The sequence below is a fragment of the Thunnus thynnus genome, chromosome 5 (assembly GCF_963924715.1).
Source record: "Thunnus thynnus chromosome 5, fThuThy2.1, whole genome shotgun sequence".
Taxonomy (NCBI): domain Eukaryota; kingdom Metazoa; phylum Chordata; class Actinopteri; order Scombriformes; family Scombridae; genus Thunnus; species Thunnus thynnus.
The window spans coordinates 7905016-8047742 of record NC_089521.1 but is presented as its reverse complement, the minus strand read 5'-3'; the positions used below and the strand labels follow the sequence as shown (position 1 = coordinate 8047742).

At 39.5% G+C, this 142727-nt stretch overlaps 11 protein-coding genes across 19 annotated transcripts in view; 3 read left to right on the top strand and 8 right to left on the bottom strand.

Moving 5' to 3' along the window:
* The window catches only part of wwp2 (WW domain containing E3 ubiquitin protein ligase 2), a 63926-nt gene extending 18560 nt beyond the window's left edge, over positions 1-45366 (bottom strand). For both annotated transcript variants that reach the window (XM_067588990.1, XM_067588991.1), the window contains exons 1-10: positions 45264-45366; positions 43925-44006; positions 38095-38251; positions 37464-37585; positions 35495-35632; positions 28301-28379; positions 25404-25567; positions 23348-23591; positions 18901-18990; positions 7621-7795 (exon numbers count right to left, since the gene is read on the bottom strand). In XM_067588990.1, the coding sequence (XP_067445091.1) occupies positions 7621-7795; positions 18901-18990; positions 23348-23591; positions 25404-25567; positions 28301-28379; positions 35495-35632; positions 37464-37585; positions 38095-38251; positions 43925-43994 (1239 nt within the window). In that variant the 5' untranslated portion in view covers positions 43995-44006; positions 45264-45366. The remainder of the gene's footprint in view (positions 1-7620; positions 7796-18900; positions 18991-23347; positions 23592-25403; positions 25568-28300; positions 28380-35494; positions 35633-37463; positions 37586-38094; positions 38252-43924; positions 44007-45263) is intronic.
* Positions 45367-49785: 4419 nt separating this feature from the next.
* LOC137183802 (putative leucine-rich repeat-containing protein DDB_G0290503) lies at positions 49786-52764 on the bottom strand. Its single transcript, XM_067591098.1, has 3 exons — positions 52651-52764; positions 51151-52101; positions 49786-50028 (listed from the first exon to the last, which is right to left on the bottom strand). Exons 1-3 carry the CDS (start codon positions 52705-52707, stop codon positions 49900-49902), a joined length of 1137 nt encoding a protein of 378 aa, XP_067447199.1. The 5' UTR covers positions 52708-52764; the 3' UTR covers positions 49786-49899.
* A 4285-nt stretch (positions 52765-57049) lies between these two features.
* Positions 57050-66652, bottom strand: LOC137182631 (diacylglycerol O-acyltransferase 1-like). Its single transcript, XM_067588989.1, has 18 exons — positions 66258-66652; positions 65240-65444; positions 64834-64921; positions 64668-64708; positions 63943-64028; positions 63513-63565; positions 63225-63330; positions 63040-63144; positions 62883-62942; positions 62681-62784; positions 61916-61954; positions 60528-60569; positions 60382-60426; positions 60036-60145; positions 59889-59954; positions 59687-59774; positions 58784-58846; positions 57050-57821 (listed from the first exon to the last, which is right to left on the bottom strand). Exons 2-18 carry the CDS (start codon positions 65380-65382, stop codon positions 57600-57602), a joined length of 1461 nt encoding a protein of 486 aa, XP_067445090.1. The 5' UTR covers positions 65383-65444; positions 66258-66652; the 3' UTR covers positions 57050-57599.
* Positions 66653-67098: 446 nt separating this feature from the next.
* Positions 67099-70755, bottom strand: polr2c (RNA polymerase II subunit C). The gene is made up of 9 exons (XM_067588988.1): positions 70569-70755; positions 70037-70086; positions 69390-69458; positions 69247-69299; positions 68464-68592; positions 68333-68384; positions 68070-68238; positions 67871-67945; positions 67099-67752 (listed from the first exon to the last, which is right to left on the bottom strand). The coding sequence occupies exons 1-9, from the start codon at positions 70652-70654 to the stop codon at positions 67608-67610; spliced, it is 828 nt and encodes a 275-aa protein (XP_067445089.1). The 5' UTR covers positions 70655-70755; the 3' UTR covers positions 67099-67607.
* A 422-nt stretch (positions 70756-71177) lies between these two features.
* coq9 (coenzyme Q9 homolog (S. cerevisiae)) lies at positions 71178-77883 on the bottom strand. Of its 2 annotated transcripts, none has more exons than XM_067588986.1 (9): positions 77726-77883; positions 75785-76019; positions 75400-75535; positions 73972-74114; positions 73571-73655; positions 73233-73439; positions 71946-72101; positions 71709-71762; positions 71178-71544 (listed from the first exon to the last, which is right to left on the bottom strand). In XM_067588986.1, exons 1-9 carry the CDS (start codon positions 77856-77858, stop codon positions 71509-71511), a joined length of 1185 nt encoding a protein of 394 aa, XP_067445087.1. In that variant the 5' UTR covers positions 77859-77883; the 3' UTR covers positions 71178-71508. The 2 variants fall into 2 exon arrangements, with proteins under 2 accessions (XP_067445087.1, XP_067445088.1); XM_067588987.1 differs by having other exon boundaries at positions 73335-73439.
* Positions 77884-78104: 221 nt separating this feature from the next.
* Positions 78105-83172, top strand: ciapin1 (cytokine induced apoptosis inhibitor 1). 2 transcript variants are annotated; one of them, XM_067588985.1, is made up of 9 exons: positions 78105-78195; positions 79193-79355; positions 79724-79867; positions 80210-80289; positions 80996-81164; positions 81798-81874; positions 82060-82181; positions 82263-82344; positions 82433-83172. In XM_067588985.1, the coding sequence occupies exons 2-9, from the start codon at positions 79199-79201 to the stop codon at positions 82541-82543; spliced, it is 942 nt and encodes a 313-aa protein (XP_067445086.1). In that variant the 5' UTR covers positions 78105-78195; positions 79193-79198; the 3' UTR covers positions 82544-83172. The 2 variants fall into 2 exon arrangements, with proteins under 2 accessions (XP_067445086.1, XP_067445084.1); XM_067588983.1 differs by having other exon boundaries at positions 81795-81874.
* Positions 83173-83503: 331 nt separating this feature from the next.
* Positions 83504-92748, bottom strand: prmt7 (protein arginine methyltransferase 7). Its single transcript, XM_067588982.1, has 17 exons — positions 92499-92748; positions 91509-91545; positions 90899-91048; positions 89921-90029; positions 89639-89751; positions 89248-89477; positions 88460-88640; positions 88252-88379; positions 87741-87879; positions 87571-87654; positions 87417-87464; positions 87179-87268; positions 86334-86495; positions 85953-86027; positions 85552-85712; positions 84750-84846; positions 83504-84280 (listed from the first exon to the last, which is right to left on the bottom strand). Exons 1-17 carry the CDS (start codon positions 92591-92593, stop codon positions 84122-84124), a joined length of 2058 nt encoding a protein of 685 aa, XP_067445083.1. The 5' UTR covers positions 92594-92748; the 3' UTR covers positions 83504-84121.
* Positions 92749-93806: 1058 nt separating this feature from the next.
* On the bottom strand, positions 93807-107988 carry exoc3l1 (exocyst complex component 3-like 1). Its single transcript, XM_067588981.1, has 15 exons — positions 107670-107988; positions 103670-103845; positions 103336-103555; positions 102772-102984; positions 102208-102398; positions 101520-101738; positions 101304-101374; positions 100472-100589; positions 100150-100275; positions 98902-99002; positions 98688-98804; positions 97302-97572; positions 96841-96996; positions 95757-95890; positions 93807-95516 (listed from the first exon to the last, which is right to left on the bottom strand). The coding sequence occupies exons 1-15, from the start codon at positions 107710-107712 to the stop codon at positions 95330-95332; spliced, it is 2343 nt and encodes a 780-aa protein (XP_067445082.1). The 5' UTR covers positions 107713-107988; the 3' UTR covers positions 93807-95329.
* Positions 107989-112012: 4024 nt separating this feature from the next.
* On the bottom strand, positions 112013-127119 carry anln2 (anillin, actin binding protein 2). 6 transcript variants are annotated; one of them, XM_067588974.1, is made up of 25 exons: positions 126782-127118; positions 126063-126165; positions 125805-125972; positions 125105-125191; positions 123726-123910; positions 123058-123150; positions 122760-122852; positions 122243-122333; positions 120613-121821; positions 119912-120240; positions 119547-119641; positions 118714-118843; positions 118387-118522; positions 117870-118058; positions 117586-117712; positions 117273-117321; positions 116943-116996; positions 116822-116854; positions 116684-116705; positions 116395-116504; positions 116074-116127; positions 115392-115478; positions 114730-114837; positions 114181-114326; positions 112013-113600 (listed from the first exon to the last, which is right to left on the bottom strand). In XM_067588974.1, exons 2-25 carry the CDS (start codon positions 126157-126159, stop codon positions 113435-113437), a joined length of 3858 nt encoding a protein of 1285 aa, XP_067445075.1. In that variant the 5' UTR covers positions 126160-126165; positions 126782-127118; the 3' UTR covers positions 112013-113434. The 6 variants fall into 6 exon arrangements, with proteins under 6 accessions (XP_067445075.1, XP_067445078.1, XP_067445077.1 ...); XM_067588977.1 differs by having other exon boundaries at positions 122243-122330; XM_067588976.1 differs by having other exon boundaries at positions 122760-122849.
* Positions 127120-130173: 3054 nt separating this feature from the next.
* On the top strand, positions 130174-134413 carry LOC137183761 (monocyte chemotactic protein 1B-like). The gene is made up of 4 exons (XM_067591065.1): positions 130174-130178; positions 130333-130400; positions 133350-133467; positions 133565-134413. The coding sequence occupies exons 1-4, from the start codon at positions 130174-130176 to the stop codon at positions 133677-133679; spliced, it is 306 nt and encodes a 101-aa protein (XP_067447166.1). The 3' UTR covers positions 133680-134413.
* Positions 134414-139719: 5306 nt separating this feature from the next.
* Positions 139720-141100, top strand: LOC137183801 (C-C motif chemokine 4-like). Its single transcript, XM_067591097.1, has 3 exons — positions 139720-140504; positions 140593-140719; positions 140918-141100. Exons 1-3 carry the CDS (start codon positions 140441-140443, stop codon positions 141018-141020), a joined length of 294 nt encoding a protein of 97 aa, XP_067447198.1. The 5' UTR covers positions 139720-140440; the 3' UTR covers positions 141021-141100.
* The last annotated feature ends 1627 nt before the right edge of the window (positions 141101-142727 follow it).

The window sequence follows — 142727 nt, the reverse complement described above, 5'->3', positions numbered from 1 at the left end:
TCTTATGTTGGAATACACACACACACACACACGAATATATTAGCTTGAGTGGAAAAGTAGCTGAAAAGAAGCTTGTTAGGAATTAGTGGCCGCTGATGGTTTTTCATACTAATAGAACGGGCCGGTTGAGGTGTGTCGCAAACAGCTTCAACATCATTTACCGTACCACCAAGCAGAGATCAGACCCCTTTAATGACGACATGTTATACTGGTTAGTGTAAATAAAAAAAAAAAGGTGGGTACAGCGTGAGCTCAGTCTGGTGATTTTAAGAAGCAAAACAACCACCAGCATAGCAAAAAAAAAAAAAAAAAAATCATCAAAACTTATGGGAAAATCTTGTTGAACTGATTCTGTACTTGTTGGTTTTTGCAGGTAGCTCTTGTTTGTCAGCTACTCTCAAGTGAAAAAAGCCAACATTTTCCAAATGAAAGCTGGTGCACCTTCAAAGTTGTTTTTTTTTTTGCACCACAAAAGTGATGATTATTTCCTGAGAGGCTATAAAGCAGAGTATTATCCACTGAATGTCAACGTCACTTTACACAGCATTTCCCAAAAAGAAATGTGACTGTGCCCATTTAAAGTGGCTCTGTCATGGAAACTCTGAGGAAGTTGGGATGGAAAGGACTAGGCCTGCTGGAGGAGCAAGAGTGGGCACATAACAGGGTTAAAGGGTGTGTGTGTGTATGTGTGTGTGTGTGTGTATTTGTGTGTGTGTCGCTCCCATCGACAGCCAATCTATGGCCCGGCGCCCCACCCTTATGGGTTTTCTGTGACTAAAAAAGGTAAAAGGAGAATATAATGATATAAAGACATGATGACTTCATCCTGGCTCTGACCATTCAGCTCCTCAGCAGCTTCCAGACAGAGCGAGGCTGGAGGGAGGAAAAGAAAGAGAGACTGAGAAAACAAGGGAGGGAGAGGAAGAGAGGGAACAGCAGCATGTTGGCAGAGACGTGTGAAATAAAGGTTGGGTGTTATGGATCTGGAAGGAATACGCCGCAAAGGCACGTTTTCAAGGCCAGGCACCACAGGTGAAAAATGGCGGTTTCAGCTGGTCACTTTTAACATGAATAGAATATTGTTAACAGCAGTGTGGTTTCAGAACATATACAAAACTATTAGTAGTAGTGAAACTATTATTTCATACAACTGTGAAAACTGTTTCACTTTTTCTGTTGCAACGCCACTTGTTTTCCACATCTGCAAAGAGCAGAGAGGCAAAGTGTGTGTACACAAGAGAGAGAGAGAGAGAGAGAGAGAGAGAGAGAAACTGAATAACAGGACTCCAGTAAACTTGAGGTCTTTGAGTTCATCAGCCATTCAAACGTTTTGGAAATGTGTGTGCTTCAGACTGATCTAACAAAGCGGTTTTTGTTACAGGTTTGGAATTTATTATGCTTGAACATTTACATTTTCTTCTTTGCCCTCTCAATGAATTTGGGATTGAGCTTCATATTCTAAATAGAGGGGGTCTAAGTTGGAGACCCACATGCTGCTTCTTCATTAAAATAGCAGGTAAATGAAAGGTGACTTAAAAAACACTTTTACAAATCCCTCAGTGAAATATTATCTATCTTTTTATTAATCTAGTGATAGAATTCAAATATTATGAACTGAGGGAGTCTGACTGACTTTTTAATACTTATCTTTTATTATTATTTTTGACAAAAGCAGAACAGACTGAAGGACGACAGACAGGGTCTTCACACGTAAAGTCAAATGCTTCAATTGTAAATGGACTGTGTTTATATGGCACTTTTCTAGTCTTCCGACCACTCAAAGCGCTTTACAACACCCACCCATTCACACACACATTCACACACACATTCACACACACATTCATACACACATTCACACACACATTCATACACCGAGGGCAGAGGCGGCCATGCAGGATCTGCTCACCTGCTCATCAGGAGCGATACAGCGCTTTACAACGTTTCTAATGCTCACACACACACACACACACACACACACACACACACACACACACACACACACACACACCAATGGCACAGTTGTCAGAAGCAATTTGGAGGTTAGTATACTGCCCAAGGACACTTGGACATGTGGACATGTGGACTAGAGGAGCCGGGGATTGAACCACCGACTCTGATTGGTGGACGATCCGCTCTACCTCTTGAGCCGCAGCCGCCCCTAACATGATGTAAAAGACAGCGAATGAAAAGAAAATGGGTTACATCGCAGTGTCAAGGTCCGTAGATATTTTATCTCCATGATTGTCCTGTTTTTTTTTTAAACACAATACTAAACTAAAGTCAACAGTATGCGTATAGTCTCCCATGAATCATGCAGTCTCACTTTGGGCCAATCAGTAACAAGTAAACAAATGGTGTCATCAGTAACTTTGGGTGAGTGCAATTAAGAAATGTCAGGATGACACAATGAGCTGAGATCAATTCATTTTTTGTGAAAATCCAACCTGCTACATTTGACATTATAATTTTATAAGACTTGTTGGGTTTAGCCTTTTAATTGCATTTATTGATAATAAGGAAAATACAGAATATTACCAGATTACTATTTAATCAATATATGAGGTTTTCCCTTTAAATAGTTTTAAATAAGTGCTGTTCATTGTCCTTTCATGGAATAAACCACTTATAAAAGTGGAAACGTGAGCCCAGACAGGGATGTGTGTAAACACGAGTGAATGTGACATGCAGCCGCGTGGACGTGTGTGAGTCTTCTGTTCTGCGCTGCGAGTGATAAAACACAGGGCTGATTCAGGTGCTGCTGTTAGGGGTCCTTGTTCAGGCCATGATGGACAGAGAGTCAGAGAAGCAGAGTGGAGGAGGAGAAAGAAGGAGGCGATTGAGGGAAGGTGAAGGGAGGGGTGAGGGACTGATTTGAGGGTGGAGGGTGAGGAGTGGCGAAAACAGAAAAAAAAGAAAGAAAAAAGAGGGGAGAGGTTATCTGAAATGAGGCAAAATAAAAATAAAGATATTTTGGCTCGAAGCAATAGAGGGGGATTTTTGGAGAGGGAAGTGGAGACTGGGGGGATTTTGGAGAGGCGACAGAATGATGCAGGGTGGGAGGAGGTGAGGTGGGTGGGGTTGAAAGAAAGAATAGAGGTAAAGGAAAAGAACGCTGGTAGAGGTGAAGGAGAGGGGGGGGAAGAGAGAAGGGAGAGCCGGAAACTGCAGTTAATGACTCCGAGGCTGCTCTCTCTGGGGTTCCTAACGAGCTGCAATTACTGTGCAAACACACACACACACACACACACACACACACACACACACACACACACACACACACACACACACACACACAACCATTGTGGGACAGCCAGAGAGTGTGTTTGCAAGAATCTTTGTGTAGTTTATGCATTAAAACTCTCAATACATGCACGCTCCCGTGCTTGTGTTTATGAGTTTGCACAGGCACAACTTTGCACTGTGTGTGTGTGTGTTTGTGAGTGTGAGTGTGAGCACTCGTTATAGCTCCATGGTCCATTTAAGAGGACGGCCAGCCTCTTGACCCTGTTTGGTTGTCATGTGCTACAGAAAAGAAATGTGGCACCTGACCTTGACATTACAGCCATGTGAACACATCAGCTAAACACACACACACACACACACACACACACACACACACACACACACACACACACAGAGGAGGAGCACATGATTCAACAGAGGGGACGTATGCACAAACACACACACATCTGTAGCAACATAACACTCGCAGACACACACACACACACACACACACACACACACACACACACACACACACACACTGATCATCCACCGTTAAAGAAACAGACTTATTCTGCTTTTGAAGAGAAGACTAGAAATAATGGTTCCAGGATTGCCCTACAAATGATTATTATACAAACAAATTATTTTTATAGTGCATACACACAGCAGTGAGCGTGTCAGTCGGGCAGTAGAACATGTGGCTGTGTTCACAGTTAAACTATGAGTCTGTTTGTGTGTGTTTCTTGTTCACACACACTGGGGCCATAAATAGTTGCTGCTATCAGCAGTGTGGGCATTCCAAGACGGAGCAGTGTACTATCAACATGGAGGGCAGACCTGCCTATTGGCTTTTCTCACACGCAGTGAGGGGGAGGAGGAGGAGGACAGGGGGAGGTAGAGGAGGAGGAAGGAAGGAGGCAAAATTTCCAGCCCACACCTAACCTGTGGAGAGAGTGTGTGTGGTGTTGCCTTGGGTGATGAAATAACATGGATTAATCCTGACACTGCTTATAACTGTGCTTTTGTCTGTTCATTCGTACATCATATGAAATCTGACATCCCCTGAAATGTTTACATACATAGTGTAACGTAGCTACGAGACTTTGATTGGTCTTATTCAGGTTAAGAACTTTTGATGCTTTGACATTGATAATAGGAATCATTCAGATCATTAAATATCATCCGTCATGTCTGACTGAACAATCACAGCTTTCTTCAAATCATTATTTTCATTATTCATTTATCTCTTTAAAGCGATCATTTTGTCATCACGTTTTTTCAAAGTAGTCAAAAAAAAGCCCTAAAATTTACAACCAATGTTACATTCAACACCCTGGAACCAACAGTGAATGTTGAACAGTTTTACCTGATACATCACCTAAACTAATAATCTGTTATCAAAATTTTTGAAGATAAATGGATTCATTCAATTATTATTTGGGCATTTTGACAAATCCAATTGTAATCTTTGACAAACAGCCAGCATTAAACTGCATTCATGATACTGTGCTAGTACAACCGACAAGCCACACCTCAGAAATATTAAATACTTGGTACAGAAGTATTTGAAGCAAAGTTACATGCAGCCTCGAATGCATTCATTAGGCAAAAGAGGAGAGAAAACCCTGCAGTAGGTGGGTTCAGGAGGAAAATCTCTGTACATAAATAAGAAGGCAGCCGATCATAATGTGACTTGTTGCAGAAGCCTGGCTGGTACATACAGTAAAGGATGAGTCTGGCAAAATTCTAAATATTCTTATTTGTTAACAAACCTCATAAAGACCCCAACCAATAACTGATCCTGAACCTACTAAAAAGGTAAAAAAAAAAAAAACACAGCGATGAGCTACACTGTTGCACCGGGTGACGTGTTTATAAGTTTATTTTGACTCAATCCCACACACCCTGTTCCTGCTGCTGTAAACACACACTAGACCACCACATGTGGATTACTCCACCGCTGAAAATAGTCCCTGACAAATCCACTATTTCCTCCTGTTTGAGTAATGTTTCCTGAGAAATACACAGTCCACCTGCTTTAGGAGAATACGCAGTCTTTTTAAAAAAAAGTGAAAGTATATGTTTCGGACTCAATTTTAAAAATGTATGTCTTTCGTAGAATCCAGTGGGCTTGGAAAACAAAACAAAACGTTATTGGTTTTTTGGTTTTGGTTGGTAGTGGACAATAAATCAGTAAAAACTACCAGCTATTCATCTTGTTAACATGTTGAGGTGTTGACCTGTGGTTTCTCACAAGGAATTCATATTAAAACTTAAATTACACTTACTTTACTTTACTTAGCGTGTGATGTGTTTTGGACTCAAAAATAAACTTCTTTTAGAAAATGTTAAACTTTTGTCTGCATGTGGCTGCTGTGATCAGTTTGGAAACAGAGATAGAGATGAAGGAATGCAGGGTGTAATTGTATTTGGGTGTGAAATTGGCTGTGTGTCTGGGGAGGGTTTGAGGGACGGATGGATTGAAACAGTAACTGATAAAAAAAAAAATGGGTGAAGCTCATTTCACAGTTGACAAACACGGTGAAGGAATCTCATGAAAACACACAGAAACATAGTGAAATACACAAAGACAAACACGAGTGTAGACTAAGACACGAGCACACAAACAATTTCATAAAAACTAGCACACACACAAACACACACACATAGAGGGTGGGGTGTTTTTATAGAAGCCTATAAGACTTTTAAGGCTGGCTTTACTAATGGTCCGTTGAGAAAGCTCTGTTGTTTTAGTCTCATAAGTTTTTACTGTCTGGCTGCAGTCTGACCTTCACTGAGAGGACGGCGACTGTCAGAGAGACGAGTAAACCTCCACCGACTCCGCTGGAAAAATACTACAAACAAGGATCAAATGACATATTTAATCCCGCCTATAGACAACGTGTTTAGACTGTTAGTCGACGAATTTACTAAAAAAGTGTTTCGATTGTGTCCAATCCCTTGTTGCATTTGTGGCAATGACACGTGAACCTAATCAAAGATGCATTATGGAGCATTTTCATTAAAAGCATGTCACTGTGTTTTCAGTCTAACCAATGTCTAACAAAGAAGAACCAAGAAGTGACAAAACTGGAAAATATGCAGTTTATGAGCATCTTGAAAAATAAAAGTTATAATTTCACCTCAAAGGAAGACTTTTCCAAAACATACAATTTTTTTTGCCTTTTTTTTCAATATTTCAGACAAGCAAGGGCGTAAATGTGAGTGTGGTCTAAGATTTATTAACATCTTCTTAAGAGGATTCAATAATTTACTGCCTTGTGCTGCTCTAAAGAAACCAGTGTCACCCAGTGTCGTGCTGTGGTCTGGGTCAGTTCTCTGCCACACAAGATGCGTTTCTGGTAAGTTTGGAATAGACTGAAGAAGCACAGGGCGGTTAGCATGAGCGGTGATAGCCACCATGGCTAAACAGACAAAGTACGGCACAATCAGACACTCAACCTTCATCGAGAGAGAAATTAGAAAGAAAGAAATCGTCACAATATTTGATTGACAGGTGAAATCGTACAGCGCAGCAATGAGCCCTGAGCATAAAACAATGACATGTTCTCAAAGGTTAATGTAGGATTGAAAGGCTTCTGAAGACATCAGCTAACACATCTCTGTTAAAGTCTGGCTTTATTCCCAGTATCAATAAGGCTTTCTGCTATAACCAACAATCAGCTAGCTAGATTAGAGTTACTGTTAACTATAGAAAGTTAGACACACTGACATACTGATCCACTATACACTGCATGACACATCTGCTTAAAGTCCCAGTGAAACGAAGTTAAGAGCGTCTTTAGCTTTCGTGCTGTGAAGCGGAATATTTGGCCAGTGTACAGTTACAAGAGGGATATAAATCAAATCCTTCACATTTGATTGGGCCACTAAAAAGTGGGCGGGGCTTACAGAGTTAAGCGCAATACAGAGCTGCAGAGAGGAACTGAGCTACAGAGACAGACTGTTGGCTCCACACACACACCGTCACCTGTTGTTAGATCAGGAGGAGGACGAGGGAGAGATGAAAGAATTAGACCTCAGCATCTTCCTGTCTCTCTCCATATTGTTAGCTACTACCACTCACAAATGGTGAAGTGTGGTTTTATATAACTGGTGTGGCTTGCTACTCACCCAAAGTCACATTTGATTGGATGAACTTGGTTTCATCATGTCCATGTGGTTTAATGAGCTCACGTGTTTAATCTACTCTATGAGGTCGTATGCTAACTGAAAGTGACATAGCTAGCTTTGAGGAGGAAACAAAAAGGCAGAGGTGATATTTTCAGGGAGCCTATTTTGAAGTGAATTAAGTACTAATGCTACCTTTGGCTCGGCAAGGTAAAACCAGAGTGCTGTGTTCATGTATATGGAGCAGGTGAAGGCTTGGAGTACCTGGTAGAGGAAGCGCTGGCTGAACTGGTGCATGGCACCCTGCAGCTGGCTGCGCTGGCTCTGCCACTGCTGATAGTTGCGAACAGACTCAGCCGTGGGCCTCTGCCATGTGGTGGTTCTGGTGTTGTGGTCCACGTAGTAGAACCTGCCCCGCTGGTCCACACGCTTCTCCCAGCTGAGAGAGGACAGAAAAGGGGGGGTGTGAGATGCTTTATTTTCCTACAACATCTTTAATAAGCATGTGGAGAGTGGGTGGTTGTATAAAAAAGCTGCACTGGTGATAGTAACAGTGCTGATTTATAGAGACAAGGAAAAAGAAACATGTCAAGGAAAGAAAACAGTAAAAGGAGAGAGACAGAGAGTGGGAGGGAGGAAGAGGAAAAGTGAGAAGGGATAAAGGAGTAAAGATGTAAAGACCCTTGGGAGGAAGCAGGAAAGACGAGGGAGAAGGAGAACAAGAGGAGAGGAAGGAAATGACAGATTATGCTGCTATGATGGTAAAACTAATCTATTCCTAATAGAGTACTTTATTAAAGTTGTGGATCACTAAGGTGAGGAGAATGAAACAGATACCAACAGACATAGAAAGTTAAGTCCCCTGCCATTTGAATTTAACATTTAATTTGAATACTTTTCGAGGCCTTAAATAGAATCATTTTGGATTTTTTGTACTTTCCAAAACTTGCACATAATCAGCGTCTTACAGTACTGTCAGCTTTCCAGGGTAGCAGAAAATCTGTTATTTTCACTGAGCGCTGCATTATCACAGATCTGACTCGGCCTCAGACATCATCAAACAGTTCATGCACATAAAACAATACCAGCCCTCAATTACAATGATGAAGGAAAACAATTAGAGACGCCAGCTTTCTGAGTGACAATAACCATGTGTTGCTGTGGTGTGCGTTTGTGTGTCAGTGCCTGCCAGTGGCATTACTTAGAGGTCTATGTATATCCTGTTCTTCCCCTGAGACGGGGGGTCTGGACGAAGACCGAGATATAGACGGTCCACAAAAGCAAAACACACACACATACACACACAAAGGATACACATGGTCACACATGAACACAGCTCCACACACACATACATGCACACAAGTTCCCCAGGCTCAGCAGGACTGACTGCTATTCTGCTGCTATTCTCACATGTCTGACTTAAGCGCAACAGAATTTGGTAGAGAAAACAGCACGGACTTCCGTATGCTAACAAAAACACGCAGTGCAGATACCAGAAGGCTTAAGAAAAGCACACACACACACACACACACACACACACACACACACAGAGGAATAAATAGTCATGTAGTCCATGACAGCACTTCTACTGCAGCCATGATGTTAAAACTACATGGTTTTTTTTAACCTTTTAAAACTAGTTTGAGTATCTCTGTGAACGTCTTCCTCTCTGGTTTGTTCAAGTTTTAGTCTGGTTTCCATTGCAGTCAGGATGAGAAACATCAGCAGCTACTGCAATAAATGTGTAACTTGTAAAATAAATTTTGCAGTGAACTTTAATCACTCACAATCTTGAATAATCTAAATTCCCTGCCGTTACCAGTCTGGAACACACTTCTCAAAGCTCCATGATACTGGATTACATTTAGAACATGAGAGTTAATGACTGGTGTGAATCTGGATAATACACAGAAGTGCAAATACACTCACAAAAAAAAATCATAGTTCTACTGTCACTTATACGCACACACACATTCTCAGTTTGACTGTGAAGCCATGGCTTTTCATTTGCTTGGTCCTCCCAGTACTCCAGGTCCTCTAAATAGACTCACTGTTGTTGCACTGAAACTATTAATGCAAACTCACACACATACATTCAGTGTGCAGAAGGAGAGCTGCATGAAAGATTTACGACAGTGAGGGAGGGTATTACAGTTAGAGTTTACATGCTCAGTCATTTTTTGCTTGCTAAATACATGTTTACTTTAAGTTCAAATCCTCAAGATTTTGATTATCTTTAAACAGATTCAGTTGATTCAAACAGACTACTCCCACACGAGAGACTCAGAAGATACTATACAGTTACTGTTAAAAAGATGGGTTCACATTTTTCAAGTCTGTCTTAAAATGATTGTTAGGTTAACATATAAACATTGAAACAATTATTCCTCCTGTTCATACTGATCATAAAAAGATCCCTTCATAATGCACTTACAATGTAAGTGATGGGGGATAAAATCCAGTCCTTGTTTTGTTAAAAAATGCATTTAAAAGTTGATGTGAAGCTTATATGATGCTTCAGCAGTCTGAGTTAGTCATATCAAGTGGATATCTGACACATTTACAGTCTTTTTAGCATCAGATTCCCTCTTTGTGTTTCCTCCGACAGTGTTTCCCTGTTGAACTGTGGTGGAAGTATAATAACAAAAAGAGGGACTTTGGCACTAAAAAGACTGTAACGTTGAAAGATATCTATGAGATTTGACTCATTTGGATGGCTGAAGCTTCATATTAGCTTCAGATAAACTTTTAATGGAATGTTTGAACTAAATGAAGGCGGTGGATTTTGTCCCCGATCACTTACATTGTAAGCGCATTAGGAAGGGATATTTTAATAACCAGTATGAACAGGCAGAATAATTACAGCAAGAAAAACATGTTTCAATGATCATTTTTGGCTCCTGAATATTGTTTTAAGACAGACTTGCTTCACATTAAAAATGGTCAACTGGTGAATCACAGGGTGAATTTTACTTTGAAGGGATAACAGGAAATGTTATGAATTCATCACCAAGGTTAGCAGTATTTTGCTGGTGGTGTAATTTTTGCAAGAAACTATTGGAACAAGAAGCAAAAGCCAGAGTGAGCTGTTAAAGAGTAACTTCACTGCTGGCTGGAAAGCAGTGTTTCACTGCACTCTCAGGTTCAAAGTTTCAAACTTTCATCTATGACCATAGCCAGCATCACTGATGCGTGTGGTTGGGTTGCACTGGTAACCACACCCAACAGTGATGTCACAGTGTCCTTGAGTACACCTGTATATCACTGCAGCAAGAAAGCTGTTTAAAGAAAACAAACAAACAAAAGAAAACATCAAGGTATTAAGTTGGTGTGTAATGTTAAATCAGTGGAGGTCAGCACAAACAAGATTTTCAGCGGGTGTTGAGTTACTCTTTAAACAAATACACAAGTTGCTCTTGTTCTTTGCATTTCTTACACGGTACCCACTCAAACTGTGTTTGCTACTGTCAGTGGTCCATACGACTTTTGTTTTAAAAAACTGACTGTGCAACATGCAAAGTTTTATAACTCTTTCTTTCTGTCTAACTTCTTTCTCACAGCATGGAAAGTGACTCTTCTGGCACAATTACTATTTCTCCTATTTGGCACTTGACTTAGAGAGAGTTTCAAATTATTTCACTCAGTGAGAAGCTGAGAAGTCTAAAATTTAAAAGACCCCAAAAACTACTTCTGACAACAAATTGAAATGCAATGAATGATCATGTTCTTGATAGGTGTGTCTGTCTATATACGAAGTGTAAATGGTATTTCTGAGTTCTTAAATTCATGTCAGTGTACTGAAGGCTTTTTAACATATTGCTGACATATTTAGCATTGGTGTCTCCAGTGAGATCTGAACCCAATGAACCACCAGCTTTTTCACCCTCTCATTTCATAAAGTTTACTAGAATAGCTGATGTGAGAGTTGTAAAAATAACTAGAAAATCCATTTCCTGCGGAACATGCCTGTGAATGCTGACAGTTGAAATAAATTGCAAAGCATTGCTGAAAATGCAGAAATATGAAATTACTTTTGCTTGAAAAAGCTTAATTTTCCGATTAAGACATTTGGGATATGCCGATATTATTTGAGTTTTAGGAGCATTCTTTGGACATGTATACAGCACATTTGGAATATGCGTCTCAACTGGGGTTTTTACTACAGTTTGCGACACACGGCCTCTTGCCTGTTTACCCCTGCGCAGGCAGACAGAGAAGAGGAATGAGAGGAGAGTGGAGATCTGTTCAGGGCGGGCTGGAAAAACAGAGCGCGCCTTCTCCATGATGGGGATTAAGGGATTGGTTATTATCCTGACATGCAGCCATGGACTGATGGTGACGACTCTGTGTGATGCACCAAAAACACTCAGCAGAGTAGTAAACATCATGGGATAACCTAGGCACTGGATGTGCCTGTAACTATACATTTATAATATCAGTCATATCAATATCACTAATTAATATCAGGCAGCAGCTCACTAATGTTTTTCACCTTGCTAGTTTACTTCACTGCCTGCACAGACCTTGTGATTCTTGTTCCCACTAGAGCAGAAGGAAACACTGAAAACCCTCTGCATGTAAACAGGGATATAAGTGGAATATTCATTTTCATTAGCCATGTAAACAGCTTAATAGGAATATTGTCTTTTTCGGAATAAGGGCAAAAACCGGAAAATTTTTTGCATGTAAAATGTAGTCATTGATCATACTTTCTCTATTACTGATCCTGCTGTGGCACTGGAAAACTTTTCACAATCTTTTAAATGTTATTGCTGACAGACATGCCCCTTATAAAAAACACAGAATTAAAAACAGATACAGTCCTTGGTTCTCCCCACAACTCTCCAATGCCATCCACAACAGAGACAAAGCCTGGTCCCAGGCTAGATCCAGTGGCAACCTTTAAGCAACAAAGAAACATCTGGACCAGTATGATTACGCTGAACCAAATTATCATCAGTGAGCTCTCTCTGCCTGTGATACTTCCACCAAATTTTGGAACACTGTAGCATTTCTTAAGAATTCATCACGGTCACATCGCCTACCACAAATAAAACAAGTATCAGTCATATTTCCGATAGCTCGTCCATGGTTGAAGCTTTTAATCACCATTTCCTCTCCTCTGGTCTTTTATTTAATAATATGTCTGCAGATTCAACTGTAGACAATTACCATAGCTGTCAAACAGAGGGAGTCCCCAACGCCTCAGTTTCTTCTGACTGCAAATTTTCATTTAGTTTGGTAAGTAGTGCAGATGTTCACAAAGCTCTGCTTTGGTTAAAAGCATGCAAAAACACTGGTGCAGACAATCTTGACCCATATCTTCTTCATCTAAGTGCCCCCTTAATCTGTCCACATTTAGCACATATTTTTTATTAAACCCTTTTAACAGGCATAATTCCTGCTTTGTGGAAAAGCTCCTTACTAGTATCCTTATACATAAGTGGTGATGTCTCTGATCTTAACAATTACCATCCAATGTCTAAACTTCCTTTCTTAGCAAAAATCCTAGAATCATCAATCAATCAATTTACAACTATGCACTTTTAATGGTTCATTAAACTTACTACAGCCACAGGAGTCTGGTTTTCGCCAAGGTCACAGCACAATTACAGCTGCAGTTTCAGTCACTGATAACATTGTCTCCTCCCTGGATAGAAAAATAATTTTGTGCTGCTCACTTCATTGACCTCTCAAAGCATTTGATCATAAAATCCTACTTCATAAACTACAGTGTATAGGTCTAGATGAAGCCACGCTTAATTGGTTCCACTCTTATGTTACAGAGAGAACAGAGACTGTTGTTGCTGATGGCTTTCAATCAAGCCCTCTTACCATCAGAAATGGGTTGCCACAGGGGTCTATCCTTGGTCCATTGCTGTTTACACTATACATAAATAACATAATTCAACCTAATCGATTCTTTAATGTCCATTTTTTTTGCTGATGAGACAATTATATATGCCCAGGGCTCCACCCTGGTCAAGGCCCTGACTTGTCTTCAGTCTGTCTTTGATGCTTTCCAAATATCACTCCTTAATCACAGACTAGCTTTAAATGCAGAAAAGACCAAGTACATGGTATTCTCCACCTCCACCAGTGACTCTGACTATCCTGCCATTAAAACTTTAAATGGCGCCCATACTACTCTTGCTGAGTCATACAAATATTTAGGAATTTGGCTTGACAGCAGACTATCATTCAAGATTCATATTCAACATTTGACTCAAAAATTAAAAATCAAACTAGGCTTCTTGTATAGAATCAAAGGATGCCTGTCTTCTTTCAACTGTGAAACTATTGTGCAGTGAACTTTCATGTCTGGAGACTATGGAGATATTACATTACATGCATTACACTTTATCACAAATTACAAATTTCATACTCATCAGTGTTCTCTGTATCACAAGGTTGGATGGACTTCCTTATAGACAAGAACCATCTAATGTTATTCATCTATAAAATTCTCTATATCCAAACTACCTCACAGCTTCTCTCATTTAAATCTAGTGACTGCAATTCACGATCCAGTAACTACTACTACTACTTTAGATATCCCTCATGTTAACACCAATGTTGGCAGAACTGGTCTGAGGTACTATGCACCTTTAAATGGAATCAACTGCAAATTGCCCTCAAACTTGAGTCTTACATTCCCTTTGGAGAAAAAAAGCTTTATTATCTTATCTGATATTTTTTTATGATTCCTGTAACTGTTTTTATTAACCCCTTCTTTACTGTGTAGTTGTGGTGTTTCTTTGTGCTGATTGTGATCATGTCTTATGAATGTTTCTTGTTCACAGGTCTCTCTTGGAAAAGGGATCTTAATCTCAATGAGACTGCCTGATTAAATAAAGATTAAATACAATTTAAAAAAAGTTCTTTAAGAGCAAATTTAACACTTGAATGGTTTCTGCAGCTTAAAGTATGCAGAAGTAGCCAACGGAAAAACATACAGAAGAAGAATAAATGGTAAAGCACTTCTGAAAATGCAGACATCTGAAATGAGTGACTTATTTTGAAATTCCAGCCTTGTATGTGGCCCCCCGGTGAGCACCTGTTACCATCTGGGGGCTTTTATTTTGAAAAACAAGTCTCGTCCTGAGCTTCCTGTTAAGATATAGTTGGTCTGGGGCCTTTATTTTAAAAAACTAGGTGACTATTATGGGCTTTTATTTTGAAAAACAAGCCTCATCCTGAGTTTCCTGTTATAAGATTAATTACTATCTTGGGCTTTTATTTTGAAAATCGGAAATGACACTGTGTTTGTGTGTGAAGTGCGTAAAGTAGGTAGCGTGTAAAGTGTGTGTGTGTGTGCATGACGTAATGTTCTAAAAAATAGCTTCACTGCACAGAACCCACGTTGCGATGACGACAGGGCCCCTGTGCAGAACGTTCAAATTTTTAAATTTCTGAACATTCATTACTTTGCAAGGCAGCTGTATCCACAAGATCACAACATCACACAAGAATCCATCTTTTTAGGCTTTAGGTTACGTGCTCGTGTCTGAACCACCGGTGGTTCAGACACAAACACGTAAACTGAATCACCGGTGGTTCGGACACAAGCACCTCAGCATTACGAATCCAGCTGCCTTGCAGGGTAAGGCGGTGATAGACGGCGATGGACAGATGGTTCATCCAATCACCTGCCATGTATTTTTTGAAAGTGCCTGCCCTTTTCCAAACAGTTTCCATGGACGACTTCTCAGATGGTTCTGTGCAACAAACCATCCGGCCCATCAGGTTAGAATATTCAGTCTGTTGACTTACAATGTAAAAAAAAAAAAAAAGTTGAAAAAAGCTTAATATTTTGTATTATTATTATTATTATTATTATTATTATTATCATTATTATTATTATTATTAATAATAATAATAATAATAATAATAATAATAATAATAATAATAATAATAATTATTATTATTATTATTATTATTATTATTATTATTATTATTAAAAGTATAAAAGGTAGACAGAAGAAAAGTCATAGCATAAATGTTCTTAAAGAGCTGAACATTTTGATATTTGAATGCTTTCTGTTGTTGAAGTAGTTTGCAATTGAGAAAACGTACAGAAGAAAAAGAATAAAGATTTGAAGAACAAAAGTGTGAACGCTTCAGCATTCACACTAATGATACTTTGTTGACTTGAAGGGAAAATCTATCGTCTCTTGTGGTCAGCTACACAACAGCACCCCAGGAGCTGGTAGGTTTAAATATCTTGCTCAAGGACACTTCAGCAGCGTGGATGATTGCAAACACAGGGAGTTATTTGGTTGAGGGTTAGTCTCTCTGACCACTATGCCTCTGAGCCTCCTTTAAAAGGCAGGAAAAACACTGTTCCCTCTCTGATATTAGCACTAGCTAGTTATTTACTGGAGCCAGGGAAAAATCCCAAAGCCCACAGCAGCCTGTCTGACAGTCTCTACTTAGTTCTGCTATCTGACTTTAACTCTTTGCATCAGTCATGTCATTAACAATCTACTCCATGTATTTCTTGGAACTAGAAGTGAACGGTCTCCTAACCATGAACTGTCCAGATCAGGGGTTTACTTTATTGGTCTTCTTTAGGACAGTCCACTCATTATTCATGAACATGCTGGGTGACAGCAAATGCTCGGAGCTTGCTTTGCTCTGTTTCTATCCTTTTCTATTTTGACTGAGATCAAAGTATTGTAACTGATTTAATTCTGGAGGATTTTGCCCTATGTTTCATTAACATGTCTGTGCTACTTCAGTTTAGTTGACTATTTATTTTCTGAGATTCAACTACTGAAAGGACACAAATTTACTTTTTACAGCTTGTAGTAAAGCTGAACATTGGAACAACATAGTTCTCAATATTTAAGTCAGTCATGTCAACATTAACTTCACCATGATTCAGATTTTAAATTGTAATGAATTGTACTTCTACTTTAGATATGTATGTATAACTATTAGTGTGATAGAGACTATGTAATGGTGTATGTAAATGAATGTTTTTAGCATCTGGTGATTGTTCTGTGTGTACCTGCCCAGGGAGCGCAGAGGGAAATGAGCTAATAGCTAAATCTGGCATAAATCATCTCTTCTCTTCTCATTTTGAGATTAATGTTTTTTGTGCATGGTCCTTGTTTAATAAAGAGAAAGAAGAGAAGAAAAGAAAGCTACAAAAACAGAAACAAATCCATGCCTACAGATGCCTGTAGCAGCTCAAAAACATCATGCTGATCAGTTAGTTATGGGACAAATAATCAATACGGAAATGTGTTAGAAATAAATTCAATTGTTTTACCCCAAAAATCTATTTTGAGAAAAAAAGGATACTCTCAGGAGGTTGCCTGGCACAGGACAGACTGAATTATACCAAAGTCTTACGTAGGATCTCTTGTGCTGGAACAATTATATGTATATGGGGCTGATTGAGCATCTCAGTCTCAGTATTAAATGAAAAAAGTCTAGATCGCCCACGCAGATGGCCTCATGAAAACACTCTCTCATAGGGAGCCACTAGCAACTGGAAAGAATGGGAGAGACTGTAGTCCTGATAGACAAGACATTGATTACAGTTTTGATGAAGTTGTAAATCAGCATCAGCTCTTTTCTTTTGACTGTCAATTTGGCATTAGCAAATGTAACTGCTACATTTTGGTTTGGTTCAGCTGTCCCTACTCTATGCTGGGATTTCTTTCTAACCATAACTCTTTAAAAATGAATAGAAGATATAACCATTTTCCATTTTGAAATGAAATATAGAATATAAACACACAAAGTTGCTTTTCAGGCTAATTACTATTGTTTCACTTTGTCCAAATAACTTTTTCTAAAAACATGAAACAGGATTTCGACATTGTGGTTGACAGACATCATGCAATGCTGACAAATATGGCTTCATGTAAACACAGCATCAGTTTTAATTAAAGAGGCCCTGCTACATCTAGACTAAAAGGAAGTGTGTTATGACATTTTGCAACTTAAAAACCAAATGGGTTGAGCTTGTGATGCATCACTTGTTACAAGCTCCGCAGTGTATTTGATAAAGAACAGTGTGACTCAGAAGCTTCGGATGGCTTTCATTATTTCAGCTTCCAAACCTAGATTGCCTAACTCTCCCCCACTCTGCACCCCAACCTCTAAACAGTTCCTGGTGTGTACATCTGGAGCACTAGCCCGGCATTAGCTTGCTAATTGATCCTCTGAAGGGCCACGGCGGCCAGCAGCCAACACAGTGGTGGATGGAAGTACATGTGGCGCTAAGAAAGGACTTTTGTTCTCCGGGCCCCCACACTCTCCTTCCTTGTATGGAAAAACTGAGATGGGGGGTGTGGAGATTTGGGGAGAAGCGGGGGGAGTGACCTTTTCCAAAAAACAGCCTCTCTTTCTCTCTGTCACCCAGTCACACGCTCTGTGAAAATCAATAAATAATCATTGCAAATAAAAACGTCAAAAAAGGGCTGGACTGTGTGTACACCATTATGAGAGCAGAGTACCGAGCCAGAGAGGGAGAAAACTGCGCTCCCATTATGATGGCTTAGCACACAAACACTACAATCAAACTGGGTGATTTAGAAGCAATTAAAATGGAGAATTTCATTTATGTAGTTATGCCTGAGAACATAAAACGCATTCCCAAAACAAATAAACAAGAACAAAAAACCCTTGGTCTGACAGCTGACGAGACTGAACCTAAATCTGAACATCAGCATTCCTCTAGACACATGAACAAACGTAGAAGGTGTATATAGATCTGTATGCATGTTTGTGCATACTGTATATTCTTGACTCTTAATGCTTAATGAATAGCTTGAGAGACACACTTTATCTGACATCTGCTAGTGTTTCTGTTCAGCTGTCTCAAGTTGAGTACTTGTTTTACTTGATGTACGTTTTCATTCCTTTTTTTTTTATACATGGTTTGAGACAAAGAACAATCCTTTGTTGTTCATACGAAGAAAAGATAGTTTCAAGGCAAATCAATAACAAGAGCAAAGATGTTTTAGCAATTTTGTAGGCTGGCTCACAGCTATAACAGGCTTGATAATTTAAGTTTCATTTCCTGTGGCAACAGCTACAAACTGGAGGTTGACAAGTCTTGTAACATTAATATGTTCTTTACAAAATGAAACTGTTATCAGTCTGTCTGCTGCTGAAACGACTGCATTTAAATCTGTTACTGAGACTCTCTGCATTGACGTATGCTATTTGCTTGACTGTTTGCCATATATTTATAGGTTTTTATTACATTCACTGTCTGCCATCCACAACAATCAGACTTCCACAAAGGGGAAAGTTTTCTCTAAACTAAGTTTTTCTTTTTTTTCTTTTTTAAAGAGTATTTCCAAGGATTTTGCCTTTTGAAAGTTGACAATAGCTACAAGAATCATGGGGAGAAAAAAGGGTGATGACATTTATCACATCCCCCGCAGGAATCATTGAGATTTCATGGTACATTGTCACCTCAAAGTCTAGTTGTGGAGATTAAAAAACTGTATAAACTTATTTCGTTTTAACCAAATACAGGTCTTCCACTAAATTCTACACACTGCACCTCTAAAGACATACCCTGGTGGAAGTGGTCTCTCCCAAGTTGTGGTTTTGGTGTTGTGGTCGACGTAGTACACTCTGCCATGAGGCAACACCCTCTGCTCCCAGCTAAACAGAGAGACAAAAAACACAAATGTACATTTATTTCTACACTGCACACATTGTCAGTTATAGAAACATCCGTTTTCAAAGATTTCAGCATAAATGTACAGTAATCACAAAGCTGAAGACCTGTCCACAAATACATAATTATTTAGAGGAAAGGGAGTGTGCCACACTAGCAGTTCTGTATTTAGTAGTGTGTGACCAACAGACACACAGAGGATTATTGATGCCATGAAGCCAGAAGACAAACTAGCTCTTTGAATGTTTTAATCACCTGCAATCATTTGCTTATTTGAGCCATTCTATTGGGTCCATTTAGTTTCCTTAAAGGGGATATATTACGCTTTTTGTGATTTTCTGTTATTAAAATTCCAAAGCTTTAGGTGAATGTATGGAGAAATACTCCCTGCAAGTCAAATACCAGGGCTTCAACCTGCCTTAAACGCTTAATTTGGGGCATTTTTTTTCTCCCTTGCCAACAAGCTGATGTTGGATTGACGTGCATGCCTATAAACGGCCATTCGTAGCCTTTGTTGCCAAGGTTGTTGCTAAGGTTATTCGATTTGTTGTTCACGTTGTGCACTCTCATATTTTGGATCAGATTTTGGCTCCAACATGTATGGATGTATTTGAGAAGTTGACATTTTGGTAAAGAACAACAAAAAGTAGTGAAATCCTGCCACTATAGTTTGTTCCATGGTTTGTTGAGCCACCTGAAGTCTCCCAAGACGCAATTTCCAGAAGCTAACCAATCAGCACAGAGGGCGGCCTTAAAGAGACAGGAGCTAAAAAGGTCTGTTTCAGACAAAGGATGAACTGAGGGGCTGCGTAAAGGGTCAGTATGAGTTAAATAAGGAATTTTTGAACTGTAAACCATGCAAAGACATTCCAGTAGAGCCCCAGAATATAAATATAGACCTGGAAATGTACATGATATGTCCCCTTTTAATACTCTTTGCAATGATAAATATAACACATCTGTCTTTGGTACAATTTATTCTTCTTATATATTCTTGTGTTTTGCTTTGGCAAGACACTGTTGTATTTTATTTCAATGAAGTTCAATTGAACAGTACACGTAAGTCAATGGACACATCTACAGTGTAAATTACCATTTCAATCACCAGAGATAGACGCTAGTATTTTTAGGCACTGGCCCCACAGGCCACCAAGCCCCTAAATTTGGTGGTCAAAGTACATTTTTGGGGGCCCAAATGTAAACTAATGTAAAAACAATACAGAGAAGGCAATTTAACGCAACTTAACATGGTCTTCCTTAACTGTGACACTTCAATAAATAAAAATAATTGAATATACCATATAAATAAAAGAAGCTGACAAAGAAAAAACTTGAAAGAAACCATATTTATTTACATTTATTTATATTTTAAAGCCATATTTATAACTCTGATATATTGTTATTATAAGTGTTGATAAATAGGAATGATGTTCATAGTTGGCTGTGGGAAAGCCTACTTCTTTACTTTTTAGGGAAGTGATGTTGGTGATGTTTCTCCAAAGCAACCAAATTTGCTGCAGTCCCACAATACACTCAACCAGAGCAGATCAAGAACCATCTCCATCAACTGGGTCTAGTCTCTCCTCTAGCTTGAACTTCTTGTTTCAAGTCCACATCAGACCACACCACGCACCAATCCATCATTATCTGGGGCGTACCTTTCACTGCCTCCGACTTAGGTACAATCAGTGGTAAGCTTAGCAGTGCTGACACCTTTTCTGAACAACTGAATAGTAACCATTCACCTCCTACCCTTTTGAAATGACACTGTGTATATCGTTTTTGCCACTGCACCAACTACAACTGACTTTTCCGCATACAGCAAGTGAAGACGCATCACAAGTGAGTTGAATGGCTTGTCTTGTCATCTTTGTAGAAAGAAAAACGTGGCTCCATCACACGGTTATCAGCTCTGCATAGTACTATCATTGATGTATGATTCAAAGTCTATTATCACGACATTATTGCTTTTAGTTATAAATTCCACAACTATCCTGTCTCTTCAACAGGAATCAAAGGGAAGATGCAGCAGAACCTGCAGTGAGCGACATGAACATGAGCTTCAGGGAGATAGATTATTTAGATCCCTTAGACATCAGTTTTGCACCACCCAGCACCACCTCGCCTTCTGGCTCAGGATCTGGTTCTGGCTGTGGCTCAGAAGCTCCCTTGAAGATACTCCAAGAGGATGGGCTGCAAAGAAGTGGCTGGTGTACGAATCAAAGCTCATGGAACTTTTTAAAAAATGCAGCAGAGAAGAAAGAAGTGGCTCCAAACAAATTCACCTGCTTTAAGGGCTCTCAAAAACAGCTGTGATGGACAAAAACAGCTCCTTCAAGACTTGAAGCAGATGGCACGCTTCAAGCACACTGGTATGCCTTGTTTACAGAGTCAAATGTGTTTCATTCAAGTTCACCTGTTTTGTTCTCCTTGAGCGAGATTTCTGTTTTGGGTTAGACACTTACCGGTATAATAAGAATAGACCGGAAGAAGCATAACGTAAACAAAAAGGTCCATCTCTGTAGGGTTCCTTTCCATAATATTATCAGACACTTATAATAAAAATCTGAGCCTGTCTGTGGCAAAAACAAGCACTTTTAGTGGACATATATTGTCGGGGCGCAATTGCCCCAAAGGATTATGTTGCAGCCTGTTTTGCAGCTGCTGGCTGACATGCTCTCGCTTAATACTGGACCAATTTAAAAAACTCTTCTCCCCATCAGTCACTAAGACAAACAATAGAGTCAAGCTTGAAAAATATCTAGGTTTCCCGTTAAAGTTGGTCAATGCCTTCTTCATTTTACATGTCATTACTTCTGTTTTTAAATGTTTCTAAATCTTCAAACGTACTTATTATTTCCAGGTTTACATGAAAATATTAGAGATTTTCAATGCGGCCTCACAATGTTGGACCCCACTGTATATTATTGGTTTTCTAAGGATATAATGTTAAAGGATAATTGATCATAAATGCACACGAGGTGCTGCTGATATTTTACTTTTTAGACTAAGACTTGCAGCTTTTATATGATCAAATCTCTGACAGTGTCACAGCACCACCAGTTGGGGGAGCTAGGTGTCACCTTTTCCTGCTTTATCTGCCTACAAGCCCTTACAGAGGGCAAACATTACTAAGCAGCCGCTCTCCACCGCGTATTAAAGTAAGATGGCAGCTGTTGTTGAGAATGTTGTCAAACTTTAAGTTTTGGGACTTTTCTACACCCTTTTACACCTGGTTAGGTGACAGACACCGTGACCACGCTGTTAACAGCTTATCGGTAGCTAGCCGGCGACAAATGCTGTTCACTGTTTTCGTAGAATGTTGAACTAAAAGGTGCGAGAGAATCGGGAGGTTTGTGGAACTGTAACGTTGTGTTGGCGAAGGCTCGTAGTATGGGGATAAAACTTGGTGGCCACAGGGGGCCACATACATGGCATATTTGGTGGCCACAGAGGAACTTTTTGTGGCCACAAGCCACAAAAAGGGGGCGATGGTTAAAGTCAAACCCTGATCACACCAATTTTGGTCATCTCACACTGGGCTAATTCAGCTGATAACAGATATTTTGACTTGTTGAAGCAGACAAAGCACATTTGTACTTAATGACGTAGTCACAATGTCTGCTGTCTTTGGTCAAAAGTCAAGTAGTTGACCATCTCTAGGGTAAAAATAATCTCACTATTGAGAGTGCATATTAGAGCAATTCAATTGAGAGGAATTTCAACTTTTCTGTCTTTGTACATTCAATGCCAGTAATTTTGGAAATAGAAGAGAGAGAATGAAGAAATGCATGAAGAAGCAATAAGTGAAGTAATTTATAACTGCAAGAGGCAATACAGCAACTAGACTGTTTATTACTGTGTGTAGTCATGGGGGATGCAAAGGAAATTAAAAGTGTTATTTTGGGTGGATTCTCATATTTCTCACAGTAAAACTAAAATTTTCATGTCACATTTACTTATGTGAGTCTTATGAACCTTTGGGCCTAACTCTGCCTACATGCTTGTCAAGCTTCCAGAGTCTCAGCATGAAATGTGCAGCTGATTCTTAATGAATGTTTTGAGTTTTAAATTTTATATGGCTGCTATAACATCACAATCGTGAAAAGGGTTTCCACTGTTTAGTCAGCATCACTTGAGACGAGAGTGGAGTCGTTTAAAGATTTTGCCTTGAAAACGCACATGAATCTTAGAAGAAATTTGGTTAACATGTCTACATTACACTTTTTAAAAATACATGTTACTTTTTACGATTGCACAGCATTTGTAGAGCTGATACACGTCTTTGAAGCATCAAACTCAATCAGATCAAGTTGTGGGCAGAGTGGGAGATGTTCTTACCCAGCCGGGAGCGTGTCTGAAGCGGACTCTGTGCCACTGTTGTTGGCCTGCTCAGTGCTGGAGGTGGCAGAGGGGCCGGGCTCCGCTGGGGTGACCGAACCCAGGGCGTCCTGACCTGGAGAGGGGCTACTGCTGTTGCTGCTGGCGGCTGGAGATCGGCCTGACGGAGAGGATGGAGGAGGCGTGTGACGGGCCACGCCGCCACGACTGTTCTCCAGCCCGTTGGATGTCAACTCAACTTTATCTGAGAGATGATACGGGGAGGGGGGGGTGTTAGCATGAGGGTTCTAGTGTTTATGAGTTATCGCAGCTGATTTTAGTTTGGTGGTCATATGAATGCAGGATACTCCCTATTTCACAGTTCATCATTTTCATTTTCTAGTCATAACTAGTACACTGCATGCGTATGCTACTGAGAGGGTCTGACATCTGGGACATGTTGGCTGGCTGCTAAACATTATTGCATTCTAGTGAGCTGTGAAAACAAACCCAGAGGACAAACAGTAAACAAGAAAATTGTTACAGAGGATTCACATTTGCAAGTTTAAGCAATGATCATGGTTGGCAGAGCTCTGCACTCCAGTGACAAACCTCTACTTATTTATTTTCTATGTAAAACTACACTTCATTATCCATATTAAAGGTTCTGTAAGTAGGAATCAGAAATTCCTTCTCATTAGTGACATCTGTGGACGTTAAATGAGCTGCAGTCTACATCCTGGTGCTCGCTTACACTTAAATAAAAAGATAAATAAATAAAAGATCTCCAACGCTGTGTTTTGCACCATGTTTCAGCAAAGCATCTCTCACTCCCAGTCAGTCAGCCCCCTCTGTTTTATGTATGTGTGCTCGCTTGGTCACACACAAACACACATACACAGAGGCTCCTGCTGCGCTGTGGCCGCTGGTCGGAGAGAATCAAGCCGCAGCGCCCAACTCGCTCAAATATGCGTTAATCAACCACCCGCACCAGTCCCGACCCGCAAATCGCAAATCTGTGCTTATTACAACCTTTGGACTACCAACAGGAAAAACAAAAGGGGTAACCTATGTTCTGCTATCGCTCTGAAGCTTGTTTTCTGCTCCTTTGTTGAGGAAATAATGTTGTTTTAGCTGTGCATGCTTGAGTAGGCGACTTGTCATTACAGGGGTTTTTGTTGTGAAATGTGTAGTGGTTGATGGAGGCAGCTAGCTGTCTCATTAGCTGGAGAGCTAATATCTTCAGGGTGTTTCTACTCGGATAGCACCGTTTCTGTTGTGTTGTTATGCCGGTCGTTTGTTGATGTTAGCGGGAGAGAAGTAAGGCACTCGGAAGCGTGCAAAGACGTCACTTCTGTTGGATTTTTGCGGAAACCTGGGTCCTTCACATAGAAATCAGTCCACAGGCTGTTACAGACAACCAAGAAAGTCTGGGAAGGTCTCATTTTTTACCATCCATTCACTCATTGGCAATAAAAAACGATTAATACATGTGAATTGCTTCACAATTCTACATATAGAACCTTTAAAATAGATATAAAATACTCATAACTTTGTTGAAAAGGTTTAGACTGACATAATAATATTTGTTAATATAGGAAAGCAGTTATTAGCCAGCATCACACTCTGCCACAGCAGATATTATACAGTTTGTGTGAATACATTCTGTGCAAATGTCGGAAGCAAAACAGCTGGATTAAGATTTGATTAAATGCTATCAAACCCTATCCTTATTTATGATTGATCAATATCGTAACCATGCATTATGGAAGACATTAACTTTAAAGAGTCTGATGACAGATTTTAACTTCACATAAATATGAATGAGTAATGCAGATAATTCTGCATTTGGTAAAGTAATTGAGTCACTACTAATAACACCCTGAATAAACTTTTTTTTTTACCCTGAGGGGACATATTGTGGTTATTTCTGTCAGTTAGTGCTCCTTTAAAAATATCTGCACAAATTGCGATCAGCAGCTTCAATCCATTTAACATCAGAATCAGCTTTAACAAACGTATCCGAGTCCAGTTTGTGTGCATCGAACAAATAAGGTGAGCAGATGTTTTCGTATACCTGCGCTGCTTCCAGGGCTGCCGTGACTCTTGGAGGACCGACGGCGAGCAGACGAGCCCGGGCCGGGGATCTGTTCCTCATTCAGCTCCCCATTAGTCAGAGAGATCCCTCTGGAGCACCCTGGAGAGCCGCCCTGCGAACCCCCCACTGAGTGCCTGTTAGTCCTGCTCAGAGAAAGACAGACAGAGAGAGAAAAGGAGATGTGGAGCAGAAGTGGGCAGAAAGTGAAAGAAAAGGAGATGGAGAGAAAAGGTAGGGGGGAGGGTGAGAGGGAGGTGAGTGATGACAAAGAAACATTAACATTTAGACTTAAGTGTAAGAAGTTTAGACTTAGTAAAAAGAAAAAGTGTCTATTGTGTGTAACTTGTTCTTTGACTGTCTTATGTCCACTTCCTGACAATCCCCCACTGCTTTGTTTTGACAACTTATGATTAGACCTATTGTTGTTCCTGACTCATGGGAATAGGGCTGGCATATGTACAGGTGTGTATACGAGCAAAACCAGCACACACACACACACACAAACGAACACACACACACACACGCACAGAGGTGTCGGCTACTTTTCCTCTCTGAACACCCTCATATTTTCCTAACGCTAAATTTAACTTTGCTTTTCCGACAAGAACTTTTATACAAAGAAAACATGTTGGCTTTCCCTCCCCGGGACCAAGGAATGCTGAGGCCTAGCTTGGACGGCGATCAACAGAAAACCGGATTCAGAGCTGCGCTCAGTTGTTTATTTGCCACAATAAGGAGAAGAAGAAGCAACCGAGGAAGGAAGCAACAATTTGACACTGACAACTGGCGTGAATGTAAATCCTGATGAATGTGTTTGTGTGTGGGCACCGAGTCCCTCGTCATGGGAGAGCGCCAACAACAGACATCCCTTCACCTCCTCTTCTCTGACGGTGGCGTCCGTTTGAACACAACTGGATGGAGATGTTGACTGCTTCTCCATGACAGCGGCGGTTTAGGCTCTTGGCTGAACTGTGTTTAATGCCCCCCTACAATGTTTAGAGGGAAATACCATCTGACCCCATGCACTCTCGCCGCAAAGCTTTGAAATAAATGCAGTCTGCTCCACTATTTATTATCCCACTACCATTCTAGCCAGTGAGAGCAGTGTCTGAAACCACATTCAGGGGGGAATAACATGCTGGCACTCTGCATAAGTGCTTCAGTCGACCATACTGACATAGGCCTCCTTCACTCGATCCGCTTCTTTTCTTTCTTCCATTTATTTTGAGTACAATTATGCCTCGGGTTTATGATTTTCATATAAGCGCTTTGCAAACAGTATTTTAGAGAAAGGTTACGCAAGTTTATTATTGTGCTATTATTCTTATTATTACACCACAATGTCTGCAGAGATTTGAAACCAGAAGAACAGTGAACTTTGCTTGATTTAGATGCTTAAGAAGTGTGTGTTTGTGCGTGTTTAAGCAGTGGTTTTAGACACAAATCATGAACTTACTTAAAGTTGGTCGAGCCCTACGTCCCATGTTATCCGTATTTCTCTCTCTGTTCTCTAAAATGTCCCAATGAGAGTGTAAACAGTTGCCTCATTAATTATGTGGCCCTTGCTGTGTGCCCCTGCTCTTTCTCCCTGAAGGTTCTGGTTTCATAAACATGTATTTATTTCTTAATTTCAGGGAAGTGCTTAAATATGCTGCGGGAAGCCACAACAGCATCAGTGTTTTAACAATAAGTGTGGATGTGAACAACTACTTAAAAATATGAATCCAGTCCAGTCATGGACAAAACTTCAGAGAAGGCATGCCAGTACTGTCAGAGTCACTTACTGCTCTGCCTTTTCTCAGTAAATTGCTACATGCTGAAATTATAGCTTTGTATTTCACAAAGTCTTTCTAATTTATTCTATGTAGGAGGTCACAATAAAAAGATCTGTGTGCATGTTTAAGTGGATGCATGTTGGGAGGTGATTGCTTGAGAGGATTTGTATTTATTTTCTGATTTTTCGCATCTTCATCCACAAAAAGGGGTGCCTGACAGATGAAGTTTGGGAACCATTGTTCTGAACATTTGCACTGTAACTGGTGGCTTTTTGATTCTGACTTACAGGAAGAGATTTATTTTACTTTTAAAGCAGCAGCAACAACAGCATTTTCTTTGGAATAAAGAGAGGAAGAGCTGGGAAGTTAGCATGAGCAGTGACAAAATGATTGCCACCAAAATATTCACCTAAAAAAGAAATTGGCTATAAAGACACAGATCTCCCAAAGTAACGCAAGGACATATATACTACTGATATATATATGCTGTAAAGTAAAGCTGCTGTCATGAAGCAAATCAATGTTGCCTGTTTAAGATGAGAGGTGATGATGAGGAGCGATGCACATGTAGCCTCCTCAACCCATAAACAATTGTGTATGACGTCTACAGAATAGCAAAATATCTACATTTCATTATTAACTGAATGACACAAGGTAATGAGAGCAGGAAACTGTTATTGGATATAAAAATAATTAATAGTAGAAATAAGAATAGAGCAAATGTTAAAATTATGGAGCCGGACTGGTGAATTGTGTCCATAAACAGAGCTGAAAACTATCAACACACAAAGCTTTGTCAGATTCTTAGTCTTGTGTATGTGTTATCTGATGAAACATTATCATTTTGTTTATCTCCTTCACATGAGGGGCCAGGCCCGCTTCCCCTTTTTACCAACTGGTATGAAAATTTAATCAGCTTATCCACTTCTCATAAATAACTTCCCACACAGCATCTGCAAACCCACTTAGATAATATGAGGATATACAAAACGTACCAAATACATAAAGACATCTGTGTTTTATCTCTGCAGCATCAAGGGGACTGTATCAGTGCTCACACACTCTATCTGAGCGTGTGTGTGGGTGTGTGTTTGTTCTGACCTGCTGTGAGATCCAGCAGTACTGGGAGTCTCTTCACTCTGTGTCCTCCTCAGGTTGGGTCTATCTGACTGTAGTATCTCTGCAACAAAAACACATAAGATCATCATTGTACAGACATACTGTAGATAACCGGCTGTCATTCACAACACACAAACACAATGTCAATCAGGGAGAGAGCAAAGTAATGTCTGCCTCACTTATATCAGCTCACATCCATAATTAAATGACCTCCACTTTGGTACAGTGTAAAAGTGTAAGATGGAGTGGTGACTAGTTTAGACAGTTTAGAAGAGAATCCTTGACTACACAAAAAATAAGTCTACTTTTATATGTAGTCAAAAGCTGTTTACATTCTGCTAAAGAAACAACAGATGATGAAATTTTGGATACTTTGCAGGACAAAATGTTATTTTTTAAAACTTTTTTTTTTTAAGAGGAAGAAGAAAGAGGACTGAATTTCATGGAAATCCATCCAACAGTTGTCAAGACATGTCACTAAAAAACAAAAATGTCAACATGTCAAGTCAATTTTATCAATGTAGCCCAGAATCACAAATTTGCCTCAAAGGGTTTTACAATCTGTACAGCATACCAACACCCTTCTATCTTTGAACCCTCAGCTTCATTGCGGCGCTACAGTGGAAAGTCAGGTTTCGTCCTCTGGGGACGTACAGTAACAGCAGCATCAGGAGTCTCTCCCTGGGGCTTTTATTGTCACATTACTCTCACACTGAACTCTGTGGAGGTTGAATACAATCCTGAGCTGTGCAGAAAATGAGAAAATGCACTCAGCTCAGCTTAGGGACACTTTATTTATATAAAAAAAAACTCTTCAATAATGAAATCCATATATACTTCAGACATGTGGCAATGGAAGTACAGTTGGTGGTTTAATGGAAACCATTCATCCTTGTATGTTACTGTGTAGTCTGTGCTGGTGTGTGTATAGTGGTATGTGGTCTTAGTGGTGTGAGGGAATGTGTGACCATACACTCAGTCCCGACTGTGACTGAAAACCACAGGCCTATAACACGCTTTTCATTAACACTCACTTTCTCCTTCACACACACACACACACACACACACACCTTCCTATGTGTGAGATACGCTTGCAACCTAAAACAGTGTGTATGTTTACATACTGGACATATACTGTATATCCTGCTATTCAAAGTAAAGCAAACAGGTAATCTCACGGACTCACTCTCTCACAAACACACACACATGCGCGCGCACACGCACACGCACACACACACACACACACACACAGTCCTGTTTTGTGGCTATGAAAGGGCTTCTTGTGAGCGGACCCAATGGACATACAGAAAAATAAACAGGGTCTTGAGGAGAAACCATTGTGTCATAACCTGCTCACTGAGTACATCACCCCCTCCCTGTTAATGGCTCAAGCATAATTACTGGTCTGGTGTGTGTCTATGCATGAGCACACGTGTCTGTATGACGCCGTGTAAAACTGAATTTCTAGTCATTGACCATCTTAAGACACAAAAACATCTCAATGACTAAACTACATTAAAAACAAGGGTGGGCACATTTGACTTCAGTAGCTGCTGTGGATAGTTTGGACTCTTTAGTTTTACTTGCGTAACCCTGGTTCTCTGAGTAGCTTCATATGTTATCAATCTATCTATAATTTTGTCAACCTGTTTTTCCATATTGTAATTTGTACTATCTGGTTCTATTCTGTACACACACATCTATTGCATGTCTGTCCGTCCTGGAACAGGGATCCTTCCTCTGTTGCTCTTCCTGAGGTTTCTTCCAGTTTTTCCTTATTTGAATTGAGTCTAAGGACAGAGGATGTTGTGTGCTGTATAGATTGTGAAACCCTTGAGGCAAATCTGTGATTTGTGATATTGGGTTATATAAATGAAAATTGTTAGTCGCTTGTAATCAAAACATTGTCACATTGAATAATGCTTCATCCTGTGCAGCATATATTGGAGAGTAAGATACAACCAACTGTTTTCTTAAAAAGGAAAAAGTAATGTCACATAGGTCAGAGATCATTTACTTACAGTTTAAATGACGTCTTACCAGGAAAAACACTTTTTTCATCTAGCAGTAACGCTCTTATTGGCAGTATTTCTGTCTCATACAGTCAACAACAAGTTTACAACATACCACATGTTAATGTACATTATGAGTCTAACATGATGTGTCCCGGATGATAAGTGTTAGTCACTGGTGTGTCTGTGCTGTGGTGCACATGTGGCTTCTGCGTCTGCGGGATACGAGTTGCGTATACGTGGAGTGCATGTGTGTGCATCTTGCGTTTACAAAGTGTGTCAATATTCTCAGAGTTGAAATCTAGCTGCTGTGGCTTCTGTTTCTCCACATCTTTCAATACAAGGGTTTGTTTATGAAGCCTGCTCTGTCTGTGTGTGTGTGTGCGCGCGTGTGTCAGAAAAGCTGCCAGGGGAAATTAGTAAAACCTCCGAACTAACAGAGGTGCGTTCAGAGCGTGAACACAGAGTGCCTTAACACCACCAGAAGGAAACACACTCCCACCTTTATACACTTTATATATTCAGGCAGCCCGCATGTCCCCACATACACATTACCGAATGTAAAACACATGTACATGCACACACATACACACAAGCTCAAAAACACACGCCTGCATCTACACAAGAAACCATAAAACACACACACACATGTAAGACAAGTGCCTCAACTTGAGACCCTGCTTATAGAGGGCATACTTCTGTTCACTAACCTCTCCTCCCTCCCTGCAAAAAACATACATATATGTACACACACACACACGACCTCTGTCATCTCTGCCCCTGCGAGCCAGGAGAGGAAACCCCCCCTGCCGCTACCATGCACACTGCTTTGGGATCACAGGAGGCGATTGTCCTGCCGAGCTGCAAGCAATGAGACTCAATTACGCAATTCTCTGAAACAAATTAGACAAAAGCACTCCTGATGTCTGTGATTATGTGCGTGTGAGCGTGTGTGTACACAGTTTTAAGAGAACACCAAACAACAGGCCATAAAGAGAACAGGGGGGAGGCAGGACTCTTTTCATTGTATGTTAACCTATAACCTGCACACACGTCAAAATGATTGACACAAGTTTCTTTAACTGCATTGTGAGGAACTCTCATTTACAATCCTTATGTCCTGACCCTGAACATACCTTTAAAAGGACTAGTTCTACACTTTGGGAAATATGCTTATTCACTTTCTTACCAAGAGTTAGGTAAGACGATTGATACCACATACCGTATCTGTTCGTTCAATATAACGCTGGAACCAGCAGCCAGTTAGCTTTGCATAAGAGGGAAATAGCTAGCCTTGCTCTTTTCAAAGGTAACAAAATTGAGCGTTCTAGCAACTCTTAAGTTCACTAATTAACATGTTATATCTTTTTGTTTAATTCATACAAAAAAAACAAAATGTAAAAGCAACAATTCAATGTTATGGGGGGGTGGGGGGGGGGGTTAACTACTCCTCTAAGGCAGTGTTCCCCCTTTTTTGTGACCACCGTGACCCCTACTCGCAGACATCAAAAGTTAGTGTAGTATAACTTTGTTTTTTCTTCTTTCCATTTCCATTAATCATACTGTGGCCACTCAGATTTCTCTTCTGAACCATTGGAGGTTCCCAACCCTTTGATTGTGAACCGCTGCTTTGAGGAATATACTGTAATTTATGGTCATTTTCCCCCTATAGCCAAATTATCTGTCAAGTGATAATTGTGCTGGCATGCAAGAGTGGAGTAAGTCAGCCAGAGACATATAGATTTTGGTGACTGTGTTCTCAGAACTTGACAGGTATTTTACACCAACAGGGCAATCTATCAAATCCTCTGTTTATCCCATCCAAACCTGAATCTAAATCCAAACCATAAACTAGCCCACTTCATAGGTGAGGACTTGCAAAATGTGAACATGAAGATATGTGGTACAACAACAACAGCATGTGTATGCGCGCGGATACACACACACACACACACACACACACACAAACACACACACACACACACACACATACACACAACTCCTCTTAACTTCTCTTCACATCTAAACATTCACAAAGAGAGACATTTATGCAGCCCATGCTGCGGCAGGCCTTGGCCCTTACTGCTGGCCCTGTGTTCATTCACACCAGAATACACTGTGGGCTCTGTGCGGCGCTCTATGAAAAGCCGTGTGTGTGTGTGTGTGTGTTGCATAGAGATGGAGAGGAGATGAATGCATGGACATGGCTATGGTTTTAAGCAGCTTAATAACTGTGTATTTGTTAAAAAAGACACCTAGTCTTTGCTTCCAAACCATAAAGGAAAGTAAAATGTTAGCGTAGCACCTGGAAACGGAACATACTGTTGACTGAATGTCAATAAGTCTGTGGAGGGTTTAAAATCTTTCCTCTAAGGGCTATGAAATGATTTTATATTGGTTTGGGAACAGTAACACAGGCACTCAAATGTCAGTGTTAAAGTTGTGAAGGTCGATATGGTAGCAACACTCCAGCTGTACGTAGCAAATCTTTTCTGCGGGTATTCAGTTACTCTTAAGTTTAACAATATGCTTGACATGTTATTCTTGGCAAGACAGACTCACTATTTAAACAATGTCCACCCTCTACTAAATCCCAGGCATTACTGAAATAAATAAATACACATAAACGGTAACCCTAACCATTATGAAAACCGGCTTCTTCTGTTGTCAGGTTTGACACAGTGCAGCAATATTTTTGGACTGAAGCTTCCACCGTTCCACTTTTGAGGTTAGTCTATAAGCACGTTTATGTTTTACCTTTAACAAAGAAAACTTTACAAAGTGAAAAGATAAGCAATCATGACAGCAATCAATTAGAATGATCCAAAAACTAATATAGATTAAAAAAAAGTGGATAAAAACACATCCCACGAAGAAGCTGTGAGTGAAAGGTGGACATTTTTAAAACTTGACGGTGTTCTGCTGATCTAACATTTTAAGGAATCATGTTGGGCTCTCTAAGGGTTACAATAACAAAAGTGCAATCAGACTTTAATTTAAGTCTGCTCCGTGAAACATCTAACTGTTCCTAATGAGAAGAGTCCTGAGGCATACTGTACGGTGTCAGGGCACAGATCAAACATACAGTGTACTGAGGTTTGAGAACATGCAGAGCTGTTTGCCAGGATGGAGTTGACAGGAGGCCAATGAAGCGAAAGAGCCTAGCTAAAGCTTTCTGGTTCACTGACAGAAGACTGAGATGTTTCTCAGTTAAAGAAAAGAGGAATTGTTACTATACTAGAATAACACCTATTCTCTTATACATGTCAGCTGGTGTTAAATCTGACCGATTCTGAATGTTTGACTGATTTAAAAAAATTCTGTTCCAATATATCAACCAATATTTGTTTTTCCAATGTTAATATATGGTATTAACAAACATTTCTGAATATTATTAACTCAAACATACCTCTGGCTTTTCTTGTTCTGCCATTACTTATTGCTTGATGTACAGTCCAGACAGTTGGTATTTGGACAGTTAGACATTTATTTGTTCTTCAGGCTCTGTGTTTCAACACATTTGATTTGAAATTAAAATAATAGATTCTACATTAAAGTGCCAAGTCTGCGCTTTACTTTTAGTAAGTTTACATCAATATAGGAAGAACTGTGTGGGAGATATAAACCTTTTAACACATGATGCCCAAACTTTAGTGGTTCAAAAGTAATTGGACACTTGGCTACTAAATGTTTCTTGGGTAACTGTGTGTTGTTTCAACATTAGTTCATGCACAAAAGAGAAAACTAATGAAATTTGAAGAAACCATATTATGTCAAAGGTGGACAACATTCATTGCACTAGATTTGATTTTCATTATCGATCCTATTTAGTTTTTACTTCACTAAACAATAGAAAACAACATAACTTCAAGTGATAAAATAAAAACATTTGATCCAGATAATATTCTATGCACTAGTCTGTCACCACATAAATTACACATCCAAGTCTCAAAACCCTCCTCCCATCATGACAAAAGACCCAAATGTGTTTGAGCACAAACACTATTAATTCAACATTTAACATTTAGAAAGTTGTCATTTACACAATGTAAAACCTCTGGCTTTTTCCATGGAGGGAACACACTCATTACCAGGGTGGAGAGACACACAAACATCAAGCACTGATTCATGTGCATGTGTTTGTGTGTGTGTGTATGTTAGTGCATGTGTGTGTGTGTGTGTGGTTGTTGGCAATATTAACACACATTTAAGAGAGAGGAAGGGAAAGAGTGAGAGGAAGAGTGATGTCTTAATATTGTGGTGTATTCTGTACTAATAAGCTGTTTGGATTTCTGTGGGAAACAGTGTGTGCATGTTCACTTCAATATGTCTTCGCTGACGAGTAAAAACTTTCTATTTCCAAAAAGCCGACATTTCACAAACTGAGAAACCGCTGGTGATATGAGCTTTGCTCTGCATTTTTGTATTCCGCCACAAGGTTTATAATATGTTTAATCAGCCCAAAGTTTGTTTTGATTCATGTATTTCTTGCAGATGTATACATTCACTTGGAGGAGGCTTCAAGTGTCCACATCACACTTGTGTAAGTTGAATATTGGACCAGGATTAGCTTCCGAACTAGTTGTGATGTCACAAATCATGCTCGTAGACCTGCCACTTCAAATCTGATTTTCAATTAGCAGAAAGAAACTTTCCACTGCCGGCAGATAAATGTGAAAACAGCCGTCTAGTGTCAAACTCTGCATTTACATCATTCTGCACAGTGACGCTCAAACATTCAATTGTAGGAACAGGAAGAAAAACATATTTTTAGTGGAGGGAGACTTTAACAATTCAATTCACTTTTTCTTTGAGAAGGTTAAGCTGCTGTTTTTGGCATGAACTTTAATGCTCTGATTTGCCTTATTCTTGTTATATCTTATTTCCTCTGCTCTAGCTTTATTACATCTCTAAGGTAGTTCAGTCTTTTCTCGCTCTATTCAGTGTCTGACTGTGTGGTTCATAAACCATCACATTCACCACTCTCCAGTTACAAGTTTTTCACTCAGCAGCACTGATATCTATGTGCACATGGCCTCAGTGTGAGTGCTTGTCTAGGTGCTTCTCTGCACATTTCTGTGTCATTACCTTCACCTCTCTGTGAGTGTGTGTGAGTGTGTGTGTGTGTGTGTGTGTGTGTGTGTGTGGTAAAGGCGGGACTCACTGTCTGCTGCTGTGCTGCCATTGGGCAGCGAGCCCAGATCAACAACCATGCCGTCCAGACAGACGTTGAGCTCGCCTCCCGCTACAACCGAGCCTTTGTTCTCCGTCTGCAGCACCAGACTCAGCTGGACATTCTCCACTAGAGGGGGGAGACAGAATGACACAGAGAGAGGATGAGTGGTTGCGAAGGTAGAAAACAAAGGTGGCAGGGAGAGGAAGAGAGGTTGAGTTGGAGGGAATGGAGAAAGTGAGGACAGAAGGAAATAGGACATCCTCTGTTATTGCTCTACAATGAGACAACAGTGTGAGCTCATAGTGTATTTTCTTCCACAGTGATATCAGTGAAGGGTCAGCCAACTCCGCTGACACATACATGACCACAAGAAGAGGTATTAGACACGTTGGACAATGGAGCTGAGCCTGGGCTGAGTCTTCACTTCCTCTACGATCAGACTATATCCGATTTACATATTCTAACTGTGTCACCTCTACACATATCTTATTTGAATAAAATGTGTTTTTGTACCAGAGCCGACTCAAGAAACCAGACATATGAAGCACTAAATGAAAGAATTTGGAACAAAGCCAATAAGACATATCACATCCATCTATACTGGGGGTCAGAAGCCTCATGGTAATGCATCTCCTTACACAATCAGTATGGAGAGTATGGAGAATTCAAAACGCACAGCTTGATGGCAGATTTAAGCAACGGAGTCCTTAAGGGCATTACATCATGTTGCTCAATCTCCTCCAACGCAGGACTGAACAGCTTCTTGCAAGTTGTCCATGCCTATTATTTGGAAAAACAAGATTTGATATGATATCTCCAAGTTAGGCTGAATGTTGAAAGAAATTAGAATTAAAGAGGGAACCTGAAGGAGTCTGGTAAATGTACTGACTGTGTAAATGTTACCTTGACATTTACACAAATGTCATTGATGTATTGGATTGACATCAATCTGATAAGAGTCATATATAATTTGGATTTGGAAGATAATTCATATATTCCAACAGAAGATTTAAACATATAAGCTCATGACAATGCAAGCAATCCTCCTGGAAGAATATTATCAGCTGTTTCAGTACTAAACATCGACACAGTGACAGAGAAGCTTAACAGTCAGTTTATAGACGGACTAGTTTTAGTACAACATATTTAGATAAACTGATGAAGTTTAAAGCCTCCGCAAATTATTTTGTACAAGTGAATAAAATACATTTTCAAGACTGACTTTCACTTTAAGACTAAAACTGTGTCTGGTTGTTGTTGTTGTTGTTTAGCGGAGCATTCAGGTGATCCTCCTCAGCTCATGATAAGTAAATATCATGTGACCCTGCCATGTTTACCAGGCATTTACCCCCAGGTGGTCATAATTTACTGGTAAACATATCATTTGAAGGGGACCACTGAAAAGCTACTGTAAAGTGCCAACAAAGGAAGCCAGGCATGAACTCCACTGTTGTTATATGGATAAATTATATGCGGGCAACTTCCTGGAAATTACCTTGGAAATATTTGACTTTATGTGTTTACAAGGAGCAGCCAAACACTCTTCAGAAGCTCAGAAGAACACGCTTGTGTTCTGCGGCTGGATCCAGCCTTCAGAGGGTCCAGCTACTGTTCTTTGTATTGATAGAGTTGTTAATTACTGGACGCACTTCAACACAGCAGGGGAGTAGGACAACACTCGGTCTCCTCTCTTTCCTTTTTGTTACTCTTCCTCTCTAATCTTATTCTCTCTTTACCCGTTTTCCAATTCTGTACATCCTTTGTATTTCATTTCCTGTGTTCATACTTGTTATATATCGTCATTCTCATTTGGTAATATTCTGCATATAAGTTAGGTTATACCTTATTAGAGATTGTGGAGAAATAAATCTCAATATGTATCCTTCCGACTTAAGAAATTGGTGTAGTCCTTCACGGGTAAGACTTTCTAAGTGTGTGTGTGCGTGCGTGTCCTTACTCTTGCCATCATGTGTGCGCAGTGTGTCCAGCAGGTCTATGGTAGCGCTGCCCAGTAACTCCTTCCTCAGGGTGTGGCAGCTCCACAACTTGAGATCCAGACGACTCTGAGGCGTCACGTTACTGTAAAACACACAAAGTAACACACACACACACTGTCAACTCAGCAGTTACCACACATCCTTAAAAATACATCACATCATGTCTATCAGTACATCAAATCAGTTGTGCACTAATACCAGCATAAAGCACTCTTGCTACATACTGACGCAGTCATCTCCAGCTTTCTCTGACTTTCAGTAAAGCTGTATTTTATTTCTGAGTCCGGTTTTATATTCCTTATTTTCCAAATCCATCACCAACTATGTCACAATACCCGTCTTACTTTTACTTTCATTTTCACAGCAGAATCAGCCCTACTCGAACTAAACGTGTGCACTTACACTAAAATGAAATATTCTGACATTTGAAACCTTTTCCTTTGTTGCACAGCGTGTATACGTACACACATAACACAGTAGAATGGATGCAATGTTTCTTTATGTTCCATATAATTGTTTGCACAGGTTTACGAACAATAAAATACAGGATTCTATAAAAGTCAGTGTGTGTGTGAGTAATGGTGCTCTCACAGGGTGAGGTCTTCGTTCCACTGCAGCTCGAGGTGTCCGCTGCGTTTGCCTGTTTTTTTTGTTTCGCTGGTCAGTCCGTCTGCAGTCACCTCAACGAAGGAGCTGAGCCGAGAGTGACGGTTTGGCAGCTTGGGAGACTGAGGCTTCGCTGAAACCACTGCGCAAACACACATAAAGAAAAACATTAAGGGCAATAAAAAGGAGTGCATTAGAATATGTGGGGACTGAGGAGGGTGCTCTTTTTGTGATCAGAGATTAGTAGAGTTGAGGAGTCTAGAGTACACACTGTAACTGCAGCCAAAGTCCAACCACAATAAGGAATCTTTTTCTGTTTTGGGGCCAGTAAGATTAGGTCATCTGCAAACAGAGGCCTTCAAATTAAGTATCTAACAGTGGAAACACAAACACTAGAAAAGCTCCAGCTCATCCAAAACACAGCAGCCAGCATCCTCATGGTTACACACACAGTTGAACACATTACTCTAGTATTAAATCACTTTGTTGTAATGTCCCAGTGCAATACAAAATCTATTTCAAAATTGTACATTTAGTCTTTACTCCCCCAGTATATTTATGAGTTGCTCACTGACTACGGTCCAGTCAGACCTCATCACGTGGTGGTTTTCAAACTGTATCCACAGTAAGATCCAGATCTGGTGTGCGTGCTTTAAATGACTTTGGTCCCGTTCCTGGAACAAAACTGCCCAATAACCTGAGATCTCTCACAACTGTGTCCACATTCAAAAGCTAACTGAAAAGCATTTTTTCAGTCTTAGGATTAGTTAACAGTAGGAGTGTATTTAACTGTGTGTGTATGTGGTTTATGTCTGTAGGGAGAATGTGGTCCTTAGTGTCTTTGGGTGGGAGGGGCGGTTATTCATGTAAAGCACATCAAGTTTACTTGAAATAAGAATATATTCCTGTAAATGAAATGATCTTGTCTGACTAAATGTTCCACGGATCTTGTCAATTCATTGATATATATACAGTTATATATTAAACCAGGTTGGACTTTACGCCAGTGCTTTGGAGGGAAGTAATCTATTTGAGAATATTTCATGCTTTTATATGCCGTTTCAGTTACATCCTATCCCAGTCTCATTCAGCAGCAACTTGCCAGTGCCTGTATGAGTCAAAAGCTTTATGAAAAATGAAAAGCGGGGGAGAAAAAAATGTTATTTTGCTGGACATGTCTGCGCCAAAAGTGACTCTGATATCATGTTTCTTCATTTCATTGCTCATGTCTCATTGTAATTACATAACCTCATTGCTCAGGTTAGGTAATTACAGTGTTGATGCTAAAGAGCAGCTCTGTGAAACATGATAACTACTGTTATCAAAGCTTCAGAGACTAAAAAGAAAGCAGTTAGCTCTGTTGGATCAAGGGTTGAAAACTTTATGAGGCAACTCTATAAACTTCATGACATGATGTTAAACTGAGATTATTTTTCTAATGCTTGTCAGACGATTAAACATCAGATATTTTAACCACTTAAGCTTGATGTAACTGGTGTAACTGATCGGTGAGGAAGCAGCCTGACAGTGATCTGTTTTCAGTCAGACCTGAGGATGGCAGTTTTTGGTTCTGGCAGCATCACTGTGTGTTGATGGTGGGGCGAGCAAACAAATAAATATAGACATCGCCCTCTAGTGGAAGAAATACAAAGATGTGGGGTTTCAGGAAATAACACAGTCATGATGAGGTCTAGATGTTAAAACAAAAAAACATTCCAGCCAAAAAAAAAAACTGGTGCAAGGATACCAAAGGGCATTCTTCATCCCTGTTGGAAAGTTTCAGGACTTTTCCTCAGCAGTTGGACTGTGACTAAGTTACTAAGTTGTACATTGAGTGTTGTCTTATTCTCTTTCAACATTTCCTTCTTTGAAAGTTGATGAAACTTATGGTTCCTCTCTGAACACACATCTTCCATGATATTTCCAGGGATGCAAACAGGTAAGGGGTAAAAAAAAAAGGTGAATATTTGTCTTTGGTAACTATAACTACAATAAAACTATGAAAAAAATAATGCTACTACCAATGAGGAAACAACAGAGTGTTACTGTAATACTCTGTTGTTTACAATATGTATCTAATAAACTAAGGGGACCATTATTGCCGCGTATCACTTCATCTTCTCTGTATCCTGGTGTGAAGTTTGAGGTAAACAGATAAACAGTGCCATGAAAAAAAAAACGCTGACTTAGCACTTTTAGAAATCAAACCATTTGTCATTTTGCTGTTGTCTGTTGTTTTGCTGTTGTCATGGTCACACACAAGACGCACTTCGAGACACACATTAGAGGTTCTCGGCGTTGACATGAGTAGATGCTTCCAAACCACATAATTGGATTTCTGCGCTCCAAACCGAGGATTTATATCGCTGAAGTTAAAATGAACCAATTCTCCTCAGATCTACACAAATCTGGTAGGTGACCTGTTTTGATCTCAAAACGGCAAATTTCACTGGAAGGTGATGACCTCACATCTATGTATTTCACTTAGTCACAGCACTGTTGGGGACACCGCAACTGGGGGTAAAAGTCTAAAGCTGGGCTCAGACAGGCTTGTTGTTGGCCTGCTGAGAATCGCATGTGTCAGTCATCAGACCCAATTTGTTTGTCCTCAGCCATTTCTGGATTCAAGATAATTGGTTGGATGAATAAATAATGACGATGAGAAAAAGAAGGGGAGAAAAAAAAAAAAGTTTCTGTGTTCCATCTCATCACAGACGAGCGCTGGCTGAGACAGGTTGATGATCTCTGAACTCAAACATCTAGCATAACAAAATGTGACTCATCAGCAGCTCTCTGGAAAGGAGAAGGAAGTGACACAGAGAGGGTGGAAGAGCGCCAGAAATTAAAAGAATGAAAAGTAGGTTTTGACAGAGCGAGAGGAGGTGAGAGGGAAGGAGAAAAGGTGGATAGTGAGAGCAGATCAATGGCAGAGTGAGAGTGAGGAGGCAAGTCAGAACTTGAACGATTAACAGTGAATCACACTGAGGGTTTTTTTTATTAACTGTTAACTGTGAATGAGTGAAATGAGACTCAAAATAAAATAATAAAAATAATTGCTGATAAAATAATGCAGATACTTTAAAAACTTAAAAAAAATAGACAAAAAAACTCCCCATATTATATAATAGTAATATGATGACTATAGATGTTATGTTTTTGAGTGCATGTTTGCATGATATGGACTAAGCCAAAGTGCAAGATTACCATATAATAAGCTAATACATGTGACATATTGTGTCTGAAAACCAAAACAACTGAACTCCAGAGTCAGTCTATAATTCTCCCAGAGCGATTCCTTTATATAATGTGTCTCCATAATGCATGAGAGTATGACTGTTTTATGTGATGGAGAATATTTTTATCCACAGTCAGCTAAAGAATGTACATATAGTCTTAAGATTGTTTTTACTTTTTTTCTAGTATTTCTCTATTTCATGTTTATATGTTATGTTTCTTCTCTCTTCTAAAAAAAATATACACATATATATACACACACACACACACACACACACACACACACGTACACGTTAGTTGCATGTCATCCTCCACCCACTGTTTTTCCTGTCTGCATTTCTACTTTAAATATCACATTAAAAAAAGAACAGTATTTGCTGAGACGTGGTAACACATCACTACATAAAAGCCCAAACAGGTATGTAAAACGATCAGACCTCTTTTTAGCAATGTCCCTAAAAAGATCTCAGCAATTAAATTGCTGCTATAAAAATAAGGCCCAAATTGTCATAAACCTAAAGTAGCCTTTAAAACTAGAATATGTTTCATCCTAAAAGGAAATACACACTGAGATAGTATTCTTTTATGTATGATACTATTATCAATCAACATAGTGTGTGCTAAGGTGTTAGCATGGAGCACAAAAGGCAATCTTCTACCAGACGAGCATCGACCATTTTCATCACCACTATACAGTCACATTCACACTGCAGGACGAAGTGGATCAAATTTGCATCGTCTCTTCATACTGTAAGTGACTCAGATCTGTTTTTGTAGTGAAAGAAAAACTTCTTCCCAATCACTTGTGTGTTCCTAAAGCTGATCTGTATCAATAAACATTCACATCAGAAACCATGTCATCTGTACATCCATCCGACACAACATTTATCATACCTCCATGCTGGTGACAGCTGTGACAGAGGTGTTCCACTGATAGACAGAGAGGTGTTACACCGTGTAATTACTGGGAATGTTGCTTCAATACAAGCATAACTTGAAGTGATGTAACTGAAAGCAAATAAAAAGGCTGAACAGAGCCACAGGGGAACAAAGCTGCACTGTAGAGACGATGGTAACAGCATTAAGAAGTGGCCACTGCTGGATAGTGTGTCAACATTACAATGAGCTGGACTGTGTTTCATGTGATAAACCAACCGAGTGTGAATCCACTTGAGTATACTGGAATTTACATCATTGCCAGTGTCGTTTGCTCAGGCTGGTCAGATTAAAAGGATGACTTGTTTGGGATGATACTGGTTCATGTAATATAAATTGAATGACCAGAAAATGGGCTAAAAACTTAGTGTAATCTGTTAAAGGGGACATATTATGCTTTTTGTGATTTTCTGTTATTTATATACTGTTATGATGTTGGATATATAACGCTAAACATGGTCAAAGTTCCAAAACTTGTAGAAATGTAGAAATGATCCATCCAAGTCAAAAGCCAGGGCTTCAGCCTGCACTTTGTTTGCAACGTTTCTTTCTGTCCTGCTGACGAGCTGACACCAACTTGACGCACATGCCCATAAATGGCCATTTGTTGAGTAGCATTGGTTGCTAAGGTTGTTGCTAAGGTTTTTCCGTGTGTTGTTTGTGTTGTCCATTCTCATTTACGACTCGAACATGTATGGATGTATTTGAGAAGTTGACATTTCGAGTGAAGAGCCACAAAGAGAAGTGAAATCCTGCCACTATAGTTTGTTAACGTAGCTGCTGGAAGTCAGCCGGCACACTGCTTCCAACAGCTAACCAATCAGAAGAGAGTGGGCTCATCGCGGTAGGGGCCTTAAAGAGACAGGAGCTAAAACAGTGTGTTTCAGACAGAGGCTGAACTGAGGGGCTGCATTAAGGGTCAGCATAAGAAAAATAAGGAGCTTTTTGAAATGTAAATAATGCAAAGATATTCCAGTAGAGCCCCATATTAAAAATATAGGCCTGGAAATGTACAGAATATGTCCCCTTTAAATACTGATTGAGTGGTGTGTGCAACACAACACAACGGATGCCACAAGACTGTTCCACTCAAGAGTATTTGATAGTTAAGATAAGGCATACACAAATCGACATTTATTTGACACCATCTGATTTGTCCTGATTCTATTCCCGTTTAATACAGTACACACTGTGAAACTGCTGCACATCCTCTCTGAACAAAGCATGAACATAATGTTAGCTTTGTAAACAATAAGAGACCGGTTTTTAAAGTGCAATTCTGACCATAAGTGGTGAGTGCTATTGACAAAAGGGATATAGATTCTGAGGTGCTTTTTTTTTTTTTTTTTTAAAAAAACAGGAAGAAGTTCAAGTTGAGAGGTTTCATAACGTGGTGTGTAATACAGAGAGGATATCCACATATCCACACATGCTGATTCAAGTGCAGAAATATGTCACCATGACTAAATAGATGAAGGACAGGGAGGCTCCTTACAGAAATTTGAATACTTTTACTTAGCTGGAAATGAAACACACAAACACTCTGCTTGATCTCCTGTTTTGGTTTCATATTGGAGGGAAACTCCCCAATATTATTTGCATTATGTTACTGTTAGGAATGAGTTGACAGGAAATGATTTTTTACCTTTCAAGATCAGTTGAGACTTTTCAGTGGTCTGGGCACCGCCAGGTCTGTTCACACTGGCAGTTGCCATGACATCACAGCTCTGCAACACAAACAATATCACAACACATTTTCACTGCATCACACAATGACAACGAATATTAACAAAAAATAGCTATATTGTCTTTTAGCAGCCTAGCCAAATGTTTATATGTATATCAATAACAGCAGAGATGACAGATTTTTCTACTCCATCAAACGCATGAGTGCCAAAACCTTCAGACTGACCAGAACAACATCACCTTGAGCAAAGTCAGAGATGTAGACTGCAGAGTTTACTGCAAAAGAGACCTGCATATGTTATAACAATACACATCAAAACTGAACTTTTAACTGGAGATATTGTTGATGCTGATGTTTGTTGTGTAGATCGAGAAAACACTCTGACCCTAAAACTGGTTTGTGCTTGTGTGTGTGGGGGTAGAGGGGGGTTGGGTCCTCATCCTGTTATGAGTGTAACGTTTCTTGCTGCAGCATCAAGGTGACTTGCTGTTGGCATCTCAGCCTGAGAGCAGACAAAACGTGATGCATGGCCAGATGTGACCTGGCCACAATCAAAGCGAATCATTAGGTGATGAATTAACCAAATGGCCACCTGAGGTCTGTCTCAAGGCTTCACACAGACAGATGACAACAAAAGCGAACACCATTTTCTGACAACCTTGTGAAACAAGCTGACCGACACCGCGGCGTTAGTTAAATCCGGTTTCACTCCACACAGACTGATACAGATCGACCTGCTGCACACATCACATTGTCCCTGGATTTAAATACCCTTGGCTGCTGCGCATAAAAAACACAAACACGGAAGATGATCAAGGCATTTCTGTACATCACTGTCAAGTGGCACTAAGAACACATTAACACTTCCGGTAATGTTTTCCAAAATACATTTTTAAGAAGCAGATATAACTCTGTTGCAACGTGTTGTGACTTACGCAATGCCTGTGAGGCAAACCTGTTATGAGAGAAATTAGCATCAAGTCGTTACCATGTAGTATTGTGTACAACACAATACTTGTTTTCACACCACTAAGACCACTTACGCTTGTACTTTGAAGGAAAGGTCAAAACATTTCCGGTCCGATGTGGCTAACTTTAACTGTCTTGACCTAAAAGAAGCTAACTGTTAGCTGGCAAGCTTCGTATGTGGATTTAATAAAAGGACATGTCGATAAAACCTGTTCTAATGATCCGACAACAAGTAAAGCAGCATTGGTAGTTGGGTGGTTGATGTCAGAACGCAGTATATGTACTGACACACCCAGAAAATAAGGTTTAAATGTGGTCTTTCGCGTACCTTTCTCAGCTGTGCTCCGCCGCTGTCGCTAGTGAACTTTCATTTCCGCCTCAGTGACGATACCACGTGACCTGTGGAATATGTTGTTTTTTTTTCATTGCACAAAGGATTGTGGGTCATAATTTGTGATAAACATCATTTCATATCGCTTTATTTATCATACATATTTCAAATCAAAGCCGCACTTACAAGCAGATAAAATAAAATATATAACAAAAGCCAACATTTCAGTAAGGAGTGAAACATACAGTAGAACAAATCAAACAAGAGTCAAAATATAATTCCAAAAATATCAAAACATTGGAGTAAATTTAATGGAAATGAGCTTCCAATACAACCCAATACATTTTTAATGGATTTTGCATAGTACTTATTCAATTGCTTTTATTTTAAAGATAACACTTTATTGATTGGAAATTCAGGTGTCACAGCAGCTGAGCAAGAGTCTGAATAAACATACATAGAATAAGACTAAAAAATCGAATAAAATGTAGAATAAAATAAAGACTATAATACAAAATAAAATAGAGAGACAGTAGTAGGAGAGAGAGAGACATTTTTGGCCACTTCAGGGCAGCAGAAGAAGATGAAATCACAGCATTGGCATATTATCATTTTAAAATGTTGATAAGACTAACATGTTACCAACCTGTTGCCTATAACACATTCAGCTGGCATGGAGCAACATTAGCTTTCATTTTGGTGTGGTTTTACTGGCTACTGGACAAATATAAGGTCAACAGGCTGATAACTCCTGAGGGAAACATCTGGATCTTTAACTGCTATATTCACCAGCTAGTCACTGACTTTGTCTACTCTGCTATTTGGTGATTGTCATGTAGAGTATGGTGGTTTTATCACAGCCTTTTCCCTGAAAACAATTGTCAGCTGAATACTAGACAAAGAGGAACGTACATACATCTGCAGAATTGGGTGATAATTCTCTGTGGGTAAATCACTACAAGTGACCCCTTTCATTTTAGCTCACATGGTTAAATAGTGTCTGGCCTTCTATTCAAGTGTAAACCATTTCTTTACAGTAACATGTGAATGAAAAGACAATACAGTTTGAGTAGCCCGAGCACTATGGGCAGCTTCATGCAAAGTAGAATTTCCTCTTCAGTCCTATTCACAAAGTTGCTGAGCAAGAAGAATGATGCTGAGAGAAAGGGTGGAGTGGACCCTGTTGCTATGAATGTGTGTGTTTCATGAATTAACTTTGAGAGTTAAAGTGTTTGTGTGCCCAATTTAATTTCAATTTCAAAAGGAAGGCATACTGAGCTATATTAATAAGCAAGTTGCCGACATTTTGTGAGATTCAGTGTTGTGATAAATTACCAAAGGTCCATGTTGTTCAATGTGAGAAGTTGTGGCCTCTGACAGACAACCAAGTGATTGATCTGGGATCTGATGCCCTTAGATGCCCCTATCTCACACACCAAGCACTCCTGTTTCTGCCTCTGCCCCCTGTCCACATGACCCCATGACTCTGTAACCGAGCCATGGAGTGTTTTGAGGAAGGAAGGGATGATGCCCACTTTTAGCAGGTGGAGAACAAAAAGAACTGCCTTTGTCCTGCTTTACATTATATCACATTGCAGACACTTAACTCCAAAGTGATTAACGAGAAGTGCATTTACCTCAAGAGGTACATGTCATCAAATATTTTAAGTGTATTCCCCCCAGCAAAGGGATTGTTCAGTGCTGCGGTATGTGTGCTAGGAGGTCTTTTGTCTTTGGAGATGAGATGTATGTACTATGGGGTGTGTAGTCTGAAAAGGTTATAAGCCTGTGGAGGAAGATAGGCAGTGACTTTGCTGCCCTGATGTCTGTGGAGAGCTCAGTCCACTACAATGGGTCCCAATTAGAAAAGAGCCTTGACTGAGAAGAGCCACAGGGTCCTTGGGGTGACAGTGCAGCCATCATTAAGCTTGAACTGGTTGGTTTCTTGCTGTCAATGTTGGCATCACCACAGTAATGTCAACAACATTACGAAAAAGTGTCCACAATAGACAGTTTTCTCTGGAAACATTTCACTGAAGAAAAATTACCTTTGAAAGGTGTTTGCCACGTGTTCTGAGGTTTTGATGATCCATGATGATAGAGACGACAATGTTGGTCTGTCAATCAGCCGGCCATCCAAACAGTACATGACTTTGGTCAAGACTGAAACATCTCAACAACTATTGGATGGATTTTTAAAAGGTTTTGGACAGATATTCATCAATAGGTAGAGTACTTTATTAATCCAAAAGGGAAATTTCAGTGGTACAGTAGCCACTTCTCATTAATCACACAAACAATGACGCAAAACAAGTCGACTGTTTCCTGCTCTGACTCTGATTCTCTCTGCTGTGGTGTTGAATGCAGCAAAGTTGGCTGAACTACTTTGGAGGCAGACACTGGTACAACCTCCTCTGCAAGTGTGATCGACTCTTCGGATGACAGCGCTATCAGCAACTGGGCAGAACAGACCCTCCGTACTGCACTAGAATTCTATAACTGAAGTAATACCAGGACTCTCAAGTCTTATTTCTCTGACTGTGTGGAAATCTGATGTTTTCACTTCACATGCTGTTATACCAGTTTAGTGTGGGGCAGCTGCTGCAACCCCCACTCCAAGTACTAATAAAAAAGTAACCGAATTTGACATTATGACTCTATAACCAACCTAATTATAGTAATATTGATATGTGCGATAAATTCATTCCTTCATTTAGACTGCATTCATGCACATAGAAAGTACAACAAATCTGACCCTCTATACCACTAGTTCCCAATGTGGGGGTCCTGACTCCCACTAGGGGTCCTCAAAGATTCCCGGTCGCAAGGCCCTCTTGATCTTAAAGAAAACATATCATGCTTTTTGTTATTTTTATATTGTTATGATGGTGGATGGTAACATGGTCAAAGGTCCAAAATTTTAGGTGAATGTATGTAAAATGCTTCAGGTTATCTTGTAGTCTCTGTATCTTGACCCATACTCAAACTACCATTTTCAGGAAAAAATTTCTTCACCTACAAACACAGCTGTTTACAGGAGTCATCACCATGTTTCTTACACACAATTTTTGCACATCCCATTAGGTTAGACTTGTAAAAGGTTTGCTACGACTTCTTCTCATTTTGTTGTTATTCTGTAGTCACTCACCCAGCAAACAAACAAAGATTTCTTAGACCTGACATTCATTGATATTATTCATGATTTCACTTATCAATGGGTCGTCACCCCATTGGAATGTAACTCTTTACCTTACAGTGCCTTTTGTGGTCTTCAATATTGTATCCTCTTCTGATGGGATGCCGTATCACAGAGTCCTCCCCCCTGACCCCACAAACAGTCTCTTCTCACCCTGGGAGTTGATTACAAGCTGTCTCAGGGAACGCAGACTTTCTGGGTCTTGGGAGATTTTGAATCCCCTCACCAGCTGCATGCAGATGAACCTGAGTAGGAAGTGGATTGGGGAAAGTATGAGTAAGGCATCCTAGACGAGCCCCCAAATTGTTGCAGCAATTTGGAAATTCCACTCTGACAAAGAGGAACGAGGCAAAAATCTCTTAATATAGTCACACTTTAACTCAGATCATTGCACATGGATTCAGTGTGTGTGTTAGACAAAGAGAGAAAAGGCCAAGTGAAGCATAGAGATATATAGTCACCCATCATGAAAGCTGTGAAGCAGTCCATCATTCTCAGAAGCAATTAAAATTCAACAGCTAGCCTGTTGTTTGTTACTTTTCAGTGTTTCTTTCCTGAGGAGCTTCTGCCTCCGCGTCCATCTGCTGAGAGGCCTTACAACACCATTACATTACATTACATTACAACACCTGTTGGAAACAGCGGGCTGAACACTTTCTCACACTTCCTTATCTGTACCTTAGCCTTGGCCTGTCTGAACAGTTAGCAGTTTAGCAGATTTTCTGTTCACACTCTCTGAGACTAAGGCATCTTTCAGACTGAAGCTCCCTCAGTTAAAGATTACATGCTAAGATTCAGAATAATCAAATATAGTGGAAATCAATCATGATGATGTGAAATAACTGTATAAACAAACATATGCAATAAAGATATTCCAACTTGATTATATGTGCAGTATGTGTAATTTCCCTCACAGTTCCCATCTCTGGACTGTTCAAGCAAATGGTTCATACTATAGATGGTTCCAGTGTTTAACATTGTATGCAGTGCTGATCTAGCTTTGGGTTGTGGACTTCACCGTGACCTTTCTTACTATGTGATATGTGGACAGAAGTGTGCTTTTAGTGTTAATGAAACACTTAGCAGTTTTTTGGGGAGTTTTTCCTTATTTGATTGAGGGTCTAAGGACAGAGGTGTTGTATGCTGTACAGACTGTAAAGCAGATTTTGTGATTTGTGATATTTGGCTTTATACATTAAAAATTTACTTGACTCTAGGTAGTGGTAGTAGTCGTATTCACTGCAGTAGTAGGAATTGTGCAAATAACAATATTGTTATTGTAATGTTATCAATAAAGAGACACGGACAGATGAGTATGAAGGACTCTTTTTTATTGATTTTTATAGATTTTAATACAGCATTAAAATCTAAGCCACTGTGCTGCCCTTAAAGAGAGAACAAGAGAAGATAGAGGAGAGGAAGAGGGGGGGAGATATTCTAGTTGTCATTGGACTGAGCCAGAAGTGAACCAGTCTCCCCTGACCTAGCTGTGCTGCGCTGCATCGTCCTTCTAAATCTGAAGCATCTCCTCCACCATTTCTTACGTTTCCTCCTTTGGGTAGGCTCCTAAAAATACAAAGACATACATTTTATTTCTCTTCTAAACCTAATCAATCAATGTAAAACTCAGAATCCAATTAGCCATTAATAGAAAGACCGTAGGTTTGCTGTCAAACCCACAGAGAGGTGTCGAGATGAGACCCTCCTTTCCAGAAAAACAACAGCACTAGTTGTTTGTTCAAAACAAGTATAGTGGCTGTGCAAACAATGACTGCTGTCTGTCAGATGCAGAAAAAATGCGGCCCTGTTTTACTGCCTCAAAGCTCTTATACAGGAAGTCGAGGTGGATGTTTGAATCAACAGACATTGTGACTTTGAATTGAGGGAACACTGCTTGCATCTCATCCCCAACCAACAGTCAACGTTGTTTTTTTTTAACCATCACCATGATTTATGTGTAACTTTGACCATATAAAACAAACCAAACATTAACCATAAAGGTGGCAGAACATGAAGCATATGATTGTTGTTTTAATTGTTTTAAATGTTTTATTTTAACAGTTTTAGAGATTATGTTCTACCAATGGGAGCATCAGATCAGAAAAAGTTCATATGGGTCATTTTCAAAGGCAGTGACCAGTGATCCATTTTGTTGTTTGGTTTGTGAAACTTGTTGGACAAGATTGATATAGATAAACGTCTTCCTTTCTAGCTTTGCACTAAAACTGGAAGCAGGGGGGAAATGTTAGCTTAGCAGCTTAGCTCCAAAAATCAATGGTAGCCTTGCAACTTGATAGTGACAACAGAATTGTTTATGATTGTTCCATCACATAGTTCCTCCTAAAATCACAGATTGTTATTTTTACATTTCTGTGCATGTATAAATGTAACAAAGCAGATACCATGTGCACATTTGTGACTTTTAGTGTTAGAAAATGTATATTTCATCTTCGGACAGAGCCAGGCTAGCTCTTTCTCTCTGCTTACAGTCTTTATGTTAAGCCACAAAAATAAAAGTTAGACAGAGGCTACAGTAAATGTTTCAATACATCTATTTTGATGCACGTAAATTAAACTAAAACCTATCTTCTCATCTGACTCTGGGTGAGACAGCAAACAAAAATATTTCCTAAAAACATTAGACTGTTAATTTAATCCAAAGCTAAACAGTCAGCAGAGACAGTTTACCTGAGGCTCTGTGTTGTCTCTTGTGAGCTGTGTGATCTTGTCCTCCAGCGCACTCATCTTCTGTCTCCAGCACTCCTCCTTGGCAGTCAGCTCCTTCCTGTAGCCCTCCTCCAGAGTGTTACACTTGCTTTCACATTCCTTCTTGCTCTGGCGGAGCTCTGACTGCTTCCTACTCAACAGGGTCAAAGTGTTTCTGTGCTCCTCTGTGGCAGCCATCAGTTTTTCAATCAAGCTGGAGACAAAGCTTCTCTTTTCCTTCAACTCTTCCTCCAGCTGGCTCACTCTCCTCTGCCACCTTTCCTCTGACTCCCTCAGTTTGGTGGCAGCGTCCTCCTCTTTGACCTTGATCACCTCTCTCCAGTGATCCTCCACAGGAGAAAGCCTCCCAGCACTCTCTTCTCTCTGAACGCAGTGACATTTTCCAAGAGAGCTGATGTCTCTCTCCACTTGACGTCTGCCTTCAGAAAGCTCTCTTTTGGGTTCTTTCACCTCTGTGTGTGACTGAGCAATCAACAGTTTGATCCTCAAATTACTTATTTCTCCCAGCTGTTGTCTGCTCAGGGCTTGCAAGGCTCTCTTGTCCTTCAGGAAGCCCTCCTCCATCTTCTTGACCCTGACCTCTACATGTTCGTTCTCCTCCTGGGCCTTGTTGTAGATGCTTCTCAGGTCTTCCAGGCTCCTCTGACACTCCTCCAGAGCATCAGAGGCGCTGAGCTCCTTCGTTGTCAGTCTGGCGATCTCCTCCCTCAGAGTGATGTTCTCACAGCTCAGCCTCTTGATGGAATCCTGAGCTGAGAGAAGAGCTCGATGCAGAGGGTGTGTGAGGGAACCAGGAGTCTTTGGATCTTCCTCCTGACACTGCACCACTTCGGCGTAGTCTTCTCTGGCCAGAGGAAGTACTGGCGCCCACCACATGCCGAAAACAGGCAGTGAACAGTGGCTCTGAAAAGGCTGCAGTTTCGGAAGACAAAAAATATGATGAGCATGAATGTGATCACCTCCTAATGATTGAATAAATAAATAAATATACATGTAGTGTTTAACTAAAACACACCCAACAATGTACTACATGTTTGGAGGTTCAGCATGATGCCCTGCAGAACATCAGCACCTATTCATTTGTGGTTTTAAGTGCACAGTGGATATCTACAAATGTGAAAATTCCTTCAATAAGAGGCACTTCTGAGAAAGATTTGTCCCAAGAAGCAACTTAAGCTTATAGTCATATATGGAGATCCCACTTGTGTCAGAAATTACATGTCTATGATATGATATCAGAGGTTTCAAGGAAAATTAAGGTTTTTCAGTAACAGTCATTTTCATCTCCTATGGATTAATATAAGCTAATTAGCAGTTGCTGAAGTGTTTGGCTCTCAAAGAGATACTGCATGCATAAAGAAATGGAGAATATAAAATAGTTTGAAACTTAATGTCCTTTGCAAAAGTTATTAGTATTTTTTGAAGCTTTACTCAAATATTGTTCAAATTCAGAATTCTTACTTCTTGTATTATCCTTTCACTCTCCATGTCTGAACAAATGTCTGCAAACATCTGCATACTTGTGCAGTGTCTCACTTCTTAATGAGGGTGTGGTGGACTAGTGACTCTTGTAACAATGTGTTCTAGAATCCCGGCAATTATGCAAATGAGGGAACATCTGTCATTCTTTGGAAAAACAAATCAGTGACCACAAACTCTCAGAAATGTTACTGCCAAGCAGTATGGCTCAAGAACACCAGGTGTATAAAGCAAAAAAACAGTAATTTATTTACAACTTAATTTCAACTTAACAAATTATATTTTACAAAATACAAAAATAGGAAAACTAGAAAAAAAGTAACTTCAAAAACTAGGGCCCTTTAACTCAAACTGAGGTCAATGAAACAAACAGCAACCTAAACTGAACTGAACATAACAGACCTGACAAATGACACAAAAGGAGGGTTTATATACACAAAGGCTAGCCTACACTGACATACAAGGGGGGCAGGAACAAACAATTAACTCTATATCACAAATTAACCTTAATATCAACAAAGATTTAAATCAAGAAACTATTACAACCAAACTAACTGTCAAAGCAAGAAAAATAAAACTTACAGTCCCAAAGTAATTAAAGTTAACTGGATCCTGAAAGGCAGACTCCCCTCTGGCATGCCCAGTTGCCCTCTTCCACCTCCTGCCTGTCACAGTATAAGAGGCCATCTTTACTGGTGCTGATTCTTTTGGCCAGGGGGAGGACTCACCAGGTCCATGAAAAACAAAGGTAAAGCATAATTTAATGCAAGCAAGAAATATTAATGACAGAATGTTAACCAAAATGTGTGAACTCAAATTAGCAAACAAACTATACTGTAAATATTGTCATTTTTTATTTATTATTTTAATTTATTGTATAATTTATTTTATGATGTATCAATGGGTGACACACCTACACAGATTATGTGTGTATGTCATAAAAAAAAAAAAGTTTTGTCATCATTATATAGGCTATACAACATGGGTAAAATGTATGCAATGTCATGATGACAATAAAATAACAAAGTATTAAAAAACATGTGTGAACTCAAATTAGCAAACAAACTGTCAATAATAAAGTGTGTGCTGTATGAAAACAAAAGACTATGTGTACTGTCTTTATTTGAATATTTGTATGTTAACAGTTTGTATGTTAAAAAGGAAACTACTAACACTTGGTACTCACATGTGGTGCAGCCACCACAGTTACTACAAGTATTTATTTATTTATAGCTGTCCTCATTCAGAAGGTGTCTGACACAGACACACAAACAAAGACTTCTTGAAACTAGGAAATTCACTTCCAACTATGATCACGATCTTTCACCACTGTGACAGCATTTGCTGCATGAATAAACACCTTTTCCATATTTTCTTTGACCAATAAACACAGTTAAAAAGATATTTTATACAAATTGTTGTGAAATGTATAGCTCACAGTGGAAGAATGATGCAAAATACATTTACTCAAGTGCTTGTACAAATTGCTGATACTTGCACTGTACTTGAGTATTTCAATTTGATGCCTTTTAATATTGCATCTCTCATTTTTTCTGCCACATTAAGTATAAGATATTAGTTACTAGTTAATTTACAAATTAGAATTTTACACAAAAGTATGATGAGTTCTATAAAATATGAAGCATTGTTGAAGATTAAACTAACCAACAATCTATAAAATAGATTAAAAAAATAGATCAACCTTGATCAACGACAATAAAATGCCACGTGCCCATTATTGCATCAAGAATAATAATAATTCAGTCATATAATATCACAGTGATGTATTTTACTTTCATACGTTTTGCAGGTTTGCTCATTATAATTCTGTACTATTACTTTTCAAAACAGGACTTTTATTTCCTCCATTACTGAACTACTCCACCACTATATCATCACCTTGAGCTCAGAAAAGTGACACCAGAGTATGAACACATAGAACTTGTTCAGATGTCTTTAATATAATAATAACTGAGCTGATGATTTGCCACTGCTGCTGGTCTGCTTGGACCATTTAACCACAACATCTTGAATCAAGCATCCATAAACAATTACATGTGTTCATGCTGCGTCAAGTCAAGTCAGTTTTATTTATGTAGCGCCAAATCATAACAGAAGTTATCTCAGGGCAGGTCAAGACCGTACTGTTTAATTTACAGAGACACAACATTCCCCCATGAGCAAGCACTTGGCAACAGCGGCAAGGAAAAACTCCCCTTTAACAGGAAGAAACATCAAGCAGAACCTGGTTCTAGGTGGGCGGCCATCTGCCTTGACTAGTTGTGGTATTCATTTATTTGTAATATTTATGTTATGTTTGGAGCAATGGTATTACAGCAAGTGAACTGAAGTTTTTTAATTTGTGAAATCTGAGCTTTGAGATGTAAAACACACAGTCATGAGGGATCATTTCACTGCAGTTCTACATGTTTGCTCATGTATCAGCTGCAGGGAACTTTTTGCTCATGTGAGCAGTGCTCCTGAGACTCTGAAGGCGGTATGATGTTCTCTGGTTGATAAAATTAGAAAATAATTCCTGTGACACATGTGGGGCCCAGAGAGTTTGTGATCAGGTCTTGAGATCCTCCATCAAGCTCAATTTTTTGAACCTAAGAATGGTCATTGTGGAGAGCCTGAGTGCATCCGGAGACTTGTGGGGTTGACATCACATTAACACTCCAGTGAATCTGCACAATAATCTGAACCAGCTACTTGTACCATCTAAGGCGAAAATTCACAATGAGGAAAAAAGTGACATAATTTATTTTAATCTCCTCCAGTAACATAAAAAGTTCTGTGTGTCTGTAAACAGTCACATTTGTTTGTCAGCCTCATTGATGTGTGTTATGTAGCCGTCAGTTCTTGTTCTCTCTGTGCGAGCTCCCCCATAAACAACATGAGGTACTATTTGGATAATGTCTCATACCTCTGATGTGCAACAATATGCAGCTGTAGCTCTTTTTTGTTGAGATAAAAGAATGACTCAAGAATGTCTCAAAATTTTCCACAACTTAAAGCTGCATTCATTGTTTTTTTTTGACCACTTGGGGGCAGCAGAACAAGCTGACAGATAACACAACATTGACTTCTTTTTATTAATGTCGAGCCAGTGATTCTAATCCATTACACTTTTTGTCACAAGACCATATTTTTTTCTGCTCGTGATAAAGTGTGAGAGGAACAGAGGTGCCATATTTCTCTTTTGGTCGTTGCCATGGCAATGCATGCCCATGAATTTGGGGGCGGAGCTTCTGAAGGAGCACGAAGGGAGGGGTGTATTTGTTTGGGTATTTAGTTCAAATATCCATCATACATTCAACATTAGCATTGATTTTTTGTTGTGTTTGTGTCCACCTGATGAATGTGAATCCAGTATTCACTCTTCTATTTAGCTCTGGCTAACACCTAGCTCTTAAGCTGTTCCACTATGTTGTCTTTTCTCAGCCGCTTGGTGCAGGATGAGGAGCATATACAATCAGTTTAAAAGAGCTTTTTCACTGAAAATAGTTGCTTGCTGAAGAAAACCACATAGTCTTTTCATCCATTGTTTACATAAAAATATTGATTAGAGCAGCTATAAATCTGCCATGTAATTAGTGAGTCATTTCAATGTATATATTCCATGACAAGGCAGATAGGCTACTGACTATTGGTACTTCATAAGGTCATCTCAGTACTTTGAATATAAAGTCAGTGTTATACTTTCCACATCTGCAAGCACATGAGGGTCTGTTAGGCTTCACGAGTTGAAATTTCATCATCAGGGTGTAGGTGTAGGCTCTGTGCGGAAATCCACGTACCTCCAATTTCTTGTGCAGCCACTATGCTACAATCAATAGACACTGATCTACTGTACATGCGTGGGACGCATCTTCCAAGCAGACTCCAGAAAGTAGTATAAACAGAATTACTACATGCCTGCGGTGTCTGCAGCTGTCTGTGTACATGTCTGGTTGGGAGTATATTCCAGGCAGGCAATTTTCTCTATTTTTCCTATTGTCAACAAATCCCATGTGCAGAGCCAAACCAACAATAAACTGATCCACAAAAGTATTGTGTGTGTATCCAAAGCCTGATATATCTTATTCCTCTGTGACATAGACCTCCATTGTTGTCCAAAAACTATCAAAAATATGTCAGTGAGTCACACTGTTGCACTGGGTGACACGTTCCTTCATTACTAAAGGTGCAAATTTTTTCTCACGTGATATGTGTGGATTTTTCTCAATTTTTTCAACTCACACAGATGTGTATTAATGTCAGTTTGCACCACCAGGGGTGATTTTGCATCCACTTGGCTCTTTGCATTTACTTTGTAATCACGGTGCTTCGTGTTCTTGGGCATGTTAGTTTGCTCAGAAATGGCTCCACAGACTGATAACAGCGATCACGACTTTTTGACAGTGGTTTAATAATCCTGTTTAACAAAGTGCACAAATTTCAGTGGTATAGCTCTACATGATTATGCAATAACATAAAATAGCATAAAATGAAAAAATGACATTGTGGATTTAAATCATTCCAGACTTGGACTCATTGAATCCACAAGGTACAATCATTCCCTGTATTTCTTGGTTGGACTGTTTACTTACAGTAAACTCAGATGAACTATGGCTCTTTAACCACATGCTGACACAGCAGTATGTAAGCTGCAACCTTATCCATTTTCTGTTTCACTTCATTATAAACAGGAATGATCACAGACACATTTACTGACTAACAAACCCATTTTGTAATTCATTTTTCAGTCACATTCAGCAAACATCTGGCATATTTAGACTACATCAGTTGTTTATTGCATAAACATTTGTCAGACGTGGAAGTATCATAGGAAGCCACTATCTCACGGCATTAGTAGCACAACTAGAGCCTTAGATCACAGTCATATCCTTTCGCTCCACTGATAAATACAGTACAACAGTTCTTCAAGATCAGTGAGGCTGCAGGAAGACTTTGCCGGGAAGACGGTGGTCTGATGTCAGCGGTGAGGAGGAAGTCTGAGGATGATGATAATGGTGGTGATGACAGCTGATGTAGTGGTCGTGGAAGTAGGTGGTCACAGCCAGAGGAGGGCCCAGCAGAAGGCATAGCCACACTAAGCCATTACCATAGTTTCCCTGGAAATAGCCTCCGAGGAAAACTGCCACCAGTAGCTAGAAGTAGCCGACACAGAAAAAGCTCTATTCCCTCTCTTTCATTAAAAATGCCAGAATATGTAAATATTGTTCATTTAAAAAGTTTAACATAAGGACACAAGATGTCTCCTACTTCACTGTAAAGTCAATTCTCAGTGTTTGTGCACTGGAGGCTTCAAATTTCTACATCACACTTGTGTAAGTTGAATATTGGACCAGGATTGACTCCAAACTACTTATGATGTCACAAATCATGCTTGTAGGCCCGCCCCCTTATACTCAGATTTTCAGTGACAGGGAAACTTTCCACTTTCAGCAGATGAACGAGAAAACAGCCTTCCAGTGTCAAACTCTGCACATACATTATTCTGCACAGTGAAGCTCAAACATGATAGTGACAAGTCAGAGAAACAGAAAAGCACATTGTTGACAGGAGAGGGACTTTAAGTGTTTAGGTGACTTTGTTTGTCATGACAGCAAAATAATTACCTATTACTGATGATAGTGTGTGTTCTGGGGGTCTGTTCATACAGCTCAGTAGGTACAGTTCATTACTTCTTAGAGTCATTTTTGTGTTACTTGCAAATTATATTTTCACAATGTGCTGAATTGTTGAAATATACATTTTTCTGTTATGGTTAATTAGATGATGATCACCTGTGGTAGAAGAGCTGGGACAGAGTTTACTTGGGCATCAGAGGACTCAGCAATGTTTGCATGTTTCAGTTGGCTTGATTACAACCTGTCTGCCACTCTGACTGCTCATGTTTCTTGCCCTATAGCAGCTCTTTCTAGCACTCTCGCCATGTTTCCAGAGCTCAGATATTACTTTGGTGAGTACAGTAGTATCATAACAAACAGAATGGATAGCTGGATTTATACAAACAAAGCCCAGGTTGTAATAAAATGTAGTTTTCTTTTAAGTCACTTTTTTCCAGATGAATGTGTTTGAAATACTGTGTAACATGTAATATTCTCACCTCGAATACCATCATGAGAAAGATCCACAGACGACAGCTATGCAGAGGCAGTGCAATCATATACTGTGTAGAAGAGGACAAAAACATCACTGCAAGTTATTACTGCACTGTTAGCCTCTTATTAGGCGGATTACATAACAATAACAATATTTTGGTTACATGTCAAAGGATAGAAATTTAAAGCCTTTGTGCTGTCTGTGTGTAACTAAGATTCTTTCTGGAAACTAACCCTTGAAATTTACATGTGGAGGTGTGAGTAATGTTATGAGGTAAGTTCTTTTAAGTTGGGCAGAGGAACTCCTTAACATGTTGAAAACACAATATATGATGTATTATTACCTTTATAGTGTTCAAGTTTTATAGCAAACGTGTTAAACAATTTCCTATTTACACGCCCAGCAGACAGAGAGCAACATTAGCATTCAGAGTTTTGATTCTGTCCACCTGACGAATGTAATCTAATATTCACTCTTATATATATTTTGTGAAAACAGGAAAACAGGAGTTTATCTGAGTTGAACTTGCTGTAAAAGCAAAACAATTAGCTAAAAGAGGCCAAAATCTCATTAGAGCTCAGGTAAACTGCAGAGTTGGGTGATAATTCTCACTACAAGTGACACATCTCACATTACACATAGTAATTTGAATGTTAATACAGTAAGTATTGATTACTGGTGCATTAAAGAGCTGCTAAACCACCTAATAATCTCAATAGTCAGGTTAATGGAAGTGTTTTTATAATGAAAATGACCACAGTTGCTCTCCACATCAGCACATCTTGGCTATCAAGCTTTAATACAAAAATACAGGTACAGTACTGGTATTCAACGTAAAAACACAAGTAATTATAGATTTTTATTATGTAATGACTAAACTTTATTTTATCCAGTGTCATTATTGTACCTCACAAAGAGCTGCAGACATCAGGAAGACCAGTAACTCTGCTCGTGATGGGGATACATTCTTTTCCACCAACCGTGTGTATACGTGTCTTCATTCAGGTGAGAACATCAGGAGCAAAGACACATGAGAAAGGAGAGAGCAAAAGGTAGGTCATTTAGCACATGACATCTCAAGGTTATTCAATCTTGTTAAGGCTAAATACCTGTGACACCATTTCTGAAAGGGAATATTCCAGTTCTTCCAGAAAATGACCAGCGTTGTTGCGTTCCTGTGAATGACAGATGAACTGAAGTCAGGGAGTCCTGCACATACAGCAATATAATGAACAGAAAAATGTTTGTGCACTGACCACCAGTCTCCGTAAAAATGCCGATCACCAAAGCGCAGCAGCTCTGCACAGATGTTCAGGAAGGAGTGACTCAAGAAGAAGAAGAGTAGCCAGAGGAAATGAGTTGGTGCCTGATAAGTAAATACTTGTTAGCAATAGCAATAGACTACACATTTAACAGAAATCTCTGTTATCTGCTATCTCTGCTCTGATTACCATGCCCAAGCATCCCCCACCTCCCTCTCTTTACCCTCATCACCACCACCTGGGAATACTTTATTCACAGTGCTTTACAGTTCTGGGCGATCCAAAGTGACTTATTTAAAGCCAATTGAATTTAATGTTAAAATAAATAGAAATTGCTCACCACCAGTCCCACCAGGTGCTCCACTCTCGTAGTGATGTCCATACTCTGTGCATAATAATAAAAAAATAAGTGAATTCCACAGGGTGGAAACTGTTTTAATTAACTGTTTTAATAATCAAAATTAAGAGGGATTATACTTCACTCACAGAGAAGGAGTTTTCTGACCTCTGGAAGATTGGCTCAATCCACTGCGAAGAAACAAAAAGACTCAGTGCATTGACACCTTTCAATACACAGTAAGTCAAAGGAGAAAAACATAATAAAACGTTACCATTATAGGCATAGAATACTATTACAGTTTGCATAATGATTATCATGTACATGACATTTGGATTCTGACAGCTGGTCATGGTACATAATAATAATGATGAGGTGTGAGGCTGTGAGGAGGCAGAAAGCATTTGTCATTCCAACACGTTCTCACTCCCAACTCGTCGGAAGCTTGGTCAGGACCCCGTGGCGTTACTTTTTAATGTGCAGTATCACGGCAGTTACTGTTAACAAAATAATTATCTTTTATGGTGTGACAACATGGTGGTTAAGGTCTGGTTAGGTTTAGGCACAAAAAACACTTGGTTAGGGTTAGGAAAAGATCATGGTTTGGGTTAAAGTAAAAAATAAAATAAAAAATGGTGAGGTGGTCTCAAACCGTGCTCTCTGCTGATTTCCAACTTTCTGCTAATAACGTTGCAAGCCAATCACCGTCTATTTCGGACTACCCTGCATGTTGAAAAATGATGCTTAAGGGGTACCCAGTGCGTTAAAAAGTGACGCCACGGGGTCCTGACCAAGCTTCAGTATTAGATGAGTTGGGAGTGAGAACGGGCTGGTCATTCACTGTTTTTAGTACCCATTCAGCTCATTGTGGATTATCACTTAATACATTATGGTACACTGTACAACTCTGCACCACAGCAGAGTTAAGTCTACTTCCTCCTTTATATTAGCTTCTCTACCACTAACCCCTGTAACACAGTGTAATAGTGTCTTCTCATAGTGGATATTTTTCATCATTCATTGTTTGAAAAGTAAAAACATGATACTTGAGTTTTTCTGTCCATATTCTGAAGATAGCTGGGGACAGTATGTGCTACAGTACTGGACTGGACAGTAAAATTTGAATACTTGCTTATGTTAAAAATAAAAAGACTGTAATGTTTTCTTTGTTAGTGTTCAACAACTACAGGTGCTGTGACAATTCATTAAAACATGTGATGTGATGGTTTTGCATTAAAAAAGCTGCATTATAAAGCAACAAGGTTTTTCTACCTGTGTTTATCAAGGTTTATACCAACTTAATCCGTACAGCATATCATACTGCATTCTACAGTCTTATACAGTACAATACAGTAACACTAACATATCATTCATACATGACTTACTGTGTTATGAGACACTACACTGTGACCATCTACAATATTGTGTACAACATCATGACATAGTAAACTTATTATACTATACTATGATAAACATTCAAGTATATTCTTATAGTTACATGACAAGTAAAACATACTATATGACACAGTTACTGTACCTGCTGCACAATCCCAACCATTATCTGGATAACGATCACCTGAAGGTAGAAAATGCCACAATTAATAAGCTGCAGTGTTTCCAGCCTTAAATATCTCATTCATTCATAACATAATTCATTCATGGTCCCCAGGAGATATACCCTACTGACTTTAGTGATCTCCTGACGTTTCATCTACCACCATCATCAGGTCAACAATACAGTTTGCCCAATATTTTCTTTTATGGTCAAATACCTGCAAAACTAATGACATTGACTTCATCCTCAGCTGTACTTGAAGTTTTATGCTAATTAACAAATGCCTGCATGTTAACATGCTGAACTAAGATGGTGAACATGGTTAACACTACCTGCTTTAACATCAGCATATTAGCATTATCAACTGTGAGCATATTAGCATGCCGACATTAGCATTTTGCTCAAAGCACAACCGGCTGTAGACTCTTGTTTTAACACCATAAATCATTTGTGAACACCCTTTTAGCCTAAAGGATAACTGTCTGTGAGTTTTGTACTTAATATACTAGCCACATTATTGTAATGTGGTATTAAAAGATGTCCAAAGAGGTCCTTATTTGTCAGTCCTGGTTCTCTAAATTATTTGTTGTACTGTGTTTATTGATTCTTTTGTTGTCTCTAGTCAGTAATATATCCACATTCATTTTGTGTAAATTCTCAGTCCTGCTGGAGCAGATAAGCACTAACATCTTCCTTTCCCTCTGCCTAAACGTGCCTCAGTGATAATGGTGCCACTGTTCAGCTCACCATTTCCAGCAACCTGTGCAGGAGCTTATTGATGCGAACCTTGGGAGTACTGGGGAAGTCTCTCTGGTAGCACAGAGTGGGGGCAAGGAGGAAATAATACAGATCTGAGAAATCAAAGACAGAGTCACAAAGGACAAAATGTATCATCATAAGCTACTGTAGAGTAATCAAGTATCATCTTATGAATGAGAAGCATTTTCACCTTGGAAAGTAAGATGCTCATTGTGGGCTTTTTGTGTGACAGATACTTTCTTGTCTTTCTCTGAAAATACACAGATATAAAAAGCAGTAGTTGTTAGATTAGTTTATGTTTTTGTTATGAAATTGAATCAGTGCAACTTCTTGTGTTGGAGAAATACCTGCATCAGTTAAGTGAGCCTGTCGGTACCAGCGATTAGTTTCCTGGTATGAATAAAGTTTCATTCCCAGAAAAGTGTAGAACCAGAGAGAGAAGAACGCACCACCTGGTGGACAAAATACATTTTAATGATTGCATCATATGTGTAAATATAATGTAAAAATGATGCATGTATGGACTTGTTACCTGTTGATATTGTAGGCTCATGTACAATGACTGCAGCAGGAAATAGCAAGAGCAACCCCAAATTTCCGAGGTGTAAATGATGACAACTGGTGGGGGACAACATACCCTGATAGAAATGGGTAGAGCAGAAGTGTAGACCTTTCATCGACAATTATTTGGAGATGTTAGATGTTGATAGGATACCAATACAGCTGGTATGTTTTTCAGAGGGCTTTTCAGAACATAATAATAATACCTGATATGGTTTAAATGAATCCAAAATTAGAGAGAAAAGAGCACCAGTCTCACCTTTTCCTGAGACTTCTCCAGGAGCAAAGCTGTCAGAGCGAACATGTTGGCAGCTGGAACAAATAAACATGTTTTGTTCATTCTCAGCATGAGGCAAAGTGTGTTATTTTACTATTTGCTGTCTGAGTAGCTAAGTCTTGTATCAGAGCTCATTAAAAGAAAACCCTGATTTAACATTGTTCTTCTATAACATTGTTGGACTTGTGATGGACAGTTTTTTTTTAAAGTATCAAAATTGATTCAGCAGAACCAGAGTTATCAGCTTTCTTATTCCACATGCTCTTCTTCTTTGTCAAAACCCAGCACAGACATTACCCACAATGCAACTTGACTGCCGGCAGTCTTGATCTGATCAATCTGATCTGAATTTTCTATTATCTTATTGATGTTGCAACTATGGTTGCATTTCCATCCTAAAAGAGTTTCTCACCAAGTATGAGGTTGACAGATGGCCAGTTGCAGTCGTCCTCAATGAGATGTTCCAAGACCTTTTTGACATCTATCAAAAAGCCATGTCTGTTCAAAACAAAAGAAAAGTCTTGTTTAAACTACATATGTATATATATATGGAAAAATTTAACGGGGTTGAATATTTTCTTTCAATTGAAGCTTTCAATTGTATCTTACAGTCTTCAGGTGATGTTACATAGTTGGATTTTTACAGTGAGTAAAACTCACTGATGAAGGGCATGAGATCCAGCTGGAAAAAGCTAGTAAGTGGATCTTGAGGTATTTTTTTTTTGTTAAAATGCTGTTAACAAGTTCAAGAATGAACTTTCACACCTAAAGTCAAATTATAAATACAGTATGTGTCTTCAGTTTTTACTCACGTCCACATCATAACATGATCATCTTTAAAGGCGACATAACATGCTTTTGTTGATTTTCTGTCATTTATATACTGTTGTGATATTGAATGTCTATGTTGAACATGGTCAAAGTTCCAAAACTTGAGGTTATGTACGTATGCCTTCAAGTCAAAAGCCAGGGCGTCAGCCTGCTGTTAACACTCCGATTGCAAAGTTACCTCTATTTCCCCATAAAACTGACATCATATTTTTGAGCATGCCCACAAATGGCCGTCATATTGTACAGTAGATAAGGGTTATTGTCTAGAGAATGTTTGTATGTATGAATACATCTATTTATACTCACTGTATGAAATTCTCCAAGAACAAGTGAGCGTGAGTCAGGACCTAAAGGTCAGAATGACACATAGAGTACATACAGTGAAACACCAGCCAGTCAGTCCGAGGTTAAGTAATAAAAGCCAGTCAGTAAAGTAATGTCTGCTGTGAGGTGAGATGAGGAGCTTGCTGACCAGGAGAATGATGATCCAGTTGAGGATGCCTCTGTAGCCTGTGAAGCTGCTGTTGGAGCTCAGCAAAGAGTCTTGGACACGATGGTAACTGGACAAAAAGATAATTGTTGCGTGTTGACTCCTTTTCCACCACCAATATTCAATTAAATGCCATCTTGCAAACTCTGATGTGCATGACTACATCTTTAATCACTTTCAGTCAAAACTTTGAGATCTAGACACAAAGAATGAACGTCTGCCTCAGTGTGAACAGAACCTGCATCTTATTACATCATTGTGATTTTAAAGACATGTTAACTCTTGCTGCCATCTTTGAAATGATGCTTTCTGACATTGCTTTTGAAATTTGACATAATCTATCAGTTGACTCTTATGAATAAAGACGGAGGCAGCAGAGAGTGCTTACCAGAGCAGGGATGCATAGGGATGTTCTTGCTCACTGAGTGGATCAGTGGCAGAAATGGAAGCACTGTCATAGAGATTTGCACTGTCCTCTTCAGCCGAGGAAGAGGAGCAGACAGAGGAGAACCTCTTCCTCATCACAGTCATCTCTGAGTCTAAGGTCTCATCCACAGGGGTAAACTTAGGAAGTTCAGAGATGGTTCAGTCTACTTTAGGAACAAGAGAAAATGACTTATTTTACTTTACATGCCAATATCAAACAGCAGGTCCACATCAGTTCCTGAGCAGATCACACAGATTCAGATGGAATAGTAGATGAAGCACGAGGCTGTTTGTTTTCTTGACAACATTTTAAATAAATATCTGATTTCCTATTCTACATCGTATTTGGTTAAGGTGCCTGATAGCTAAATAAGCTGATAGAATTCCAGGGAAATGAAAAAAACATTTTAAAAATATAAAAAATTGTCAGAATTTGTATATTTATACAACACTAACCATCCTCCTCCTTGACAGGATTAGGAGCAGATCAGGTGATCATTCAAACCCACATATTGTTGGCTGCCTCATGTCCTCTGACATGGAGAGTAATTCTAACCAAACTCTTTTAGTAAATTATCATTTTCATCTAGTCACACTTATCTATGGAGCTACACATCTGATAAAAGAAGACTTGAGACTTTATCTGAGCATCTAGTTGTATTGGGTAAATTCGGCATGCATGCTATCCCATAATATGCTCTTTATCTCATTTAAAATCACCTTTTAGAAGCGGTACGTCTGTTATTACAGAGGAGGGAGGTATGTTCAACATCGATCAGAATAATAAAAACTGGAGTTTTTAGTGCTGCCCATTAGATAACACATGTGCCGAATTAAATATCAGGTCCTACTGATTCAGACTATATATTGTTTACTATTATATTTCATGTTACATTTGCAGATAATAACAGACATTTTAAATTGCATTCAATGTGAATGCGGCTCGGCGTGACCTTCTGTAACAGCAGACAGCAGTTTACCTGTCATCCTGTGTGAAATATCCGGCTCTCTGTCCGCATGTCTGCGCACACACATGTATGTGAGCTGTGACTGACGCGGGATATGATGCAGATGTGATGCAGATGTGATGCAGATGTGATGCGGTCAGTGCGGGTCAATGTCGCACTGCAAACCCGCTCCTTGTAAAAACATTCAAAATAAAAGCCTCCTTGAAGAAAATCCAGCGGAAATGAAAGTTTTTCTGAAGAAGTGTGAGAATCAGCAGCACCATCTGTGTACCATTTAATGTTATACATTATTGTAGCATGTTCAATTGTCTTTATCTAATTAATGTCTTTCAGCAAAATCATATTTGATGCAGGGGTTGATTTTAAAAGTTAAGAACAACTTGATAGACTACCAGCAATTCACAACAGTGTTGATCAGACAAAAAAATGATTTTAAACTACAGATGTGGTCAGATTCAGGCTTTTAATGTGAGGATGTCACTTTGGCCCTGGTATACTGTCTCTGACTTGCACATCCCCACTATAGATGAAGGTCCATTAATAGAATCCAGAGACATGACACTGTAGGCAGGTTATAGTGCTGGCAGAGATCCATGATTATAAAATGTACAATAACAAACTTTCACAAATGAAGACTTTTGGCCAATAAATTAATCTGAATGACTTGTTACCTCCTACTGCACTTGTTTTCATCTTCTTCATATTTGCAGGTTAGTTTTTACGAATCCCTATGACTTTATTTTGCTGAGCTGTGCTATTTTTTTAATTTTATTTAGTATTTTACTCTGTGCATATAAATGATTTTGAACTTTCTGACAACTACAATAAGGAAATCATAAGACATTACCAAGTTTTTTGAAACAGATTTATTTAAAAAGTGACATTTGACAAAATAATTATCTAGTTTAAATGTTACATTGACAACAACAAAACTTTATTTGTATCAATCTGAGAGCTTTCAGACACTGACCTTGCACCACACACACAACTTCTGTTACAGTCACTGCTGGTGCTGGAATAATTTCAAGAATACACATCCAGATAAGAGAAAATGTGTAATCTTTTTACTTGGAGGTCTGATAATAATAATGACTTGATTTCTAAAAATAAGACACTTAACATAATCATTTTTACAACTCTCAAGCCAAATGAGGACTCACTGAGGACTTATTGGTTCAAATTACCCACAGCTCAAGAATTACTGATCAGCCTTTGATAACAGATACATACAGATCTGAGACCAGTATCCAGGTAGGATCCAACTGATTCCTCAAAGAGCAACCTGAACACTGATCCTAGATCAGCCGTCTGATCAGAAGAAAGCTGTGTGAATGCAGGTCCTGGTCTGTAAGCGAGACACTCTCAGTTGATGGTGAGCACGTCGCTCTGGATCTCGTGGCTCAGCTGTGTCTGCAGGTCGCTCAGCTTCTTCTTGAGGACAGCCAGCGCTGACATGACGATGGTCTCCGGTCGCAGAGAGCCGCAAGACTCCACGTTGTAGAAGAACCTGCGGGGAGAAAGGTCACAGATGAGTCCCGTCGTAGTTCTGGCTGTCACTGCTGGCTAATTTGTCTTACAACATGCCCTCCACCTGTGCTCAGGTATGATTTAGATTCTTTCCTCACCTTTCTGGTTTTCCATTGGGGTCATAGGGAGCTTGAACCTCATCTTCCTCAATCTCTGAGTATTCACTCTTTGGCCTGGAAATAAGAGTGACGTCAGTTCAGATAAAACACACCGAGGTGTTTGGGGGGGTGTGAGGAATTCTGTGGTAATGATTCTATAATACACATTTATCCCTCATGCTGAGAACAAATAACGCACCATTCTTCAGGTCGTGGGTAGACTGTGTGTCGCAGTGCGTTGTCTGGGTCGTACTCGAACGACACCCCCGCTGTTGGGTTCCACTTGGCGTGCTCCTTACCAAAACCTTTCTTGGCGTAAGCTCTGAGTCGCAGTTCCTGTCCTTTACGAAGCTTCACCAACAAAATGTCTGTGTTGTGTCAGTGACAGAGAGACATTTTTTTAACGTGAAATAACATGATGGAAAAACACTTGACAATAAGCGGAGGCGGCTACAAGCTCACCATCTTGTTCAACGTAGTCATTGGGATCATTGTCTCGACTCCTGGAAGTCACCTGGAAAGTCAAATTCAAACAGCGTCAGCTTTTTCTTTTGCTTCCACTTAAAACTTCAACAAGTGGAGAAAAGACTCACGGGGATGACTCGGGGGTTGTTGGACAACAGGTCACGTGAGGTGACATGGCGCGTCTGGTCCTCAGTGCAACGAACATCCAACGTCAGCTCAACAGAACACTCTGGACAGAAATCATCACAGGTACAGTCCTGCAGCAGGATCAGACACGGGGCAGAGACAGAGGAAAAACGATGTCTGTCATCCAGCAAACATAGTTAACAAACTGTAAAAGGACATAGAGGATAATATCCAACTACACCATATTTATATAGTATAGTTTGGAGATATGGTTTTAAAAAAATCTAGAAGACCCTCTTCCAGTATCAAATATCTGTACAGAATAGGAGTCAAGCTGATGTCTATCACACCGGACTGTATGAAATTCATTGTGGTAGCAATGTAGCAGCAGTTGCTTTGTATAAAACTGTGTATGCAGATTCAAGATATTAGGAAAATGCTATAAAACAATTACAATGATAACATGACAAAAAACCTGAAATTATAATTCTAAACTTTAGGACATTTTTGTGTATTTTTTAATTTAAAAAAGCGTAATACAATATTAAAAAGGAGGATGCGAAATAGGAAACATGCACGAGTAAAATGATATACAAACATACTGTAAACACTAAGAGCCAGTTATTATAAAACCATACTGTATATAATTACACTATAAGAAGTTACTTAATCACAAACAGTGATCAAGTTTAGAGCGTGGGATGGTATAACTTGTGTTTCAGTGCCAGGAGAGTTTAAATATAACTGGGATACGTCACTGATGACTGATATGACTGTATACTTACCCTGGAATACTGCATTTTGTCCACAATGTCATCGCTGGTGAGGGGTATGAGACCTGTCAACACAAGAGACATCAGTGTTTACATGACTTCTCTGGTCATGCTTCAACAATACGACAAATTTCTCTGGAGTTGCAGATACATACCAACTCTGTGTGCAATGAACTCATCATGCAGTACTGATGAATTGGCATCTATCTGGATCCAGTCGATCGCTGTAAATAAAGTGATGCAAGTTCAAGTTAGTTATTTAGAGATTTTGTGAGTATTACTGTGTGGGGAAAAAGTGCTACACAGACTACATTCTCCATTGCTCTGTGGCTTCCTGATATAAAGAGGATAATTCCCATGTTGCTGATGCAGTCACGCAACTCTCCAACACCACAAATGACGTGTATTTGTAGTTTTTATTTGCTTTTTGTACAGTTCCTGCACTCGACTGAGTTCCCTTCAGTCAAATGACAAAGTACACCTGACAAGAATTTGCTCTTACAACAGTTCAGTCATCTTTAGCTGCCAAAAGACATCATGCTCCATCAAACTAAATCTTATACTGACCAAAGTACTTTCCTGTGAGTAAATTTCTTCAAATCTAGTCACATTCAGACATCCTAAAAGAACAAAGGGAGCTAAAATAATCCCACCACAGCTCTGTGATGTAAAGAAACAGTCCAGCAGCTTCTCAGTGATAGCCTAGTATATGTATGATGTTGTTTATATGTAATGAAAAAGCAGCTTTAGCCCTCATAAAGTCAGTGAAAAATACATTCGGCCAATTAAAAAGATAGTTTACCTATAGTGGCAACTTCTGACATGAAGACACGACGTATGGAGTTTGCAACGCTGAAACACACAGAAAGACATGACGTTAATGTTTAACATGCAACTATTTATAACTTTCATACAACTAGCTAATATCAATGTAGCCTCCACTTTCAGTCCTTCTTTAACTCCAATTTGACCGTCAGCAGTTAACCAGAGTAATTTACAAGATTCAGAAATCTCGAGCAAAGGAAAAGCTGCACTTTCTTGAACTGAGGTGTTGTATGTTTACTATTTACTAACAAGGAACATTGCTTTCTCTCTTTCGATAATAAATGCGGTTTATTTATATGTTATAGTTTTAACTTCTGAAATATCAGAAACACTTGTTCACCTCTTAGCTAGTTGTATCTAACTAGAGTCTACAGAACTAACTGTAGGTATTTTATTCCTCCTTAGTTCATTTATTTAACATTAACTCTCATCTTAACAGTGTTTTGGTGCAGCAGGAGGATGATTACAGCTCTCTGCTAACGTTACTCACTCTTTGAACAGATACTTACGCCAAATCAGTGTTTTCAATCATAAACTTCACATTTTCGTCTGTCAGTTCAGTGATTTTCACCGTCGGCTGGTTAGCATACGGCATTATTGGAGTAAATTAAGGATAAATATTAACGTTAATAACTCGTCCACACGACACTCCACTACCGCTGCTCCTGCTTGAAGGCCTCCACGGAAATATTTACAGGCCGATGATTGGTCAGAAGACGTGTATACGATTACTGATTGGTTACACTGATTTATGGAGGCGGGCTTTAGATTAATATCCGGGTCACACTACGCGTAGAAACTCCTTTTCAAAATAAAAGCGCTCAGCGACCGTTTGTTTTGTTCTTTGAAAAACTTTATTTGTCCTGCCCAGCGTGGACACTTAAAAGCCTCGTGTATAGTGTATTTTAAATTCTTCTGATGGCACAAATTTTTGTCCGTAGAAAAATGAAACAATTCCAGTGAAAATCCTGCTGCTTAAGTTTTATTGCCACAGTCATTTTCTTGACACTAAGTGAGAAATCCACACTGCAAAACGTTACTACTGAACCAAGTCTTTATAGTGGATGAGTGATTTCATTTTAATCAGATAATTAAAGACCAAACAAAAACGCTCAATATACAATAATAACTACTTTATTGGAGTTTTAATTGACCTGACAACAAAATATCTGGTTCCTGCCTCCTCTTATACAAAGGAAAAATTGATCTGAGCAGGAGAGTGAAATCAGGGACAATGAAACAAAACAATACATAGCCTCTGGTCCTGCAAGTGAACAGAGAGAAAGAGCTATGTCCTGTGACAAATGACTTCTCCTGACGAATAAAAGCCATAATCCAACACTTTCAGATCCACACAGTTAATCAGAAAGAAGAGCAAAAGGAAAATTGATCTTCAGCTCGTGATACAGGCGAGATGGTCGGTATCAGTTTTGGCGGAGATCTTTTACATCATCGCCTCTGGTTCATTCCTGTGAGGTTCTTCAGCTGTAAACACAAGCAAAACATGAGACACAGTTCAAGCAATACACTCAGGCTCCCTTACATATATTTTAGAACAATCTAAATTATGTGAAATGCAGCATCTGAAGGGTGTTGAAGTTTTGAAAAGAAGAGAACATATAAATGATGAACATGAGGTAAAGACTTACCGTTACAGCAGCTCCCATGAACCCCTGCACCACTGTTTCACCAGTCGACTGCATCTGCAGAACAAACAGACAAGTTATAGCGTATGAGGCTAAACCAGGTTGTGCAATGCGACAGTACTTAACTGACCAGTAAAGGGTATTACTTCACTTCTGGGTAAAGTTTGGAAACAGGATGACCACACTTCCTTTGTTCATGACTCTGCTGAACTCTTTGATATGATATGTGGTGCACTCTACCTGTTTGGCAGTGGTTGCCATATTGGTTACATCCTGAATGCGGTTGTCAAGGAAGTTCCAGGTGTCCTGGAAGTCCGGAGAGGAATCCTGAACCATCACCAGCTCGGTGGTGTTAAAGATGCCTGTCAGTGCTGCCCTTTTTGTGTACCAATTCATCTACAAAGGAAAGAGGTGGGACAGACAGTTCATACAGTAAATGTATTTGAGGTAAAGTGCCTTAGATTAAAATGCATACAGCAATATGTAACATATAACAGAAGAAAATCCTAAATAAAATACAAGAAAGTGTAACAGCAACAAAAGAAAAGAGAAAAGAAAAAGTTATAGGCAGAAAACTTAATACTGTAAACCCTGAAGACATACTGAGGAAAAAGTCAGCTTGTTTAAGGAGTTACATCATTTAAAAGCACAGTGTTGGATAACTACAGACAGACTCACTACAGATGTGTTTTCTCACAGCTGATCAGGTGCCATTTATTGTCACAAATAGCGCCTCACTAAAATAAAGAGCAGCTGCAGCACAGTGGTTTCAAAAACTGTTGCTGTATGTGTTTTGCACACACGCCTTACTGGTGCTCTGATGATGGCTTGAAAGTCATAAAACATAACGCTGTCACACCTTTATAGTTTGTGATTCTGCTTTATAGAACTGATAAAACTGCAGCTGTGATGCCACTTGTAGAAGGAAGAGTTGTTATCTTTCCTGCTGTGCTTCATGCTACCAAATGTATTACATAACAAATACACAAGCAAAGGTTGTCATATCATTAGGAAGCCTGTGTTAAAGTGTGCAATAAAACAAGACGGCAAACCAACTAAGGAACTTGTGCTGTGTTAAATATCTGTTTTGTTTTGTATTGTATTGATTTTGGCATATTTAAATGTCACATTGACAAACATTTCTAAAAGTTACTGTCATGCTGTAAAGAAATGTAAAAGGATAATTCACGATGAGGTGTTCCAGTATAATTTATATCAGTGGATGGTACAGAAGTGAAGAACACTTTGAAAGTCCATTAATTCTTTATATTTAGATATTTCAGTGATCATCTAACCATGTTTTAAAGTCCTTCTGGCCAATGTTGTGAGAGTATTTGATTTAAGCCCTCGTTAGTTTAAATTCAACACTATTATCGCTTTGCTTACTTTGAGATTAACATCTAGTTAATAAACTAGAACAGTGATTTACTTTTTACTGGAACTATGTTAAGGTTTCCAAACAAGACTTTTTTTGTGGTGTTAAAAGGGAGAGGGTGAGGTGTTGGTGGGGGAGAGGGGGAGAGTAACCTGGGAGGAAGCAGGCCGGATATTGTGGGGGTTGTGATGAAAGGGAGACAGGAAGGTGTGAGAAGAAGAGGGGGGGGATCGAGGCTGATAGGATCCACTCACGTCTGTGGATCGGTCTCCGGCATAGTACCAGATGTCGTCCACCAGGGTGGAGAGGTGCTTCAGGCTGTCAGGGATGTTGTGAGGAAGGAGCAGCAAGCTCATGGCCTGAGGACACAGTCACAAAGTCAAACACAAGTCCTGACCTCTGACAGTAACGACAGTGACGACCAACGAAAGAGGACACACAGGTCGGCCAGTCCTCGTGCTCATCATCATCATCATCATCATCATCATACCTGTGGCCATGTCTCTATGTAGGGGATGTACATCCTCAGTCTGGTCTCTATAGCGTCTCTTAGAAAGTCAGCAGTCTTCTTTGCTCTGCAACACAGTGGTCAAAGTTTAAAGCTGAAATCTAGAGCTCTGACAGCTTACAGAAACAGCAGAACTGTAAATAACCAACTTCAGGTATTTGTAAGTGAAAAAGGAAAATCCTTTTTTGCAAAACTCAAACTAACTGAATGTTATAGTTGATAAAAATCATCACACAGGGACCTTTCCTATATTCTCTTTTTCCCTGAAGGCCCGAGGTTGAGCTATGAAAAATGATTTTGCATTTTAATAGTAGAAGGGGACTAGAGGTGCAGGTGTGTGTGTGTGTGTGTGTGTGTGTGTGTGTGTGTGTGTGTGCACGTACTCAGCCTGGCCCAGCTGGATCTCTTTGTGTTGTTCAGCCAGGATATCTGTCAGCTGTGAGTTGCACTGGGCGATGAAATGAAGGACCAAGTCTCCACCTCCATTGTAGAACATACCGGTGGAAGCAGAGGACAGGCCCAGTGTCTGATACCAACACACACACACGCACACGCACACACACACGCACACGCACACACCAAGAAACAAAAACAAACAGGCAAGGCAACATGAGCAAAACATCAGCTGTTTTAACAGACACTTTAAAATCTCCATTCATTCTCTAGATTTTCATCACAGGCAATTTCTGACTCACAACTTGTTTTCCTTCTCACTTATTTCCTGTTTTTGGTAGATTTTACACTTTCGTGTACTGTTCACGTGAGGCAATTCTAATACGCTGAATGCTGCGTTCACGTTACATCAGGAGATGTGAGAGAACAGGATAAAATCCATCCGCTACATCTCTGAAGTGGTCACATGTTGAATTTTAGTATCTAAGTCTGCAGATATTGGTGGATTTGCTGAGGTTTGTTGGATTGTACATTTGTGTAGACATGATCCATAAATCCACCTATAGACTGGTTCCGGTCAGTGTCAAACTGTATAATTTTGTGGCATAGCAGATTGTGTGATGAAAGTCTGGTGAATCATAGTGCTATGACGTAAATAATATTAAAAAAAACAGAAGCATACAGTGATATGGCATGAACCAGCCTCACTCATCTGTGTTCTCATCTTTTGAAAATCTAGTGAAACAATGAACAAGCTTCCACTTCTATGCATCAAAGACCCTCAAGCGAGGAGGAGGAGACCGTGAACAGTGTCATGTTCAGGGAAGAGAGGAAGACATAGAAGGCTGAAAGTGAGCTTGAGGAACGATACATTTTTAGCAGCAGCTTGCGAGTGTATTCTGCATGACTTTACGTCAGATTCTGATTGGTTGGTTTGTAGATGTGGGTCAAAGCAGAGGTCACATTGGGAGATTTTGGTCCTACATTTATGACGCAGCCTGTCTTTGGCAAACATTTGCTTAAATTTGAATATTTAATTCTTTTCTTTGTCATACATGATAGTAAACTTAATATCTTTGGGTTTTGGACTGTTGGTCAAACAAAACAAGACATATGAAGACGTCACCTTTGACAGTTTTCTGACATTTTATTGACAAAACGATTAATCAATTAATTGAGAAAATAATCATGAAATTAATCTATAATGAAAATAATTATTAGTTGCAGCCCTAATATCAGGTGAGGGAAAGACCCCATGTAAACCCTCTACACCCTCCCTGAAACGACATACAAGCATTTCTTATCAAACTATTTCCCCAAAATGTCTACTTACATTATATTTACACTACATCTGACGTGACTTGAATGCAACACACATTTAAGTGCTGTTACTGGCAGCACTTTTAACGGCAGCTCACCTCAGCGCCGGCCGCAATGGCTTCCATCGACCAGCCGTGCTGCGGGACAAACTCCAGGGCAGCGTTCAGGATTCGAGCCTGCAGCTGCTCCTCTGTTTCATACTCCTCATTTTGTTCTCCGCTCTGGTCCTGGTAACTTTCCACACACACACACACACACACACACACACACACACACACACACACACACACACACACACACACAAAAAATGATGTTTCAGAAAATAAATGAAGCACAGAGAGAGAACATGAGCTGAGGTCAAAGTTAGCTCTACTGCACTGAATTTGAACTTCAGAAATTCTGTAATCTGGCATTTGTTAAGTGCACACAGCAAACTTTGGTTACATAATAAATATCCAGCAGCTCTTGCTGACTCTGACTGACCTGGTGTTTGGCCTGGCAGCCTCCTCTGCCGCTGGGTCAGACGCTGAGTCTCCATGGGATGCCGCTGCTGTGTCCTGTTCAGCAGAGTGAGCCTGGTAGTGCTCGTGGTAGGTGGTGGATGAGGAAGATGAGGGTTTGTCGGATTTGGATTCATCCTGAAGCCTCAGTGCTGCGCAGTGGAAGCCTCGTCTCAGGCCGCTGCACTGAGGCTTCCTTGCTGCCGGTGCAGACACCACTGGAGGCAGGAATAGTTTAGTTAGCCTCTCAGTTGTGACCAAACTCCATTAAAAAATCTGGCAATTATACTAAAATTCATGCTCAACAAAACATGCACAGTCATGGGCAAATATATTGGGATGTTTGCACTTTTTTTTAAGTTGACTACAGTGCCACTGGCCTCAAATGTCTTGATAACACTGTGTGCTGTTGATATTGAAACATTTATATCCTGAAATGAGCTTGTAGGCTTGAGATTGGCCTGTGCTTAGCTGCAATCTTTTCTACAATTTCAGTAATTTTATTATTTACGCCTGCGCTTTTCCTTCTGTGACACGTCAAAATGTCAACAAGTTCTACTCTTCTGACAAATCTCTGCTTCTCTTTCTTCCCTTCAGTGTGTTTCACAACAGTGACACAGAGCAGCAGAATGAGAAAGTATTTTAAAAGTGTAAACATTTGCAGGAAGAATTATGCATTGTAGGAAAATGTGCAACGTCTGGGGTCTTCTGATAATTTTGGCACTCAAGTGATTCACCAAGCATATTTTCACCGTGGATTTTAGTGGATGAACAGGGAATGTAGTAGAATCGCAGAAGCTGTAACACTTAAAGGACGGGTTCACTATTTTTCATGTCTGTCTTAAAACAACAGTCAAAAGTCCAAATTAACATTGAAACAGGTTTTTCTTGCTGTAATCATTCCTCCTGTTCATATTGACCATTAGAAGATCCCTTCATAATGCACTTACAATGTAAGTGATGGGGGAGAAAATCCACAGTCCTCCTTCTGTGCAAAAATGTACCTAAACTTTATCTGAAGCTAATATGAAGCTTCAGTAAATATCTTTCATCGCTACAGTCTTTTTAGTGCCAAAGTCCTTCTTTTTGTTACAATACTTCCACCGCAGCTAAACAGGGAAACACAAAGAGGGAATTGGGAAAAGGGATGGTAAAAAAGACTGTAAATGTGTCAGATATCCACTTGATATGATTAACTCAGACTGCTGAAGCTTCATATAAGCTTCACATCAACTTTTAAATGCATTTTTGCACTAAATGACTGTGTGGACACACTGTGGATTTTGGCCTCCATCACTTACATTGAAAGCACATTTGAAGGGGATCTTTTAATGTCCAGTATGAACAGGAGGAATGATTACAGCAAGGAAAAACCTCTTTCACTGTTCATATGGACACCTGACTGTCGGACACACTAGAAAAATAATGAACCTATATCTTTAACCAGTGAAACTAAAGGTTGTTCAGTGGATTACACGTGTGTGTGCCCACTAGTATAACTAGTATAGTATAAAGTAGCTTCTTATGATCAGAAAAGTTTCACACACAAGAATCTGAGCTATTTATAGGCAGTTGAGAGAAACACTTTGACAGCTTGCATAACCAGAGTGAAGACGCCCCCAGCTGCAGGAACATGTTTACCATACAATGCATGTTTTAGGATTGAGGTCTAACAAACCAAACCACTGCTAACTAATAATTATCCTACTAACTGTTTAGCTTTTAAAGCCACAGCCAACATAATGTCTGCCCTTCATGATCACCTTCTCTGACAAGTGACAAGCACGGACGCGGAGAGCTAACGTCAACATTGGCTCGTTTCCACTCTTATAACAAAGAACCACAAGAGTTGAAGATACAGGAATGATTCCCAGTCTGGCTGTTGTTAACATGAGAGGACAACACGACAGTCGTCCTATCTTACCACCGGCCAGCCCCCTCAGTGCCCTTCCAGCCCGCACACCTCTCAGCAGCGCCGCCATCTCCAGCTGCCCTAACGGCCTGTTTACACGCTGTTTCGTCAGTTTAACGCGACTTGCAAAGCAGTCAAGACACATAGTCAAGACACCTAGAATAAGACCGGAAAACTAAGGATTTCGTCTTCAAATTAAAACTCATAAAAAAAAATCACATTGAAAAATAAGAATAATAGATAACAAATATAGTATAATACTATACAGATATATAATAATATTATACTATATTTTAAATAATAAAATACATAATACAATAATAATGTAGGGAATTAATTTTTTATGTATACTACTTTGCTTGACCAGAACGTTGCACAACAGTAATAGAGATTTAATTTTGAAAATACAAACCGGAAAACTTTTTGACTTAGTATAACTTGATACTTTCGCTCTATGTATAACGCTGCCACTGGGTAAGAGGGTAAGTTATGACACAGTACGGTCCATTAAAATGTCTATTTTATCAGTAATTAATTAATTTGTAATGATGGTACAAAAACGTCAGTGTGTGTTTTTCGTGTGTAGCCGTGTGCAGGAGTTTTCTAGCGTTAATAACGTGTGTGTGAAGTTGAGGCTCCTGCGTCACGCTGTCCGGTAACCTGCTTTCACCTGTGTCAACAACAAGCTAGTCCGTTCACTACTACTTAGCCAAGTTCACTTTATCACGTGATAAAACGTACAATGAATAAGCATATTTCTTGAATGTACAGATGAACGTTTTAGGCTAATAAGACTGCTTAGAGAGAAGCTTCGAGTACCTTCTGCTGTTTTCACGTTTGATAACATGGTGGCTCTTAGCTACGCGCCGCTAACTGAGCAGTATTATGATAAACACAGGATATTCAGAATAAGTCACATTTCTTTCAACTATGAACTTTTCTTTCATTTTTCACTTTGTCATTGTATAAATATCTAAATTGTCATGTAATGAAGACTACGGTCGTCTTATGAGCAGCATTTCAGTATGAAAGCCCTTACAACCGGTTAGATCTTGCTTCGTGTGTTTGGACGAGACGCAGGAGGTGAACACAGCTACATGAACACCTTCATTACTGAATGCAGTCTAGTCCAATATATGAGAATATCATACCGTCTCTATGCAGCTTCTGATCTTCAGTTTGTGTTGACTCACCTCTGTGCTCATGTTTGAGGCAAGGTTTTGTGGTGGTGTTGCCAAAATACCGGTTTGTTTGACCTCCCCATCACCGAGGAGGATCAACTGAATTGTGTCGTATTTGTGATCAAAGTTTCAAGAACATTTTAAGAAACTGATAAAAGATTGGTTATTGAGATCTACATTGTAAAATACTTCAACACAAACTCAAACAGTGATGTTGTAGTTTTTTTTGAAATATAAAGACTAAAGTGAATCTTTCCTTCTTTTTTTTTTTTTTTTTTTTTTTTTAAACTTTTTCCAGGACATCATGGCAGACCTTGGCATCAAAACAGGAGACAAAGTGCTGCTGGTTTGGACTCAGCCCTCGGCGCCAGCAGCCCTCAAAAAGTTTGCGGAGGATGTGGGTGCCATGGTTGGTGCGGACGGCAAATTGTCAGTGGAGAACATGGAGAGACTATCGCTGTGTGAGTGACTCTCTGCCTGACTTTGAATTACACTTGGCAAGAATTTTCTGTTTCTTTATTAACCTGATAATGACTGTACATGTACCCCAAGCCACAGAATTTAATCAAGACCTTAATTCTGAGCTTAGTTCTAAATGTGAACATTCTAACCTGACGAACATCCGCATAAGATCGAGACATTGTCTTGATTAAATTTTGTGGCTTGGAGTAAGTGTGCAGGTGTTACCTTCTTTCATTGATACTACTTTCTGATGGCCTCGCACCTACACGGTGTGTGGATAACTACTCTATCACCACATATGTAGGTGATGTGACTCGTCCTTCCGGTGTAGGTATGTGCACTTATTTCTCTTGTCCCCTCCTCTCAGCCTCCCACGCAGCATCCACCTTCGACTGGGTGCTCTCTTGCCTTCTGGCTGACAGCTCGTCCATCCACAGCTCAGAGACTCTTGCAGAGTTAGCCAGAGTGCTCAAACCTGGTGGGAAGATCGTTTTGGAGGAACCAGTCACAGGTGGGAGACGGTGCTGTTGCTTTAAATAATTTTACACATTTAATTTGAATGGCAGGCTGGATTTCAGACGTGTGTGTGAAGTTCAAAGTGTTGACTTTTGAGAAGAAAAAAAAAAGTAAAGTGCACATGTTGGAATTTGAAGTCTCTGAGACAGATTGGAGTAAAGGTTGGAAGTAAATTGGAGATGCTATACAGTCTCACTGTCACCATGGATATAAACCAGCGAATACACTCATATTTAATATGTCATGTCTTTATCCTCTTGGTCACTGTGCTGCACTGATAACGTCGTGGTTCTGATTGTGATACAATGAGTTTGACTTGTTTCCTTCTCTGTTCCAGGAGCTGATGCTCAGAGTGTGAGGACGGGTGAGAAGCTGATGTCAGCTCTGAAGTTGTCTGGCTTCATGTCAGTGACAGAGGTGAGTCGCAGGGTTAACAAGCCCACAGAGCCAGAAATATGCTTCTGTGTGTGTATGTGAGTGCGTAGTTGTTGTTGTGCAGATGTTCACGTTAATCTCCTGCCATCATAATATCTCACAAAACAGATGATGTTGCTCGTGATCCTGACTGTGTGTACTCTGGCTTAAGGAGCTGCTCAGCATAAACATATTTCAGGAGTCTGGCTCTTAGAGGGGAGTTGTTATCAGGGTGTCTGCAGCTCCTGAACACTCTTAAAAAAGTCACTCCCTCATGAAAGTCATTGGAAGAAAACCAAATGAATTAATCATTTTTCAGTGGTTAATCCATCCATCTTGGGACGGGGGTATTCAGATGGTTGCAATCTGCAAACTCACCGCTAGATGCCCCTAAATCCTGCACACTACCCCTTTAATATATAATTGTACCGGCTGATTAGGTATTAAAAAAGGTCTTAAAAAATCTGCAGAAATGCTGTTTATAGTGTTGAATTATTAATCAATGAATGAAATGCTTTTTTCTCCTTGGCAAGAATGGCATTTCTTGTGGAACATAAATTATGTAAAAATAGTTTGCGGCATCAGTGTGGTGAAATGTTAAGATATCGACACAAAATGCTGATTGCTACATCAGTGCTAAAAATCTACCAAACTCTGGTGCAAAGGCTCCTTTTTGACTCGGTGACCCTCTTGCTTCGTCTCTCTCCAGGTCAGTAAAAAAGAATTGAGTCCAGAGGCGTTGAACTCTCTCAGGACGGCGACTGGTTACCAAGGAAACACCCTGTCTAGAGTCCGCATATCTGCCTCCAAGCCCAATTTTGAGGTGGGATCATCCAGTCAGCTCAAGCTGTCGTTTGGGAAAAAGACGCCCAAGCCAGGTACTGTAGGTTTATACAAGCAGTCTTCTTGCTTTTATGTCTATTTATATCCACAGCTGTAAAATTCAAGGAGATCACTCTGCATCTGTTGGGAGGTTTGTTCATTTGTCTGTCACATGTTCACACCAATGAAATGACACTGGTCATTTAATCTACAAATTAACATCTTGAACAATCAAGAAGCAAACCTGTAGAACATTATTATAGTTTCTGCTTTTTGAGGTTTGTTGTAGATCATTTCAGTCTTGGTATAACCGGCCCTGACATGAGTACACAGCTTCATAAGCCCAAGATGCACAAACTGATGTACTGCAGCTGATTTTATATCTAATGTTTTAAATGTTGTTAATCAGTGAATTGCAAACAGCTGTGATGGTACGAAAAAGTATTGAAGTTAATTGATTTGAGAGGTTCTATACTACAGAGCAACCAAAAATGGAGAGATTTGGGACCCAAGTATTAAGTTTCCATCATGTTTTATTTTTCAGTCTTTGTTTTAAATTAGTGTCAATAGTTAACATCAGCAGGTGTGAATGTGAGTGATTTTTTTTTTTTTTGTTCTGTCCTTCATGTGAAACTATGATTTGGTTTTGCGGTCAGTTGATGTGAAGCTAATATCATGTGTTGCAGCAGCAGAGAAACCTGCTCTGGATCCCAACACTGTGAAAATGTGGACACTCTCAGCCAATGACATGGATGATAATGATGTGGTGAGTTGCAGATTTGAATCTCTCTCTGTCCCGATATAGAGACTCACTAAAGACTGTACAATGTGGGTAGGGAGGGGCACATTTTCTCTCACGACCATATACTGTATCCTTTCACATTCAGACATAAACATCTCACAGATATTTCTATACTTCCTGCGTTTACCGAGCGTCCCCTGTCTCTCCAGGATCTGCTGGACTCTGATGCTCTGCTGGATGAGGATGATTTGAAGAAGCCAGACCCAGCTTCTCTGAAAGCACCCAGCTGTGGAGAGGGAGCCGGCAAGAAGAAGAAAGCCTGCAAGAACTGGTGAGTTGACAACACAAAATCTATTGTGCTTTGAACAGCCTTCAAACCTGTCATGATACTATATGCTGTGTGTTTGTGCAGCACGTGTGGTCTAGCGGAGGAGTTGGAGGAGGAGAGTAAGGGAAAACAGACAAAGAATCTGCCAAAATCTGCCTGTGGAAGTGTGAGTACATTTTGTCCTCACTTATGATTCTGTGGCAAATGTTGTAGAGGAAACATTTAAATGATATTCCTTTGTTTTTTTGTTGTAGTGTTACCTTGGCGATGCGTTCCGATGTGCCAGCTGCCCGTACTTGGGGATGCCAGCATTCAAACCAGGAGAGAAGATTATGCTGGACAACACCACACTGATGGATGCTTGAAAGCACAAATCTCACTCATACTGCTGCTGATGCTTTAAAACATTACATTCCCTTCTTTTCCATCCACCCCGAGACACCTGAGTCTCTCTGACTGAAAGCTGCTCTGTCAGTGTCACTGCAGATATGATGGAGATTTGTCAGTTTGTCTGGAGCTCAGTGAGATGGTTTTTGCGTTTCAAATCGCAACACATCACCTTGTTCCCTCAGTGATTCACTAGTGTTGATTGTGACGCTCTCATCCACCAGCAATAGCAAGTCCTGTTTTTGAGAGTTTTGACAATGACCAAAAGTGAGATTTTAGTGAAATGAAGTAAAGTGCACTGTCATTGCAGTTTTACGCCTGTTGTTGTTAATTATGCAAATTATGGTGTGGGAAGTACCTAAAATGCACTGAAATCCATTAGTTTTCTTTTTTGAAATTCCATTTACACCTGACCACTGAAATAGTTTAAAAGTCAAAACCACATAATGTCCAGCAGTCCGGTTTAAACATACAGAGACCTACACACGCAGCATATAAACTGTCCACTTCAAGCCTATTTATGTATTTGAAAGCAAGCTGTTTCGCAAAAAAGTGTTGTTGACCTTTCGTGTTTCATTTTAATCCAATAAACTAAACCAGACTGACATTTTATCTCATTTATTTCACTGAATGTGAATGTGGCCGATAGTCATCTGATGGTACATTCTTATGTATATCAGCACATAGTTAGTTGTTCATTCTAAGAATAACGCCACCACAAACTCATTGGACTAGTTCTCACTGTAAACGTATAATCTCAATACAAAATCCAAACTTAAATACTGTTGAAAAAGTCTTAAAAGTAATATTAGATTTGACTTGAAAGAGCTCAGTGGTGATGTCACTGCCCTGTCAGCCAATCCCTGCAGTATGTTCTTCAAAAAAGTAAACTCAAGTCATTGAAACCTGACAACAATAATGATACCAAAAACACAACAAACAATATGAAACTTTATAAAACATTTCTATAACAACACATAAGACTATGCTAGACTAGTGTCCTGTTCATTCATTACATCCGTCAGTCATCTCAGGTACACAATAAAACACTTCTGGTTTTTGGCACACATGTAATGAACCTAATGGGCCACTGACAGACTGAATACCATCAGCCAATGATTGTTTATTTAATCATATACTATTTGCATATGTCAGGCCCTTAACATGAACTATTATAATTAATATTATTGGTTAACTTCTAATATTTGGTAGGTAGATTTCATGTTTCACAGCATGAAAAAAAATCTGCACACCTGAACGTGTGACTGGTGTGTTGGATGAAGGTGCATCATGAAAACAATATATCTCATTGTATTCATGCTCCACAGCATAAAACACTGGACTCTGCTCAGTTTTGGGGATGACAATGGTCCTATTACAATTTTTCAGATATCAAGTGCTGTCATAAAGGCAACTGTCAGCATCGGTCAAAACAATAACGATAGTGGCTGAACCACACGTGTTAAAATATTCACCCGAAATGGTCAAGCGCAAACAGTGACAAGAGTGAAAAAGCACAGTTAAGAGTCCGTCCTTCAGTCAGCGAGAGCTCTGCATCACTGAGACTCCGTACTGAAGTCCATCTTGATGTCTCCTAAACTGGGTTCAAAGGTGAAGTTGTAAGACACTGTGGCTCTGCTGTCACCTGAGCTGTCCCACGCCGACCTGAAGAAATACACTCCCTGTTTCCTGTGTCGACTCCACTCACAGTCACCCTGCAGGAGGAGGCACGGGACAAACAATCACATCTGACGGAAAAAACCTACAACAGCAAACTTCATGCAGCTGCTTCGAAAGTGCTGATCGGAGCGACTGTAGCAGCTGAAGACTATTTGAAGCTTCTGAATGATTCTCTGTAGCCTCTTAATTCACTCAAACACAAGTGATACATACGAGCTGAAATTCAAACTCAAACTTGTAATATTTTCTAGCAGTATTTACCACCTGAGAACTCAAATAAATGGCATTTCTAGCAGTGGTTAAAGAGATTAAAGACTACCTCAATAACTATTGTCAAAGGTCCTGAACCTCCAACTCTGCAATATGTTACATGACTTTGTTTAGACAGAGTAGGATGGTGCGATACAGAACAAATAATCCAAAATGAATGAACTAAGCAAAGCTCAGGGTGCAAAGATGCTCAGTTTGTTCAATAAACAAAGCTATAGATGAAGGCTGTGATACCTGCTCACTGATTGGTCCAATTAGACCCCCACTGACAGCGATGTCGTCGGTTAGGTGGTATTCCATCCACAACGCGACACCATGGCAACGACCACTCCTGAAACAGACACGGGGTGAACAGTTTAATATAAAACCTCTTAGTATGCAGCATCAAGAGCAGAACCTGAGTGTTTTACAGCTAAAAAACGTTGCATTTTCAGTCCAAACTCAGCAGCCTGAAGAACAAGTCCGGGCCTGTCCCCTCAGGCTTTAACAATCAATCCAACTCTTTGTTTCAACCATCGACTATAAACTGCTGTTTCCTCAACACTGCATAATACTGAAGGATGACGATATCGACTTGAAGTGCAATTGTTTGGCGTCCAAGTACTTTGCTAGTTTTGAGTTCTAAAAAGGCACCAAATCACAGCAGGAAATCACAGTCTGACTGTGTTTGGGAAGCAGGAGAGAGGAAAACTGTTTGTTGTCCAAACTTCAGTGCAGTTAGTGACAAAGCATAAAAGAAGACTGAGTTTTCATTTGGGGTAAACTGGTCCTTTGAAAGACTACTCCACCAATTTAACAGTGTAATTTTGCAGTTAATCAGATTTCACACTGCTCCCCTCTGGAAACACAAAAGGCTTCATACTACTTTCTTCACATATGCTTTGTACTCTCAACACCTGGAAACACTTTTATATGTGTGAAATCGGAGTTCCTCTGTAACTCTCACTCTACACCGACATTAAAATTCAGTCACTATCTACTCTTCTCTTGTGTTGAACTTTTTAACCACCATCATAATGACAGAGTGAGACTGTACCTTATAAAAGGTAGTGAGCCTTGACTGATGATTGGCTGTTGAGGGACACACTGTGTGAAGTCAAAGGTCATGACGGCTTTGGACTGGGTCAGGGCGCGACACGGGTACTCCCACAGAGGGTGGGGCTCCGCCTCACGGGACTCATGGAAATCCAGAGATTGCTGAAGGGACAGAAGTGGAGGATTTTTTTTCACATAATAGATTTTAGAAATAACATTATTTTCAAAACACAGCAGAATTACAGTAAAACCACAGAACTTCAGCTGAACAGAAGTATCAGTCCACACTTAGTTTGCCTTCAGACATTCAAGATCTTTCTACTCTGTGATAAACATATCTTACAGGTATAAAGAAATTACACTGCATTTAAAAACTGACCTCTAGGAAAAGTCAAATTTTACCTGAACCATCTCATCCATGGGGGTGATGTCAAAGCCCTCACATGTTCCACACGGTGCTCTTATCCTCCACAGATCCTAACAAACACAGGGAAGTCAATCAGAGGGGACTCACCTTCACTTTTAAAAATCTTTGGTGGTATGTCTACAATCAAATGTGAATCTAGACATTTTCAAATAAGAACTTGTATTAAGGATCTTTAAAAAAAATGATACTGCCTTCCATAGAAGACTTAAATCTCCTAAAAGAAATTCAAGCAAACCCTGCATGAGGAAGACTGATGAAGAAGACAACAGTAACAAAATTATTATTGCTTATTTGTTAGTGGCATAGAAGTAATTTAAAAACATGCAAAAGTGTGAAAATATAACAGTGTGTCTCACCTGGAACTCCACAGCCACCATGTGAAGGGTGGCGGAGCAGGGCAGGATGGTAGCGTTGGGCCGCAGAAGGCCTGCCAGGGCAGTGCGACAGTACCAGAAGAATAGGGAGTGCCACGGCAAGAGGCTGGTGCTGAAGTACGGTTCACCAATCAGGGCTGAGATCTGCATGAGAGAAGTTCTATACTTATCTGTGACACTTTATTAGATGACCAAATTACACAAAATACATCAGGCTGAGATTTTAAGGCACAGATTTGATCAGATTGGTTAAATTCTTGATTAGTGCAGCTTTAAAGGCAATATGGCCTCATTTTCAGCTAATATTAAAATGTGATCTGTATCTGGACACGTTTTCTGGGTCTTTGTATTTACACCTGGTGTTAATATGCTTTCTTGTTTTCTCAGCTGTGCCCACATTGTGATCGGATCTCACTATGGAAATTAGCTTGGCAGAGCTGGTGACTTGTCAACTTCTAGCTGCTGCTACTACTTGTAGTTTTTGTGGGGCTTGCTTTAGCTAGCAGGAAGAGGCGCAGCTAGGTGACATTTCAACTTACTGTGCAGATTTTTTTCTTATGAATGTGGTCATGCTGTAGTGACTGTATTTACACTTGCTGAAATCCAATCACAGTGTGAGCCTGATCACCTCCAAATGTGGTCTGGCTGATCTGACAGCATTCTGCTCTGAGTGTATTTTCCTTATCCAGATAACGTGTCCAGATCACATTTTGATGCAGGTGTAAATGGTACAAGTGTAAAATTGTCTATTTTGGTGCCCCCAGTGGTGTACTGGAAAAGACTGGCAGACAGAAAGGCACGCTGCTCATGTCTTACTGCAAAAGTACCTGTTCTCCTCCTAGATCATTACTGGTCAGCTGTTCAGGTCTGATTTCCAGCAGCTCAACACCTCCTTTCATTGAGTTGGCTTCCAACACCTGTAGAGAAAAATGTGTAGCATCAGCACCTTTTCACCCGTCTGTGGAGTTTGTGGCTTTGTCTTTGAAGACCTAGAAGTGAAAATATGTCAACAAGCATCTGTCAGTTCTGAAAGATGAGGAAGTAAATTGAATGATTCTCATTTACCTGCTCGATAACCTGTTTGGACATTCTGGAGTTTTCCAAACTGAAGACCTGAGTAGAGGCAGACAGAATAAAATGACAGGTCAGTTACATAGTCTGAGTATAGTATTTGGTTTGTAATGATTCATTATGCACCATCATGGTCAGAGCGGGGTACCTTCTTGGCTCCGAGCATGTGAGCAAACACAGGAAGCAGACTTCCATCACTGACGCCAAGACACACACTGTCCTCTCTCAGAACCTGAAGTCAACACAGCAGGTAAAGAGAGACTTGTCACATCTATCAATACACTTACACATAGTCTTGATTCTGGTTACATCACTTACACTGCGCAATGCGCTGACGTAACTTTCTGTGCGAAGTCTGTCGTTGAGTTCGCCAAATCGTGGCCGGGTCCAAACCATGTGGGCCTGGCAGGTACAACATGGCCGAGAGGGACGAGCCTCGCTCTGTGAGGGCTGCTGGCTGAGAACATCAACATGCAGACAGTCTGAGGTTAGCTGTGGGACACATGTTCTCTCATCTGATGTCATCATCATCATCATCATCATCATCATCATCATCATCATCATCATCATGTCATCATCTGTTCTAAGGGACTGGGGAGGTACTAGGGACTGACTTCACTGAACCACCCGACAGCACAAACTGTACATAACAACCACCTCTGCTAACCATTCTCCATCTGTTCAGCTCGACTGTATGAGCCGTTTTTGAAGACTGTCACTGAGCTATTTGATAATTGTAGCAATGAAAATGATAGATTAAGTAGCAAAAGATTAATTTTACTATTTACCTTCTTAAGACATCTGCCATCATGTCATAATTTTGATGTACCTGTGAGTTTGCAGGCTGTACCACAGACTGTAGTCATCGTGGCAGACAGTCAGACTGAGCTCCTCTCCTTCTGTCACCTTCCTCTCCGCCGGCAGGAAGTACACACTCTGCATCCAGTGGTCCCGCCACTGAAAACACACCACAGTGATCAACAGGGGGCGATGAGAGCCTGAATGGAAACATCATAACATCGTATTATATAACTCACCGGAGCCGTCTTTGGTTGTGGGTATGACCAGCCGGGAGCCATGGAGCACACAATGGTTCCACTGGGATCCATGTCGATGTCCCACCAGGACAGGACCACCTGTGCCCGACCCCCGTCCTGAGCCACAAACTGGGAGGAGTGGGACTGGGGGGCGCTGCTTACTGGCTTACTGAAGTCCACACTGAGAGGAGAATGGGGTGCAGAGGGAGAGAAGGTAAGATGTAAACAACTGCTGCTGACAGAAATAAAATATTAAAGGGCAGATTCACAGTTTTTCAAGTAGGAGGACTGTGAATTTTGGCCCCCATCGATAGCATTGTAAGTGCATTATGAAGGGATCTTCTAATGGTCAGTATGAACAGGAGGAATGATGACAGCAAAAAAAAAACTTATTTCAATGTTCATTTGGGCTCTGGACTGTTGTTTGAAGACAGACCTGAAAAACTGTCAACCCGTCCTTTAATAAATAACATTAATAACACGTGGCCTGTCATTGTTTTTGCGGCCACTGTAGGTTCTCCTACATGCTTGGAAGGGGAGGAGAGGTGTATTCATTTGGTTGCAATCTACAACCTCACCACTAGATGCCACTAAATCTTACACACTGATCCTTTAAAATCAGATTTTCAATGAACACAGAGAAACTTTCCACTTGTAGATAAATGTGAAAACAGTCTTCTAGTGTCAAACTGCACATACATCAGTCTGCACAGTGAAGCTCAAACATTCAACTGAAGGAACAAGAAGAAAAGCACATTTTTGAGTGGAGGAAGGACTTAAAAGTTTACCTGAACATGGTGCAGAGAGGACCCAGGGGAGTGAAGCTGTGAGGAGAGACCTGGCTCAGCTGGATGTCACATACTGCATGAGCTCCGCTGCAGCGGCCCACAGCGGGCGGTGGCACCAGCCGTGCCCCCTCCACCTCCACCTCCTGCAGCTGAGCCCAGCTCCACAGAAGCTCCGACTCCACCAGCTGGGCGTAGACGGTGGCCCGGTGAGGGACTGCCTCACAGCCCTCCTGCAGGGTGGAGGCACACCAGAGGACACATCTGACTTTGATATTCTAGAAAGCTCAAGACTGATGAAAATGAATTTAATTTATTTCATGCGCACACACACACACACACACACACACACACACACACACACACACACACACACACACACACACACACATACCTGGACCAGATTCTGGTGAGCATGCTCATAGCTGGGCAGGGCTCCTTCACCTATCAGCTCTGTATCAAACAGTTCTGTGATCAGGACGTTGGCCTTCATTTGCATATCTCCATCTGGAATAAATCACACAACACGTCTCATCAACACAGACACATTAACAAACATGATGCTGCTGTAGAAAATGACAGATGGATGCAGCTTCCACCAGCCACTAAAAAAACAAAATGACATCAGCATTCATATGTGCTTGTGTGTGTTTGTGTGTGTGTGTGTGTGTCTGACCTGGCCCCACAGTGACATCAGTGGAGTGTTTGTTAATAATCTTGATCTTGTCAGAAAAGCCGTTCTTCTCCACGATGCACTGGGCGGCGGTGGCCATGGGCTTGAAGACCTGCAGACACAAAGGAAGCAAAGTCACTTGACGCCTAAAGCAACACTGTGTTTGGAGTTTAACAGGTGCATTTACTCAGTTAGACACAACAGCTCCTACAGAGAGAGAAACAGTAACATCAGAAACGAGTAGTTGATTTATCAGGAAAAAGACTGTTGGTTTGATAAAACAAGCTATCAGAAGAAGTCATTTAGGGCTCTGGGACTTTGTGATGGGAATGTTTTATTACTGTCTTATAGAGCTAATGCTTAACAACATCCCCCACCCCATGCCTGATACACATTACATGTACTATTACTATGGGAATTGTAGTATAAAAAGCAGCAACATACCACAAACCTATAATACTGTTATATTATTTATTATATCACTATATAACAATATATCATTATTATTGTGTTTTTATATATTATATATCATAGTAGTTCATAGTGCTGTATTATTACTGTGTAGTGTGTATTATGTATAATGTACATATATATATCATTATATACATACTAGGTATTATTATGTATAATGTACTACATTGTATGATTCATACCTATATGTTTATACTATATATGTAGTTCATACATTTTGGCTGTTATAAGAGGACATCTGAATCACACCGTATTATTTAGAGGTAACTAAATACATAAAAGTTATTGAGTGTTTTTAAAGCAGTTATCAGATAAAATGATAATGCAAAATCTTCCAAGGTTAATTTTTGTTGTTGTTGTAAAGTATAAACTAAAGAACTTTCTTCTTTCCTGATTAAAGCTGATTGTCTGCAGGATCACACATTTTTTATTAGATAATAAGCAGTGAAATATGCAGGGAAAATCAGTATCACAGTGTCCGTCCTGCACATACAGGAGGAGTATCTGTACCTCCACAGCGTAGCAGAAGTCAGCTCCAGCAGTGACGGCCATCATGGACAGCAGGCCTGTCCCCGTCCCGATGTCCAGGACAATGACCTTCTCACCGCGAGCCTTCACTCTGGCCACAGCAGCCCGGATGCCCTCGTAGTACTTCTCATTCTGTAGACAGAAAGTACATCAGCTGTGAGACTGCAGTCAACTACACTGTGTGTGGTGCAGAATTAGTGTTGTTTGTCTTTTGTCATTCGGACAACATTCGTGTCAAGACAAAATAATTACATATTCATACCTACTGAAAACACATACACAACAACAATAACAAAAACAAAAAAAACAGGAGGCTTCCTCACATGTAACTGTCACATATACAGTACTGTGCAGAAGTTTCAGGCACTTTAGATGTTTAAGATTCTTATTCACAATGCAGTACTATCAGAAAGGCGTCTGATTGGTCCCAAATTTATTCTGCAGTATGACAACAACCCCAAACATACAGCCAGAGTCAGAAATAACTATCTTCATCAACAAGAAGAACAAGGAGTCCTGCATCAGATGGTTTGGCTCACGCAGAGCACAGGCTGTTGATGAATCCTTTCAGCTGACGTGTGAGATTACTCACCCTGTCATGATCATGCAGCATATCTGCATAACAGGACCTGAAAGAGATACACACACACACACACACACACACACACACACACCAGTGTTAGTGACGATGTTATTTGCAGTAGTGGAAAGTAAGTTTATTTTCTCAAGTATGGTACAATTTTGAGGTACTTTAGTATTTCCACATTTCAGAGGGAGATATTGCACTTTTTACTCCACTACATTTATTCCACACTTATAGTTACAGACTACTTTTCAGATCAGTATTTATACATAAATACATGGGATAACTATAAAATAACATTGTTATAAATTAGACTACCCAACAGCATAAATTGTTAACATTAGCCCTGTGTTAAAATGTTGCTTACATCTACAGTTCATGTCAATAAATCTGTATTAATATTCTAATAATATATAACACTCTAAATGGGGACAGTTTGCATCATCAGTACTTTTACTTTGAGACTTGCTGCCACTACTTCTGTACTAAAGTTAAGTTTTGAAGGACATTTACTTTTAATGGAGTATTTGTACATTGTTTTATCTCAGTACTTCTCCCACCACTGGCCGTTTATGTAACTTGCTGGAATCTTTTTCATAAATGTCAGAGAAAGACAAAACGCCTGACTAGAAAAAATCTGATCATTTGTTGATGGTTTGCTTTTCAACAAAGAGTAAAATAATAATGATTAAACTTTGAGAGCCCTCGAGGTGGACAGTAAATAATGTAAACACATGTACACAAGTAAACAAATGAAGACATACACTGGTAAGGGCCTGAATGCCAAATTCCATGTAAAATGTGTCAAAAGAAGGTTTGTGATGCTTGTTGTGGTTTCTAAACTCAACCAGCAAACACGACGCTGCACTTTAAAATGATCTGACTCAATCGTTTGTCACACCTTCAGAGGGACCATCATGCATTTCCGTGTCCCGCGAATTAGAACTGTTCACCGGCAACATAACAACATTAATAAGCGTGCTGTGTGTTAGCTGCTACCTGGCTATCTCCTGGTGATAGTCGTACTCTTCACCCTCCTCCACCCAGTCCACAGCCCCGGTGGCCGGGTTGGCTCGTCCGCAGAAGGTCTTCATCTCTCCGCCACGACTGTGTCAACACTCCGCTGCAGTGTCTGACAGCTGCTTTTATCCAGATTATTCTGCACAAGTCTAAAATCTAAACCGGATTAATCTACACATGCAGCATGGCCTCAACGGGAACGGCCATCTTTCCCAATGACGTCACAAACTCTTTAGGTCACGTGACGGGCCTTTAAAAATTTTTTTTAAAAAAAAGGGACATACAGTGATTGACTTTTTTTAGCAACAGAATGAAACATCATAAAATATATATATACGTGAGTTTTCACTGATCTAAAAATGTGAAAATACAATCAATAATAATAATAATAATAATAATAATAATAATAATAATAATAATAATAATAAAATTAAAGATCCCTTCCAGACATAAGACATAAAAATACTCTGCTTGGAACAATGATGTGTATCTGATATGGTTTTTCAAAAAAAAAAAGAGGCATAATTACGTTTAAAATCCTTAAAACGCCCTCTACTCCTTCTGCCTCATTAAAAAAAAATCCAAAATCCATGAATATGCAAATCTATTTAATGACAAAGGTTTTCCTGCTGGACACAAGATGTCTCTTGCTTCACTGTTAAGTCCATTCTCAGTGTTTGTGCACTGGAGGCTTCAAGTTTCCACATCACACTTGTGTAAATTGAATATTAGACCAGAATTGGCTTCAAAACTAGTTGTGATGTCACAAATCATGGTGTGCACCCACCCCTTAAAGGTCTAGTGTGTAGGATTTAGTGGCTTCTAGCGGAACAGACTGGGCAGAAATAGAATATAATATTCACAAGCATGTTTTAATTAGTGTATAATCACCTGAAAATAAGAATCATTGTATTTTTGTTACCTTAGAGTGAGCCCTTTATATCTACATAGGGAGCGGGTCCTCCTCCACAGAGCCCGCCATGTTGCACCACCATGTTTCTACAGTAGCCCAGAACGGACAAACCAAACACTGGCTCTAGAGAGAGACTTCACATTTTTCGTGGCCACCATAGGTTCTCCTACATGCTTGGAAGGGGAGGGGAGGTGTATTCATTTGGTTGCAATCTACAACCTCACCACTAGATGCCACTAAATCCTACACACTGGTCCTTTAAAATCTTCTAGTGTCAAACTCTGCACATATACCAGTCTGCACAGTGAAGATAAAACATTCAACTGAAGGAACAAGAAGAAAAAACAATTTCTGAGTGGAGGAGGGACTTTAAGTTTACTTTATAAAGCCTTTATTTAAGCATTTATGTAGCAGAGTTTACAATGTGTTTACAAGTTGGCACTGAACCAAAACAAGGGAAATTTGTTTGAAATAACATCAGGAAACACTATTCAAAAGGAAATAGCAGAAAACTAATACATAAATACAATAAATACAATAAAAATCAGATGAAAAACAACAAATATAAACAACAACACAAGATTAAAATGGACAAAATAAAAAATACTCAAAGAAAAAAAGAAAAAAGAAAAGGAGTTTTTAAAGGTAATGAATTAGCAGCCTCAGTTCCTCAGTTCACAGTCCAGGAGCCTTCACCAAAAAACCATGTTCAGTCTCATGTCCAAACTGTAATGTGATGATGCTTTAATAAAACTCTTTATATTCTAAAAGTTATATACCATAAGTTGTAGCTGATATATCTACTTTTGTCTGTTATGTACTGCAAAACAACCATCCACATGCTTCATGGTCTAAAAGAAGCATTGATGAACCAGTTTCTAAATACAATGCTTGGTTTCTTCAGTATCAGAAGCTTTGCAGGTTGAATACACTCAGAAATCATTTGTATGAGCAGACCAGGCTGCAGAAATTTGCTCTACTGTGGTTGTCTCGTTCATTGTTTCTGAACTGTTGGTGTCACAAGGTCCTGTTCAAAAATCTCCAATGGCTGATACTGCGATATGTGATGGGTGTCACTTAAAGGGCCAGTCCACCCAAGTCACAGAAAAACAAACACTTTTCTGTAGTAATATATAGCCATGCAGACAGTTTTGGTTTTGTGTGCTTAAGTTTTGAGATATCTGCCTGTAAAACATCTGCTGCCACTTCTATACAAAGGAAGTGAAAGGAGTGTCGATGCTCAAAGCATTTGTTCAACACTAAGTACTTTCAGTGAAAAGTGTTGACAGCGAACAGTAAATTGACCTTTTAAAGCTGCACCATACATTTGATAGTAAAATGCACTGGCCAAGTTGTCGCACAGAGAGCAGTGAGTGCAGTTTATTAAAGTCATGTTACTGGAGTTCAGAGTAATAAAGAAACAGTGTTCAAATTGTTCAAATTTAAATTCAAACTTCAAGTCGCTTACTGCGGCTTCAATGTCCAAGTTAAATCTGTAGCAGAAATTGCTGAGACACACGACAACATGTGACAGACTCATAAGATGTTTTACCTTCAATATCTTTAGGGCATTAAACCAACTGTGATGACCTGATGTGCCACAGTTTACCAGCCAGCTGAATATCAGCTGAAATTAGACCAGTGAGTCACCAGCTCAAACTTCTGGAGAACTGTGACGCAGGATGGTGCTGAGAAAAAAACAGGATACCTTATTGATTTCCTCTGGATAAAAAAGCGTGGGCAAACACCCTGGCCACCCATCAACTTAATCAGAAACAGGAACGGCTAGATCACCAGTTAACCTAGCTTAATCCTGTGTTTTACAATGTAATGGTCCATGATCCATTTGAGATCCCACCCTGATCTGACTCTGAGGCCACAGTCTCAGTCCCTGTATTCATGCACACTTGGCAGTAGGCAGACAGAAGGCCATGGTGGAGGGAGGCACCAGGATGTCTGTGAAGATGGGCCGGTATCCTGCTGGCAGAGGGGGGGCGCTCTGCTCCAGCAGGTCCAGTACTGTCCCTCTGATGTCCCTGGAAACGTCACCGCGGATGTCCAGCAGCACAGACACGTGCTCTTCACTGAGAAAACAACATACAGGTATAAATCCCTGGACTGGTCATTTTTTTGTTGACCAAATATGCATGTATCACTTTTATTTATCACAATTAAAAGGCATGAAATGCTTAAAAAAGCTTTTCATAACTGAATCCCAACACCATTTGTATCAGTCAGTTTTGCTATGAGGACTGTATTCAGTGTGGTAATTTAACATCTTCACTACGGCAGGTGATGGTCGGGGGAGAGCAGGTGTTGCTTACCTGATGTCGGGGTATTTCGCTGCTAGTCCTGACACTTCTAGAGCGAGCATGCCGGGGTCTTTGAGTTGGATGAAGTCAGCCAGGACAGGTAGTAAGGCCAAAGGGTTCACTTCAGGTACTGACCCCTCACCTTCCTTTGATGATATTGGATTTTGAAAGTAGAGTTAAACCCAGTATCTCTCTGTTACTACTACAAAAGCAAAAGTCACTGTAGCGACTTGTGTGAAATTAGAAGTCATTATTTTGCCATAGACTCAATCAGACAGACAACCAGTGTAGTATTGATTTTTCAAATGAACTAATGAACCTCACACTGTTGTTCTATAAACAGAACATGTCTGTCTTTGCTCTCCAGACTTAAGTCTAACACGACTCTGCAACAAGAGCAAACTCAATGCTCGGAGCAAATGCACACAAGTAATGGAATAATGCTTATAATGTAAAAAAAACCCTAAAATATCTAATTAACATGATTGTCACTTGTGACTATTATTAGTCTACATTTATCTATTAGTTAATATGGGTCATTATTTCAGTAGCTATTATCCAGTGCAGTGTAATAGCCTTCTCTATGAAAACCTGGCTGATAAAAATAACCACACACACCTCTACACACATCAGACTGCTCAGTTATCACTCAGTGTTCTGCTTGTTTATTTGGGAGATGATGGATGATTACTGGAGCTCATTAAATGTGTTCATCATTAACTCATTTCCAATGTTTTTTTGAAAAAAATGGCATTTCATGTTTTATTCTGGAAATGCAAACACTATTGTGGCACATTTTGTGACAATAATACTAACGGCTTCACTAACGGCTTTGTTTCTATCGTCTTTGTACTAATGAACTGTTAAAATCCCACATCAGCTGCCTCTAACTGCAGATTTGTGCCACTCTGCACGCCTCTCTCCATATGTTGAGCTCCTGTTGTCAGTAGCAGTAATGTGACTGGCTGAGAGTTTGTTTATTGATCCTCCAAGTGATTTATATTCACTTTCACTCAGCCCTTTTTGCACTTTGCACTGCTGCACATACAAGAACCAAAACAGCAGGTGGAGACGCCCACACCCACATTGTCCTCACCAGGCCGTGGAAGATTTCTCTGAACTGCTGGTCGTCCTGAACCATCTGCTGAGCGAGCTGCCTCCTCTCCTCAGCGCTGCGACACACCAACCTCTTCTGCATCAGAGCCCTGACGTACTCCACCACCATCAGCCACTGGGCTTCCTCCTGCAGACGCTGTAGGGACAGTATTGATATTGACTATATTTATTGTTTGTTGTTTGTTTGTTCAGTACAAAGCAATCAACCTGAATCAAGAATGAATTATATTTCTGCCTGGGGTTTCCAAACAAACATTCATTGTACTTTGGTCTAAATGTTTTGCCCGACAAATAATATTCTTTTTTTTTTTAGCCATGAAAATTGGCAGATGTAAAGACACTTAGCAGCTAATGATTGATGCCTCCGGAGCAGCCCCTCCTCTGAGAAATGTCATAACTAAAACTGTAAAAAAAGAGACGGAAACAGAGTAAAGCTGTGACCTGCCGGCAGGGGGGTCGAACACGGCCGTACAGCTCCAGGTGACGCTCCAGGACGCGGCAGAGTTTGGGTGTGGGGTCTCCCTGGACCAGCCAGGGTCGGGTCAGCAGGCCTGGGAGGAAAGGCTGAAGGTCTAGCAGGAGCTGATCCATCACCAGGCGACACGCACGCCTCACCGCCCGATCCAGAGCTGCCAGCGGGTTGGGAGGAGTCCGAGAGAACTGACCTGCCGACCGGGACGACTGCTGCTGCTGCAGGCTCTCTGTGGACTTTCTGCATCAAACATGATGGACACAGTGGATCTTATTTAAGCTTGAGATTTAAATTATGGCCTGTACTTGTTTTTTATTGAACCTTCATTTTGTTTCAATCTTGTTTATTCTTGTAATTTGTTTTTTAGAAGCACTTAACTGTCAATCAATAACCTGTATGTCAAACAAAAATATCATTTTGTCTGGGAACAAACTTTTCTTACACTCAGTCTTTCCCAGCAGCATGAGCTGTAGTAAACTGTGCATAGGTTTTGTCCCCAGTGGGATTAAGAGAAGTACACATTGTGTGTCCCTACAGTAGGCAACGCTGCTCTCATATTGCAGCTTAATGCTGTTTTTTTGCTACATTAACCAATATCAATGTCATATTTACTGTTCCGTAATAAAGAGAAAAAATTGCACTAATTAGTTTGCTTTTCTGTTTATTTTCTTCTTCTTTATGGCAGCTTAGTGAATAAAAGCTTTTCATTTTGACATTCTTAGTCAGAGCAGATAAAATCTCCCTCCTGCTGTATTTGTTCAGACTTTTCATGCTTGATAAAATCCTAAAAACAATCAATCTAATCGGGCCATGACATACATATTTCTCACTGTGGTCCTTGACGGAGGTCAAGATAACATGTGCATGTTCTTCAGGTTCATCTTATTGAGGATAGAAATACATCTACTTGTCCCTTCAGCATCTATAAATGTGTAAATATTTTCAAATTTAACTGCTGGACATGACGATTTAAGGTGAGCAGAGAGACAGTTTCCCTCTTCAGCAGATGAATGTGAAAATAAACACAAACATCATTCTGCACAGAGAAGCTCAAACATTCAAGTGAAGTAACAAGAAGCAAAACACATTGTTGGGTGGAGGTGGACTTTAATTTAATTCATATATGGAAGGTGTTTTCCTTTTTCAGATGTATTTTTTTTCTCCTGTTCTCTATTATCTATGAAGTATCTCTTTTTAAGCACAGGAGTAAAGTACCACTGTGCTTGTGATGCTGGCTGACATGCTATAAACCCTGTCTAAGTCCCAGAGGTGTCCAAAAACTTTAAACATTGTGTTGTCAAGCTTTGACATCATTAAAAATCAGTGGGATCACTGTTCCACTGCAGTAATCTTACTTGAGGATGATGCAGTTGCTGATGGAGGCCAGCAGATAGTGGAGGTAGAACTTGTTGTTGTTGTTGCTTGGATCTCTGCGATGCTCCTTCCCAAATTCCACCAGAGCTTCTCGAAACCTGGAAGTAAAGATGCAAAGGACTGGAGGTGAGTGATTTGCCTGAAGCCAATTTCATACTGAGAATAAAATGAGCCTCAAGCACAACATGCACACACCTGTTCAGGAGGTTCTCCATCTCATACAGTCCCATCTGTATAGTCTGGTCTCGTAGGGATTCTCCGATCATCAGAGCCACCCGGGCGTTCTCCTCCAGCATCTACCACAGTCCCCAGATGAACAAAACAAATCCACAAACAACACACAGTATTACGTGACACATCACTACTGATAAAATCTGCACCACCAGTGCACTCGAGTTTAGGCGTTAGGCAGGTAATATGAAGCTGAAACGTGATTACAGTGCTTGAAGTAGGTTTAAAAGGAAAAGCAGGGAGACAGGGTTTTTTTGTAATTGAATAAAGAAACAATAAGCACATAATGTCATTATGAAGTATGTCCCTAGAGAGTGGATGAAGATCATCACCAGTGATTATGAAGATGATGAGATTTGTGACTGTCAAACTGATCTCACACTTTCCAGACTGAACTCTGGTTCATCTTGGCCATACTCTTTGGGTCAGTACTCACGGATCAGCCGTGGGTGATATGGCCTTAAAATATATCAATTTTTGCGATAACGATATTTATGATGATGTGAAAGTAATGATTTTCAGCTGGTGTGGTCAGCTCCTTGTATTGTGTGTGATGATGGTGGATGGAGCCACAGGATGTATTGAAGGAGCAGAGCTGTGACTCTTCTTTAAAATAACTGATCTGATCACAGTCATTAATGCAAACTCAACTGCTGTCCAGCTGATCAATATCTTCAAATCGATGCAGGTGGGTAAAACCATACAGTCTATGGGTAAAACATATCCAGCAGGTGGTTATCTAACTAACTTCATCCTTGTGTTTGACTGCTTCCATGCTTTTAATTTTGTCCCAACGGTGCAACTTGCCACTCTGATAAATAACGTGATGATCGATCAAACATGAATCTGACAGATCCTGATGCGTCTCTTTGATAAATTTAGTTAGTTAGTCTCTTCCACACTACTGAGTTGTTCTTTTTTTGGCACTAACTCCTCCACAGTGAGGAGTTGCTGTGTTTTGCTAATCATGACAAAAATACATCAACATGTTGCAATATTGTGATATGAAGCATGAGATCCTGCACACAATTAAGTTAAGTTCCACAACCCCCCAGTTATATGAGAGAGGGTATAAAACTGGTCCAGACCCAAAACCAGGACAGAATCTACAATGGTCCTTCTGTATGTGGGATTTGACAAATCAGACTTGAAAACATTTAAAATATGTGTTATAGTGTGTGTGTGTGTGTTTATTTATTGTGTAGTGTATACCTGTGTGATGATAGTGGGCAGGCTGGTTTGGTAGAAGCCTTCATGGTCTGTATCCGGCTCCTGGTCTCTCTGCCAGTCTTGCAGCTCCACCTGCAGAGCTTTGTGCATCCACTCCGACACACTCTTCTGTAACAGCAACAACATGGACACACACACACACACTGCATGTGCTCAGTATGATAACACAGGTAGCATCATGCTCCTCTGCGTTTCATAGCCGTCTCGACAGGGTTCATAGACATTAGAGATTTCCGGCTGCAGTTTAGTCATCTTGAACACTTTCTGGGTAAATGAACACAGACTGAACTCTCTGTAGACTCACCCGCACGCTCTGCACATATTTGTTCTGCAGCTGCTCCAGTCCTTCAGTTGAGATAAGAGGTCCCAGCTCTTCTTTCTCCATCTCAGTCACCAGCTCTGGGTGACCCATCATGTCTGGGCTGCCAAAACAAGACTGTCACACTCTCAGCTTACTTCTTGCAACCTATTGTCATTATTACCAACTATTTTGATAATCAATCAGTCATTCCAGTTATTTTTCCAAGCAAAAATGCCAAATATTCACTAGTTCCAGCATCTTAAAGAATTTTATGCTTTTCTTTATTATAGATGATAGTACACCAAATCTTTCAGTTTTGGACTTTTAAAATGAGAATAATGGTTAGTTGCAGCCCTAGTCTGGTTCACTTCCATTTGACTAGGTTTTGCAATTTACACTAACAAGGTTTTTTACAAACAACTATTCCCTAAGTGAAGCTCTGAACGATTTCGGAAACTGAAAATTAGATACCAATTTCACAACAGATGGAAGCTGCGATAGATGACATTATTTGTGTTTCCCATCATTTCTGCTCGAATGCTGTGATGGTAATTAAGAGACAGAGGAAGGAAAGACGAGGAGATAGGAGAGACTGTGCTCTAACATTGATGAGCTGCATTTTGATTGAAACATACAGCGAGAGTCTCATCGACTGAACCAATGACATGCTGAAATTCAGGTTCAACATCTGGATAAAGTAAAGACCACTTCTCCAATGAAAACTAGAAGGAGATGTACATTTATTTAGATTCAATTAGATTTAATTCATGCTATCTGATAAGCCACAGACACACACATTATAAAACACAAAATCTGTGCAGATCAGGGATCTCACCTGTTGTAGATGTGTAGCACCCAGTTGAGCACAGCGAAGATTTCACCACTCTCCAGGTCCCAGCTGCTAACCTAGGCCACAAGTATCACTTACATGTGTATACTTAACTCATCACAAGCTTGAAAATAAAAAGATAACTGATCGACACACTTCATTTGGTGATCACGATATGGCTACACTACATGGTGAGGAGTGTGTTTCTCTCACATCACTGACCTGTGCCAGGTGAGCATGTAAACAGCGGTGGCTGGCCCTCAGGTAAGCTCCAGTTAGACGGTAGTGTGGCGGGACGCAGTGCTCCAGCAGGTGGCGTACAGTGGCCAGGTCAGCCATGATACCGTGCTGGAGAGCGGAGAGGTGGCCTGCCAGGCCTGGACCACGTGTGTGTAGGTAGGACACGCTTCGAAACCGCGCAGACACTGCCTCCTCTAGTACCTGAACAGGATGAAATGTGTAACTTACAGCCAGCAATCTAAAAACAGAGACTTGGTAAAGAAGAGAAGCATGTGTGAAGTAGGGCTAGGTGATATGGACGAAATCAAAGATCACAATATTTCTGACCAAATACCTCGATATCAATATTGCAACAATATTGTAAGGATGACTATTGGTGCTTTCACAAAATATTTACACATTGGGATTTTTGATAAACAATCATCAGTAATGAAGCTGTAATGACTGAGTGGGTAAAGGCAAATAATAGAGGAGCTAGAACCGTCTGGTAAGTTCAGAAAATTACATCATTTGACTGTAATGCAGCCTTTAAAACCAGGAAAAGACAACACTTATGCCATATCACGATATCACGATATCCAAAATCTGTGACGATATCTAGTCTCATATCACGATATCGATATAATATCGATATATTGCCCAGCCCTAGTTTGAAGCAGCTGATTAAGACCTGGAAGAAACATGCTCTCCAGCAGCGAGGTCGTCCACGGGGCAGAGGTCTGCTGCTCCCCCCTCTCTCCTCCAGCAGAGCTTGGTCCAGGGCCTCCTCCCGCTCCACAATCCTCACCGCTGACACAAACGGTGTGGGGTTTTGCCGGGCCAGAGCCAGAGCACTGCTCACCACCGCCCACAGCTCCTTACCTGCAGAGACAAGGCGGGTATGTTGAAGAGGGAGAAAAACAAACACTGATTCAATACAGTTGAATCTTATTGTTAGTGTTTTAAGCTAGAGAAGAATTATATGTTTGTATATGTTGTATGTATCATATGTAACACACATATGCATGTTGGAACAAACTCCCCATTTCTTTAAAACATTCATTGATACATAGTATATTAAATGCCCTCACTTCTGCTCCCTATTTAACACCGACAACTTTTATTGGAATTACTTACTGCAAGTGTGGCTGGTGTTTAATAAAATGTCTGAATTACTACTAATATTACTCAGCTCTGGTCAGTTTTGTCTGAATTGTTTAGATGTCCACCCCCTGTGTCTCTAAGCTCTCCTTACCCAGAGCCTCCACCAGCTGTCCGACACCAGAGAAGTATTTGGTCACCAGCTCCTGGTCTTCAGTGCTGAGTGCACCTCCTGCTGTCCCAGCAGACCCCTGGAGCTGCCACAGGATGTCGTCCTGCCAGCGCTCCAGATCCATCAGGCGGGCGTGTGCCTCCAGGAGCCGCCGGGACTCCACCAGACGCTCAGTCTCCAACACCATGCTCCGCACTGGCAAGACCGAGGAAGGAGAGGATACAGGGATGATTTTAAATTAGGGGGTCGTAATATTTCCTGATTAGAGTCATGTTAAGGAAGAAATATTAACATTTAGGGGTGTGTTTCCTTTTTCTGAGGCGTTGGATATTGTTCAATATGAATATATTAACAGAGGGTGGACAAAATATCAGGAACAGCTGGCAAGTTATACATAGATACAGTCTATATACTGTATTTATGAATATAATCCAATGCAACACATTTATCTTTAATTTATATTCATGTCTAGTAAGTAATGACGCCATTTACAATCTATGGTCTTATTACCAGACATGAATCCAAACTTATAAAACAGCATCTCACCAGAGTAAAGTCGTGGCAGGTTGCTGACGGCAGCGAGGAGCTGACAGTGGTTGACTGACACTTCTCTCAGCCTCTCCAAAGATTTCATTCCCTCTCCATTTCGGTTAGACTCCAACCCTGCCTTCCTCAAAGCATGTGACACCTCCTTCAGCTCGACCCTGGCCTCCCGGAGCTGCTCCAGACCCCAGCCTACCCCCTCCAGGTATGACTGGACCATGGACTGGAAGGAAATGATTGATAATAGGAAGTATTGAAAAGTAGTCGGTAGGGTTAGTCGTATCAGTATGTTTATCAGCGTGTTTGCGTGTGTTGATGTGTGTTTCAGTGTTGTCACCTTGAGTCTGGTGTGTATGGACGACGTCCTCTGGCTCTCTCTCTTCTTGTACTGGCTCAGTCGCTCCAGATGTTCAGGTCGACAGAAAACACCTGACGCCCACTTCAAGGCAGCGCCACGGGCCAAACACTCCGCTCTCTCCACCTCTGGCCATACCGCAGCCACTGCCACCATGTCTGTCAGAAAGACGGAAAGAACATGAGTCAGGGCTGAAGTTTTGAAGCAATTCTGAGGGGTCGTATTCATAAAAATGATTTCAGAAAGGTAATTATTTACTCTTAGTATTATGATACTGTTTGATTAAACCTTTTTATGTTACAGATAATTGCGAAGAGACATTTTATCTAGAGATCCCAGACTAATAACAGATATATTTAATTTTGCAAGATTTATTTGGAGGTGGAGCTGCACTGGAGAAGCAAAAGTGATATAATCTGTTGCATTAAAGCCCCGATGTGTAGGATTTTTTACGCGATCATAAGATCATTTCAATTATTCTGATATTCTGATAAGTTTTTGTTTGCCACTGTGTTTTTTTTCTATACTACCTGTAGAAGCTGTTCTAGAGTTTAATTGTTTAACATTTGGTTAGTTTGGAGTTAGGTAGATGTTGTTGTCATTAATGATAAGATTTATGATGAATAATGGCACTTTTGCCCTTTTAACATTGTCATTTCGTGATGTTTTAAAGAAAAGTCAAGTCAGTTTTATCTACATAGACCAAGATCACATGTGTCACAAATTTACCTGAAAGGGCTTTATAATCCATGCAGGATACAATATCCTCTATCCTAAGACAGACAGAAGAAAAAAATGCCTTCTTTACCTTGTTACCTGGATGGCAGTGTGTGTGTTTGCCCAACGTGTTTTAATCTCCAGCTGAACTAAGTTTTGTCTCCTCTGATTGAATAATTTACTCAGCATATTGTATGTGGAACAGTGATGCTTGTCCATAAACCTGATGAACGTCAGCAGATCTAAATGTTGTAAGAAAACAAAATATACCAGCAGTAAGAAAGACAGTGTGCAGGAGGTTCTTTTTCCTTTTATGCATAGACTATAAAATCAAGATAAAAATTAAAGACACAGTTTTCCAGCTGTTTAATATGACTATGAAGAAGGGATAAAAAGAAGGGATAAGAGAGAGGGAAGCTAATGATAGCTCATGAAACCTGATTTAAAAAGAAAAAAAAACATCACTCTGATGATGGTCAGCTAGCTAGTCTAGCTAACCATCCACATTCACATTCATTACACAGCCAATGGTTTATTTACTTTAGAAGGTCCTATCATGGCATTAATCGCTTGAACTCATGAAGGTCATGAATGTCACACTCATGAATAAACGTAAATGTAATTTATTTTTCTTTGTTATGTTTTGACCACAGTTTCTTCCCTTATATTCAGGTTTGCTGGTTAGCTTAAGTTGCTACATGTTACATTTTTGATTTGGAATGGTTGAAGTCCAACTCGGTCCAACACATTATGACAATTAATGCCTCTTTTACTTTACTGAAACACACAAACACACACACACACACCAGACATGTTTAGGAGAAGTAGCAGCAACAGTATCAGTGTTTTCAGTGAACTCTGAAGCTGAACTCACACTTGTGTTAATTAACCAGCCTGATCAGATCCAATACAACAACAAAATATGTGAAATATAAAAGAACATGACTCAGTTCTACTTTACTATTGCAGGTTAAAGGCACTCATAGTTTCCCACAGTGCTTTATGCTGGATGATAAAAGACCACCTCACTAACATCATACAAATAATACACTTTTATAGAACAAAGCATTAATGTTCAGGGGAAAAAAGCAGCAGTGCTACTTCACACATGCTTGATATTTATTGGGTCTGACTATAGTCTAGGGCGTCATTTACTGACTAAACTGATGAGATGAGATGCGTAAGGATCTGGGCAGCTTACCCACTTGGATAAAAAAAAATTCTGGGTTAGGCCCCATGTGAATGAGTTCTTTTAGAATGAAATTGTTTTTAACATCTCAAACTGTACAATTGGCAGAGAAAATTATCCTTTGCGACCAGGGCACAACCTCTCCCCTTGACAGAAAAGCTGGAATTGGCTCAATTATCTGCCATACGAGGTTTAACTCAGCTAGTGTCATTATTTCTGTCTTCATGGCAGTTCTGCATCCAGGTTTGTTCCAAGTTTGAGAGATTTCTTTCAAGGGTGATTATGTATTGCATTATTTAATATTTGTTTTTAAAAGAAAAATCTGTTTCTTATATGTAAGCTCATGACATGTACACTCCCAGCTCACTGTTGATGCTTTCATAGTTGGGCTACCAACCAAAATCACCCATAAAAGAGACAATTTTGAGCATGCTAAGCTGGAGCAGTATTGATGATCAGGGAATGGGATACAGTAAGAAGTCTGAGTCAAACATTTCTCTGCGTCCTAATGGAGAGGATAATTCTATAGTAGAGAAAACTGAGGCTCTGTTGTCAGCCGGCCAGTCAGGTAAGCAGGATATCATTTGTCATCTGTTAGTCAGCTAGACAGGCAGCCGACGGATCAGCTGTGCCGTCATCAGAGTCACGTGACATTGCTTCCATTTGGATTACACATCTTAATGGGTCTTAATTGAATAATATACTGGTTAGTGACTCAGCAGACAGTGATGTGCTGTGCTTGTGACCCAGCATAGAGCAGCCTTTCAGTGACTTTAGGGTCACTGGTTGTGCACATATCACTAAAGATCCAGGTTTTGTCAGTGTCCTGATAAGTAAAGTCACTGTGTGTGTTGATGTTTGGATGTCTCAATTTCAGAAAACAGGATTGTCTCTGTCTCAGGGGAGGTCATGGGACACTCCGCTATCTCCTACCAAGACTAAATCTGAGCACTGAAACGTCATCATCAGCAATTCTACAAAACAAACCACAGAGTTCTCTGTCAGGAAAGTGATGTGTCTCATGTAAGTAGCGCTGCAACAGCGCAGGCAAAAACACAATACAGCACGTACTCATTAACGATCTATAACGCTGCTGTAATGGCGGGCTGGAATGGAAACCAGCAGACTCTCTGGTCATGATGGCACATGGATTGATGGATCAGAACAAACAGACCTCCTTCTGTGGGACTGAATGTGTGTTTGAACACCAGTATGCTATATTATTTTATGTTTGGCTATTTATTCCATAAAAAAAACAATACTCACATTTCTTCACGTCAGGGTGGAAAAGTATTTGAAATCAGTGTTCTTGACCATGGAAACAGCAGCTGAGAAACTCTCAACAACTGGTCTATTTAGTAGCTGCTCTGGAGCTTTAAATCACATCACATGATCTTCATCAGCAAATAGAGTTTACCCAGTAGTCATAGAATTGCATAAGTTTATATTTTTACTTTTTCCAAAGCAGTGAGTCTATAAAAGTGCTCAGACAGAAATGGAACTACATTTCCATGATCAGCTGAGTAAACTCTATGTGCTGATGAGAATCATGCCATATGATTGAAAGCTCCAGAAAAGCAACTAAATGAGCTTTGCCGTAAGACCGTTTTCTCAACTATTTGAAATCACATTTGAAAGATCAGGAAACACTAAAACTATGTTCAATCAAACTGATGAATTGTTAGGATTAGCAGCTCTTAAACGCTAACTCTAAATGTATTTAGTTTCAAAACAGTCACAGTTTCAGCCTGTTTCAGTCTGTAGCTGTGATCAGGCAGGAACCTTCATCACACGACATGTGGATGACACTGACTGGCAGATGTTCAATATGTAACCAAAGGCCAGTGGCCAACAAATCAACACCTCACTCTAAACCTGATTCCTAAATGATGAATACTGAAGATTTCATTCATTTCTCTCATAGAGAAGCAACACTGCAGCCTCATGCACAGTTTTGTTTTGCCTCTAACTGTTGAGAGACTTTCGAAGCAGTGGGTGTTGGTCATTCGGCAGTGTTGTCAACAGGCAAAATGTGTGTGTGTGTGTGTGTGTGTGTGAGTCTTTGTGTCCCATTACCTTCTGGTTTGTCACCACCATTCTTCTGATTCCCTGCTGACATTGAAGTTCAGTTTTCAGCCACCCGTCCACCCAACGAGTCTCCTTTACCCTGAGGGCCGGCACTGAGGGTGCCCAGGGTGCAACGCTGGCAGAGGAGGGTGAGGAAAGACAGAGATGACAGAGAGGAGGAGGAGAAGAAGAAGAAGAAGAAGAAAGGGTGGAGGAGAGAGAGCACATATCCATTCTATTGACGGCTTTCCTCTCTTCCCTCACACACACTCTCTCTCCCAGACACATCCTCTGCTGAGAGGCCGGCAGGAAAGGGAGGGGGCTGGAAGGGAGGAGAGGGAAGAGAATAATGCAGGGGGGTGGGGAGGGAGGGGGAGAAAGGGGCAGGAATAGGGAGGGTATAGGGTGATGTGCTGCATTCAGGGGCCTGTGGCGAAGATAGTAAATCTTAATAGAGTAGACTTAAATACTTTTTAACTCAGATATCTGATTCCAATTTAAAAAAAAAATAAAAATAAAAATCCTAATCTAGCTTTTTGCGGGGGCTTTCAACTGTATCATATGGTCTTCATTAGCTCAAAAAGGTGCCATGGATGAAATTATGACAGCTTTTGAACTTGTATGTAAACAGATCCAATTCCGTCATAACTAAACAAAAAACAGATGAAGACAATGTGATATAGTTGAGAGCCTAGGAAAAAGCTAGTATGCTAGCATTTCCAAAACCAAGGATGAACTTTCATCTACTTAACCTTTTAAGGAATTTTTTAAAGGTTAATAGTTCATATTTTGGGACACAGTTTGACATTTTGCCATCTTGCCAAGGCTTAGATGACAATATACAGTAGATAGCACTCTTGCATGTACTAAATATGAAGCTAGAGCCAGCAGCCATTTAGCCTAGCTTAGCACAAAGACTGGAAGCAGGGGGAGACAGTTAGCCTGCTTCTTTCTAAGGGTAACAAAATCCGCCTACCCCATTCCTGGTGTCTTGTTAACACTAACACTAACGTAAACACTAACACAAATTGAATTTTCCACCCTCCATATAGTTCTTTTTTGTCCAACAAGACATGAAGGCAGCACGACGGGGAGATTGTGAATGGAGGGGACCAGGACAACAATCCAGATGGTGGCAGGGAGGGTTAGGGGTGGGGAGAGGAGGGTGTAAGTGGACCTGGTGTTCCAACAGAACCCCTTGGGAGTCTGAAAATCTCCTTGGCTCATAAGAGGAAACCAATTAAACACACAGTAACAGGAAGAAACAATGTATAATGCATAGGTCATTAGCCTACAACCCACTGTAAAAGAAGGGAAGACAAAGGAGCCAAGAGCTAATGGAGCTCATGACAATTATTCTTGCACTGGGAAACACTTTACAGGTATCTGAGCAGCTGGTTGAGTCCAGGACATAACTTCTTATTTCATTAGTACTAGTACTATTAGTACTATTAGTACTAGTACTACTATTTCATTAGTAGTATTAGTAGTATTTCATTAATATCCTTCTTTTAACATCAGGTATGTAAACTTTGTGGGTCTATTGTTGATGCCAAACAAAAAGTGTTGAATTTTTCCACTGCAAGAAAAACAGCCTGTGTCATTGACCCTTTCTGATCCTCTGCAGCTGTTTGACCAGCGCCAGCTACTACCACTGAGGGAAGTTTGTTTATTTGTGGACCCGTCCAGTCCTCTGACCCCACCGCCCTGTTTACGCCTCCAAGCTTCCCGGACCTCTTCAAAACACAGCGAGGAGCGTGCCAAGTGGCCCTGTGGTTGGAGCCAGCACAAACACGCTGTCTGAAGGGAAAATGGGACCATCAGCCTTCAGTTCTGTACTTCAGATTTCCTCATGCAATTTAAAAAGTATGCGTGGGTGCCCCATGATTTATCCTTGAATAACAATTGAATCTTAACAAAGAACAAAATTGTGAAATAACTGACTCAGAGAAAAATGTGCTTGATATGAATGATATGGGTTGTTGAATCAGGGATTAGATGAAAATTATTTGGGGGGGGGGGGGGGCTAAACTTTAACTTAGAAAAAACTGCAACACATTCCCCCAGTTTCACAAAATAATAAAGCATGAAGAATATAAAGCAGCTATAATCAGTACTTTAACCTAAACAATGGATCACATGATCTCAGATCTACGGAGTGTTTTAGCGTCTTTCAGCTCATTATTTTGGTTCTATGGCCTGCAACCTGTTTTGATTCTCTATCACTGCTATCACTTTCCACAGCAAACAGACAAACAAAGCAACAAGCTGGTGAACATAATGGAAGACTTAGCTGCTAAAGAGCCAGATATTTCCCTCAGGAGTTGGTAAAGACCAAAACAGAACTAAAAGGAGAGTGAATATTGGACTTTCATTAATCAGGTAGACACAAACACGACTCCAAATGAATGCCAATGTTGCATGTCTGCTAAATAAATAAGCAACTGTTTTCTAACATGTTAGCCATAACAACTTTATATGGCGATGTCATTGTTGTGTTCATGAATTGTTTCCACTGACCCAAAGTGAAAAATATTTTTTAAATATACTAAAACATTAAAAATATCTGTTATTGCACATTTAAGATGATGTACACCAATCTTTAAAAAAAAAAAAGCAAAAGGTCTAAAGGCCTAAAATGAAATTTGAATCTGGGATAGGAAAAAATAAAAAGGCCTTCCTTCCCTACTCTCTGGGAAAAAAAAAAAATCCAACTGCCCTCCTTTCAGCAAAAAGAGAAATGACAATTACCTCCTCTTCTGATTCACCCTCCCCCGATAATTCTCATGCAGTCCCTTATTTTTGAGGGTGCTTTTCCAATAAATTCTTTATTAAATAAAGTTGCATGGAAACAGACCAACATGTGTTACCGTGTGTTAATCAAAGGTTTCCAATAAAAAAATGAGAAAAAGTGCATGGCATCCCTTTATCCTAAAGAGTGTGTTCATCCATATTTTTATCTCAACAATGGTCAAGGTGATTGTTTCTTTGTTGTTCACTAACAAGGACACCTCCCTCAGTATCACCTCCTGTATCTTTGCCACAGAGGAACAATTCCCTCCAGAACCATGTAAGGAATAGAGCAGAGGTTGACGCACCAGGATGTTGTGCAAAATGTATTCCTGTCAGGGTGGGACCACATCGCTAAGGACAACAAGGCCGCTGACCTGCTGTTCTCTAGTCTTGTCACACTGACAGCGAGGCTCAGTGCAGTCGAGCCTTACTTCCCCTGTCTGCGTTTCTGGCTGCTCAGTCACTCCCTCTGCTGTGGATTGAACAACAATCTGATTTGCATTCGCAGCCGTCCTGCAGAATGAAATCAGAGAGTTAAGGACAATCACTCACATCCAGACAACTGATAATAATGTAAGTTTGGTACCTTCAGACTGGCTGTCCACTGGCCATTCAATCCAACCAACACTTGATCCAGAGCAAAATATTTTACCAAGTACTTATCCTACTGATATGAAATTTGTTGTGGATGTTCCTGGTCCCCAGATGATGGTGACCTGCTGACCTTTCCTCTAGTGCTGCCATAAGACCAAACATTTCAATTGTAAAATTGCCAAGAAATTGGTCAGACTTAGTAAAATGTTCACATTTTGATGAATTTTAAATGGACAAATCTGAATAATCAGTTGGGGAAGATGTATGTGTAAACTTCCTTTTGCTTTTGTGTTAATCTCATGTACTGAACTTAAATTGTTGCACAAAGGAAGATGCCAAACCTGTAGAAATCCACTGTACTGTTCCACCGCCCAGCACCCAGTGTATAAGAACACAGAAACAGCCAGTGTTGCCAGATTCAACAGTTGTGTGTCCTAAGGGCAGAATAAAGTGCTCCCCTCCCCTTGTTGTCATCACCTTGAGCTCCATAACACCCAGCAGTACCTCCACCCAGAGGAGCTATGGGACGAACAGGAAGTCTATTTCTAGACCACTTCCTGTATGACATTCCTGACCTGAGCTGCCTTCCTGCCAGACACTCTCCGTATATACAGCAGATCTATGGCTACACCAGCCAGACATGTACATTCTTTTATATGTGAATGTTAAAACAGATCCAGGTGGAGAATGTGGTGAGAAAAAAAAAGGATGGAAACTAATTAGATATACAAGATCTATTGTTTATTGTGCAGGGACTTTAATATGCTTATCTATTGGATAAAAAACATTGAACCTCACAATGATGTTATAATATTGAGGTAAAATTAGATAATAAATTAGACCAGTGGTTCTCAAATGGGGTGCAGATGACCAGAAGGTAACAAAAGAAAGCATGTAAAGTTGAAAGATTCTGATTCATAAAGGAACAATAAACAGGTTGGTGTGTTCTAATGATTGTGAGGCTATTGAGGTGCATATTTGTGTTATTTATTCAGACAGAACAACATATACAAGATGGACAGATTTTTGACAAGACAGGACAAACAGGTGATGCTCACTAAGCAAACATGTCAGATATGACTATCTTGCTCTCGAGATTTGTATCTTTTGTGTCTAGTTTTGACACAAAACTTGCATTTTTAATTTTCATATGATATGTTATTGATTGCTAGTTTATTTAATTTATATGCAGGAGACTTCCAAAACAGGACATGACACGAGAGGTTTGAGAACCACTGATGGTGCCAGCATTTGCAACTGCATGTAAAGTCCATCAATTTTCTTTTTTTAAGCCATTTCATTCCATTTATTTTATTGGTACCTTCAATTAAGTGCATAGAACAAGAGTTCACATGAATAACAGTTATAACAAAGTGTCAGACTGATAGGTGGAAATACATGGAAAAGAGCAGGACATCAGACAGAAAACAGATTACATTCACTGTAGCAGCATAACTCCATCCCCCTCTTTTACCTCCCCAGTGCTCTAATCCACTGTGTTATATATATATATATCCAACATGGCGTTACATATATAGATATATGGGGTTTACATATGTGCAGTTATACAAATCCTCTGCTTAAGAAGAGGATTTCACACTTCAGGACAGTGGGAGGCAGTAAAACCCAGAGACACCAACAACTGTTGTGTTGTACTGACACAATGCACCGATGACCAAAAACTTATTTCACCAAACAGAAGCAGATGCTATACATCTGAATGACAAAGAAAAGCTCCCATTCCAACACCAGCTAGTATTCCTTCCACATTTTAATAATCTGTAGTGTTTCCTGCCATTTCAAATACATTCTTACCCTAGATTAGTAAAGTTAAAGGTTTCCTTATCCTTCAGTATTTATTAGTGTGTCTATATATATTTGTTTATTCTTTCAGTTTAAATGTTACAAAAATACAATATAAACCTAAATATGTGTGTAAATTATTTTCAAAAATATATAAGCTACAAGAGATGTTCAATCTTAGTTACTGAAAGTGACCAACAGGCTAAAGCAGCTGATTGCCACAGAAAAAAGTAAAAATAAAATCAGATTCCCACAGAATCATGATAAAGAAAAACTAAAAATATTCCAATGGCAAACTGTAATTTAGTAAATAAAAGTCAAAACCAACAATATTGATTGGATTCTGATTAAAAGAAATAAACAATAGTATGAAAATCAAATAGATATCTCCCAAAGAAAAATCAATATTAGATACGCAAGGCTTTGCTTGGCTATATGTATGTAGCTTCAGTGAGAAAAAGCTCATCTCCTCAAAACCCTGATGTCAGCTGATTTACCTGCCACATAAAAGCTGCTTCCAGGATGCCCTCATGGATCCCTGCCAGCAGAAACTGGAAGAAACAGCAGATTGTGTAGTGATTTAGTTACAGTATGCTCTCTCTCAAGTTCCCACCGCTGGATGCGCTGGCCTGCTGACTTTCTGTTTGGGTTGCTGATGTTCGGTTCCATGTGTGAAAGTCCAAAAGAGCTTGGTTGAGTTTCTCCATCCAGTCTGATCTCTCCTGTTTGGTGTCGGCTGCAAACCAACACCTGAACAAGAAAGAGGAGCATCCATCAGTCTGTGTACAGTGATCAGAGGACCAATGCAAGACCTAGAGAGGCTGTAAAGGCTGTTAATCTCCTAAATCTTTACTTTATTTCTTTTTAAATGATAATTATACTACAGTTTCACAATCTTTTTTTTGACCACAACTCAACCACTGATGTCATAGAAGGTGTTTCCCCATCAGCTGTCGAAAGAAAACACCCGCTGTGACATCAATGGTTGGTTGCAGCCCAATGAGCAACATCCTTCATGCTTACTGTAAACAAAAGTGACAATTATATTCAAACAGGTTTTCATGAAGAACGAAAAGTCAGAGCGACCTCTTATTCTATGTGCAACTTCAAAGATGATTCAAACCAGTCAAACGTTGTGCTTTAAAAGACTGATGATGTGGGAAAGTAAACTGACATCCATGAATACAAAAAACACGAGGAAACAAATCTGATCAGATCTGTTTTGAAGCTCTCTGTTTTAACTCAATTTGCAACATTTTAGTGGATTTATCATGTCACATTTATACAAAACTCCCCTTTTCAGGATGTTGTTGTTTTTATTAAAACTCACTTGGCCAAGGCTTCCTGGCTGTCGTCCTGCTGCTGCGGGATGTTGCTTGCCAGCTCAAAGGTGAAAGGTCGAGCGCATGAGTCCCTCTTGACAGGCCTGACACACTGACTGGGGGAGCTGGACAGAGAGATGCTGCCCTCTGCTTCCTGGGAGGTGAAAATAGAAGACAAATGACAAGAGTAGTAGAGGAGGTGTGGGTGGTTTCCTATTCGCAGGCTGAATAATTCGTCTAATACAATGGATTTGTTCCTTTAGATTCCCCTAAATTGTTCAATTTAGTAAAATTATGTAATTTCCTCTAACTCCCTAAAAGAACTGATTATTTACCCAAACTTTCTGAAAAACAGTTCACAGTTTCGTGACGTTCTGTAAATACAGCACAATGTGCAGTAGATATTTTTATGCGTTTCACAGTGAGATGATTTAGCTTTACTAATGCAGTGGTCATACAAAACATCCATGTTTATGTGGAAATCGGAACTTGTATTTGGACCAACTGAAAGCATCTCAGTAACTTAGTCTGTTGTGATCATGTTGATGTTTACATACCTTGGTTTCTTTGTCATTGGGGTGGTTCCAGTAGTACATAGTGTATCTCTCCAGGGTGAAATATCCACGACGCCACACACCAAACCCACCGATCAACTCAAACATCGTCTGGGGATCGGAACCACAAAAAGACAGAAGAGTGAATTAAATGCAACAAAAATAGAGATTAAAATAGTTTTTTGGGGGCATTTTAGTGCCAAAGTTCCTCTTTTTGTTACTATACTTCCACAGCAGCTCAACAGGGAAACACTGTCTGAGGAAACACAAAGAGGGAATTTGATGCTAAAAAGACTGTAAATGTGGCAGATATCCACTTGATATGACTAACTCAGACTGCTGAAGACTCATATAAGCTTCACATCAACTTTTAAATACATTTTTGCACTAAATGACTGTGTGGACACACTGTGGATTTTGGCCCCATCACTTACATTGAAAGCACATTTGAAGGGGATCTTTTAATAGCCAGTATGAACAGGAGGAATGATTACAGCAGGGAAAACCTCTTTCACTGTTCATATGGACACCTGACTGTTGTTTTAAGACAGACCTGAAAAATTGTGAACCTGTCCTTTAAGATTTTAAGACAGGATGACACCAAGTGTCCGGTTAAACTAGACATGTTTGTGATGTGACAGAGTAAAATAAGCATTATTACTGACCAGGAAGCCTTGGTGCTGCACATTAGAGTGGCTCTCACTGTCCAGTTTTAGGTAGATGTTGCCCTCTAGAGGAGAAAGAAAAGGCACCTGCAGTTGGGGGAAGGAGAGGAAGAGGAAATACTGTTACACTGACATGATTTTGAGCACATGTAGAGAAGCAACAAACAGAAAATAATAAAGAATTTTATTCCAACATGCTCTTTATCCATTTTTGTAGAAGAAAGCAACCAGAAATTCAACTATTCAGTATCCTGTATCATATATGATATGTTTTTGTTGTGTTTCAACTTGGTGAAATGAAACAGTGACTTGATTTAAAGTGAACTGCAGTACAGGAATTATTGTACAACGCCTGGCCACCAAACCAAGAACTGTGTCTTTCAACTTACAGTACAAAGTCTCTACAGTGTACAGCAAGTTAGCACTGATGATAAATATTTATTCTGACCTTACACTATGTCATATCACATCCAGAGTTTTTTTCTAATCAAAAACACACAGATAACGAATAATATTTTTGATGTGAGATGAGACAAAGACAAAGAGATTAAACTAATGGAAGAAAATTCATTCACTACATTAAGACTGGACTGTGATTATAATACAGAGGCTAATTTCTGTAGAGGAGTTGAGGAAAATGGTGAGAGGTGAAGGGCTGACAGTGTTGTGAAAAGAGTGAAACCTTTTCCTGAAATTCATCTCCCAGGAGTCTCCTGATTTTGCCTTCAAGTTTCATCTGAGTGGAGGAAGCAAGACAGACAGAGGGAGGGAGACAGAGAGGGAGCGAAGACATGTTACATCACCAGTGACCTCACCCATGTGCAGAAACTTCTTATGTATGAATAAAAAGACAAAAGGATTATACAGCGGTGCACCAAGATGTGCTCAGTAAAAAAAAAGTATTTACATTTCAAAAGCATCTACCGAACTGCATTCATTCTGAGTTTACATCATGTATCGATCGTGAACAGCCCGTCCCCACAACATCATGACTGATTATTACCTTATCCAGAGGGAACTTGCTGTGTCCCAGTGAGGCCAAGGTGATCTTATGGGAACCCACCAGACAAAAGTTACTGGAGCGACGACTATTGATGGCAGGAAGAGCAGCAGCTGAAGAACAAAGAGCAGAATAAAAACTCACAACAAACGTAAGTGTTCAGAATCAATATACATGATCAATATGACCAGTGTTTTTCTACACTTCATTCAGTGTAAAAAAAAAAAAAAGAAAAAAAAACGAAGCATCCTTGTACTAAAACAAATATTTACCAAAATAAGCTTCAACTTACATGTCAGACTGTTGCTGGATCTCTGTGGAAAACAAAAGAATAAGTTCACTTAAGGAAGGAAAAAAAACCCCAAAACAAACAAAAAACAAACCCCACAGTACAACTTTTCCAGGCAGAAATAAAAAACTGGATACTCACCGTTAAGGTATTCAGAAGCTTTCTTGGAGTTACCTGAATGTATAAAGACACCCTAAATTAATTGGAGGGTCTTAATAAATACACACCTGGGTCATTGTTTGTGAGAAAATGACTCATTTACCCGTGACTTGGTGGTGGTGCGGTCCATGCTGCAGTTAATAGGTGAAGTGTGGGACTGGATGGCACAAAAACAGGCACATTAGAAACCAAAAGAATTACATTTTACAGCCGAAACAAAAGTATTTACAGTATATGAAATAATAAAAGGCATCCCTAACTGTTTAGACTTCATCTGTGACGTTACAGTGCATTAGATATCATTCACCCAGATAAAAACAAGTCCAAAGAAAGTATGGACAGGTAAGAAACTACTTCACTATGCTATTAATTTCATTTTAATTAATACATAACAAAGAATGCCTGCAAATCAGAATGTTATATTTTGTCTCACCAGGCTGTAAACTTCCACATCGATCTCAAAAGTTGAGCGAATATCCTTCCTGAAATATCAAAGAGACAAAATGAGCAATGCATTCATCCATTATCCACTGAAACTATCATTGATACGGTCACAAGATTCTTATTTCTGAGAGCACGTGTGTGAACTTGAAGATATTTCAGAGCGTCAAAATGAAAACACAGCTGTGTGCTGATTTACCAAAGTTGTGTGGATGTGACCATTCATTAATAATTTGTTACAAAGTATAAATTTGATCAATGGTCAAATGAAGTAGCCATAAACCAGCTGATGAATTACAGCTTACAGAGTGACAGAAGTCTGGAAGGAGATGGTGTCTCCGTTCTGAGCATCAGCAGCCGTAGCCAGCGGGGTGGCGACGATGTTGTAGGGCCCGTAACGGATCAGAACAAAGAAGTAGTGACTTGGCCGACCTAAACAGGTACATAAACAAATCAATCTTTTTAATGTGGCTTTGTCAACTACTACATTTAAATAACATTTATTACAACTTTGAAGCAAATGTTGGATTGCTCATCACATCAAAAACTCAAGACAATTAAAAACACCAGATAGTCCTTGTTGTTCTACCTGTGCGGTTGTTTGAGGAGCAGACAAATTCCACCTTGAGAGGCAGTTGGATGTTTGTGATGCTGACTGTCCCTCTGCATGGTTGCTGGGTAACGTACTCTTGGTCTTCCCCTGCTACCTCTGAAGACTCTGAACTCCTCTCCTCCCTCAGTCTGTCCACCTCCGCCAGCAGGGCTGATCGTTTCTCACCTAAAAAAAAACAAAAAAAAAAAAACACATCAAAGTCCCAAATCCCAGGAATAAAACAAAACATGGATATTCTTTGTGGAAAATGATTGAGGCTGTGGACCGACAAATGTAGATATCATTAACATTGAATATACAGAAATATGTGTTTTTGTTATGAATACTGTGTGTTTATATTGTTTTATCAACTGTATGTAGTAAATATTAAAAAGAATGCAAGTGCTATTGAGGCAACACTTTCTACAAACATCAGAACAGCATGAACATGGCTTCCTATTTTTGGTTCACAAAAATGGGACAATTAAAAACAAAAATTCTGTGGTGTACATACAGGAGACTAGCAGTAGTTTTTCAGCCACAGCCTCCTCCACTGAGCCTCGTCCGTGCTCCTCGTCAGTACAGCAGCTCAGAGCCTGCAGGGTCTGGTTGATCACAGTCTGCAGCTTCCCTGCTTCTTCATTTAGAGCCTGGACAAACACAGGACGATACCCAACATCATGGCTTACTGAACACCTATACTAAATTACATCAGTTTCAGCAGATTTAGCGCAGTGTACATTTTAAATTGATTGAATTAATAAATGTAAGACATTATAGTGGGGTCAACATGCTTAGATTTCATCTTGAGACTGATCAACTGCCATTTATTACTACACACCGTAATTTTCTCCTTGGTGTTGACGGAGGGTTGAGGTCGGGACTTCTCTGGAGCTCGTCTCTGAACCCCAGGAGTGACACTCTGAATGGTGGTCGGCTTACTCTGCCTTTGTGTGCGGTAGGCATCAATACTGTCCAATCAAGGAACAAGAACAGTTAAGTATATTAAACATTATACACTTATATTGAGGTTTATGATTGACTCTACAGCTCCCACTGATGATAGTGCCTTGTGTGTCGGGACATACAGTTTACAGTACTTTAGCTGGGAACTAAATACAGCAAACATTGTTAACTTATCACAATATCTCTGTATAAATGATTGGATTATATTTTAAGGACTGTTGGATGTTTCAGAATACATTTAAAAGAAAGCTTTGAGAAACAATCAATAGCAGTGCTAAAACAACGACTAGAGCCTGTAACAGGTTCAGAAAAATGCTTGAGTCAAGTGTGTTGCCGCCTTTAAGACACCACAATGTAACAAAAATCACAGACTATACTGACAACACAGAACAAAATTATAGCTTTAGTTTGTGCTATGGCACTGCTGTTCAACCTATAAACATACCAAAAAAGTTCTGTTTATCACATTCTTAAGTGATTTGGATTGTATTTTTATTTTAAACATTAACCTTGCCCAATGGTTTATGTTACTTTGACTGTATTTTGACTTTAGTGTATATACTTTTTAATGTTGTTGATCTGCAACTTCTGTGTTTGTCATGGTTCATTGATGTAGAAATACTAAATTTCAGTGACTGACTCTTGTCTTGCAAAACATTTGATTAAAGTACAAATACAATCAGGGTTAATTCTAAATGATGTGATTACCTGTACAGAGGAGCAGATTCAGCAGGAGGGGTGGTGGTCTCTTCTGGAGTCAGGAGCAGAGATGGAGGATTGGACTCCTGGCTGGCTTCTAGTCGCTGTTGGTGGAATATAGAATATTAATATAGACATCATAAAATCATGTTTATTACAAGGAACTCATTCATCTTTCTAACATGCTAAGACGGCACACAGATGATCATATTTTGTTTAGAAATGAACGATAAATATTTTTTCCAGGTTCTGAATTGATCAGGTTTTTCACAAGTACATAACCCTGAAAGCTCTCCTAAAGGCATTAATGTATCAAAAGCTTAAGCAAATGAATTCATTGAGATTTTTGTCTTTGATTAATCTATAACACTTACCAGAGGGGTGACCACAGCCTCTACAGACTTGCTGAGAGGAGAGAGGATGCCACTGGGAGGGAAAGTCAGCAGTTCATCTTCAAGCTTCTTGCTCTCATCACACTCTTCATCTTTGGCCTCCCCCTCTTCTTCACTTTTCTCCTTCTCTGACTCTGTATCCATTTTATCCTTGTCTCTAGAGGAAACACCAATGCCACTGTCGCGGTCCTCTGTGTCTTCATCATCCCCCCTTTGGTCCTCTATCCTTTCAGCATATTCCAGCACCTCCTCGAACATCTGGTCAATTATTTCAGCCGTGTTGGTCTCATCATGAGAGCTCAGTTCAGCATCTGAGGAAAGAAAAACATTCAAAAATGATCAAGTCAATGTCTGAAGTAAATAAGGACTATAGTTTCAACAAAAAGGTATGGCTGAAGTTCCTAGACAACCAAGTATTAAAATTCAAAAAAACCAACGTAATTCAGGTTTACGCCTGATTACATTTATTCCTTCAAGTGTGCCTTTGCAATACCAACCGTGCACTTGTCACCCCATATTAGCCTCTCAACTTGTGTGTTTTAAAAACCATGCAGCTCTTAATGTAAACCCAGTGTATTCAGTATACCAATGATGACGTTGGTCTTACCACCGTACTATTTCACCGACGTACCCCACCTCAAGCAGCCCGGGTGCTCAACCGTACATCTTTCTACTGTTCTCACCTGACATACTTGTCTCTCTCCTGGACTCCATGGAGGTATTGGTCTCAGACAAGCTTGAGCCATTGATTAGCTTGGGCTCCAAGATAAACGTGACTTTCTTTAAGCTTTCTCCTCCCTCCGCCTTGTGAATTTCATCTGTCAGCCCATCTACAATACCCTGCCTTCCATTTACTGCTTCCTGCTGCATCTCCATTTCTCCAGTCTTGTGATCTGACGCCCGGACCGCGGTCACAGTATGAGCTCCATCATTTCTATACATTTCTGATGGTTCAGTCTCTGCCTTAGGCTGTGCTACATCTTCAGTGTTTCCTTCAAGTTTTATGTACCCTGTCTGTGTTTCTTTCATGGCCTGAGCTACATCTATAAAGGGATACTCTTCTTTCCTGTCAGACTCCAGTTCCATGTCTTCTTCTTTACTATCAACTATCTGCTTTGACTGTTGATATCGATCATCCTCATTGGGACATCCTGTGTTTTTCTTGTCTTGTTTCATTGTTTCTTTTGATCTGGGTTTCACATCTTCCTGTGTGTTAGAGCACCCAGCAGTCTCAGCAGACACATCACCCATTTGACATTCACCATCCTGGACGTGAGAGGGTTCACTGTGATGTTCAGCACCACTTCCTTTCTCTTTTTCCACTCTAGATGATTCATACTCCTCTCGCTCCTCTTTAGTACATACACCTTCCTCCTGGTCTTCAGCTATGATAGACTCTTCCTGCTTGCACACTTTGTCTGAAGGATATCTCCACAATCTTAACTCCTCATCTGTCGAGGGCTCAATCTCCTCTTCATTGTGTGAAGACTCAATCATTTCATCTTCTAATGAAAACACCTCTGACCCATTATGGTCTGTTACCTTGGAAACGTCGCTAGTTTGATTCACATTTGACTCATCTGTACGAGTTGATTCTAGCAAGCTCTGCTTGTCACCGGTAGACAACTCTGAAACATTGTGATCCTCACCACAAGGCGGTTTGGAGAAACTCTGATCCTCACTAAAGGACAACTGCAATACAGTCTGAGCCTCTGGTTGATGGGACCATAGCTGCTGTTCTTCAACTGAAGGTCTGTCCTCTTTCCCTTCCCTGAACTCTTCACCCTGATGAGTATTCTGCTCCTCCAAATCCATTTGCAGCTTCCCTTCATTAGAAGGTTCTAGCTCTACAGAGGCTGGAGGGGCTTCAAAGTCACAAGGTTTCCTTTCACCTGTTGAAAAGTCAGTCTCACATCTTAAGACAAGATATCTTAGCTTCATGCTTTATGTGCAGCATTTTAAAGCAGGTGCTGATACAGATCCAGTGCATGGACTGGTGCATCAGTGTTTAGGAATACATATCAATTTTTAAAAGTAAAGTGGCCTTTTGTTTTGTTAACTGTAATACTCAGTGCAATGGGTTACAACTGATCTGGAGTCGACTGGGCTTTACTGTGTATATAGCCGCACAGATCGATAAAAAAAGGGTCTTGATGGATGACTTCAACCATACACATTGATTCAGGACATTCCTACTTCTAATAGTACAAAAGGCATTGGTGTCTCAACCTGGGCTAATTCTGTGCTACGGAAATAAAATGTATGTAATGAGTACTCTATGAAGTAAAATGAACTTGATGTCAGAAGTCTTACCTGTTGTTGTACTTAAAGATTGCTTCTCAACACCTGATGTAGCAGTTTCAGTGAAGCTGCCATCCTTCATCACAGCATCATCATCTACCTGCTGGAGGCAACAATATCAGCAATAGGACTCAAACATCCTCTGTCTCCAGTGAGCAACCCACCTTCCCAAAACCACACCACAGACTTTAAAAAGGTGCTCTATTTAAGAAAGTGAACTTCCCTTCTCTAAAAGACAAAACAACTGGAGCCAGGTAAATGGGTAATTCTGCCAACAACAACAACAAGTAGTTTACTAGTTTCTGTAAATGTCCTTGTTCTGTTATCCAATTTGATTATTTTCCAAATCAATACTGTCCATCCATTGTGTTAGCTCCAAGTATTGCCAATGTGTCAAAGCACAAAGTGAACAAGGTGGAAAATGTGCACTTCCAATAACAACTGGGTACAGGTGCAGGACAAAAAAAAGGTCTTCCACACAAAGCACCAAGTGACCAGAGAGTGCAGGCTTATTTGGCTACAGACTCACATCCCCGGGCTTCATGGGAGGCCAATGAACTCTCAGTCTAGATCTAGGAACCCAGGAGGGGGTAGATGAGGGACCAGGAGGAGTCCTTCCCTGCTAATGTTTTCACAAACTGATGTGTAAAACAATCTCAAAAATAGTCAGCTAAAGAAAAACACTGCTAACACCAGTCAATTATCCTCTTATCCTGGCCAGTCTTTTGTTTGGGCAAAGAGAAATAACCACATTGATTGCAAAATAACTCAAAGTCAAGTATAACAAGAAAATTAGACAACGCAAAATAGCACAGTCAGAAACCCACCTGAGATAATGAGGGATCAGAGTTGCTCCTTTTCAGCCAGGCATTTTCACTGATTGGTTGAAAGTGCAACTGGTTCAACTCCTGCTCCCGTTCCTGATTGGTGAAACCATGTCAGACGTCAGACATAAACTCTACAGGTACACTGACAATTTAATGCTATTGTTATTTGAGCATAAACAGCAGCTTTTCTAAATGAACACACAAGAGTTTGTGAGAAGCACGGCCGTGCTGGATATACAAAGCCCTATCTCAGTCTTCCTAACCACCTAATTTGGCTACAGGTAACTGTAAAAAGAAAAACATTTCACATTCCCAAACAATACTTCATATTAACAGCTTTAGTTTAGAATACTTATTATTTAAAAATTCAGACACCACTGAGGAGCACTGGTATATTGCATCCAATTACAGATTAGATGGATAAATTAAATTATACAGTAAGTTTTTTTGTGAAACAATATTCAATCATCCATAATATAATGATAAAGAATGGTGTAGCACTATCAATGCTGACTGTCAAATGCTCTTTTTGCCTTTTTAATGGTCACAAAAGGGATTTTTCTTGACAAGTCAGTTCATTTGCCCATCTAAGTATGAGTTCTTGTGAGCTAGAACATTAATATACTACATAATACTGATGAATTCAGAAATACAACCACTGAACCAACCTGGCGAATTACAGAGGCCTGCTTAGAGCTGGATGTCACAATGCCCTGGAGTTTCTGCTGAATGCCAGATACAAAGTTAGAGCTGGTGAGCGGACAGAGGTTGGCAGGGCTCATTGTGGGCGCAGGGCTAGCCTGGAAGACTGGCACTTTAAAACGCCCCATTCGTTGACTAAACTCTCCCTCACCTGAGAAGAAAGAACATCAAGAGAATCATTTTGAGACATAAATATCAATACAGTCAAATATAAACCTAAAATAGGTTACTGTAGCAATGTCCTGGCCGTGTTTTATTCCCCATCAAAAATGCTTGATTTGACTATCTGCTGATACTAGGTTATTTAATCATAACCAATAGCCTGAATGAATAAAAAAATCCTAAGTGACAGCATTCCATTATTGATTGTCAATTATTTCTTACACCATCATTGAGTGAGACACTGAATGTTTCCCCATTGCTGAAATCTACATAAAGAAGGAAAAATGGAGCAGCTGAAAAGCAAATGACAAATCATCCTGTGATATATTCCAAACATTTTTATACACAGAGATTTTGCTCCAGGTTAGGCTTGTCAGGCACAACCTCCCAGCAGGCCGCACTCCTGCTTCCTTTGTTTGGGGTTGGCACATCCAACTCTAATACTACACTCACCGAGCAGTTTATTAAGAACACATGTGCAATCTGTTGTATTTGATTGCACATGTGTTCCTAATAAAGTGCTCAGTGAGTTTACAGTATAACCCAACCATTAACATTTCATTAAGGGATCTTAAGAACAGGGGTTCTACGTGCCAGGAAAGTTTAGGGCAACAAAATAAGCCACCTTCTAAATATTCTCCTACAATGTTAACATGCTTTTCTCTAGAAATTAGATAACTTGTTGGGATAACTTTATTCAATGCATAATGATGACAGCCTTGCGGGTAATGCAAATCGTCTATTATTATAGATCAACAGTCTAAAAAATGTTTCAATCCTGCATTTTGCAGGCAAAAAAAAAATCGGTCAGTTTTATAACACACTGGCACAATTCTTCTGCCACCCTGTCTTAATCACTATTAATACCTTGCCAGACACAGTACTGAACCATATTTTAGCCTCACTGTAGTAGTCTGTTATTTTAACGAAGGATAGGTGTGTTAGATCTTTTGCTTGAGTCCAGTTTCGCACCCTCAAGGATTGACCCTCTGGCCACCGTCAGGTCTGAGCAATTTTAGCATATCCTTTTGAAAGTTTATTGTATTTACTTTAATGCATTATAGTTTCAATACTTGTGAAAGACTAATGTTGTTCTGAGAGTAAGCAACACTGTAATCAACTGTGACAAGTTTGACGTTCATTCACTCATTCAGGTTGTGTATGTGTTCATATGCATCCTCACCAAGTAGAGGCTCTCTGAAGACCTTGATGGCTGATGGGCTATCAGCCCCAGGATCTGACAGGCACCGCTGAGCCAGAGGAGCTCCTCCTGAAAAAAAAAACAAACACTTGCTCTTAAAGACTACAGTATTTATCTCACACACACTGGATCAACACATACTGACAATACTTCTCATCTTAAAATGTGGATAATACATCTTGAATGTTGACCTTGGACACTATGACATGTCAGCACCTCAAACAGTACCATAAACCCCACCAAAATAGACAGTAGTACCTTTGTATATATGCACACAAGATTTTTGTGTCTACCATGTCATTAATCCATTGAAATATTTTCCTTTATTTTTTTCAGTTATGATTGATTTAACTGGGACAAAGGTCCTCAAGAATTTTGGCTTTAGGGACCATCAAGTGAGTCCCACTTGAGTCTTGTGGAGGTGTAGGTAAGAATTCATACTACCAACAAGTTTTCACATTCAAGTACGTACACTAGGTCCCATGTGTATTGTAAATTGTTACTGCATTTAAAGTACATTTTCACTGGTATTTTTCTTAAAATGTATCCACAATATTAGCACAAGAAAGCTTATATCTGTCATGCTGAAAAGTTATTAGTCTTCATGACTTGAAATTCACACAGATGTCTCCATTACAGTCGACAGAGCCCATGCCTGCTTCAACAGTAAGGCCCATATTACCCTCTTGTCTCTGGGTGAGCTGCTGAACTCGGGAGCGGACTGAGGGAACCATCGGTGTGTCTGGCTTCATGTTTTGCTCAGCTAGGCGTCTAGAGGAGGATGGTTTGGGAGTACAGTTCTCCTGGCCAGCTGTCTCCAGACGCCGCCGCTTCTGGCCATCATTCATCTCTGATATATCAGATAGAAAAATGCAGACTGTATTTATGACGATATAGTCGGTGAACCTTCACATTCTTGTTAATACAGGCACAAACAAACCTGATGGTGAGAGGAGATTATCTTCAAAGTCTGACAGAGGTGCTCTCTGTCTCTTCAAGTTGTTGTTGCCACCATTATTGTCCTCGGCAGCTTCCATACTGAGCTGTAAACACAGTGACATTTCAGACTGGGTATGAATTTCAGAATTTCAGCTCTCACTGTTGTTCAACAAAAACCTGTAAGTACTACAGCACAAGTACAAACAAGAGTCAAAGCTGAGTCAGTTTAATTGCAGTCACTCCTTTTTCCAAAACCCCATCTTAGTAAATTTACCCAGTAAGAGAACAAACACACAAAAAACTGGTTACTCATGAAAACTAAGTGCTTACCTTAAGCTAAAATAAAATTATGACCTGTTTAAAATGACTAACGATAATACTGGGTCAGAGCAGTTTCTACAAACAGAACAAACACTAACATTGAGGACAAACCGCACTTAACATTATCCAAGATAAAATGAGACGTGACAACGCCCAGTTCATTATTCATAGCTAGGTGAGCGAGCTAGCTAACCTGTAAAGTGCATTGCATTATCTTGAACACACTGCCAACTCAGCAGTAATGCTGTCGTTAGTTACAGCCTGTCTTTTAGTAGGTAAATTAGCTATCAAACGTTAGCAACAATGCCCTTTACGTTAGCTCTGGCTTGCTACTTTCAAGCTATCTTATCTAAAATTGGCCAACATAACGTTAAGCGCAGCTTAGAATTACAAGCTTACCTGCAAAACGAAGTCTGTGTGAAACAGTAAAAAGACAGGTGAACGCTAACCGACACGAAAACAAGAAACAACCTTGTTTTATGCTTTCAGTCTCCTCCTCCAACTTTGAATTTCAGCGGGTCTTCTGACGTCAGCGGAAGATACGACCGGAGTCCCGTAAATACTGTCGAAGAGCGCAAGTGGCAAGCCGTTTTAACATTTAACAGCTAGACTGGATATATACTACAGATATCCGTAATTCAATTCTTCCTAGTCAAAATGAACATTTCAGATATCCACAACGTCATTCTTCCTGGGACAAATGACGTCACTTTTGCCATTCATGTATATCCGGCTTTCAATTTCAGATATCCACAATTACTTGGGATTTCCAGAATGAACATTCTTGATATCTGTAATATAATTCTTACTGGGAAAACCCCCCATTTCAGATATCTACAATCCGATTCTTACTAGTCATAACTTTCATTTCAAATATTCAAAATGAAAAACCATTCCAGATATCCATAATCTGAAAAATATAATATAATCGATATAAACTGAATAAAATGTAATTACGGATATCCACAGATCGTATTATGACCGATTATGATTAGTAACAATGCAATTTCAGATATCCACAAATTATTCCTTGTCAAAATGAACATTTCAAATATCCACAATGAAATTCTTCCTATCCACAGTTGCCATTTCATGCTGCATCCATTGTGCTCGGAACTCGGAAAAACAACCTCCGACACGGAGAAGTGGGATGGGACGGTCATTCAAGTCACAATTCCAAGTCGGAAACTTGGGCAAGATCCATCTAGCCTGAGTTCGCCAACAGAAACACATCTGACATCACAGCAATATGGCAGCGCACACAGTGAACAGTGCAGAATGATCTTTTCATCACTTATGTATGGCATTTTGTATTTTACTTTCAAGTGAGGATGTGGAGGGAGCTCCAACATGATAATATAGAAATTATATTATAAACAGAAAACTTTGAAATTTAACAATGTGCACTGATAGTTAGTTGACTTTCCTAGAAAATTGGAAACCTGTTGCCTTAAAGCATTTAAGTTTTTACACAAGGTGAAACTAAACAGGTCAAGTTGTATTAACATAGAACCTTCATTGGATGCAGTAGACATATAAAGTTTGCATTAGTAGTCTTTATTCATTAATTCATTAGTTCACATAAATTATTTATTTTCTGGAGTCTAGTTTTATAAAATAACTATTTTAAGTTAAACATACATAAACATATATAACAAATAACAAATATAACATTATTTACCGCTACTTAAAATCATTTGTTAATACAAGTAATGTCTTTTCTTCTAATTTAATTAATTATACCATGTTGATTTTGAGATAATTGTATTAAATACATTCTGTTTCAACAAAATTGTATGGAAGGGAAGAAATTAAACAATACATTTCAATGTTCCAATTGTTGACAAAACATTGCAAGGTAACACTTCAAATGTTTTATTATAGCAATAATAAACCTTGGATACGGCCCCTCAATAAACTTAAATCAGTTCTTACATAATACAAAATAACAAGCACCTGTTCAACGTTTCCTTTGTATCATTGGTGACAACGAGGAATGAAACCACGTGAGGCTTTTGTGTTGTATTTTCTCAAACTTGCAAAGGATTGGAGGAGCTACTGGGATCAAAGAGGAGACAATAACAATATGGTGAAGAGGCACGAGGTTGTAGTGAACAATTAATGCTGCCAAAAAATCAAAAGCAGCCATGGCTTCTCATAGTAGACTTGACATAGCATTTCTTTTCTTTTCAGTGTTTGTAACTTGGGTTTTAGTTCACTGTGGCCCAACATGAGAAACTTGATGGATGAACTGGAGTGCAAGCTTCATAGACTAGGGGTAGATGAATTGCAGTGCAAGTCCAAACAGAATGCACAGAGCTTTCAGCAGGTCTTGAATGTCATCCACAAAGACCTTTCCCTCAATGATGATCTCCAACGAGTCTGGACTGAAATGCAGGGAAGATGAGAGCACAACACGTTCATGCTCAATGAGGAGAATCCTAATGTCAAGGTGGCGGAGTGAGTCATCTTCATCAGAGTCCTAAAGAAAAGAACAGAATGAACATGAGAGCACATTCATCATAAATAAATAATAAATATCATAAATAACCACCAATTATGTTAAGCAACACAGCCTAGTCACAGGAGAGTCAGACACATGAGTGAAAGTGTGAATGTTATGATTGCTGGAGTAGATTAAGCAATCAGATCACTCAAAGAGCTTAGAAAGTGCTGTTGCTATTAAGGTTTTCCAGTGTAAATTTTTTACACTGGTTTGAGCTCCACAAAAGAACAACTAGAAAGATAGGGGAGATGGAGGTGGACTGGAAACCTCACCAAATCACACAGAAACTAAGTAAACAACCGTAGAGAAATATATTGCTTTACCTTGTTATGTATAATCTGGAGAGTAACAGCTGCCAGCATCAGCACAAACACAGACAGAACGAGACAAGGAGCAGCCATCCTGAAGTATGTGTGTTTATTCCCTTTACAGCGTAGCAGTAAGTTATAGTCTCAGTTGAGCTGTATCAGCCTGTTCTCTCTGCTGTGTGGACTTGTACTCCATCTACATCAACCTTATATACAGGAGTGGAGAAGCCAAGGGAAGATCCCTGGATCAGCCTTTGGAAATTTACTTCAAATGTCTGTGTCAATGATGGTGACACTGACTTGGACTTGTACTCCATTTACATCAACGTTATATACAGGAGCGGAAGACCCCAAGGAAATGTATTTAGGTGTTAGGGTTTTTTCCTGTGTGTGTGTCCATCACTTTCTTATACATCCACTGATAAACCCTGCGATCAACTCAAGTACTGAGGAAGTGATAGTTTTTTTTGTGGGCCTATTGCTTATGTGATTGTGACAGAAACTAAATGTGCACGAATTTTTAGTTGTCTCTCTCACTTCCTAGTCACAACTATTGGTGATTTTCTGACATCAGGGACTTTTGACACTCTAGGTGTAAGTAACTTACTGTAAAAAATAACACAGTTATTATTCTATTAATAGTTTTATTGATTTTAATAATTAACGATTATCTTTGATAATTAAATTATTATCAGAATTATTGCTGATAGCCAAACTTGTAGCCACGGCCCAACAATATTAATTACATTAGATTCACATACCTGCTCTCAAAGTTTCAGTCTGCTGAAAACTTTGAGAGCAGGTATGTGAATCTAATTAACATGAAAAGAGGTAGCAATCACTTTTGACTCTGCAAAAGAACAGTATTAAATATGTTTTTGTACAAAACCCCAACTTTAAATTTCCATTTATATATACATATAATACTGAACATTTTGAAGTAGGCAGAAGATTCAATACTCTGAGGCAAGTTGATAATGGGGCAATGACTTATTTCATTGGTATTCAAAACAACAATGAACTGCACAGTAAAACCAGTTTGAGGATTCTCAAAGGTTTTCCAAAGCTTACCTTACAACAATAATATCATCAACCTGAGGATAAAGATGTTATTTTGAAAGTTTGAACTAAATCAGTGGCTCCCAACCTCGTCTTGCTCTGTCTGTGTTTGTGTTGATGCTGGCAGCCGTCACTCTCAGTGAAGGTAAGAGCTCGACAATAACATGTTCATTCAGTGTTTGTGAGAGAGGCTGGGAATTGTATCATATTTTAAAATGTTTATCATCAAGTCATCCACCTTTGATATCATGAATAGGATTGAGTCTGATTGATATTTTGTAGAACTAATCACTTCTATCTATACTGCTTGTATAGGAGGAATTTAAGCTGAGCTTGAAGTAACAATCCCAAATTGTTAAATTTTAAAATGTTTTCTGTGTATAGTATCATTTCTATATTATCATGTTGGAGCTCCCTCGACAAATTAGAATACAAAATGCCATATTTAGATTCACATGTCAACTTGACAGCTCTGATTTGGGGTCTTGAGTGTTTTTTGCCCTAAAAACAAAGACACAGGCCATTAAAGCTGCATATCAATATTTTTTTGTGACAAATTAAAGGAAAAACTGGTCCAGGTCTGAATGCTTGACCCCTACAGTGAGGTGATCTGGTGGCTCTGTTATGCTTTGGGGGGCATTTTGCTGACATGGTTTGAGTCCACTTGTCCCCTTAGAGGGAAGGGTCACTGCAAATCAATACAAAGTTGTTCTGAGTGATCACGTTTATCCTATAATGAATCATTTCTATCCTGATGGGAGTGGTCTCTTCCAGGATGACAATGCCCCAATTCACAGGACACGAGGGGTCACTGAATGGTTTGATGAATATGAAAATGATATGAATCATATTACATTTTTTTTACATTTTAATTTTTTCATTTAACAGACGCTTTTATCCAAAGCGACGTACATATGAGACTGATACAACACAAGCAGGGATCTAGTCAGGAGACAACAATACGAGTAATTGCCATAAAACTTAAGTTTGGAACCCACAGGACATAGATGCCAACAGGCAGTGCACCAAGGCAATGCGTAGAGTGCATAGATTGCATAGAGGCATGTTTTGTTTTTTGGGGTTTTTTTTGTTTTTTTGTTTTTTCTCTACCTACATTCCATCAAGTGCAGAGGTGTTCGTGAAAGAGCTGGGTCTTTAGTCTTTTCTCAAAGATTGAGAGGGACTCTGCAGATCGAGTTTGGTAACTTGTTCCACCACCAGGGAACTACAGAGGAGAAGAGTCTAGCTAGTGACTTAGGGCCCTGTTGTGGTACCAGGCGTCAAACAATTTTTTATACTACTGTAGTTGAAACCACTGCTTCAGCTTACCATAAAATAATTTCTGAGACCATATGCGTGTAATAACTTAGCAGAATTTATTTAGGGTCACATAGCAGTTTACTACTTACATCCAGTTATTTGTATGAATTGCTGTACTGGAGCATAGCTATCCTTATTATACTTAAAATAATCACAAAGTATCTTTATCTTATTTCCTTACATACCTTATAGACATGAAATTAAAGGAAACTTACACTTCCATTAAAATGAAATGGATAGTTATAAATGCATAACAAATTGAACCCTGGTAACAAATCAGTATCAGTAAAGAGTCAAATCAGGTAGTCATTTCTGAGTCCTTGGACTAGTACAACCTAAACTGTCTTCAATTTTTTTTTTTTTTTAAAGTGTCTCTTTTAGTAGGAATCCAAAGGGGACCTTTAATTGTATTTAATTGGAAAATTAAATACTAAAAGTTGTCCAGGAGGTTTTGTATCAACAGGTGTCAGTTCCTCTCCAAGGGAAGAAGCTGTTCCTCTTCATCTGAAGTCCACCTCAAAGCTAACAGGAGAAAATCACATAAGCGGGTGATTTGAGGCTAGTGATTGCAGAGAGTGAGCAACTAGCTCTCACAGGCCACAGCTACAACCATCTGAACCCTTTTTAAGCTCATTAATAAATCGTAATATTAACGTTACTGTGGTCTAGCTTTAATACACAATATACACTATAGCTCATTCTAACTTATATTAAATGTAAAATACACATTACTCCCTGACATAAGGAGTAAAACTATGAAGCAACATATTCCTTTGACATTTAGCTTAAAACAGCATGAACTATGTGAGTTTACATTCTTGACACAAAGGTAACTTGTACAAACTTCTTGCCAATGTCCGCCTGGTATGGTGGTTAATTAGCGATTAGTTTAACTCACGATTAGCGATTAGCATGCTAATAAACATTAATTTGGTCGTTAAGACTTTACCATAAGGCAGGCAACACATTGCCATAAGACAGACAGATGTTACACATCTTAACTATGAATGCTCACCTTTGTCTATGACTATTTAAAAACGACAATAGAAGTGACTAAAAACCAAATTTGCCACCTGACTTACATTTAGGATAGCATATTTAATTTATTTTCAATGATGTTAGCTGAACTGACACATCACATAACAAGACAAAGTTACAAAACATGACTAACTAGTTAAATAGCTGTTTCATACCTCTAATCTGTTATCATCTGTTATCACAGCCAGCAGCGAGTGACAGAAGTACCAATGCTGAATACACAAACGTAACTTTACTGTACTTCAACCTTTACTCTTCCCTGGCCTGGTGGGTTGCTCAAATGGCTGTGATTGGCAAGATGGCTGTTCAATTAATCTAACTTGACCAATACGTTTTTCATGTATGGAAAACTTAGTTTCGTTTCATCAATGAATACCAAAGGAAAAATTGGGGGAATGGAGTTATGTTTCTGTGAAAGTGCGGGTGTCACAACACCCGTAACACCAACGGCTGCGATGCCCCTGCCTGAAACCGTGTTTTATCAAATAACAAATCTAAATAACAGAGTAACACACATCAAGAGTTTTTCTGTATCACAATGGAACAACTGAACAATAGCACAATCTCTTCGATCGAAAAATGGCATAAAATTTAGCTTCCTGCAGGCCCAAAGGAAATGGAAAAAGGGAACAAGAGAAAAGGGACCAACAGATGACGTCTGTGACTGTGATGATGCATGTGACTGCGTGTTTGTCGTATGTTGCTGAGTTGTTCATTCACAGCTGTGTGTTTGCAGGTTTGCGCGGTTCTGGTTTAAAGAAATGCTGCTTTCGTTTCAATGAGAAACCAGTGCCTAAAGGCCGAGTGGTCAGCTACATCAAGACCAGCCAGCAGTGCTCCATCCCTGCTGTGTTGTAAGTAAACAACCGTAGAGAAATATATTGCCAATCACTGTATCTTCACCTGAATGAACTCAACCTGACCCACTGTCTTGTTTATTTGTGTGTTCAGGCTGAAGACAGAGGCAGGTCGTCAGCTGTGTGTCAGACCATCAGCTCCTTGGGTGAAGGAGCTCATCAGCCACCTGGATGCCAAACTTGTCCCAGGGGAGACATCCAACATGTAACCGTGGCAACACCACTATCAGAGCCTCCAGTTAACAAAATCTTGCTGGTTAATGTGGAATAATACTGCAGCTTTTCAAACTATAACTTTTCAAGTAAGAGGTGTTAAATGCAAATATGTTACTATCCCCACTGTAACATCTGCAGGTGGATAATCATAAGCTAAACAGCAGCTCTGTCTATCTATGTGCAAAATATATACAAAATATTCTTATATCTTGTAACATGCTCTGATAAGATTTGCTGAGATAAGTTGTATTTATATACATACAATGTTGTTAAGATACCATTTTTATAATTGTGACATTTCCATCATATTTTCTACATTTTATTAGGTAGAGAAATGTAGTGTATTTTATTATACAAAAAGTATGTTTTGCTTATGGTATTAATAAAACACTCAAAGTCAGACCGTCAACACTGTGAGCTACTGTTGTAATTTGAATTGACTTACAGAAACTACATTTGCTGTAGAAGAACAAAGCCTCCCAACTCCACTTGGTTTCATCAGTAGAGTATAAGCTATTGGCTACACCACTATTTCTAGACTGAACCACTGACAGTTTCGTGTCTTGTTTTTTTATACATATGATGTTTGTATTTACAGTCATGTTTTAAACTCAGTTACCTGTAAGGATATGTAACCCAATTTGACAAAAAATAAGTTATTTCTCTATGCTTATGCTACTAATCTGATTCTATTGAATTAAAGCAAGACAACATGTCAGAGTTTGGTTCTGTGTGGTTCTCTCTCTTCATGCCAGAGGTCTTGTTTCTAATTATCGCTGCTATTTATTTAACAATCTAGGTGTTGATTCCCTTTTTTAATGTTACATAAACTAGAGTGTGGAAGCAGAAATGCTGAAGAGGTGAAGACATACAAAGAAACACTTGAGACTGCAAATAAGCTTGAAACATTTTCTCAAGCTGTTATTTTGCATTTTTGCATTTTGAAGGACCTGCTCTGGACTCTATGAGTCATACACTACTGAGTGAGCTTAGATATGCAGGATCCTTAATGTCTGATAACACTGGATACCTCAGAAGGACTGAAGTAATGACTTTTTGGCTTCTGAGTCAAAAACTCATTTTTTTAAAGTCAGACTATGTATCTTTGTGAAGAAGAGATAACACGCTCCTCTTCCTACAAATCAAAAGATTAATTCATAAGCAATAAAACACACTCTTAACTGAGCACAGTTAGGTACACGCAGGATTTTGTCACTAAAATCTTACTGGTCTGGTATGACTGGTAACTTATGATGGCTAAAGTTAGCTAACTTTAGATGTCACTGTATAAGCAACATTACTGAGTCAGTTCACTGACACTGTTCTACTACAGTTTAGCATTTAAATGACTTGAAATACCACATATATTTACAGTGGCTCCTTTTCGGCAAAAATTACATAGTTTCATTTTAAAGTTCAATTTTTTTATTTTATTTTATTTTTTTTTAAAGTGATCCAAACAAAACTTATCATTAGTTTGTGTGATGACCAAATATAGAGCATATGGCTCATAGTGTCACTATGGTCACCATCACCCTTTTCAGTCTTTATGATACACTACATATTGTATATGTCACTTCATACAGAGGTTACACAGATCAGAATATCTTTAAAACAAATTTACATATTTTCATTTAATTTAATACATCCGTATTGAAAATATACATTCCCATACATGTTTGAAATACTTTGTAAAATATATATAAATATTCAATTTTTACCAATTTTGTAATTTTTACATGTATGTAAATAAATATATTTTAATATTTGATATGGTGTAAAGGACAGTAAAGGGTGGAAACGTTTAGTTAGTGGCACAAAAGATAGACCATGGAGGTAGCTAGGACCAGGATACGGATGATTAGAAAATACATATATACAGACAAATCAAAGTTAGGAAGTTATACACAGTATGTACCCTTAACACGTGTGAATAAATGTAATTTTTCACTAGTACAATCTGTCCATCCAGTTAGTTTCTGTGTGATTTGGTGAGGTTTCCAGTCCGACACAACCTGCCCTATCTATCAAATAGCAAAATGTTAGTGGTTTGTAATTTCCTTTTAACATCCTTCCAAACACACTCTCCAACATTGAGAATTTCAATGTATAAGCCAACAGTTGTCTGTTAAATATTGACTTATAACTCATCTACTTTTGTCTTCCTCTGTTTCTGCAGGTTAAGATTTACAGTCCGCTAAACAGGACTGAATCATGGACAAGAAGAAACCTGGACTCCACTGATCCTCCTCAAGTTCTGTTGCCTCTAAAGCTAAGTGCTCTTTTTCTGTCAAAATGTTTATTTTTGATTTTTCATGATTTCTCACAAATATTGTTACTCTATAGCCAGAAACATTACACTGACACAGTTTTATTTCTTCTGTTTTTTGTTTTTTTTTAGAAGACATCAACCACAACAGTCTCTCTCTCTCTCTCCCCATCCCTCCTTCTTTCTCTCTCAACCCAACCAGTCAAGGCAGAAGGCCGCCCACCTAGAGCCGGGTTCTGCTTGAGGTTTCTTCCCGTTAAAGGGGAGTTTTTTCTTGCCGTGATTGCCAAGTGCTGCTAATGGGTGGATGTTGGATCTCTGTAAAATAAATAGTACAGTTTAAACCTGCTGTATTTGACATTAATTTGATAAAACACCTTTTCTTTTTACTTAGATCCTATAGCTGTTTTTATATTGTTTATTTTGGTAAAACTGTTCAACTGGTTCATGTTCAAGATCTAATTCTTCGTCCTGAAAGTTATAAACATAGTGTTAAAAAAATAAAGTATACTTTCAGTATCTGCCTGAGCATTCATTCTGAAACAAAATACAAGCTATTGCCTACAATACCACAACTATACAGAATAGCTAATAAACTCATTTTTATGAAAGATTCATAATGTTGATAACCTTTTGTTTTACTCATTTTGCCAAGGCATTTTTAGAAGGTAATGAGACAGAAAATGTTATATAAACGTAATAAACGTCATAAACGTATTCACAGGTAAACCACTTTATTGTTCTATTGAAACTATATTTAGTTTAGAGTGATCGCTATCGCTATCCATTAATATGCTAATGGTGTTGATCTTGATATGTATGTTAGACGGGCAATCTGGTTGCCATAGTAATGGATTTCGTCTGATTATTAGCCACACAGGAACAGGAAGTACAAACAGGAAGTAACACTGGCTGGAGTGGAGTTACGTAGCTTTAACCCTCTATGGCATGGATTTTTATTTTAGGGGGAAAAAATATTTCACTCCATTTTTCACTCCTTTTTTGGGAGCTTGTTGTCCCTGATAATGTATCCATCTTAAAATCCCACCAGGGGTCTGTCAGTAGAGTAACGTGTGTGTGTGTGTGTGTGTGTGTGTGTGTGTGTGTGTGTGTGTGTGTGTGTGTGTGTGTCAGGGGTTTGCCCGTGCATGAAGGTATATGTGTGAGTGTTTGAGTTGGTTTTTTGGGCTGTTCTCCACTGGGGTAAGCATGGAACATCATCCTCTAGTACATCATCTACATCTTCATCCATAGACTCAGTCTCATTATTAACAAACACACATGCGCACGCAGACTGACAGACAGACACAAAGACACACACACACACACACACACACACACAAACACACGTTACTCTACTGACTGACCCCTAACCTCCTAAGTGTGACTCAAACCTGATTCTGGGATCTTCTTAGTAGAGAGTAAAGTCATTGACTATGGTGATCGCAGCACATCTCCATGCATGACTAACAAGAGTGGTCTAACTGCACATTGCTGCCCTGAGGCAACAAATGAAAAAACAAAACATGTCTTTAAACAATCAAATATATTTCTTTACATGCTCTTGCATATTTTATGTTTATATATTATGTTATATATTTATTTTATATAGTTATTTGAATTTAAACATGTTAAAAAGTGATATTTATCTTACCAGTTCCTGGCACTGTGTCACATGTGACTTTGCTTCCTGAAAGGGTTGCTCCACCCCAGACAAAAGCTCAGACCCACATAGACATGTCTTGTGATATCATATATATATATATATATTTTTAAATCAAAATGTATAGGGGTGGTGTGAGGTCCACAAAGGTGGTTTGCTGCCTGAGGGCAACACCATGCCATAGAGGGCTTACATCGACAGTAACTAGTAATAAGGTGCTATACGTTGAATGAAGTGCTTTTTGCTTTGCTTTTTCTTTATTTTTAATAATTTATGAATAAAATTGATTCATAAAACTGTTTGCTTTTGGGCTTCATCCAAAGGCGGATTTTTTTAACTAGCCTATTAATAGTGAGGGCTGACAGAATAACATCAGCTTATGACTCATTTGGCAAAAAATTACTCATACAGCTATTACATTAATTAATTAATTGGTGACACAAATCTGTTCGTGTCAAATAGGCTAAAGCCATATTAAAACTGTTTACTTGATTTTAGTTTTATTCAAATGAACTGTAATACATTATTCATCTGTGTTAGCCTACTCTTTTAGTATGCTTATTATTTCATGCACTGAAAGTTAAAGTGAAAACCTAAGCTGTCATCAGGGGGATAGATATTTTTGCAGGAGGGCTGGATTTGGGCCAAATGAAGCACCTTTACACAACTTTGGTATGTATGATGACTGTAATGTAGACTCATTTCTATTCACTCATCCATGCTCTACTTCATGGATCGAAGTGGCAACAGGTGGAGTGGCCCAAATCTCCTTTTCCACAGCAAACTTCTCAATTAATACCATTTTTATTTTGTATTTTGTAAACTTATCTCACAAAGGTTCTGAGGAACAATGGTGGTTACATACAGTACATACTGCCATCCTGCCACTGACGCTGATTACCAAAACACAGGAAATGAATACCCACAAGATAAACTCATAGATAAAACCAACGTAAAAGCAGAATTAAGATTAAATAAATTAAAATCTGAGTTTACAGAGTGCTTGTATTGTTGTATGCCTGTGGGATAAAAGACTGAGAGAGAATACTGTTTAGTGTGAGTGTGACACGTGGTCTTTACCTGCCGCTGCATTCAGTATCCATACTGACCACATGCAATAGATGTTCTTCATCTCCCCTGAATCTACATAACAACTATAACATACAGAGTCCATTGTCCTCTCTGTTGCCTCCCAGCTCTTGCAGATATTGCATTGATCCTCTTTCTCAGTTTTCACTATTTGTCTTGTTGCCTGCCTTGTTTGCTCCATCGGCACCAGAGAAACAAAATTCCATCCCTACTGTGTACTTATAATTAGTTGATAATAAAGTTATAGGTTAGACAATCGAACAACAGAATACATCTTTTAAATGGATCATACATCTTAACAACAAGGGAGGAAGCAACTACTTACAGCTTTGATTTAACTGTGCATGTAACACAGGTTAACACATATATCTTTTAATATATAAATATATGTTATATAAAAAGCTCAGTGCCAACATTGAGCACCTGATGACAGAGTTGTGCAAATCAGATGACAGTGAGGAAATTGATAGCATTGCAAATGCATGGCAATGATTTAAATAGGTCAGGGTTGCACTGCTAAACCTGGGTTTGTGTACATGTGTGAAAACAGTTGTGATAAGATCTTATGAACGTCTACATCTATCTAGCTCCATCACTTCAGTCTGCACCACAGATTTGCATAAACTCATGACAAACACGTAATGTAATTTACCCTGGAGGAGGCAGAAGCCAACATGTATTGGTGGTGGTTGGTATTTTGTGTTTAATCCATCAGCCTTCTGATTTAAGACATTTTTACCAAGACTGAACCTTGACTTTTAATGCCAAAATAGTACATGTATGATGACAGTTCTCTACTATTTGCTTTTGTGAGTGTGTGCCAATATGTCAAAGAGAGCATGATCATACATAATAAACACTATTAAGAATATAATAAACACTATATGCTATATATATATATATATATATATATATATATATATATATATATATATATATATACACACACACACACACATATATATAATCCTGTAAAAATGTATATATTATAAAGGATCTGCTTGAATATATCCACATATGTGTCTGTGGGGTAATTTGATTGAACACATTAATTTCAGAATAAGCAAGATATAAGCACAAAGCTGAGATAATGAAGGTCTCAAAACCTAGACCTGGATTATTGGGACCCCATTACAATTAATCTGGCAATCTAGCCTTGACTCAAAAAATGGCTACAAATCAAACATATAAACCTTATCAGTTGCAACAAAGATGAAATAAAATATGAAATACAAAGGTGAAATGTTGAACTATGAGAAAACTAAAAACAAAATGTCCCTTTAACACGAGTTTAATGTAAATAAAAACTTGTTTCTGATGTTTACTTCCTCTTCTTCTTTTTCTGTTAAAACTTGAATAATGAATTTTATAGATGATTTTGAATGCTAATGATGACCTTTCCACTGACTAAATAAACACCAAGATGTAAAGATAAATACAGGGGAAAATTGTTCCTTTTCTGTGGTAGAGGAAATTATTTTATAACTGCAGCCTGTCCCTTTAACTTCCTTTCACTGTCTAGACAACACCAGTCGCTTGACTCTCTCTTTGTGGTGGAAAACCAACGAGGTGTAGGGGAAATTCTGCTCCGATGTTTTGTATGGAGAGGCTGACATCACACCCATATGACTTCCACAATGGTCAGGATTTATATTGATGCAGAGCTACAGTAAGAGACAATCACAGCAAAGACAGAAGAAGATCATCATCATCATCTTTTCACTGACAGCATCATGAAGACTCTCTGCTCTGTTCTGGGACTGCTGCTGCTCACCGCCTGCTGCTGCAACGCCATGCGTGAGTGATCTGTGTTTGTGCCTCATCGTCTCCTGCGTTTGCTCACAGACATGTTTGTATTGAATGTGTCTGTTTATCTTCCTCACAGCTAAAGCATTGGAGTTCAACACATCACCTGTAAACTGTTGCTTCGACTTTTCTACACGCAAGATACCATTACAGCGTATATCCAACATCATCAAGACCCACAGGTCCTGTCTGAAGAAGGCGTTCATGTAAGTTTAAACTTAATCTTTTGATTTTTTTTTCTTGTAACTGGTGTTGAAATGACGGATGGAAAGATGGCTCAGGTCTAATCTGCAGACAGGCACCATCACAAGGCCATGGCATCCATAATAATTAATCACACTTTCATTAAAACATGAGCTAAAGAAGGTGGATGAACTGAATCTTATCTTTTGTATCTTTTGCAGAGTACAGACTATCAAAGGAAGACAGATCTGCTACAGTGCGACCTCTCGGTGGGCTCTGAATACGTACAATCAGCTCCACAACACTGAGAGCAGCAGACAGTAGCCCTGAAGATGTATTACTGTATAATAGTTTTAGATAAATGCCTGGTTTTGCAGGCTTAAAGTTGTGAAGATTTCATTCTTTGTATTTTAATTAAAAATCATTGCTGTATTTTATTGCTGCAGTGGACAACATTACTTACATGTATTTTCTGTGAAGTTGGTATTGAATATTAAATCAATTCTGTTTTCTTTCTTGCAAGAAAAGTCTCATATTCTCTCTGCCAACCACCAACTATTAATAATGATCTAGTTGCTTTTATCAATCATATCACCACAGCAAATAACATCCCATTACTGGTCGTTAACAAAAACAGCATCAGCATCAAGAAACATTGTCAACTGCTCTTAAATTTTTGTCAGCACAGGTCTTTTTCACAGCAGGCTTGTCATAGTAGGAAAAGCACAGGTGTTACCATTAACAATCACTAGTTAAACCACTTGTACACAAAGCGTATTTGGGTACTTGACTTCCCAGTTTCACTTGAAGAAAGCAACACAACTTATCTGATATAATGATGGTGCAATGGCCCTTTAAAGTGAGCCTATGTGTTAGTGAATAGTGGCTACTATGGCCACAAGTGGCAATTGGTAAATTGCGAAATTGTAAAAACAGGAGCACAAGTAGAATCATGAGATCAGAGACTGACTCAGTAATATACAGCAATATCTAAAGCAGGGGTCTCAAACTCAAATTACCTGGGGGCCGCTGGACGCAGAGTCTGGGTGAGGCTGAGCCACATCAGGTATTCCACAAAAAAAGCTTAGCAGGCGCAGGCTAGGATAGCAGGCGCAAAAAAGGCGACAACTACCGGGTTGTTCATTACCCGCCGTGCTTTTGTTGTTGTAAACGTCGTCATAGAAACAAGTGAAACAAATGGCATCATAAAGAAATATCTTTATAATGTTTATTGTGCAAGGCATTTACTATGGAGTAAAATGTTTTGCGGAATAAATCTCTTTCCGCAAATGATTCAGTACATTCACCCAAAAGATTTTTTCGAATAATTTGTCCGTGAATGTCACATCATTGCAGAGCAAACGTGGAGATCATGAAGCCTGGACAGTGGAACACCATTATCCCATGGTTTGCACCTCCATGGCTGCAAACCGGATGGATGCAGCCATGGACGCGTTATTTATTGGCTTTTATTTTCTATAATAACTCCATGGATGCAGCGGGCGCTGCGAAGTTAGCGGCGTTGTCAAATCAAATACGACGTGTGGCACAGCAGCATCAGCTGTACGGTGTTTTGTTACACTCTGTATTTATGATCTCTGTCGGATAAACATAAGTGTGTTCATGAAAACGTATATATTAACTTTTAATTCACTTCACAACGTGGCATTATGTGACAGAAATATGCACATACATTATTATCTGCCAGACTTATAAAGAAGCAGATACACCTGGTTCTGTTCTGTTCTGTCATAGTGAGCCAAAAATGGATGTAAATGTCTTTAAACCTCCGTTTGTACGTCAACAGTTGTGTCCGTTCCGCTCATCAGACCTCAGTGAGAATTACGCACAGGCTCTCCAACAGCTGATCATTACGCACGGCTGCTGTGGATATTTGAAACGACTTTACCCCTAATTCATCACATTTTTCTGCAAACCCTCACCACTGTAAAGTGTCAGTCATCATTATTAAACATCAGAAGAATGATAAATGATTTATTGATAGAGCTCGTGTTGAAACGGACTTTCCAA

Coding starts and splice junctions, on each gene's coding strand:
- anln2 (XM_067588974.1), bottom strand. CDS start 126,159: ATGGAAGCTGCCGAGGACAATAATGGTGGCAACAACAACTTGAAGAGA. Junction 118,059..118,386: donor AAAACTACTGCTAGTCTCCT/GTATGTACACCA, acceptor GTTTTTTTTTAG/GTGAGAAACGATCAGCCCTG. Junction 115,479..116,073: donor GAGATGAATTTCAGGAAAAG/GTTTCACTCTTT, acceptor CCCCAACTGCAG/GTGCCTTTTCTTTCTCCTCT.
- LOC137183802 (XM_067591098.1), bottom strand. CDS start 52,707: ATGCAGATGTTTGCAGACATTTGTTCAGACATGGAGAGTGAAAGGATA. Junction 52,102..52,650: donor GTGAAAGGATAATACAAGAA/GTAAGAATTCTG, acceptor CCGAAACTGCAG/CCTTTTCAGAGCCACTGTTC. Junction 50,029..51,150: donor GAGACAACACAGAGCCTCAG/GTAAACTGTCTC, acceptor TTGTATTTTTAG/GAGCCTACCCAAAGGAGGAA.
- exoc3l1 (XM_067588981.1), bottom strand. CDS start 107,712: ATGTCAGCAGGGAATCAGAAGAATGGTGGTGACAAACCAGAAG. Junction 103,556..103,669: donor CCATACACACCAGACTCAAG/GTGACAACACTG, acceptor ATTTCCTTCCAG/TCCATGGTCCAGTCATACCT. Junction 101,739..102,207: donor GGAGAGCATGTTTCTTCCAG/GTCTTAATCAGC, acceptor CATCCTGTTCAG/GTACTAGAGGAGGCAGTGTC.
- LOC137183761 (XM_067591065.1), top strand. Junction 130,401..133,349: donor AGCCGTCACTCTCAGTGAAG/GTAAGAGCTCGA, acceptor GTGTGTTTGCAG/GTTTGCGCGGTTCTGGTTTA. Junction 133,468..133,564: donor TGCTCCATCCCTGCTGTGTT/GTAAGTAAACAA, acceptor TTGTGTGTTCAG/GCTGAAGACAGAGGCAGGTC.
- prmt7 (XM_067588982.1), bottom strand. CDS start 92,593: ATGAAGACCTTCTGCGGACGAGCCAACCCGGCCACCGGGGCTGTGGAC. Junction 89,752..89,920: donor TGATGTCACTGTGGGGCCAG/GTCAGACACACA, acceptor GATTTATTCCAG/ATGGAGATATGCAAATGAAG. Junction 87,880..88,251: donor TACAGCCTGCAAACTCACAG/GTACATCAAAAT, acceptor TGATGTTCTCAG/CCAGCAGCCCTCACAGAGCG.
- LOC137182631 (XM_067588989.1), bottom strand. CDS start 65,382: ATGACTGTGATGAGGAAGAGGTTCTCCTCTGTCTGCTCCTCTTCCTCG. Junction 64,922..65,239: donor CCCTATGCATCCCTGCTCTG/GTAAGCACTCTC, acceptor CTTTTTGTCCAG/TTACCATCGTGTCCAAGACT. Junction 62,943..63,039: donor GGCTCACTTAACTGATGCAG/GTATTTCTCCAA, acceptor GTGTATTTTCAG/AGAAAGACAAGAAAGTATCT.
- LOC137183801 (XM_067591097.1), top strand. CDS start 140,441: ATGAAGACTCTCTGCTCTGTTCTGGGACTGCTGCTGCTCACCGCCTGC. Junction 140,505..140,592: donor CTGCTGCTGCAACGCCATGC/GTGAGTGATCTG, acceptor TCTTCCTCACAG/CTAAAGCATTGGAGTTCAAC. Junction 140,720..140,917: donor TGTCTGAAGAAGGCGTTCAT/GTAAGTTTAAAC, acceptor TATCTTTTGCAG/AGTACAGACTATCAAAGGAA.
- polr2c (XM_067588988.1), bottom strand. CDS start 70,654: ATGCCGTATGCTAACCAGCCGACGGTGAAAATCACTGAACTGACAGAC. Junction 68,593..69,246: donor ACAAAATGCAGTATTCCAGG/GTAAGTATACAG, acceptor ATCCTGCTGCAG/GACTGTACCTGTGATGATTT. Junction 67,753..67,870: donor CCCAATGGAAAACCAGAAAG/GTGAGGAAAGAA, acceptor TTCTCCCCGCAG/GTTCTTCTACAACGTGGAGT.
- coq9 (XM_067588986.1), bottom strand. CDS start 77,858: ATGTGTCTTGACTGCTTTGCAAGTCGCGTTAAACTGACGAAACAGCGT. Junction 75,536..75,784: donor GCTGCCAGGCCAAACACCAG/GTCAGTCAGAGT, acceptor GTGTGTGGAAAG/TTACCAGGACCAGAGCGGAG. Junction 71,545..71,708: donor TCATGGGAGCTGCTGTAACG/GTAAGTCTTTAC, acceptor TTGTGTTTACAG/CTGAAGAACCTCACAGGAAT.
- ciapin1 (XM_067588983.1), top strand. CDS start 79,199: ATGGCAGACCTTGGCATCAAAACAGGAGACAAAGTGCTGCTGGTTTGG. Junction 79,356..79,723: donor CATGGAGAGACTATCGCTGT/GTGAGTGACTCT, acceptor CCCTCCTCTCAG/CCTCCCACGCAGCATCCACC. Junction 81,875..82,059: donor ACATGGATGATAATGATGTG/GTGAGTTGCAGA, acceptor CTGTCTCTCCAG/GATCTGCTGGACTCTGATGC.